The sequence below is a fragment of the Lepisma saccharinum genome, chromosome 25 (genome assembly GCF_977018435.1).
Source record: "Lepisma saccharinum chromosome 25, izLepSacc3.1, whole genome shotgun sequence".
NCBI lineage: Eukaryota > Metazoa > Arthropoda > Insecta > Zygentoma > Lepismatidae > Lepisma > Lepisma saccharinum.
Genome location: NC_139253.1, coordinates 2,808,400 through 2,940,545, shown reverse-complemented (window position 1 = coordinate 2,940,545; position 132,146 = coordinate 2,808,400). Strand labels below are relative to the sequence as shown.

The 132,146-nt window shown below is 37.8% G+C and overlaps 4 protein-coding genes across 10 annotated transcripts; 2 read left to right on the top strand and 2 right to left on the bottom strand.

Moving 5' to 3' along the window:
* Positions 1 to 358: 358 nt before the first annotated feature.
* On the bottom strand, positions 359 to 46,400 carry Pgd (phosphogluconate dehydrogenase). Of its 3 annotated transcripts, none has more exons than XM_083111389.1 (9): positions 46,066 to 46,400; positions 23,315 to 23,535; positions 18,797 to 19,041; positions 17,199 to 17,375; positions 16,215 to 16,299; positions 8,523 to 8,758; positions 6,312 to 6,445; positions 4,709 to 4,931; positions 359 to 1,028 (listed from the first exon to the last, which is right to left on the bottom strand). In XM_083111389.1, exons 1-9 carry the CDS (start codon positions 46,074 to 46,076, stop codon positions 909 to 911), a joined length of 1,452 nt encoding a protein of 483 aa, XP_082967515.1. In that variant the 5' UTR covers positions 46,077 to 46,400; the 3' UTR covers positions 359 to 908. The 3 variants fall into 3 exon arrangements, with proteins under 3 accessions (XP_082967515.1, XP_082967512.1, XP_082967513.1); XM_083111386.1 differs by lacking the exon at positions 46,066 to 46,400 and adding an exon at positions 34,216 to 34,294; XM_083111387.1 differs by lacking the exon at positions 46,066 to 46,400 and adding an exon at positions 30,399 to 30,548.
* Positions 46,401 to 54,041: 7,641 nt separating this feature from the next.
* LOC145978958 (citrate synthase, mitochondrial-like) lies at positions 54,042 to 72,943 on the bottom strand. 4 transcript variants are annotated; one of them, XM_083111978.1, is made up of 10 exons: positions 72,829 to 72,943; positions 72,462 to 72,586; positions 70,824 to 71,030; positions 69,193 to 69,390; positions 68,449 to 68,637; positions 67,436 to 67,635; positions 59,828 to 59,960; positions 58,444 to 58,647; positions 57,106 to 57,210; positions 54,043 to 54,460 (listed from the first exon to the last, which is right to left on the bottom strand). In XM_083111978.1, exons 2-10 carry the CDS (start codon positions 72,501 to 72,503, stop codon positions 54,293 to 54,295), a joined length of 1,446 nt encoding a protein of 481 aa, XP_082968104.1. In that variant the 5' UTR covers positions 72,504 to 72,586; positions 72,829 to 72,943; the 3' UTR covers positions 54,043 to 54,292. The 4 variants fall into 4 exon arrangements, with proteins under 4 accessions (XP_082968106.1, XP_082968104.1, XP_082968103.1 ...); XM_083111977.1 differs by lacking the exon at positions 72,829 to 72,943 and having other exon boundaries at positions 72,462 to 72,794; XM_083111979.1 differs by lacking the exons at positions 72,462 to 72,586; positions 72,829 to 72,943 and adding an exon at positions 72,003 to 72,101.
* A 3,611-nt stretch (positions 72,944 to 76,554) lies between these two features.
* On the top strand, positions 76,555 to 87,637 carry LOC145978875 (uncharacterized). Its single transcript, XM_083111777.1, has 3 exons — positions 76,555 to 76,726; positions 86,192 to 86,314; positions 87,267 to 87,637. The coding sequence occupies exons 1-3, from the start codon at positions 76,675 to 76,677 to the stop codon at positions 87,476 to 87,478; spliced, it is 387 nt and encodes a 128-aa protein (XP_082967903.1). The 5' UTR covers positions 76,555 to 76,674; the 3' UTR covers positions 87,479 to 87,637.
* A 2,402-nt stretch (positions 87,638 to 90,039) lies between these two features.
* LOC145978694 (citrate synthase, mitochondrial-like) lies at positions 90,040 to 130,950 on the top strand. Of its 2 annotated transcripts, XM_083111486.1 has the most exons (9): positions 90,040 to 90,090; positions 108,769 to 108,936; positions 110,086 to 110,283; positions 111,337 to 111,525; positions 113,277 to 113,479; positions 116,238 to 116,370; positions 123,067 to 123,270; positions 125,101 to 125,205; positions 130,599 to 130,947. In XM_083111486.1, the coding sequence occupies exons 1-9, from the start codon at positions 90,043 to 90,045 to the stop codon at positions 130,785 to 130,787; spliced, it is 1,437 nt and encodes a 478-aa protein (XP_082967612.1). In that variant the 5' UTR covers positions 90,040 to 90,042; the 3' UTR covers positions 130,788 to 130,947. The 2 variants fall into 2 exon arrangements, with proteins under 2 accessions (XP_082967612.1, XP_082967613.1); XM_083111487.1 differs by lacking the exon at positions 125,101 to 125,205 and having other exon boundaries at positions 130,599 to 130,950.
* The last annotated feature ends 1,196 nt before the right edge of the window (positions 130,951 to 132,146 follow it).

Here is a 132,146-nt window from a genome sequence, read left to right as displayed (position 1 = left end):
TCTATGCTCAATGGTGATTGGTTTATTTTACATTGCCTTTCTGCCGCTTTTGGCTAATCATGTCTCTCTGCTCAATACGAGGATATGGTTTTATACAAACCAAACATAATATGTTTTAAGTTGAAAATAGGTTTTGAAAAAAGGGTACAGAATGGGGTGTAGAATGAAATTAAGGGGTACAAGCACCCCTTCGCCTACTGTTTCCTTTGGCGTTGGGTGTGTCATGGTTTTGTAAAGTGAATGCCTAAACAAGCATTCCTTTTGTAAGGCAATTAGCTAGTTACATTAAACATTCAACACACAGTATAGTAATGCATGAATTCAGGTAATTACATTATACATAAATAAAATTACATGAAACAAATCAATAATTACCATAGCATTTATTGTCTATTCTGTGCATTTGCACAAAGTGACAAGTTATGTTCCCACATACAAAATGACACCCATCTGACTTATGAAAAATATATTATACTCTATACAATATAATGGAAACAAATTACAATAATTTGTTTTGGAATGTTTTGAGCAGCTAGCATTAAATATCATGGAATGAACGTGTGAATGCATTTTCACAGAATATCACAATGATAAAATATTTTATATTTAGAAATCATTTAAATAATCTCCCAGTATTGCTGTCATGGCATCTTTTCTGGTTAGGAACTACTTCGTCGTTCATCAATTCAATACTGCAAATCCATATTTCTTACAATGAGTTTTAAGTTTTTTGTATTTACAAAAATATCAAGTATTTTATGGCATTTGTAAAGCTTTTATCAATGAGGTTTGCCAATTTCTTTTGCATTATTTACATAAAAATAAGTTTGCTTTTGAACTGGTTCACGAGAACATGAAGCATTACAGCAAACATCCATTTTTCCGAGCCCAGCGAAGGCTGTCTACGCTTAAGCTTGGTACGTGCTGGCGGACACATTTCCTCCATGGCCAGTCCAGTTGGTGTGAATGTATTTTCCTGGGTTGCCAAGTAGTTCATAGGTGTGTGCCCCAAAATAGTCACGTTGGGCCTGGAATATTAAACAGAGTTGGTCAGATTTCTATGAACATAAAACGATTCTTACATCAGTGTTGAAATGAGGACCATGGGAAAACTTCCAAACAATATTATGTATCTATCCAAGAATGTTGTAAGTCTATTAGTATCCTGTCGGATTAAAAATTATAGATACCCTACTTTGGACCCCAATTAAAACTTAACAGGTAAACTTACATAAAAACAAGTTACATAAAAATTTAGCTTATTCAATTCTGCGATGCTAACCAATTTGTTTTTTTTCGAGTATGACTTCTATTTTTTATTGTCACGAGAACAAAGAAAGTACCTTTCTTTTAGTTTTGCAAACTATTGCTCTCTTGGAAATTCTATAAATAAAAAAAACAGGTGGTTCAATCGTGATGAAATTTTAATACGGCGCAGGCAGAAAAAGGTTTTAAACACAATTCTTAATTTTCAGATTTTTAAAATTTGTCAAAAAACAGTTCTTATAAATTTTGTAAAACAAGTTTTTCTTAGTACTGGGTAGTCCTACAAATACAATATTGGTTTTGTATTGAAGCTCTTTGCATCTGTTTTAAAAATCCATTATCATTGTCAATGCATGGGCTGTCACCGAGAGTCAGTGAACTCGAGTATCTATAATTTTTAATCCAAGAGCAGATAGGCTAACCTGCGGACAATATGCATCGACTGGGTCTGTAACTTGGGAACAAGGTGAGAGTTATCCTGCGTTTGTGTTTTGTTTATTATAATATTGCTTTTCTACTGCTTGATGTTGGAGCCTTGGCAATTGGAAAGAGAATTGAACCTGTCTGTTGATTCCCCCTGGAAATTGGCATCGTTCATTTCAAGTTACAAAAAAATCATAAAGTTTATTATTTTTATTATTAGCAGAAATAAAATTCAATTAGTATGGGAACAGATTAATGAATTAAAAATCTATTAAATTTTAAAAAAATAAGTATAATTACAGGAACCAGTTTATGTTTGGTATTGTACAATTTAAACCAAAGAATAAATGGTTTCCAAGTTTTCAAAATTAAAAAAAAATTAAAGTCATACGTGAGAGGTCACACAACAAACACTACAACTAAAATTTCTCCCCAACTTTTAAAGCTTTTTCTTGAATGAGATGTGTAAAGTAAATGTTAATTACTATGTATTTCAGTACAAAGTAAAGTAACGTGTTCCCTTGTGCTCAACACCACACCATGAAGGTGTATAGGGGGCACTATGCCCCTGTAATAAATTTAAAACTTAATAGAAACTGTTGTGCTGCATATTCAGTCATCTGGTGGATTGAACAGAAAAGTCTCCCCAAGGATATAATAATAAATTTGGAAAAAAGTTTGTTCATTTTTATTAGTTTATAATAGCAATTCATAAGCATAATAAGTATTATTAATACATGAATTATTATACCAGCATTATAAAAGGCCTGATACTCCACACAAAAAATTCTGGTGATGTCCATGGTTAGAGCTGTGGTGGAAAGAAGTGGAAACAGAGCAAAAAGGATAGAATGAGAGAGAAATTGAACAGAAAGAGAGAGAAGGATATAAAGACTGAGAAACAGTGGGAGAAGAAAAAAGTGATGGAGAGACAAAAGGAAGATAGACAAAAGGTAGAAGAAAGATAAAACAAGAAAGGTAACCACAAAGGTAGAGAAAACTAATGAAGAAAATTGAAGAAAGAATTTTATCCATCAAAACCAGATCTAAGTCCATCTGCAAATATTTAATTGATTGAAAAATGACAAACGAACCAAGCTCAATTTATTTGGTTTGTTTATTTGGTTTATATTCAAACACTATTTTTAATTTTGACCTTCAGTGCATTTCAAATTATTCGTTTCCTATTATTTCACCTATATGACAGTGGTAAATACAATTTTACCACCTTATATACATATATCAGCAGGGGTGCCCATCCTCCCAAAGCCAATGGCGCATCCCCCCAAATCATATAATTCACACCCTCAAACCATATCAATCCCTACAAAGTATTTAATTACTACAGCATGTCTACTAAAAGTAACTCTCTTAGCTTTTTGTTCCAAATGATGCACCTGCTTTAAATTAAGCAGTATACCAACATTAAGCATAATATTTTAAGAAGTGATGTTATCAATGAAAATCGAGAATATCGTTTATGTCTTGTAATGCAGCTATAGTGTTAAACTTCACAGTAAAGTGCCAAACACACATTCTTGTAACACATGATTGCGAGCGAGGTGAGGAAGAAAATTTTTACATCCATTTCTTTGCAGCCTTTCAAGAATATTAATTTAATGGGGTGTCAATACTTTCTTAGGATCCCGAGATATTTAGTCTTTTTCAGCTTCTCTTTTGGCACGTTCGAGGTCGATAATGTGTGGATACCATATCGCTAAATACATCTCCAAAATTTAATGTTGGAACTCTCTCTTCAGTACAGAAATCCATTGAATCTAAGATTTAACATTTTATCAAGAGCTTCATATCTCTCCCTTTAAATTTAATACTCAATCCTACCACCAAAATTTCCATGCCAATTTTAGACTTACTGTTGATATTGAAGAGTGGATATTGCTTCCTCCAAAAAATTAATCCTCAGTCTCCACACCAGAATTTCCGCAACAGTCTTAAGACAATAGTAATACACAAGAATTGGATACTCCCTCAATTTAATGCTCAATCCCCCTCTAACTAAAATACCTGCTATAATGTAAGACCTAGAGTTGGATACTGTCCCCCCCCAACATTTAATTCAGAATTCTCCCCCAGAACCCACATGTCAATTAAGGCCTAATATGTAAGAGTCTGATATTTCTCCCTCCTCCACCTTCGAAAAAACCCTTAAACACTTTCTTTTCTTCATAAAAAAAAAGGTAAAAAAAGGTAAAGTGTTCCCCTGTGCATAGCACCACGCCATGAAGGCGTATAGGGGGTGTGGGGGTAACGCCCCACACTTTCTTGATCCGGTCGTGAGTGGGGGTGATGTGATCAGCATCACGCCCCTGACCGCCTTTACCCCCCAGGGTTTCCCCCAGGTACCCATGTTATTCGACGCTGGGTAGGCGCCGGGGCCGCTTCCACCGTTAGAAAAGTTCCCGGATTTGAACCGGCCGGGGATCGAACCCGGGACCTTGAGCATGGTAGTCAGACGCGTTACCGACTGAGCCACCGCGGCCACTTCTTTTCTTCATCTAATGGATTAAATATGGTGCATTTAAGGTGTGAAATTTTTACATATATATCTTGGAAAAATATATAAATGTTGAATTTTACGTTATTTGAAGGGAAAAAATCCCTTCCAAAAATCTTGATGGCACAGCCTGTGCCATATCCCCCCCTGTGGGCACTCCTGTATATCAGAATGGATTAAAATCAACAAAAATTATCATTTATTGTTGGTTTATTAATTTCCTTTATTTTACTTTGCTTCTTGTGCCACTTTTGGCTAATTTGCGAAGATGGATGAGTGATGATATAATGAAATTGATGAATGGAAACTCGCAAACATCCATGCCCAGGTCGGGATTCAAACCTGGGACCCCTGGCCTCATAGTACAATTTGCTAGCCACTCTGCCATGGGGTTCAAAAAAAAAAAAATATATATATCAGCGAGTGCATAAATATCACTAAATTTTCATCTCTTATTTATTGCATCAATACTTTTAATGCAAGAGAGTACAGTTTGCAACTCACCTGAATCAGGTTGGCAGGCAGGCGCTCGGACCTGTATCCATCATAGAATGCAAGGGCTGTGCTAAATGCTGGAGTGGGGATTCCAAGCTTGGCTCCAGTGGCGATGACAGTTCTCCAGGACTCCTGGCAGCTGTGAATTGCCTCGCGGAAGAAATCGTCCAACAATAAATTGGAGAGCTTTGGGTTCTTGTCAAAGGCTAGCTTGATATTGCCTAGAAATACACTGGAAGAAAAATACATATGATTTATTATAAACAAGATACTGGAGTGGACATAAAGATGCAAATTAGTGAATTTTCCTGCAGTAGACCAAACTACATCTGGCAATAGGGGAAAATTTTCATCCCTGGATGATTTTATCCCCTACTTATGGATGTCCTGAAGGCAGCAAAAGGGGGGGGGGGGGCATGACACATCCAGGAAAATTGAAATTAAGAATTTCTAACATAATTTCATTTCAGTCACAGAAAGGGCTGTTAATTATTAGGAGGGTGCAGTACTGTAGTCCCAAAATTTTCACACGGTACATGCTAAGTTTCGTGAAATGTTAAAAGAAGACCATGTTTTCATTAAATATGTGGATGGCAGCATTTAACATCTACAAAATATATCGTTCATTGTAGAATACTGATGATTTTATATAGCCATAATTTTCATAAAAGGCATTTTTTCAAATTTTAAAAAAATGAATACGTAGCATGTTATTGTAAATTATTTTGCTCTTAATATTGCTTTTGTGAATTATCAGCTTGTATACTTTTAATAACTTTAATACTGCTAAATACACTACACATGAAAAACTTGGAAAAATACTTACATAAAAAACTGAAAAAATTAACAGAAAAAGCAATAATTATCTTTTTTCATTCTCTCAGCGTTTAAAACTAATACAACAGCCTTCAATTGTCACATTTAACAGTATAGACTTTATAGTCTTCTGGCAGTTGTTGGGGAAAAGATAAACAAGAACATTGTTGCGACTCTCGCATAGGACTTACTCGATACTTTGAGATCTAAAGCCATGTAAAGTCAAACTTCCACATTGGTTTTGATAACAAAAGGCAGATCTCAATCAAGTTGCTGAATTTACATTACCAAATTACATAAATAAGTATAAACGAAGCGAAAGTAGAAGGATGCACATTGTAGCAGAAGGTATACGCTAACGAGTACGGTACACCACAGGGTATACAGCATATACCACGATATACTCTCAACTCCAGCCATAGGAGGGTGTTGCAGGAACATAACTTCAAACTGAAGTAGTGCTTTCAGAGCGGGCAACACCATTATGGGACAAAATATGCCTAGTTTTCCCCCACCTGGAAGAAATATCTTTATTGTCCATCCATATACTTTAATAATAATTTATTGATGTTTAAGATTATGGGTGTGTCAGACATAATGGCTACTTGCACCCATCACACAATATAGGCAGTGCCATGATATGACTGTAAGAAGGGGTTATGTTATGGCTTCTTTTTGTATAGTTAGCCCCACATTTGTCATCTTTTCTTCAATTTGATGTTCTTTAAAATACTTAAACATTCCCCATCTGAGGGTGGAGATTAAAAATCACAAAGACAAACAAATGTGCTCTTACCTACGAATGATGCATCCCCCACGCCACATCAGAGCAATCCCTCCATAGTTGAGGTTCCAACCAAACACTTTGGCGGCTTCTCGAAGCAGCATGAATCCTTGCGCATAGGAAATTATTTTTGATGCGTACAAAGCCTGTAACAAGAAGTAACAATTTCTGTAAAATGAAAGCTGTAGAACAGCATTTAACCCAAAACTTAACAGAGACAAGGAAAATAATAGGTTATGTGTTGAACAAGTTGTGCTGCATTTAGTGTAAAATTTTAATACTCTTTGTGGGTCTAATCTGTCCTATTGACATTTCATTAATTCATTGACAAAGTTAGTTAATATTGCAATAAACTTGGATATTATAGGTCTGTCAGTACACTAAATATGTCTCTATTCTGCAATAAATTTACTGATTTTGTTTCAAGCACATGCAGTGGCGTGCTCAGAATTTTCGAAAGGAGCGCATATTGAGGGGCAGAGGAAGGGGTTTACGTGTAGTTTATTTAGTAGTTTGTCCCCATTTTGCCATATTTTCCTGCTTTTGACGTTCTACTTTTTAGGAATACTAGGCCAAAGGGGAAGGTTATAACCTCCACCCCCCCCCCCTGGGCACACCACTGAGCACATGTACATGCAATTTTAAGTCTTATCTAATCCTTATGTAATATATTTTAATTTTAGAGATCATTCCTTTCCCCACTAGACAACCCAGGTGTATATGACGCCCAGTGTGAGTGCAACTCACACCACATTGGCAGATCCATCAGATCTGTCGAGCGTATACAACAGCACTTAGCGGACGCAAAAAAATCCCAACCCACTACCGGACTAGCAAGGCACCTCAACTTCAACAACACAGGATCCAAAACGTTTCAGTTAGGCATACATCACACACCCTAATCGACACCAAAATCAAAGAGACGCATGCGATTATGCACTTAACGCGCAAACTGAATATCGACAACGGTCAGGCTCATCATGTTTGGCTCCCACTATTACAACAGCTCAAACACATCGTATGCAGCAGACGAAATGGCTACACCAGCACCCCTAGCGGTAGACAAGGAAACAACAACAGGAACCAGAAGTCAACCTAACAGTAAAGCATCGAGTTCCCAAGTGGATGGTGGCACCAAAATTAATAGAACATTTACAAGTAAGTTTCGCGGATATATCTTTAGTAACTCGCTTACGTCTTATATTAGTATTCTTATTATGATTTTCTCAAATCAATGACAAGGGTCAGTTGTAAATGTGGTTCTAGAGGCACACATGGCTGCTAAATAAAGACAATATCTATCAATCTAAATAATTGATACATACCAATTAATTCAAGCATAGTGGCCACAGTGGCTCAGTCAGTAACGCGTCTGACTACCATGCTCAAGGTCCCGGGTTCGATCCCCAGCCGGTTCAAATCCGGGAACTTTTCTAACGTTGGAAGCGGCCCCGGCGCCCACCCAGCGTCGAATAACATGGGCACCTGGGGGGTAAAGGTGGTCAGGGGCATGATGCTGATCACATCACCCCCATTCACGACCTGATCAAGAAAGTGTGGGGCGTTACCCCCACATCCCATATACGCCTTTATAGCGTGGTGCTAAGCACAGGGGAACACTTTACCTTTACCTTTTTTGATTCAAACTCTCAAACACACAAGATGATTTGTAATGCACAAAATTTAGTATTTTGGTCTTTGAATTGATTATATTGGTTTAGTTATTTCTGGTATATCAAAGGTTAAATACATATTGACTGTTACCTTTTGTTGTTTAGATATATGGACAAAATGATAGATTTATTTTGTCTTAAGACAACATATGTAGTATATTTTAGTCCATCCAGATTTAACTCTAGATATTACCCTGTTCCATATGCATCAGAATATGCAATGCAATATGCAATACATAATTTTTAAATCAATGAGATTGAATGTAAATTTTCTTTCCCCACCTGAACTTTCATCTCCCCCCCCCCCTCCCTCCTCTTTCCTTCTAAGTGTGCACACATCTATGTAGAAATCTATAATGCATTGGCTACAAATTAAGACAAAACTAAAATAAAATTTAGAAAGCTCTCAAGCAGACTGTTCAGTACCCGGAACAAATCTTACTTGATCCACGTTTTTCCCTACTTTTCAACATTAATTTCAATTACACTTTCTAACTGAATGTACCTTCAATTACATATGTTAAAGAAAGTGAAAAGAGCATTTTTTTACTTTTCTAATGTGTTCCACAAATTCTTCCTTGTTGCCATCATACTTCGTTTTCTTTGGCCCCTTCAGGACATTGCTGGCTTCCACTCTCTCCTCCTTCAGGGACGACAGACACCTTGCGAAAACAGATTCTCCAATGAGTGTCACAGGCATTCCATACTCCAGAGCAGAAATGGCCGTCCACTTCCCAGTCCCCTTCTGGCCAGCAGAATCTCTGATCTGCTCCACTAAATATGAACCTACGGAAGAAAAATATATTTTAATTACATGGGTGGATCAGAACGGAGAGTAGACATTATCTATTTTTTTAATGTACTGGGGAAGACAATTTTTACATAATATTGGGTTGATGCATAAGTTCATAGTGTTTGCATTTGGTATGCATTTGTGAATATGCATTGAATTATGCAGATTTGAAGACAATGTTATTTGTAGGCTAAAGAACAATAAGTGTCAAGTGGAAAAAACAAACACTTCTGACCAGTGGCGGCTCGTGACTTTTCAAAGATGCGTGCTACAACTGATGCTGTTTTTCATGTACTTATAATGACCCCTACCCCCCCCCCCTACCTGCCCCCACCCACACAGACTGGCACTGTGGCCACAGACGTTAAGTGGTCTACTTTCGATCTCGCCATCGAAGTTCCGGGTTGGAGTCTCGGCCCGGTATGGGTATTCTTTGTGAATGCCCCTTCATTAATTCCATTATTACAAAGTATTACAAAGAATACCCATACCCGGGCCGAGACTCCAACCTGGAACTTGGATGGCGAGATCGAGTGCCTTTAAATACAGTGCTGTTGTCAAGATGTTCTTTAACAGCATTGTCTAAACTGCTGACAAAATCAATGAGCCCTAAAAATACCCCAGGGTTTGCGGAGGCTGTTTCATCGTGGCCAGCCATGCAAGGCCAATGCAAAAGCTCCACAGAACTTGATGCAGTCTATGATTTTTGACAAGACATGGCGATTTTTTTCTTGCTCATTATGCGATTCTAGATAAGCGTGGCTTAACTGCGTTGCTATGTTGACAGTTCCGAGAGAGACAAAATTTAACTCATTATTCATGTGCTTTTTGCTTTCACTATTAGCCCGACCCTGTGGCTGAGTGGTTAGCACATCGTGCTGAAATGCCAAGGGTCCCGGGTTCGAATCCCGGTCGGGCTTGGTTGTTTGTGAATGTCCATTCATCAATTTCATCATTTCATCACTCATCCCCATCTTCGCAAATTAGCCAAGAGGCACAAAACGCAAAGTAAAATAAACTAAATCAATCAATCAATCAATCAATGCTTTCACAATTATGCTTTCTCATATATTCACATAAATGTCCTAGATGTTTTAACCCTCCATTAGACCACGAATCATTACTTGCAAAAAGTATGCAAGGAAAACAGAATAATGCATTTCGAATTTGACACCCACAAAGCCATGGTTCACTATCGTACAGTTTTCTATTAAATCACCTTTTATGCGTAGCGTTCTTACCTCCCTTTGCATTTGAAATTGATCTAAATCTGGCAACGGCCGTCCTAGCGCTTCTATTTCCAACTTTTCTTCAAGCGTTCTTGAAGAGAAAGGTCGCTGCAACAAGGAATCCACCGAATTGATGGTACACTAACACACACACTCACTTTCACTTCTAACAACAACAAAAAGCTAACCCTTCACAACAATGACCACCACTTCACATGCCACGCGATTTTAACACAATGAACCGCGTGGAAAATTTTCAGGTCTGGAAGCCGGGGAAAAATGACTGTACTCTGTAAGCTCTGTAAGTTTGTTTCTTGACTATTGAAGTGCTACATAAACACAAGGAAATATATTTCTAGCATTTAAAAACAGGTAATTTAGATAAAATAGAAAATTAGAATTTCCTAAACATAAATTACATAGCAGAATCCACTTTCGGAAGCAAAAAAGGCACAGACTATAGTTTCAGAGTTGCAATCTTTACAACTTACCACCAAAATAGATAAAAGGCTAAGGGGTAGTGTCAATTCGCATTCCAACTTTTTTGCAGGTGCTGCTAATGTATACGACATGTTACAAACATTACATAAGTCTACACTGATAACATACAGAACATTTGAAAATGACATTAAAAAACGTTCTGACAAGAGGCAATAGGTTGTTGTAGACTTTCTTCTTATCCTGAGATGGCAGGCACACTTACCGTGCTGAGTCCTCCTGTAGCGTGCTAGCAGACGATTTTTCTCGAGCCGAGACCCTATTCCCCGTACAAATCGAGAAGTGGGGGTGTACAGTATTCATGCACGGAGTGATGAAAAAGGGGCGAAAACGTGCTGTTGAGATTTTAGCACAGTACGCTATTCCATATATCCCAACAGTGTGAGGGAAATACGTGGCGCCGCTGGTAAATGTTGAGGCTCTTAACATGAGAAGTTTCATTTCACTTTGGGGCTTCATTAAACTTCTTGCATCTGTGAGATTTGCTTTTTTTCTTCTTTTCATTTTAACAAATTTAGCAACATGCTATAGCATGGTAGCACGTATTAAGCAGCCGCCACTGCTTCTGACATATTCTTCTGTCTGAGTATAACAGAGTAGCAAAGGCAGCGGAGGCAGCTCGAAACATTTGTGCCGTGTATGGGGAGAATGCCAACGGGGAAAGCAGGGCAAGATAATAATTTTGTCATTTTAAAGAGGGCAATTTTGACTTGAGTGATTCTCCACGTTCAGGAAGACCATCAGGCTTTAATGAAGACCATTTAAATCCTTTAATCCATGTCAGTCAACGTGAGAATTAGGAAATGTGATGAACCGTAACCATTCAACCATCCTGCGATATTTGCGTTCCATGGACAAGGTTCAGGATACCACACGCTGAGTAAAAAAACGCTAACATGACAAAAGTTGCTATCCAGGAGCTTGGTTGGGAGGTTATTCAATATCCTCCTTACCCCCCAATGTTGCACCCTGATTGCCACTTTTTCAGCTCTAAAACCACCAATCTTCAAGAAAACTCCTTTGGTAATGAAAATTCTCTTCAAACTTGGCTTGATGATATCTTTAACCCCAAACCAGCTGATTTCCTCAGGCGTGGAATCGAAAAACTGCCCCAGTGTTGGTAGACAGTCATAGACAATGAAGTAAAATATATTACTGATTAATTTCTGTCATTTGTCATTTTATTTTTTGGAGCCTCAGTGGTTCTGTTTGATATGGACTCCATTCCCAGGATGGGTGATCTATAGGCCAAAAGGTTTAACCTGGCTCAGCTCCCACCAAAAACTTCTCTGTCTGATTTTGGTGCAAACAAACAAATGTGGCAACAGGTCATGCTGCAATCAGTCATTTTGGAGTGCAAGGACAAACCTCTCCACCACCAGGAAACTCACTATATGCCAATATGGCAACAAACGACTCACACTTATCACTCACAAGGAAACTGCAACCACTGGCATGTATGTTCTGTCTTCAAGGCTTCTGCCAATGGATGAAAACATCCACATGATGCCTGGGAAAGTCTGCTAGCAGAAGGAATCTACAGTTTGGTGCCAACTCTGCCAAAGGTGTTCCTTAAGGTGAGGAATATTCTTGTCCATGCAGAAAGTGGCATTGGGGTTCACCTAGCTTCTAACAACTGCGTATTTAAGGCTAGCCATGGAGTGGCTGGGTAATTGTACTGATCGCACCACTTCCACAGAGGCTTAGATCGTAAATGTGTGGGCTTGCCTCCACCCCACCCCCAATGGCATATCCAGGGGGATCGGTCCATGGGGTCCGGACATCCCCCCAAATTTCTTACCTTTTTAAAAAATATACTACATGGTAGAGTCACCATACTTCTCGATGAGACATTTTATAGCAGGTGTATAACAATTATCTCCGTGCGCACGGTTTGTGGATTCTAAAATAACATCAACTAAAAGTTTTCAAGTTTCAAACTTGGTAGTGATATGTCAGTTGAGAATCTGTTTTTGACTATTGTCAGTGTGTGAAACATGATTTCAAGAAAAAACATGATTCACTTCATGTTTTTCTTAAATTTCTTCAACCTTGTCAGTTAAGTGGAGCTGTCGGAGTGACCCATCCCAAGCAAGTGATCATCTACCCGCAGTTGAGAGGAGGACTTTTTAAATTACACTATTTATCTGTGAAAAGGTTTTCAGTTTTACTGTTCAGCTGTCAAAGTATTTAGAGCCCTCATCATGATTTAGCCTCTGCTCTTACTAATTCATAGAATCAGAAACTTCGGGAGATTTACGATGAAGAGTTTGTGACTTGCTTGGCTTCCACACCTTAGCTCCTCACTCGAGGCACGGGTGCACTCCGTACTCGGCTCAGTTTTGTCTACATAGTTGCTATGCGAAGAATATAAAAACCTAAATAATAATAATAAAAATGTAAAATGCTTTTTCACTAATTACTGAAACTTCGTTCAATCGTACCGGCACACACATTCACACATACATATCTGTATTCATGTTATTACCTAATTCATTAGAGCATTAAAAAATATAATAATTAAAAAAACTGTTTCCCTGACACAAGGACTGTTCACAAGCTCAGCCAAATATTTCAAACTGCTTCTAAAAAGTGTCAACAGACATTTAATTCTGAAACTGAGATTCCAAGAATAGACAAAACAAAAAAGTGAGATAACCATTCTCGTACTATTATTGGGGGGGGGGAGGAGGAGGCTGATGCTTTATTGGCCTTGAGGGATGGGCACCCCTGGATGGACCCCTCCAAATTTTATTTCTGGATATGCCCCTGTCCACCCCTATACCTTCATGATACAGCCAAGGGCAAAGGTAATAGTAGGCAAATTGTCCACCATTTTCATTATATACAGGGTGTATATAAACATGTGTCATAAACTTTAGGGATTTATTCGTGACATCAAAACATAACAAAAAGTTCATATGAACATGGGTTCTCAAATCCTTCGATAGGGAGGTATGAAAGGAATTCCCTGTAGTGACTCCTGGTTGTGTAATGTACCTCAAATGTGCATTTGTACTCACTTTCTTGTGTACAGTTGGGCATGGCATTTGTTTTTTTTTTTCTTGTCTGATTGTAGTTTGTTCTGTTTTACAGTAACTTCCATCACAACACATCACAATGATATATTCAGTGTCTGAAATGACGGATATGCACTACATGTACGGTCTAGCAGATGGGAATGCGGATGCAGCACGTCAATGTTATGCTGAACGTTACCCTGGGAGGCAGTTACCTTGTGCACGAACGTTTGTACGACTACACCAATGCTTGCGAGAGACAGGCACATTTGAGAAGAGAGTTTCAGATGGTGGGAGACCACGCGATGTACGAATGCCTTAGCTTGAAGAATGGGTTCTTCGGACTGTGGATGAAACTCCATCAACCAGTACAAGGACAATTGCGAGAAGGGAAGGCGTTAATCACATGACGATCTCGAACATTCTGCATGAAAATCTTCTGTACCCGTATCACCTTCAACGGGTGCAAGGATTAAATGAGGCAGACTTTCAGCCACAAATAAATTCCTGTCAACGCATGTTAGGGCAGTGTGCTGTGTTTCTGCAGTTCTTAGCATGTACCTTATTCACTGATAAGGCTGGCTTTTCACTTGATGGGATCTTCAATTATCATAATCACATCTGGGCTTATGAAAACCCTCATGCAGTGCAACAAGACAAACATCAACAGAGGTTCAGCCTCAACGTGTGGGGTGGAATCATTCATGATCATCTCATTGGCCCCTAATTCTTTCCGCAATGTCTGACTGGACAAACGTATCTACAGTTTCTCAGACATGAGTTGCTGCATTTACTTGATGATGTACCTCTAGATGTCATCCAACGAATGTGGTTTATGCACGATGGTGCTCCAATGCATTTTACACGAATAGTTCGCCAGTTTCTTGATAACCAGTTTCCGAACAGATTGATTGGTCGCGGGGGATCCATTGCAGGGCCTGCCCAATTGCCAGATTTAAACCAAATGGATTTTTTCCTTTGGGGACATTTAAAATCCTTGGTGTATTCAATTCCCGTACCCAATGTCGATTTTCTGAGGGAGCGTATCCAACATGGATTTGACCAAATACGGAACACACCAGGAGTTTTCCACAACGTACGGCAAAGTATGGAACGCAGGCTCAGGGAATGCATGGAAGCAGGAGGTGGTCACTTCTAGAATTTTTTGTAAATGGCAATGTGTTTGGTAAATGTATCATTTTTGTGCCATGAATATTAAATCCTTTCATACATGTACAGTAAATGTGTTTGGTCAATGTCTCATTTTTGTGCCATGAATATTATTTCCTTTCATACCTCCCTAACGAAGGATTTTCGGACCCATATTCATAAGAACTTTTTGTTATGTTTTGATGTCAAGAATAAATCCCTAAAGTTTCTGACACATCTTTTTATACACCCTGTATTTATTCCATATCCTGTGTTGTTCAAAGGAATGGAATTATGTTGATTCGAAGCAGGTGCTGGCCTCTACTTGTTTTTATTTCAACTCATTATCACATTGTGGAAAACAAATAGAATGAAAATAGTGATTCACAATTTGCTTACTGTTCCTTCAGCCATTGGGTGTACATTACTACCTGCAGGAGAGTAGCTTTGTCATGCCGTACCTGCATTTGACTCACTAATAAAGGTCAAAGAAGTATTTTGAAGAGCCATTCGCCAGAGGCAATATCAAATGAAGAGCTCTGGAATAATCTGAGAAGTGATCAAGATATGAAAGCATAGCAAGATTGGACACTCTTAAAAGATGGGAAAATAACATCAGAAAGGAGGCTTTGAAAGGACATCCCCAGGTAAAGAGCAAGCAGGGTTGACAAAGGACTACAGGAAATAGGAGTCCTTGAGGCTGAACTGAAGGAGGAAAGAAAATCTGGGGTGTTTGAGAAGATGGCATGGAAAGGTATACATTGTGGCCTTACATTTTCCATCTGATTAAAGGAAATATGCTGCCACAATATCTAACTTTACAATGTTCATTTCAAGCACATTGCAACTCCTTGTTACTTCTGTTTCAGATCTTGTTTTAAGTCCACTTTATGCACAGAGAGGCTAAGTGAAACCAAACCTGCAGTTTACAGTGGGATCTGAACCACTATGTGCCTCTACCGGAGACCTCTCGATTAAAATTACGCCATTAAAAAAAAGTAAAAGTAAAGTGTTCCCCTGTGCATAGCACCACGCCATGAAGGCGTATAGGGGGTGTGGGGGTAACGCCCCACACTTTCTTGATCCGGTCGTGAGTGGGGGTGATGTGATCAGCATCACGCCCCTGACTGCCTTTACCCCCCAGGGTTTCCCCCAGGTACCCATGTTATTCGACGCTGGGTAGGCGCCGGGGCCGCTTCCACCGTTAGAAAAGTTCCCGGATTTGAACCGGCCGGGGATCGAACCCAGGACCTTTAGCATGGTAGTCAGACGCGTTACCGACTGAGCCACCGCGGCCATTAGGGAGGTCAAATTCCTTGTTGCTGCTGGACACTTTTGCACATGTGAATAGTAATGAAATATTCTTACAAATGAGGAAAAATTCAACAATATATTTTATATAGCTAGTCAGAGTTTTAATATCATTAATAATCTTCTATTTCAAAATAAGGACTAATGCATTCCCTGATTACTTGTATTTTACAAAACTTAAGTTATTTTTTAAATTTAAATTACTATTGAATATGATGGCATTGTTTGAGAAGAAAACTTACCATCGGAATCCTTGAATTTCAAAATATCTTTCGTAATTTCAATTAAAAATGAGTCCAGCTCTCCTTTGTTCCACTCTTCAAAAACCTGCAAGACAAGTTACAAAATGTTCAGAAACATTGAAGAGTACAGAACTGAGAATTCAGTATAGTATAGTAATTGAGCATCTCAGTGCCACATGTGAAACTTGTTCAATGCCTGGAATATGTTATGCAGCTTGCTTCAGACGTTGACCTAGCCTCTAAACAATGAGTGCCTTGCCAAGTTATAAGCTGGGTTTCAGGTTTCAACTATGTTTTCTTTGTCACATTTAATTTAATTAATTTACTTATTTATTTGATTTCTATGGGCACATTTAGTATGACTACAGTTATTTTCAATACACACACACACACAGGGTCATTATAAATTATTGAGCACATTTGAAGTATGAATAATAAAAAAAAAGAACAAAGATAGTACCCACGTTTAGTTTTTGTCTTTGATAGACCAAGTTGAACAGTTTTCACCACAACTTCCACATGAGCTCCATGTGTGGCACTTAAAATATCCAGAAAATATTCAATTATGTGTTAATGTGCTATGCAACATTTGGGCAGTTATTCATCCAATGACTTTTACTCATTCATCCTTCTTATTTCATCAGGGAAGCTAACTTTAGTTGCATACACCCTGTCTTTGATAAACATCCAAAGAAAGAAATCCAAATGTGTTATGTTGGGGGATCGTGGTTACCAGGGAATCAGTTATTTAAAGTGTTGGGATGTTGCATTTGTTCTAAATAAAACTGTTCAACATGGTTCATTAGAGACAAAAACTAAATGTGGGTACTTTTTTTTTAATGCCATCGGGGAGGCCACTACAGCTTCCATGTGTTCTGATGCACTGCATAGTGCATAGTGCATAGTGCTTTGTTAGGTAGGGTTTTATTGTCTGTATTGGCTCATTACTGAATGATAAACTGAGTTTACACTTAAACCTCTTACCTTACTCATTGCATCATTTGACAACCCTAGTGCATCCTTCATCAGATGATAAGCTTCGCAGATGAGCTGCATGTCACCGTATTCAATGCCATTGTGAACCATCTTCACGAAGTGACCAGCACCATCTTCGCCCACCCAGTCACAGCAAGGCTCATTGCCTGCCTTAGCAGATATCGACTGAAAAAGGAAGGGAAAAGCTTCAGAAATTATTTTACTGAAACTTATTACAAGTTTTGACATGCACACTTGGTATTGTTGCCTTTATGCCTCCATCCGAAAATCAACAATACAATACAATTTTAAAAAGCAGTTTTGCAATGAATCCCGTCAACAAATGTCTTAAAAGGTATAGCGTGTTCTCCGAAAATATAGAAATAACAGGTGTGTATTAATTTCAGTACCTCCTGCTACTATCCATATGGAAAACTTGAACAATAAAAGCAGCAGGGCCCACTGAAAGTAATAGAACCTTTTTTCCTAGTATGCCTGCATAATGATTGCTTTCATTTTGTTTTAGGATCAGGTCCAATTTACTCCTGTGCCACCTCTCGAGGATTTAGCTGTATTTTTAAAAAGTTTAGCTTCTTTTTGGGCAGACCTCGTACACTTGTTTAAGGAGCCATGGTGGTCTAGTCAATAGGGCATCTGACTGCTACGTGGGAGATCCAGGTTTGATTTCTGGATTCCTGGGGTGGGTGATCAAAGGAGAAATTTTTCAGACCTTATGCAGGGATAAGGCAGCTGTAGGGTTCACCCAGCTAGGTGTGGTTACTGATATTGTCGCAGTGTTGCACAACGACCGGATATTTTACCATGAAATTTCATGCTTTTTGTTAGTATTTTTTTCATAGCTTTCCTATTAAATATATTAAATGTAAACAAATAATTTTACCCTTGAATGCTTCAAAAAAACTAATTCCATTATGATCTGTTAAAAGGAAGGAAGCAACCTGCGACATTTCACAGTATATTAGTAGATGTACAGGTTGACGTTGCAGCGCTGAAGGAATGTATATAATTACATTATAAATATATAAAAATTAAAATTATATATATATGCAACCACCAACATTCCGAACCACGAGCTGCCACTGCACCCAGCATCAAATGAATGGGTACTTGGGGGAAACTTTAAGGGGGGTATAGATGGCCTGTTCAACATGTCGTTGGATCCAATATGGTGGACAGGACAGTGTAAAGTACAAGCGCCAAAAGGATTGGCCAAGAGTCTGTGCAGCATGCTTAGCCGTTGGATGTTGTTAATTTAATTTATGTGTAACAATACCCCTTCATATCTCTGGGATAGGGAATGTGTTTGTCTAATCTATTATTCTCAGGTGAAAATTAAACATGTGCTTCGTAAGATGAGTGTCATTGTGCAATTGTGCAATCACACCTGCAACAACGGACAGTATTGGATTACAAACTGGAATAGGGCTAACGCTTCCCAACAGTGGTGCTGATTACATCACCAAAAACAGACCAAGGTCGAGAATGTGAGATACCCTACTCCCACATCCCCCTACATGTGCCTTCATGGAATAGTGGAAAGTGAAACTGAAACTTTACCTTTGTCCCTCAGCCCCTTTATAATTTACCTGAAAAATATCCTTTATGTGAGGCCATGCTTCTGGGTTTCCTCCTGGCATAAGAGAAGGGCCGTACCTGGCTCCGTCCTCTCCTCCGGAAACTCCAGAACCCACGTACAGGATCCCCTTCTGCCTCAGCTCCTTCGTTCTCCTCTGGGTGTCTTGGTACTCAGAGTTCCCTCCATCAATGATGATGTCGCCCTTCTCCATCAAGGGCACAAGCTTCTGGATGAAGTCATCCACTGCTTGACCAGCTGGAAAGACAATTATTTCAAGGTTAATATATATATATATATATATATATATATATATATATATTTGTGGGTAGTATTGCACCAATATAAAATTCATTTAGTGTTACAGGTTTTCCATGATAATTAAATGCATGGCTTACGTCTTGTTCCAACATGAATTATGTTAAATAATACATTTATTTTTCACTTCTTTTGTTGGGTTTTTGCCACATATATTTATTCATTACTTTTATTGACAGAGTTGTGTAGTGCTTTCACCTTCTGAACCATTAATAGTTTACATTTTCTCTTTGGCACAAAAACAAAAAAACAGAAGAATATACAAAAATTACATAGAGACATAATACTAAAACCACATGCACACCGATACCATCAGAGGCTCAACACAATGACCATAATTTTAAGTTCATGCGAGAACATGATTTATTAATTGATTTGGTTTATTCTACTTTGCTTTTCTGCCATTTTTGGCTAATCATGAAGATGAGAATGAGTAATGATATGATGAAGGGACACTCATAAAGAACATCCATCCCTAGGCTGGGATTCGAACCCAGGACCATTGGTATTGTAGCATGCTGTACCAGGCACGTATCCAGAGGGGGGGCTTAGGGGGCTCGAGCCCCCCCCGAAAGTTTTAGGTTTACACTAGATAAAATGAGTTTTTTTTTGTTTCTTGTGGTGTGAAATACAATAATGTGACAATAATTTAAGGAAAGAAATAATTATGGAGGCAAGACTGAGAATGTTCCGTAACCCTGTTATTAATAATAGCACGTATCCAAGATGGGGCACAGGGGGCTCGACCCTATCCCCAGGAAATTTTTCACTTTACGTTAGATAAAATTAGGTTTTTGGCTTCTTAAATAATGTTAAAATAATGTAAGGAGAGAGATAATTATCGAGGCAAGACGGAGCATGTTTTATACCCCTGTTATTATTAATAGCACGTAGCCAAGGTGGGTATGAGGTGGCTCGAGCCCCCCCTCAGGAAAGTTTTAAATTTACACTAGATAAAATTAGATTTTTGGCGTCTTGAATAATGTGAAGATAATAAATTTATAAATCTGAGAGAAATAATTATCGAGACAAGACGGAGAGTGTTCTATAACCCTATTATTGTCAATAGCACGTATCCAAGGTGGGAATCAGGAGGCTTGAGCCCCCCTTCAGGATTTTTTTTCTGTTTATACTAGATAAAATTAGGATTTTGGCTTCTTGAATAATGTCATGATAATTTGGGAGAAATAATTATCGAGACAAGATGGAGAATGTTCTATAACCCTGTTATTGTTAATAGCACGTATCCAAGGTGGGGTTGATGTGGCTCGAGCCCCCCCCCCATGATTTTTTTTATTTTACACTAGATAAAATTAGGTTTTTGGCTTTTTGAATAATGTAACGATGATTTAAGGAGATAGACAAGTATCGAGGCAAGACTGAGAATGTTCTATAACCCTGTTGTTGGTAATATTGCACGTACACTTTTCTTGCGCTTTCGGTGTTGACTCAGCGCACTTGAGGACTATGTAGAGACTTGTCAGCATTTCGATGCTGCACAACAAAGGTAGAGCCACACGTAGGGCGATTCGTTGTAATTTCTAATCTCTGGAAGGCGGGAGAGGGTACGTTCTTGAATGAGAGAAGGAGTCAATTACTGGCGATATTAACGATCGTTTTATCTGCGGAACGTTCTACAATATAATGAGTATATAAATACGCCGATTCAATTTTTCGATTGATCTGTACAAAGAATCGGTTAATGAGATTTCAGAGGTAAGTGTGACAATTCATACAGTCGATTGGTGATCAGATCAGTCAGCGTCCTCTGGTTGCTTTATAAGATATAGTGATTCGAAAATGAAGACATTGACGACAGCAGAACTTCCGGGGCCTCAGTGTAGTGCTAGCTCGGTTCGAGGGCCGAAGAGATCAAGGACTCTCTCTCTTTCTCTCTCTCTCTCTCTCTCTCTCTCTCTCTCTCTCTCTCTCTCTCTCTCTCTCTCTCTCTAAAGTGAATATTTCATCAGTACCGGATATTAAAACAGAAATAAGCTGCATAGATCAACTGAAAATCAAAGTTTTGAGTGATGATTTAGTTTTGCCAGAACTAAATTTCGTATATGCAGTCTGAGAATTTCATGATATAAATAAATACTTTTGTTTAAGCCTATTGGGTTCGAAACACATCCAAACACTTAACTACCATAAAGAGACAGCCGAAAATTTTATGAATGTCGAGAAGAGAAAGCAAGAAGATGTTGCATATGTAGACATTTTAGGCGGAAATTGCAGGCTCTACCAGGACCCACATCAGGGCTCTACCAACTGAGCCACCTAGTCATCCCTGACTTCAACCGATTTTTCGTTAAAATGTCTACATAGTACATGTCCTGTGTATATCAAATCGTAAGGTGTTGCCTGCATAGTGAACAAGCACAAAAAATATAGGAGAGAGAAGAAAACTGAGGAGCATTATCACCGGTTGCGGATAATTTTTTTCTGTGGTCAACAAGAGCTACTACTTCGAGGTGACAATGACAGTGGCCTAATAAGGGAGATTTCACACCGTGTCGCCTGAAGATTAGGTTTGTGCGGCCTTTTGTGTCGCTACGGTGTGAAACGTTGCTGTTGATTGGCCCATTCCAATCGACATGTATCGCGTGTCCCTTCGGTCTGAAACCTTCCTAAGTCTTGAAAATCCAAGTCACAAGGATGGAAAATTAGGGCCTTGTTAAGGTTAGGTGTGAAGGCAGGTAGACCACAGCACCCTAAAGGATCATATTCAAACCTGCAGGAAGAACGCATCTTACTTGAATCTCCAATACGATGATAAAAACTTCTGGTGAGTTCATTTTAAAAAATGTGTCCGAGATAAAGAGAGGCGTGCCCAGGATTTTCGGAAGGGAGAGGGGTTACGCATACTATTTTTGGTAGTCAGTCCTGATTTTGCCATTTTTTCCCTGTCTTTGACGTTCCTCTTTTTTTTTCTTTTTTTTTTTAAAAAAAAAAAGGAATACTGGGTCAAATGGGGTTATTACCTCACCAACCCTCTCTTGGGCACGTCACTGGAGATAAATGAGTAAGCATTTGATCATACTGGGAGACGAAACATTAGATGTGCTGGGAACGGAAGGGTTTTCATTATGCATTAATTGTTTCGTGATCCACGTGTATTCGAGAAGACTTCCTTTGTTTCGTGCCGATATATAACAAGACAGCGAAAGCTGTGACAGGCATTTTTGAATACTTGTGAGTGCTAAGGCCTGAATCGGAACAATTTGGTGGGTTTCGGCTTTTATAAGAGCTGAAAAAATGGGAGGACAAGACACGTTAGTGGTGTTCAGGCTCGAATTAGAGAGAAATATTCGAGAGCTGTCTGCGTCCAGTTCGCAACCCACAATTTGAATCTCGCGTTGTCGAGTGGATTGTCCATCCCGTGCATGTGTAACAGCTTCGTAAAAACACTCAAAGATACCATAGATGTTTTTATACCTGATGAGAAGAAATGGACAAACACACATACTGAGATGGTTCCGGCACACATTATTAATGCATGGAAACAGAGGAGTCGAGTGGTAAAAAATGTTCCGATTTCACGTTCTGATTAAAATGATAGCCTTACAGTGGCAACGATTTAAGGGATAGTTGCTCCCCATTTTTTATTTTTCTGCTTCAAAATTATGGCCTCTTAATGTTAAGCCTTGGCTACCAAGAGAAAGTAAACTTTCCTTGCAACGCCCTCCGCACCACCCCCCCCCCCCTCGTTTTGGAACCCAATTGCCACCACTGGTCTTAAACATACAATTGTGAGGTTCTTACTATACCCCTTAAAAAATGGTGTTGAGCCCCCCCCGAAAGGAATTCCTGGATACGTGCCTGTGCTGTACTAAACATTTCAGCACAGGACATGAAATCTGGTTACATAAACATTACTTCCTTCTTTGTTGAATCTCTGACATTACTTACAATAGCAAAACAAAGTTTTTTTTGTTTGCTTGTTTTTCGTTGTAGACAACAAACTACGATGAACACACATTAATTTCATTAATTTGTGTTGCAGCTGTTTGGATTGGAACAAACTTCCATTACAGCTAATTTTTCATGCATGAACAAAACTCATGTAGATTCCACATTGAATTTCAGGTGCCAATAATTCAAGCATAATTCCCAGAATTCAATGAGTTTCCAGTTAGAAGACATGCTGGTGTTACACCGTAGAGATAAAGTACATACAGATCAAGCACAAATATAGAACATAAATTAAACATACCCTTAACCAACATCATAACACGTCTTGGCTTCTTCAGCTTAGAAATCATTTCTTCTATGCTATGTGCTCCTACTACCTTGGTGCCCTTTGCTTCATTTTGGAGAAACTGATCCACTTTCTCTGTAGTCCTATTGTAGGCACAAACCACAAAACCATGATCGTTCATGTTGAGAATGAGGTTCTGGCCCATCACGGCCAAACCAATGAGAGCAATATCAGCCCTGAAAAAATTAAGATGCACAAGGTAAAAATTTCAGTCATTAGCAAAAGATCTACAGAAATAGTTCAAACCATTCCCATTTATCACTTTATAGGTGGTGTTATTATTATTTGGGATGGTATAGAGACAAAACAAAACCGGATCCTTCATTTGCTCATGGTAGGATATTTGAAAAATCCACATGAATTTAGTTACTACACAACTTCTCCAGCCATTTATTTGTATTTTTGTTTTGAGGCCACTTTATGGACAAATAGGCTAATTGGGACTGGATCTAGAGTTTAAAGTGGGATCTAAAGTACTGTGCTATGTGCCTCCACCAGGTATCAAACCCGAGGGGGCTGGTTTCATATTGGTTAGTAATTTATTATCAGAATGTTCGTTCTTCGTTCTCTTGATTACAAGGTGACCACCTTGCCACTATATGCCATCAGGGAGTGCTTTCTTCAGTCATACGAAGTTGATATCTCACATGATTGTTTATGGATATGAAATATTTTGTTTATAGTAATTACAAAGTCAATTCCATTAATGGCGTCATTGCCTTGTAATCAAGGGTTCCCAGATTCGACACCTGGTGGAGGCACATATAGGGTGGCTTGCATTCTACTTTAAACTGTATATCCAGTCCCAATTAGCCTATCTGTGTTCAATTCAGTAATGACAACTGTGAATCTGCACTGCTTGCTAGCATATTATTCGGGATAAAATTCTGGTTTTAAAGGATTCATAGCACTGAAACAAGGAGTTAAAAAAAAAAAGTTGTTAGCCTGGAGAACCTCTGTATGCTGGGAAAGTTTTTGCGTCATCACTGCATTACGCAAACTATCCTAGCGTGAGGGATGGCAGTAATCACATTTTCTGTTGCTTTCATCAACACTCAGCTGTACAGACTACACAATTTTAGATGAAAAGTTTAAATTTCCTCTTTGTTACAATATTTTCATTACAATTCCATTTTATCCCTCTACATAGGCTCCCTCTAAAAAAAGGGGGGGCAAGGGGGTGTCACTTGACCCATCTTCCTGAAAAAGGCAAAGATTGGCTATTTATTTCCATTGCTTTTATTTGTCAAGTCGTGTTTGTATCTTCTCTCTAGATTCTGATCTTCTGTTCTTAGTTTTAGCATGTTTATTTGTGCTTACCTTCTCTCTACTAGATCATTTTTCTTTCAATGCTTTGCCGCTCGTTTACTCACTTTCCGCTCTATTTCCTCATTTCCCTCTCTCTTTCCCTTGTTTGATTGATTGATTTAGTTTATTTTACTTCGCGTTTTGTTCCTCTTGGCTAATTTGCTAAGATGGGGACGAGTGATGAAAGAATGAAATTGATGAATGGACATTCACAAGCAACCAAGCCCGAGCGGGATTCGAACCTAGGACCCTTGGCATCGCAGTGCGATGTGCTAACCACTCGGCCCTTCTTTGTTCCTTTCCCTCGCATCTTTATTTCGCCTTCTCTCTCTGTTGCTTCTTTATTTTTCTTTCCCTTCTCTTTCACTTTTGTTTCTCTCTCTGTCTCTACTGTTGCATTTTTTCTATTCTCTCTCTCTATCGCTTCATTTTCTTTCTCTTTGTCTTTCATTTGTATTTTATCGCTTCGGGCTGCAGCTCGGTAAGTGCAAGAAGAATGTAGAAACATATTCTGTTCTTGCAGGACAATGCTCCCTCACACAAGACTTGGAAAACACTGGCTTTGAAGGATTTAGAGATTAGGTGCATAGACCATCTACCCTATTTACCAGACCTTGCTCCAACTGACTATTAGGCCTACCTATTTCCTAACATTAAATGACACTGAAAATACAAATTTGTAAGAATTCAGAAACAGAGACGTTCTTTGAAGACCAAACAAAATCATTCGTTTCCTTCATCATTTCCTCGTACTCAATAATCAGGGGCGGCACCAGGGGGCGCCCTAACCATCGAGATCAATCCGAAGAGGTGGCAGAACGACGTGAAATAAGAAAAAAATAAGTACATAAAATATTTCTAAAAAACTACCTTGCCTTGTTACAAAATACATCACATTGTGTTACATTCGTCAATTGATTGATGGATTTAGTTTATTTTGCTTCGCTTTTCTGCCACTTTAGCTAATCGCAAAGATGATGAGTGATGATATGATTAACTTTATGAAGGGACACTCACAAAGAACACCAGTCTTCAGGTCGGGAATCGAACCCGGGACCCCTGGCGTCGTAGCGCGTTATGGTAACCACTCCGCCACGAAGGCCGTCCTTGCATTCGTCTCAAGTTACGTTTTTTTACGAATTAGCGGAAAAGTTTAAGCACGTTTTTATAGATTAATTTTCTTCTTTTTTTAAAGTCTGCTGCGTTATGAAACAACGCCCTCTGAGGGAAGGCAAGAACAATTGAGGACTCCCGTGATTGCATAACATGTTTTCCAGGATGTGACTGGCAAGTTTCGGACGGAAGCTACGAGAAAAGAAACCGCAGGCTAAAGCTGTCTAGACCTTCCTTTTGGGTTTCATATCACAATTCCACAATGTGTGTAATAAGCTTTTCCCAGGGCCGGCGCTAGTCATTTTGCCGCCCTGGGCGGTGGCGGCAGATGCCGCTTCCTTTCGAACCCCCCCCCCCTCGTCATTACGCAGCAAGGTAAAAACTGAAAAATCAAAATTTCCTGAGTAAAACATCAAACTATAAAATAAATAATGATACTTGTTGCGCTATTTCAATATTATTAAGCACAAAAGGATATCTCGCTCGACCACAGTTAAATTTTATAAAAAATGCGACACTAATTTTATATTATTATTATATTTTATGAAAAGTATCTCTTCTCTCTTAAATGTATTAACAAGCATTAGGAAACAAATGAAGGCTTGACTTCATATGTTTACCGTTGTAGGTCTATGATATATGATTGGATCCTTAAAATGTAATATTCCCGGATCTCCCGCGTGGGTGATCTAAGTTCTGAATTCTTTCCTGCGTTGTCCCCTTATGAAGCGGCTCTGGGGTTCACCCAGCCTCAAATTAATAGGTACCTGTGGGCAACCCTGGGAGGTATAGGCGGCCGGGGAGTGGTGCTGATCACATCATCTCCAAAATAGCTGAGATCAAGAATGTGTGTGGCCCTACCCCCCCCCATCCCCTAATTGTGACTTCATGACATGGTGTTATATGCACAGGGAACTTTACGTTTACCTTTGCATGTAATATTCTCTTTCGTATAATGCTACATTGCATAAAATGGAAACAAGCGTGTTTCAGACGAAGATAGTATTTTTATTCACCTTAATTTCCAAATAAATTTTGTTCGCCACTTGCCACCACGGTTACCGACGCGACAAAATTAATAAATTCCAAGTTCTACACTCACATTAGGTGCAAAAACATGACCCTTTATCAATTTAAGGTCTCCTTTGGTGTATTTTTTTAATTATAGCCGAAAGCACTTTTAGTTCATCTTTTAATTCAGTAGCCTTCATGTGTTACCATTCCGGCAAGTTTTCTACACTTTTCAGACAAAAGATGAGATGGCATATCTTTATGCTTACTAATAACATAAAGAAATTTTAAAAATCACTATGATGTTTAAGCTGCTCAAATCTTTCTCTTAGAGCTAAAATAATCGTCTAGGACCTGGTAATAAAAATAAACTTTGTACCGATTATGTGGATCTTCAGCAGTTACATGATACGGAAACTGCTGCTTCTTTCGATTTCGGCCCTGTACAGTGTTTCCTATCTTTGGATCATCTATATCTAAATTCGATGCCAATTCTTTCTCTTCAACCTGAACTCGCAGGTCACCGCTGCCCGCCGACGCCTCCACGAGTGGAGGGAGGGAGGCCCTGCCAGGCTGCCAAGTGGCGTCTAAAAAACTTTGAAATTTTTCATCAATCATGCTTTTTTCAAAGCGCTGATATGTTTGCAAGAAAACATCTGACAACATCGTAGATTAATGTTTTGAAGACATTTGCTCATTACATTACGTTGAATCTGTTCCCAATTTGTGGCACTCAGTGGTTTTAAAGTGATACTACTGATATGTTCCTTCAAAACGTTGGGTTGGCATATATTAACTTCCAAGTTATATAATATAATATTATAACTTTCAAGTTTTCAATAGGCTTATTTTTTTTCTTCTCTTCGAATTTTGCCGCCCTGAAAATTTACCGCTCTGGGCAGTGGCACGGTCTCCCCCTCCCTTCCGCCGGCCCTGGCTTTTCCTCCTTTTGGGAGCATGGCTGGTTTCTGGTAGTGGTATGAGCTGCACAGTGGGCGCACAAGGTGCAGCACGAAATGCAGTCTGTAGGCAGCTTTCAGACCGAAGCGTCAGGTGTAACTTGGAAACTAACCTTTAGAAAAAAAAATGTAACATTTCTTACCGAACCGACACAACAAGTTGGACATGTCGCTCGGATTGAGCAGTTTTCTCGATACCGTGCATGATGTCGCCTCGATCTGTTGTTTGTGCATGCGCGGTGAATGCTTGCTTAGGGAACTTTCAGACCGAAGCGACACGGCCTCCTTCAGTTTAGAATCAAGCATGCGTAAACAGACCGAGGCGACACGCTGCACGGTATTGAGAAAACGTTATTCTGAGCGACAAGCTACACGTATCGCTTGGTAATGAGCCAATCAACAGCAACATTTCACATCGTAGCGGCATGACAGGCCACACAGGCTGCGTTCGATTGGTGAAATCCTCAAGTGATATGTTGCTTGTCGCTTCGGTTTGAAAGCAATCAAAGGTGACAGTCGAAAAGAAAAGCCCACGACATTCTGACGTCGTGGGTCAACGTCCTCTGTCACTCATACGCTACTACATTTTGCTAAATATATTTAGGATTATTTTCATTGGTGGACAATAATAATAATAAATGGTGATCAGCAGACTCGCACTTCACCAAGATATGAATGCTTACGAGAAATTCGCGAACTAAAGTGCACAGTCATTTGTTTTCTCTTATTGCTTCCCCTTCTCATGTGCCTTTTGACAGGGCTGCACAATTTTTCAACGCAGGAACACGGGAACAATGCAAACAGCTGATTGCATCGCCCACACTCCCTTCGCTCGCTTACGGTTGAAAATTCTACAACAGCGCCAGGGTTATTTCGTTCTTCGTGGAGCAATATGCATATAATATCTGGGAGAGGGGTTCTTGTAGCTAACCATGGCTTACTGGTTAAAATGGCGGAATCGATTTGAATAAACACATGAAAATGTAACATCTTCAAACTAGAACTTGCAACTGTTTCGAGGGGGTTCTTCCTCATTCATCAATAAGTAAATCATGATCGGACGTGGTGGTTCAATCGGTTCAATCTATCAGGAGGGAGACCTAGGTTCGATTTAGGATGGACACAAAATCCGGAAAACGGATATACGGATTTCAAATTATCTCATATCCGTTTCGGATGCAACGAATAATCCGGATAGTAGAGGAAAAGTCTAAATATGAGCCCCCCCCTTTTTATGTCGTCATTTTCGATTTCGAAGGAAAAAAAATAATATATCAAGCACCTGCCTTTAAAATGCATATATATGAAATATATACTTAAATGTAATAGCATGCTAAAGTATAGAAGGTCTCCATCCTTTTCTTTCTTTTTTTTAAAAAAATCAATTTCCAAAAAATGGTAAAATGATGTACTTCAAAATTGTGGTCCAATGGGCTACTAGTGGCAATATCACAAAAGCAATTAAAATTTTAAAAACAGTCATTTATCACTAAAACATTATAAAATTCATATAATGAATAATCTGTTGTTTTGAAAATAACGCGGAATGGGAAAAATCGAAAATAAGAAAAACACAAATATTTGTTGAAAATGTGATCTCAACATTAGACCTCATATCATAGCCCATATTTAGACCATCATGCTATTTTTCTTCAATTTATTTTCTCTCTCTGTGGTACATATTTCACAAACAAATCATGGCATTATAAAAGCTCACATTTGTTTTATGTACCGCTAATATCATAACATAACCTATAGAAAGCAGATGAGAATTCAGAAAACGCCGAGTTAAAACATACCTGCAAAAAGTTTTCGGAGGTCGCAATTCTATAACAGCGTCCAAGGCCGAAACTAACCACCACATTCTCCTGCGAATTGGCGCCGCAACCTTTGTCCTTGACAGATAAACAGTTCCAATAGCCTCTGCCAGGCTACAGCACCCGGGAGCGCTAATAACTCCAAAACCCATATATTTAAACCTTAGCCCATATTTAGACCTTCTCCTCTACACATTTGATGAAGGATTTGTAGAAAATCCATGCAGGGATAAATACGAACATAACGAATATATGGATAGCCCGTAAAATGGATAAACGATAAAGCTGTCCTGATAATGTACACATTCGGATATCCGCACATTTAGGATAACCAGAATATCCGATTATCTGGATAATTCGAATAATCAAAACATAAGGATAATTCGTAATCTGGATATCAGAATATCAGACATCCGTTGAAATCCGGATAGAAAAGTATCTGATATCCGGATAAAATTTTATCTGGATTTGGCCATCCCTAGTTCGATTACTGGAGCTAGATATCTCAGGTGGAAAATTTCCCACTAGTGTCCTTCCAAAGAGTAGCTACCTGGGGGGTCCCGAGTTCGAATCCCGGCCTGGGCGTAGGTGTTCTTTGCGAATGTCCCTTCATAAATATCATCATATCATCACTCATCCTCATCTTCGCAATTAGTCACAGGTGGCAGAAACGCTAGGTAAAATAAACCAAATCAATCAATTTAAACCATTGGGAGGGAGAGGTAAAGGCGGTTGGAGCGTGGTGCTGATCACTAAATTACCTAAAAAAAAGACATTATTTCCCCTACACTTATTTTCGTCAGTTCCGTGGATGCCATTTTTATCACTTACACAGACTCCGGTATACTTTTCACTTTCTTGCAGGGCGAATTCCCCATAATGGTGACACTATCGAACACTGGTCACTCGAACAACACTAGAACAGCCATTTGCACTGCAAAAGAACTACACCGACCACTTCCGCCCTGTGCTCGTTTGGCACTGAGGCAAGAGGCACGCTGCAACGCGCATCTGGGATACTCGGAGTCTCACCTCGATGCCAGCTGACACAAAACGCTATGCTATAATGCGATAAACACGGAGTTATGAGACGGAGCAACCGAGTGTGACCGTGTTAATGGCTGCCTCATCGCAGAAGGGGCTGTTTACAAGGTTAAGACGAGACTTTGGTATTCATATACTTCTCTATCAGACACATATCTAGAAATATATTAAGGGGGAGGGGTTCGAACCAAGCGTGTTAGGAATAATAATGTTTAAATTAAAATAAGTATATTATAATTAAATAAAATAAATACTAATTAAAATATAGGCTATAAATTAATTATTATATTATTATTACACGAATAGGTAAAAAAAGACCGAATAAGAATACAGATATAACAGCACGTATCCATTATCTGGCTTACCTCTAGTTATTTTCGGCATAATTTGTATAAAAAAGTGTCCTGGCAAATAAATTAATGTAAAATAGATAAAAAAATGAATATTTATTGAATAACAAAAAAGGATGTTAGATCCAGTTGGCGAAGAGTAAAGCTCCTGATTAATATTTTATGCATAATATAAACAGTAGTGTCCTTCAATGTCGTACGATCCCAATATAATCCTTACCTTCCAATAAGTTAAGAAAAAAAAACAACCAGAAAATGCTAAACAAATATATTTTCATTGTCTAATTTTAGTAATTGTGCTTGCTCCATCTTTCGGGGGAGTCCGGAGCCCCCTTCCTCCCATATACGTCCTTGTTCTCTGTACCGATTTGAGATTACAATCAAATAAGACGACGAAATGTGTTTTTAAGTTATGTTCAGCAGTTCTTTTTACAAGATTTAGCAAACTTCAAGATGGATAATTACATTAGAATAATCCTTTTTTACTTTTTCTTAATATTTTACCAGAGTTTTAAGCTCCCTTCCCCTCACAAAATAACCACGAAATGCACAAGGAGCTACCTTCAAATTCATATTTCTGCGATAGGATAAACTGCTCTGTGTTATAACTTATGACCAGGAGGCGGATTTATAGTTACTAAAACTTGTAAAAATGATTAAAATAGGCAGTTAAAAAGGCACCGAAATGGTCAGTGAACATTCAGTTGTTAATTTTCTCAGCATATTGCACACTTATCGACTTGAAGTTTTGTATTCTACTGTAATTTTCTTATTTTTTGTAACGCTTTTCTGACACCTCTGGCTAATCGCGACGAATGGTGGTTAGCTGAAATTGAAGACACTTTCCTTCTACTGCAGGGGTGCCTACAGGGGGGAGGGGATTATGACGCAGGCCGCGCCATCGAGACTTTGGGGAGGGGGCTTTTCCCCTTCAAATAATGTAAAATTCAACATTTATATATTTTCCAAAATATATGTAAAAAAAATTACACCTTAAATGCACCATACTTAATCCATTAGATGAAGAAAAGAAAGTGTTTAAGGGCATTATTGAGGGGGGGGGAGTATCCAACTCTATAAGTCTTATATTATGGCGGGTATTTTAGTTAGAGGGGGATTGAACATTAAATTGAGGGAGTATCCAATTCTTGTGTATTACTCGTACTATTGTCTTAGACTGTTGCGGAAATTCTGGTGTGGAGAGAGAATTAATTTTCTTGGAGGAGGCAATATCCACTCTTTAATATCAACAGTAAGTCTAAAATTGGCATGGAAATTTTGGTGGTAGGATTGAGTATTAAATGTAACACTCTTGATAAAGTGTTAAATCTTAGATTGTCAAGGAATTTCTGTAGTGGAGAGAGAGTTCGAACATAAAATTTGGAGACTGTATACTTAGTGATATGGTATCCACACGTTTTCGACCCCGAACGTGCGAGAAGAGAAGCTGGAAAGGACTAAATATCTCGGGATCCTAGGAAAGTATTGACACACCATTAAATTAATATTCTTGATAGCCTGCAAAGAAATGGATTTACAAATTTTCTTTCTTTTCTTGTTGCTTTACTGTGAAGTTTAATACTATAGCTGCATTACAAGACATAAGCGATATTCTCGATATTAATTAATAACATCACTTCTTAAAATATAATGCTTAGTGTTGATATATACTGCTTAATTTAAAGCAGGTGCGTCATTTGTAAGAAAAAGCTAAGAAAAAAGTTACTTTCGGTAGACAGGCTGTCGAGATTAAATACTTTGTAGGGATTACAATATGGTTTGAGGGCAGGAATGATATGATATGATTTGGGGGGACGCATGACATGATTTTGGAGGGGATGCGTCATTCGCCTTGGGGGGGGGGGAGCCGCTCTGGCAGGCTCTACGGCTCCGTGGTCACTTCCTCCACCCTCGATTTCGCTAGGGAATTTTTGATTTTTATGAAGATTGTGTGTTGCAAATTGTGAAGAACAAAATTCTGGAGCGTGGAAAGAAGTATTTACGACTGTATAGCCGTTTTAAAGTTGAGATGTAGCAGTTTGAAGTTACGAGGTGGAAGTCTACTTGCGGCCATGTTAGTTTCGTAGCACCCGTACCGATTGATATATGTAAATGGCGGTTTTTCAGGCCTATACTCCAAGAAATTTCATAAAAATTGCTGGCTCCAAATTTCCCGCCGATTCCGGGCTCCGCACTTGGGGTAATTGACCTCAGCCCCTTCCGCTACCTCGACCCCGCCTTTCTCTATAGACTCCATTTTAAAGGCATGTTATGACGTACGTAAGTAATTTTAATGCTATAAAAATGTAATTTTCGTAGCACGTAGATCTCTAAAAAATTACCTTCCGCGCTAGTTTGAAACTCCCTTTCTTAGAAGAAACTTCATTTGGGACGAAAATATTTGAAATGTGCTCGAAATCGAGGATGGAGGATGTGACAACGGAGCCGTAGGGCCTGCCAGAGCGGCATTTTCACTGGATGACGTATGGTCAGCGCTTTATGGCTGTTTTCTGGCTTTCAAGTAGCGCGCGATTGTCCTCAGGGTAACGCCGAAATCGAACACAGGACCACGGGCACCAAATGCTAGAGCATTAGTCATTTTTTTAAAAGAAGAAAACCCCTAAGCGGCAGTATCATTTTTTTCTATGTTTGTCTTATATAATTTTCTCAATTCTATAATTTCCTGATTCAGGACAAACACAAATATCCACGTCTTACCCGGGATTCGAACCCTGTTCTACGGTGTACTGTGAAGAGAGCAAAAGCAGAGACAGGTAGAAGGAATAGACAAAAAAGCAAGAAAGAAGCATTTTTAGGCAAATTTATACAAAATAGGGAATCAACCTCAATACGAATTTATGGACAGTAACTACAAAAATGAATTATCAGGTTCGAAACAACATGAAACCAATTCAAAACATTGAAGGGTATTTTAACGCAAAGTAATAAAAAAGGCAAACATTCGCACCCTACTTATGACTTTGCCCTTAACAAGACATTGATTGATTGATTCAGTTTATTTTTCTTCGCTTTTCTGATACTTTTGACTAATTCGAAGATTAGGATCATTGATTGATTGATTGAGTTGGTGTTTTAAGTCCACTTTATGCACAGTAATGCTAATCGAGACTGGACCTACAGTTTCAAGTCTGATCCGAACCACCGGGTATCGAACAAGATATACATATACATTTAAGTTACTATTGTTTCTTGCTAAGTATGTATCCAAAATGTTAAAATCCTTCGTTACTTACATTTGCTCCTTTATCTCTTCAATTTTGACTCCCACAAATATGGAATGCATAGTATTTGAATAAACTCAACTCAACAAAGATTTATTGGACTTACAGCTTTACAGGTGGCTGTTTATGCCCAGCATACATTATAACTACATACGATACATTTTAATATAAATTTTACACACAAAGTTCATAAACGATCTTAAATACAATTTTATATAACTACATTAACTCATTCAGTAACAGAAATATATATTTCTGTATTTGAATAAAGCAAAATAAAACAAGACGAATCTAATGAGATTAGCCCATTAGTCACATACTGAAAAAGCACGTTCAATGGCAGCCACAGTGACGTCACTCAGTGCCACACTTACGTCATAACGGCATTGAAGGCAAGAATGATGGAATGATTATTCAAGGTTTATATTTCTCTAATTCAAAGATTCTCTACTAATCTGGTTTCGATGTCGTCACTAATCGTAACTCTTACTTCATTGTAATACGACCTGAGGTTTTAACCAGGTTTATAAGTACACGGGGTCACACTGTGCGGGAGCGACTTTTATTCATTTCAACTCAATTTGGTTCCATGGCAATTTATTGAAACTGCTAAAACAGGTTCGATGTGGACACTAGCGTAGCTACCAGGGTGGATAAAATTCATGATTTTTATTTTAAAAAAATATTTTTTATTGATTTTTTTTTTATTTAAATCGATTTTTTCTTCAAAACAAGCTTTAAATTGCTTCTTTGTTTTTTGGCACCATACATATATGTTTTATTTTTATAGAAAGGCTTTTTCTAGTAAATCGGCAATGTAAAATATTAGAACAGTTTGATTAAAGAAATTTCAAAGATTATATGTAAATAAACATTTTTCCGTTTCTGATACTGTACCTACTATGGAAATATTTGTTGTGGGTGTTAATGGAACTATAATTATCTTCAGTAACTTTTCTTCCAGTGATAATGAACATTCTGGATCTGCTCTATAAGTGTAACTTAAAATATTAACAAATATTTTTATAGTCTTGGTACCTGAATTTTGAAGAATTTTTTAATGGTAGTTTCAAAAGTATCAGGTGCCATGTTTATTTACAGTTTAATGATAATGACACTATTTATGGTTTAACATGATTAGTATTTTGTATACTTTTCTACACAAAATGTTTGCCATTTTTGCCTATAAAAATTATTGAATTTTAAATCAATAGAAATGAATGTTTACATCAGTACATGTATTTTATTTTCCTTTATTTTCCTCTCTTAGAGCATAATAAACACCATTAAATGATTACGAGATTAATGTACTTTCACAGAAAGTGATTGTGATATCTACAAAATACTTATGCACATTATTCTAAAAATTATTTAAAGTGATTTCTTTTTAAAAAAAAAAATCACCCGATCGAAATCAATCCACTTTGGTAGCTACGCAGGGTTTTTTTCAGATAGAGCTGGAATTGTAAAAGTTGATATCACAGATATGTTCTGGGTAGGGGCGGAGTACAGTACAAAATATCACGCAATTATAATTTTTAAGTGCCTCCCTGATGGAGTAGTGGTAACGTCGTCGCCTTGTAATCAAGGGGTCACGGGTTCGATACCCGGTGGAGGCACATAGTGGTTCCGATCCAACTTTAACCTGTGTGTCCAGTCCCGATTAGCTTATCTGTGCATAAAGTAGACTTAAAAACTCAATTATTATTAACCTTAGTTTTAAAAGTCGTACAACGACAAAGGTGGTAATGGGGGGTGAGTTTAAGGAGAGATAACATTTACCACTTTGGTTTTCGCGAGTTCTATGCTTTCATTTGAAAATTTTGATTTTCTCAAAAATTTCGGGAGGGCTGTAGCGCAACCAGCTTCCCCTGCGTACCTCAGTGAATGCGGATAAATTAATTGAGTGCATTCGTGAGAGACAGCAATATGGGAGAAAACTAAAGAGTAATTGGATGGAAAATGTAGAGTAGATTGAAGACAGGATTTGATGAAACCATGTACAGTGGGATCCATGGGTATTACCGTGCAAATTGTCCATCACCATGTTTGTGCACTTTATTTGACCCAATAAGAGCTACAAGAATTAAAAGAAAACTCAAAACAAACTGTTGACAACTTCTGCACCAGCATACATAAAAATCCATTGCTTAAAACACATAGGATGTAAGAAAAGTAATGAAAATAGTCATGGACAATTTGTCGAGCAATACTAGTGGATCCCACTGTACGAAAACTAGCTGAAAGTTATGATTCGAACGCCACTTTACTTCAGAGAGCAGTTCCCTCTGTTACAGGAGGAAACAACCATCCTTCACGTCCGCGTGGAGCCCAGTATATCCTCCCCTCAAAACTTTCCCGCCAATCGCGTCCGTTTAAGAAACTGACAACTCTTTTCAAGTCCATGTGGAGTAAATGAGACGTTGCCAATTCAGTTTCCTTTGAGATTTCTTAACGTTCGGTTGCGTTATCTTTGCTAGGCTGTGGTATTGTTTTATACAATGGGGAGATCTTGGGAGTGTAACGTCGCAGTGAATGAATTGATGTCTAAACGCTGCAAGTAAAAGTGACAACAGTGCTTTTAAGAAAAAAGAAAAAACAGGCCCTGGCTCGAAACCAGATACTCGCCCGGTCGGCTCTCCCTCGAGCTGTGTCAAAGATACCGAACTGACGTTCGAATCAGGACTTCAACTATACCAGAGAGATACGAGGCCTTGCTCGTGTTCAACTCTTCTAATTTGCTATTAACTTATTGTTAACAATGCAATAATATAATCAAAATAATGCAATGTAGTAGATTAGAAAACCGTCAAGCTCTTGTACCGCTACCAGTTTTACGGGAACAGTGTAACTCGTTCTGGATCAGGTCAATACCCCATCAAATGTTTTGCAAAGGGCCAATTATGGGTAATGTGGCCCCAACTTTACCGATATATACCCAGACTAACTAAATTCACTCTCTCGCCTTCTTAAACCCGAAGATTTATGACTGCAGAAACACAAGCCATCGATCCCCATCCTGGGCAAGATCAATCCACTCTTTTCCATCCTTACCGATTTCCTTTAGGTCCATCTCAACGTTATCTCTCCATCTTCGTCTTGGCCTTCCAACTGGTCTCTTACCATCAGGTTTCCCAACAAGATCCTGTAAACTCTTCTTTCCTCTCCCATTCGTGCCACATGGCCTGCCCACCTAAGTCTTCTTTATTTAATTATTCTAATAATATTTGGATATGAATACAAATTATGCAGTTCTAAATTATGTGACCTTCTCAACTCACCTGTCTTCTCATCACTTTTATGTCCAAATATTTTTGTAAGGAAATATATCCCCAGATAGAAAATTAATTCATCTATTTAAGCAATTCATCATTTATCTTCATGGTTACGACTAACCTAGCCTTCCCCCGAGACATATATAGCTGACCATAAGTCTTCAATTAACACAGAGTAAATAATGGTCGAACCCTTTGATGTAAGCACCCTCGAAGGCGATATCTCAAATCTAACAGTAGACTTCAACGAACTTTTCGAGCGCAATTACACCAAATACCATTCGCCCCCAGAGAGAATAATAGGAACGCCACTGATTTCACGTCGCATGTTCCTTTTCCAGGATATTACCTAATTGAAACTGGGCAGAGTATTTTTTTACTCACATCCTTTAAAACATCAATGAATTGTACTGTTCACGTGAGTAAGACATTCTTGAAACACGTTACAAGGTCTTAGGTTTCACGTGACATTATAAACATGTTTTATCTTACATGCACACAATCACTCCGCAAAGATAACTATTCTTAGGTGTATGTTGAAGATTTCTTGTTCATGTAGGCCAGCATTATCAGAACCAGTGTAAGAAAATGTGATAAACGAAAGCAGCAACGCAATCACGTTCTGAAGAGTTCATGCATCTTCACAACTGCCTATGTGGAGGGGTAGGTTAAGTGGGTCACGGTCCCAGACTACTGCCTCAAGGTTGATTCTAATAGCTTTGCATGTAAAGCACTGGGAACCTGACCTGCCTTTTCGAGAAGGTGAAGATTATACACTGTGGAAAGCCGACGAAGCTCGAAGTTGTGAAACACATATGACGTGAACTGAAAAGCAATTTAAAGCACTCCTTTTGAGACTCATAAAATGGCTTCAAAAGTAACACACTTAAGTTTTGTGTTATTTTTATTGGAAAGAAAGTTAACTTTTTGCTACGGCGTTTTTTTTTTAAAAAAATACTCTGGTCAAAGGGTGTCCGCCGGAATTTTTCCGGACGGGGTGGGGCAGAATTTAATTTCAGGGGGGGCTCATCTTCTATCAGCACGGGCGTCGCCAGAAATGTTATATTTGTAGAGAGGGTTGGGCCGCCATAGAAAAAAATTGATTAGTACAAATAATAACGACAATAATAGTTATTGTAACTTTACAATAATAACTATTATAAGTTATTAAAACATACCAATTCCAATCCAAATTTATTGTTATTACATAAATGGACACACTTTGCTACTCAATCTACCGTATCAGTAAATATCTAACACAATTGTAGTCCATTATCATAGTTCCATCATAGTTATTGTATTTTATTCTTAACTTTTACACAAAATTTCAAAAAAAGGCTTGAACACTTAGTCGTAAATTTTACTCAAAAAGTTTATATTCTGTGACCTCTCACAAAGAAAACTAAGTTTTGGAAGCTGTGGATCCATTTATTCTTTGGATTAAATGGTAGTATATAAAATATAACCAGGTTCCTCTATTATAAACTAAACTGTTTTCGATGTAATGCAGTTTTTACTTTGGTTATAACTTTACTTCTGTTATTAACATTAAAAATAACATTTAAACTACATATTTGTAGAATTTCGGGGGGGCATCAGCCCCCTTAGCCCTCCCCCTTGCTACGTGCCTGGGGTGGGGGCAAAGAAGGCATTTTACCCCAACACAGCTTCAGTTTAAATTTATCGTGTTTGGCAAATTAGATGTGAAAAACCTAAATTATCTCTGATAATTCATTTTCAGGGAGGCCAAGGGCTCCCTTGCCCCCCAAGGATGCCTATGCTCTGGCTCCGGGAGTACTGTGAGGGGAAGAGGGGATGTGTCGTCGAAAGTTGTCACCGATGCTCACACAGAAGGAAGTCCGGCGTCATTAGGGGATGACACGCCCATTACAATAATCTAGAAAAATGTATTATGTATATGTAACCTCAGGAAATTATTTATGGTTGACAAAGAAAAACGATAAAAATATTATTCAGGGGAATTTCATTCCGATAACTTTCACTCTTAAGTATGCCAATACAGTCCAAATTTACTGCAATCTAACAGTAATGACAAGAGATATACAGCAAGCGAAATATAGATGAGAAAACCTCTCTCGCGTTGTCAAATTTTCAACCGTAAGCGAGCGGAGAGAGCGTAGGTGATGCAATCAGCTGCTTGCCATGTAATCCCACCCCTGCGTTGCCAAAACGTGCGTATTTGAACACATCGTCGTCGCCTTTACTCAGTGCCAAATGCTTGTGTAATCATGATGGGGGGGAAACCGTGCACAGCAAAAGTAGAGACACAGTATTAAACGATGTTGAAGTTTTTGACAACGAAGCAAGGAAGGGAAGTTATAATTTGGCAACAAGGAGAGGGGAAGCAAGGGGAGAAAAATTACTGTCCGCCTTAGTTTAGCGGGTTTTTTCTCATTTTGATCAAACTGTAACTGCACATGAACAAGTATGTAACAATCATTGGCGTATGCTGTTTTAAGATGTAGGCTACCCAACATCCTCTGCTGTTGAAATTGAAAAAAAAATGTGCTGAAATGGGGTTCCTTCAATAATAATAATAATAATTATTATTATTAATGAATGCTCACAAAGATGAAAACGTCAATCAAACGAGGGATTAAAATGCATGTTTAATGGAAGGAGTATCTAAATCAAGAGACAATATGAGGAAAAAATAGGATTATTGAAATTAATTTTCATGGAAATATTTAACTGTGTTGAAACAATAATTTTAATAGTTACTTTTTCAAAAGTCAAATTATGGCTTGTGGTTTTGGTTGAAAGAATAGTTCTCATATTTAAAAAGCATTGAACCTAAAATGTGATTTCATAAAAAAATTGTTTTACCTTCACAAGAAATAATCTCTGGGCTGGTAACAATATATGCTCCATAACGAAGTGATAGAATAACAGCTGTTAGTGGACTAAATTAGCAAATAAATTACTTCGGAAGGCATTCAGGGGGAAGAATCTTTCCGATACCTGTTATTTGCATAAATGTTATGGCACGAACGTTGTTTAACTGGCTGTTGCAGCAATCATGTCTCAAGGCCGCTCTTGGTTTAGAGATGCCATTTCAGAGCTATTTCGGGATCTCTCTGCGAGTAGATCGCTACAAGAACGATTGAGAATGATTTTCAATTTTGAAGAGTTTCGTATGGGAGAGTACAGGATGCTCCTTTTGCAAGGTAAGTGCTAAGTCACTAGTTGATGCCTGATTACAATTTAACTTCTTCGAAAAATTGAGGAATGGGGAAGGGGGTTCAAATCCATATAATATAATAGTCTTTCTTAGTCTTGGGATTCGAACACAGGACCCTTTACGAAGGCATGATCCTGTATTGGAATTCAGTACAAGGGACGGATACTTTTAAGTCTCTCGTCCATATTTCAATAAGCATCATCCATCCACTCATCTCCACCGTTACAACTAACTCACAGATAGAAAATTATTTTTTAAAAAATCCCTTGTTTTGTATGTATATAAATAGAAATGGTAAATAAATTGTATATAAAAATATATTTTTAAAGTAGATCATTATTAATGAAATTATCAAGGTTCAATTCCACCCTTCAAAAGTCTTAGGGCAAAGCTAGCATACCTCCTCCCTCTGGGCATACCTGTCGCGGTCGAGGGTGCCGAGCTTTGGCTAATTGATATACCTTATTTTACTTCGCTTTTCTGCCACTTTTGGTTAATGGCGAAGACCAGGTTGGATGGTGATATGGAGAAATTGATGAATGGACAATCACAAACACATATGAGGACAGGAAAGGATTGGCTGAGTGTCCAGATGCCAGAGCTTTGTTAGTCAGCAAAATGCAGCCCAGGTATACTGCAGGGAAGTGACGTTGACACTTGAGTTTTTTCTGAAAGGACCATTCCTTGCGCCCTGAGGGTGTTGAGGGGTGGACTCATTGAGGTCCGCTGGGGCCTCCCTGGTGGCGTTGTGGTAACGTCGTAAATAAAGGGGTCCCGGGTTCGATACCTGGTGGAGGCAGAGTGGTTCGAATTCCACTTTGAACTGTAGGTCCAGTTCCGATTAGCCTTTCTGTGCATAAAGTGGACTTAAAATCTCAAACTCATTGAGGTCCGGATTATGTATTCTTTTTCGTTGCCCCCGATCACAGTTAGAATAACTTTTTACGATTACTTGAAAGTGAAAGAAAAAGCAACGCGAAAATCGAAACAGATAAATGCAAAATGTAAACAGTTCAAGAACTGTGAAGTTTAGTTCTTATTTGGGTATCATCGAGAAATCTTCCACGGAATATCTAAATGATTTCCTTTAAAATGGTTGTATTTTATCCCAGTAGAATACTGAAATCAATATAATCAATTCTTTGATTTCTGTCCTTGCACTTCATTCATATCTGTGCAGGTGAATTCGCGTTTTTTTATCACTGCTAACCAATCGCCGTCCTAAATGTTGGAGAATATAGACCCTTAAATATTCTTACGATGCTGGATCAACATCGATATTTTGGGATCCGCACAAAGATACAACCAGGGTCCGCACGCACGAAACGGCTAATCGTTCAGTTACGTATGGAAAACACATTGTTGACCTTCACTGGATCTATTGAAACTTGTTAACATCTACTGAACTAAGATAGCTCTGCGTAGGTGAACCAGTTTTCCATATGCGGTACTAACAATTAGCACATGGTCATTCAGATATACTGGGACAACTTTTATATTTACTAATTAGTAACGTTTATTCGGATTTTGTCACCGACAGGGCACAGCTAAATGGTTTCGAAATATTCGGTAGTTATATACGACGCACGCTTTTAGAAGCGATATCGGGCGGGGCCACGCAGAGGGTGTGCGTGGCGATCAGCCAATGGCAGGAGTGCAACGTTGTACAGTTAGGAGACTGCGGCGCGAAGTTAAAGGCCGTGTTCTGTATTTTTCTTATGCGCAAGAAGTTTTCATAAAACTCGCCACTTTAAGGTTCATCATAAGATGGGGAAATGCATTTTGAACCTCACTGTCCAAGTCCCATGAATTTCCGTCGCATACAGCCGGAATTATCGTTCCTTGAAGAAACAAGGAAAACATCACCTTTCATTTCATTTTTTTCGTTGCCACCGTGTTGACGCAGCTGAGTTGTTGTGTCTAGGGAAAACTGTGGGTGTTAAATTCGCCTCGATATAAACAAGATCCTTCATTGTTCTGGGCGTTCTCGAACATTAAAAGTCTTGGTCAGTTTGAGTTCAGCGTTTTTCGTAGCAACGCCGGTGTAAAATTATTCGCTTATCGTTCACTCGTGCGCCACAAAGAAGTTTGTGAAAAGATTAAATACAGCCCTCTCGTGAATAGCCTGTGTTCCGTGTGTTCTTTTTATTTCAAATAATGTCACTCTCAAAACCTAGCACCAGTAGTACAGGCACCAAGGGTGCAAAATCTATTCATTAACCTCCAGGAGAGTGACTCGGAAATGAGTGAAATCAGTGACACGGAGACCGAGGAAGACGACGAGAGCGGTGATGAAGCTTCTTTCAGGTATGGGTTTCTCGTATATGCTACAGTGATATGATATTATAATCCTGTGTAGAAATATTCACTATATTATTTCACTGTACTCATATATACTGTGCATGCATTATCAAAATAATGGACACCGCGAAATTTCTGTCCTTCCCTTGCGCTAGCAGTTAGTGTGGCAACAGCGCAGTAGCACTGGCTGGGTATTGGCCGAACTCATGTTCCTTCTAAAAGCGTGCGCCGTTATAGTAATCATAAAATCGATGACTTGCCCCTCTCATTTGAGAAAATTTTAGAGCTACTAATCGTCAACAATGAAAAGAAGAAAGTTAAAGAAAAAAATAACAAAAAAGATTAACAACAATAAGTCAAAGATAGCACTATTTGATATTATTTTGTATTTGTTCTGGTGGAAGACAAAGGCATACTCTAAGAATATACGTACACCCAACGGCGAAAGAAACAGTAGGCGAATTGTCCACACCCATTTTAATTCGGTCTGTATTACACATTGTGATGGCAATGAATTGAAATAATGACTTTAATTAGCAGAACCAACATACTAGTTTCATTCCTTAAAACAACACAGGATGCAGAATAAAAAGTTTTAGAGCTACTAATCGTCAACAATGAAAAGAAGAAAGTTAAAGAAAAAAATAACAAAAAAGATTAACAACAATAAGTCAAAGATAGCACTATTTGATATTATTTTGTATTTGTTCTGGTGGAAGACAAAGGCATACTCTAAAAATATACGTACACCCAACGGCGAAAGAAACAGTAGGCGAATTGTCCACACCCATTTTAATTCGGTCTGTATTACACATTGTGATGGCAATGAATTGAAATAATGACTTCAATTAGCAGAACCAACATACTAGTTTCATTCCTTAAAACAACACAGGATGCAGAATAAAAAGTTTTAGAGCTACTAATCGTCAACAATGAAAAGAAGAAAGTTAAAGAAAAAAATAACAAAAAAGATTAACAACAATAAGTCAAAGATAGCACTATTTGATATTATTTTGTATTTGTTCTGGTGGAAGACAAAGGCATACTCTAAGAATATACGTACACCCAACGGCGAAAGAAACAGTAGGCGAATTGTCCACACCCATTTTAATTCGGTCTGTATTACACATTGTGATGGCAATGAATTGAAATAATGACTTCAATTAGCAGAACCAACATACTAGTTTCATTCCTTAAAACAACACAGGATGCAGAATAAAAAGTAATTAAAATATCAGTGGACAATTCGCCTACCATTATCTTTGACGTTGACTGTACACTTGATGGGAGATTATATTGGGTGAGAAGCCTGTAGAAAGATCATTTTTTTAATTTCAAATCTAGGTTTTTCTGCGTAAAATAGGTTTGCGTTACGTGTTGTGCGCATAGGCACTCGAAAGTGGAATTCCTGAAGTTGTGTGTTGCAGCGGATTTTGGCATTGGCAATTTTGTATAGATAATTGAAGTTACTCAGCAAACCGCGTGGAATCCAAGTCTAGAAATGGCAAGACATGCGATGTTGAAAAATTGAATAATGAGGGCAAATCTGTAACGAACTATAGCCAAGAAAAAGTGAACGACGGAATCGATTCTAACTAGGGGTGTCCACCCCCGATCATGTCATAATCACCTATAAAATATTTAATTACGACAGCGTGTCTACTACTATCCTATTACTGAAAGTTACTTTCTTAAGCTTTCATAAACACTTTACTTCAACTGAAAAGCTTGTTTCACCAGTTCTTGCAGCAGAGGGCAGAAGTTACAGGTTACGAAGAACATTTTAAAATACAGAAGATCAAGGTCGTAGACATTTAACACTGTATAATCTTGTATCTTATGTTCATATGTAGATTATCTCACGCTCAAATTTCTAGACAATAATTTTAGGGTGTTCGGGCACGTAAGTCACAAACTGCAATTTTCTGTTTTCTTTTAAGTCTCAATGAATCAATTAAAGGATATATTATGAGCAGTGGCGGCGATTGGGTTCCAAAACCAGGGGAACAAGGTACCAAAACTGGAGGGGGGAAGGAGGCAAAGACAGTATATTTTCCTTTGTAGATAAGGCTTAGCATAGTGCGGGGGAAAACTTGGCGAAAAGTGATGGGCGGCAACTGCCCCCTCACCCCCCTAATCGCCGCTACTGATTATGAGTATAATTTTACATTGGGCATGTGTAAAGATTCTAATCAGTGACAATCCAACATGTATATAATAAATAATAATAATAATAATAATCCCTTTTTTTAGCGGGCGAGGTTCAGCCGTAGGCTGCTCTACCACCTAACCCTTGTCATGAGCTACATAAGAAAATATAAGTATATATAATATAATATGATAATATATGAGTACAGATGGAAAGCTTGATTACACTAAAGATTTTTTTTAAAAAAATGTTTGCTTTTAAAATAATAAATATGAAAACAGTCTGCTGTAAATTGCATTTCATTCCCTTAGGTTCTTTTTTCCGAACAGCCTAGTAGTAGTTTTGCACTGGTCCGTGGGGGCGTTTTTTGGGGGGGAGGGGCGTCAAATTTTACGTACCACTAAATAAATACCACTAAAGAATACATCTTTGGGCTGAAATAGCATTGATTTACCTAGTTTTTCTTTGCCGGGGGTGTCCGCCCCTCCTGCCACAAGTCACTGTATCTGAACAATATCATTACGCTTATTATACAAGTGTGAACAATGACGTCCCTACCATGCTGTCGGATAAGGGAATAATATAACCTGATTCACGGTAAGCAAGAATGATGACATGCAAATAATTTCGCCAAGGAAATAACCTCATTTGTCAATTTTTCTTTTCGATGCACTCTCAAGTTCCACGGTTATTAATTTTTACGGAATAGCATAATAATGCAAGGAGAATGATCCAATTCTGTAACGAAAGAGCTTCCTCGCAGTATGACATGCAACTATTGAAATAGTATCTCATTCTGTCGCGTGGCGGCTCCACTGACACAGTTTTCTCAGCTGAAGAACAGTTATAAAAAAATACTCATGTGTTACGGTTGGTAGTGTATCTTAATGTGAAACAGCACGAACATAATCTGAATCAAGAGCAATTAAACTTACTGTTCAGACATGTTGACTTCCGCTGCGACGTCGATTTCCTTCCTTCAGATCGGCGCAACCACCTGCGAATAATGATTTTCGTAGCAGGAAATTCTCCCAGCAGATGTCACTCTCGTACCGGCAAGGCAGGCCCTCACGTTGCAACTGACGTACGACCACTTCTCGCACGACGCACAGTTTTCACACGGAAAGAATAGTCGAGCAGCAAAAAAGCGCTTATTCATCCACACCGTAAATTCCGCTGGTTTCTGTAGAGTTGGGGCAAACTCCTTTCATTCTTACTTCAAGGTTACGCGAGTGATATCACCGTGGTTTTTCAGCTGCGAATCGCGTGTGTGGCACGCCCCCTTGCGCCGGATACTTGCAAAAAGAAATGCAGCCAGCGAGTGTCAAGACATGCTTGGCTATCGAAACAGCGTAGAGATAAGAACAGTTGATAAAAAGAAAATTAACTTTAAAAATATATTCGATTTATAGCGGGTTTGAATGTATGTCGAATAACAGGACATTACAAACACAAGAGAAAGGCTTTGAGATGTTTAGTGTGAAGGCCACATAGAGTGGGATGCATAAATATTACCAGGGAAAGTGCACCGCCACGTTGATTTATCTACACATATCTAAACAGATAACACCACTTCAAAATGTTCTTAACATCCCGCTAAACAATGGGAAACATATAATCTCTGCACCAGCGACAGTATGAACGATGAAAAATAAATGATGTGAGCAATTTTCCAGGTAATATTTATTTATTCAACTATCCACCGTATTATGAATATTATACGTACAATTGCACTTTCCCCAAGAACTTCAGAAATATTAAATATGGACAAAAATACTTCACAATATATAATAATAATAATACAACTACTGCTAGTGGAATCGAGCATATAAAACAAAGGTTTTGAGTTATCTTTTAAATTGCGTTCTGTTTTTGTACAATTTCATGTATTTTAAATTATATTTACATATGTGTGTGTGTCCTTTTTTTACTATTTACAGCGAGAGTGGGTGCAGTGGGGTGGGGAAATTCAGAAATATATTTTTCCATATTTAAATACTTTTTATTTTGATATATTTAAGTTTATTTCTCCTTTTTTCTTTCCAATCTGTCTGTCTCTCTCTCTCTCTCACCCTGCCTTCTTTTTAAATTTCTCTTGCTTTCTCTTTCTCTCTCTCTCTCGTTTTTCTCTATTTTCTCCCATTCTTTCGTGTAGCGTTTCTTTCTCTTTCTCTGTCCCTACCTGCCGCAAGTTTATTTATCTTATTTTCAATCTCTCTCTCTCTATTGTCTTGTTTCTTTATCTCTCTTTCCCTCTTCGATTTATTCATCTTATTTTCTGTCTCGATTCTTTATTTCTTTCTATATTTTCCATTCCCTTCTCGCGCGCTTTTTCTTTCTTCTCCTTCTTACTTTTCTCTCCCCCTAACTGTATATGTGGCTTTATTGTTCTTATCCAAACAAAGATAAATAAAGGAAATAAAGAATCGAAAGAGTGAGAATAATAAAGAAAAGATGGAGAAAATGTGGAATCGGAGAGAGAGAGATAAAGAAACCAGAGACACAAAGAGAGAGAGAGAGAGGAAATAAAAAGAAAAGTAAGAAAAATAAACTTACGACAGGTAGAGACACAGAGAAGGGAAAAAAGAAGTGTCAAGACTAGTGTTGCCCACGAGACGAGACTTTGGCCTGTCTCGTCTCGTGGAAATGCTGTCTCGTCTCGAAAATATTCGTTTGTCTTATGACACATGGTCAATCTCGTCTCGTGTCGAATTTTTAAAAGCCTGTCCCGTCTCGTCCCGTGGGCAACACTAGTCAAGACGAGAGAGAGAGAAGGTGGAAGATAGAGGTGAGATGAGAGAGTGTAACAAAGAAAATAATAGATACAGAAACAGACGGGAAATGTAGAAAAAGAAGTGCTCAGAGTGGAAGTAAACATGAAGAGATACTAAAACTGAGAAGAAAAGATCGAAAGTTTAAAAAGGTAAAAGGGAGGATTTTTTTCTTATTCCAAAGACCTTCTTTTGATCCCTCCCTACGGAAGCCTTTGTACGTAGTCAATGTTGTAAATATATTAACGAAAATATGTCTACTTTGAATTTATTAACTCTTATACTCTTCCCCAAAACAGTGCCAAATAGGTTCATGGAAACATCGGAAGAAGGCAACAAGTTCTTCGTGCTGCAAGCCTGAGGCCCCACGACGTCAAAATAAGATCATCGACTTCGCTAATAGAACGGGGAAGCATAAAACACTTTTATTACCCTATTGAGAACAAATGAATGGTTTCATGAATCGATATAGTTTCTCCGTTATGGCGGTGCAGCCAACAACACGCTTTGCAAACGTGCAAAATGAGTTCAAGGGAATGTGTGACATGAATACCCCAGTCCGCTGTAATTATCGACTCGGCTGCTTTGCTTCGAGTGGAATGTTCCGCCGAAAGCTGTCCTTAGGAGATTATGACTCACCTCTGTACTGGCCAGGAGCTGTTCTCAGACGTTCAACAATGTTGCCAGGTTCATTGGTAAAAAAAATCGGTAGCGAAGGAGATTCTATCATCCAAGATTTGGGCACTGACCATGGGTTGATTTGATTTTAGCGTCGCTTTTCTACCACTTTTAGCTAATCGCGACGATGATGGTGAGTGATACTATGATGAAATTCACAAACAATATCCATGCCCACTCCGGGATCGAACCCGGGATCCCTGGCGTCGTAGCGCGCTAACCAGTCCGCCACGGAGGTGGGCATGGGCGTCACCAGAAATATTTGTAGTGGAGTCAGGCAATTTAGAAAATTTGAATAGTAGAAATAACAAACAACGGTAATAACAATAATGTTATTATTATGTACAGTAATAAGTATTATAAACTATTAAAAACGAACTTTTTTCAAAATTATTATTATTATTATTATTATTACTACTGTATCAATAGGAAGACTTTAGTGCTTGATCCACTAGAAGAGTGAATATCCAGGAAAACTGTTTTTCCATTTTATTTTCATATTTCGTACAGTTAGCGTAGTGATTCATTTGGTTTGTTTTACTTCACTTTTCTTCCGATTTTGGTTAATCGCGAAGATGAGGATGAGTGATGATATGATGAAATTGATGAAGAAAGAAGACTCATGCACAGGCCGGAATTCGAACTTGCGACTTCTCTGCTAACCACTTCGTCAAGAAGGTCGGCACGCAGTCAGTGTACGGTTATTATACTCTGTCCCAGCTAACTGTGGAGCAGGCAAACGAAAAGAAGTCTTTGAGCAAGTAGTGAAGCGAGGCGGATCCACCAATGAACACGTGAGAGGAACGGAATTGCGTGGAGGGGGGAAAGCGACTGAAGTTACCAGCCTTCCCAGCGGCGTGTACTGCTCTGCTCTGGCCAATAGATTTCCCTTGCTTCTCTGACGCTATACGCGACCTTGCTCCAGGCCCGTACCCAGGATTTTTTTGAGGGGGCTGGGGGAAAACCCTAAACCTTGAAAGAATTATATATATATATATATATATGTCAGTCATGAAATATATGTCAATTATTAAATAATTAATTGATATCATTAACTAATTAATTTCTTTATATATATATTTAACGACTTGTTCAAAATGTCAAGAAATTAGAAGATAAGTGAAATGTTTTAATAAATGTTAGATATTATTTAATTATTGCTTTTTATTAAAAATGATAATTGAATTTTCAAACTTTTATTGTGTTATGTTTTTGTAATGGTGTAAATCTATTAATGGTCTCTCGAAAGGAAATATTTCCATATCAGAGTTGTAGCTAGAGATTTCAGTGCCCAGGACGAGAATGATTTTCCCACCCCCTACCTAGATGTAGCTGGCATACTTAGAGATGGTTGAAATTTTATGTACTTACTCTTTTCCGCTGAATCCAATGAAAAGAAAACTTAGCATTCAAGAAATGTGGCTAATAAGAGGACAGTCGGTTGTGCATCCCACACCATCTTCATTGAAGCAGTGTGTGTTATTGTTCACATCTGCAAAATCGATTGCAAATTAAAGATAACTAGGTGGAGGGACAAAAATGAGAAAGTTTAGTTTCCTATTATTTAACATGTAAATGCTATGTTTTATTCCCGACGAAAAGGAGGTGAGAAATGGAGGAGAAATGACAGGTCGGTCTAATGTCTATGTTCCAGGGGCCTAGGATGACAATGACAACCACATTGGAGCCACCTACGGCTCCATTTCTTACTAGTTCAATTAGATATAATTTTAAAATCTTATCTATGACTGTAGAAGTATACGATTTTACCCCCATGCTGTTACCAGCCCTAAAGAGAGAGAGAGAGAGAGAGAGAGAGAGAACAAAAGATGTTTGCAACATTCACTCACAGGCAGACATCATTCTTTGTTATTCCTTCCTTGTATGTGTTTATGATGTTATTCTTAGTAAAGTATAGTATGTTTGAAGTCCAAACTAATTGCTTATCTTTGTTGTTATAACACAAACCCTTACCCTCGGAAAATTTTAATGGGGGAAAAATGTTTAATAGAACAAGATCGTTGGTGAGAAGGTGGGAGAGATCCCCCTTCCGCCATGAGAATTCGTACCCTGAATGTGACCACCATCGACGCTATGGAATTGTCCTCATAATGAAGAACATGTCTGAATGTGAATTAACCTTAAAAAACAGGACATTTTCTCATCAAGACTGCAGTTCGAAAAAAGTCAAAACAGGGAGTAAATATGGTGAACTGTCCCGACCAAATTGGAACATTTAGTAGCTACGCATAAATGGTTATAAAACTAAAATTATTAAATATTGTAGACAGCAGACTTCTGGAATCTGCCTCTCTCCAGAGACAACCCATTCATTTATACAAGAAGAAAATCTAAATTCTTGCAAAATCTTAAAAAATATCCATGTTATTTTCGTAGGTTTGCATCAAAATCACCCTTCCCTAGGAACCTATTAATTAGAGGCTCAATAGAGATGCAGCACGCGACGGGATGGTATCGAAATCAGACTGGCACTCCCTCGTCTCGTCTTGTGTGTGAGGTACGGTTTTTCAAAAGGTGAGTAAAATTCGGAAACAGCTACCCTGACGTAGAGATCCAGCCGAGCCCCAAGTTCGATTATGGCTCCCAAAATTAGGCTACAAGTTACGCCCATGGCTGGAGGGATGTTTCATGAAAATTTTCTTAACTGAGTTCCCCCGCTCTTCGACATCAGCTTTGTACACATGAACAAGTTCCACAATTAAGCATGGGCGTCGCCAGAAATTTTTGTAGGGGAGGTCAAAACTTGATTAGTAATAATAATAATAATAATAATAATAATTACGACGGTTTTGATTGTTATTTTACAATAATAACTATTACAAAATAATAAAATTCACCGATTATGTTCCAAATTTATATTTTATTATTGTTATTATTATTATATAAATGGGAAAAGACTACTACTCAGCCTCATGAATTTCAGCACAACTGTATTACATTATTTTTTACGTTTCATGTTATGAAATTCATAGTTATTGTATATTGTTATTAACTTTACACACCTTGTTAAAAAGATACTTTGAAAGTTAGGGGAAATTTTATTCATAAAGTGTATGTTGTGTGATTTCTAACACAAAACTATACGTTTTGGAACTGTAGGAACTGAGGAACCATTTATTCTCTGGATTAAATGGAAGAAGATGAAAATCTACACTGGTTCCTGCGTTTTACATTAATTTTTTTTCGATCTAATGCATTTTTACCTTTTGTTATTCTGCTCGAGTACTAATTAAAGGAACTTTATTTATGTTATGAACAATAAAAATCTCTAATTTTTTTGTAACTTGAAAACAAAGATCCAAATTTCCAAGGGGGGTCGATGGACCCGTTCGACCCCCGCCCCCTCCCGACGCCCATGCAATTAAGTAATTTTGATTTTGAAATATCATACGTCGAATCTGCAAACTCCCAATAAATCAATGCACCTGGCAACCCTGACATTTAGGTGGCAGAAACCAATGGGGCGGAGAGAATGCCCCACTTTCACTTTCGCAGGATACGTCATCTCAGAGTTTGTCACGAAACAATCACGGCATCGAAGAGATAATTTATGGTTGTTTATTTTTGGACAGTTTAGAATGACCCCCATGAGTTACGTCACTCTCTAGAACTTGGAAAAAATAATCGTAACGACCGTAATTTTGTAATTATCACCCTATAATTTCTTTCACCTTAGTGTCAGTGATCAAATGCAAACAAGTTGGGCAAAGCTGGTTTTGTACTTAACTTATATTTAACGTCGCTTTTTGTCTCATAGGTTAATCACGACGATGGAAACCAATGATGATAAGACAAAATCAGTGTTGTATCTGAATGTATTCGTAGTAAGGTAAATTCTAGCAAGTTCTGAATTTCCGGCTTAGTGGTAACGTGCTCGCCTTGTAATCAAGGGATCCCGGATTCGATACCCGGTGGAAGTTCATAGTGGTTCAGATCCCACTTTAAACTGTAGGTCCAGTCTCGATTAATACCTACAATCGGCAAAGGCACAGTTTGTTTCGAGTCCACTTCATGCTCAGGTAGGGTAATTAGGACTGGACCTACAGTTCAATTTGGGATTCGACTCACTCTGTAATGCGCCTCCACGGAGATAGAACTCGATATACCTTGATTACAAGGCGAAGCCGTTAGCCCATGTGCTATCAGGAAGTCTATTCGAAGCACGAACAACTCTGAAAGTTAAAGGAGAAGGTATATCCTTTGCAGACTAACGGGGCTCTGGCGCCTGAATCTGAAGCCAATGCAATCCTCTGTAGGAATTGATTTGTGTCGTCCATATATATTTGTAACTATTCTAGCATCAATTTCATTGCATCATCATTCATGAACATCGTCGCAAGTAGCCAAAAGTGGCAGAATTGCGACGCAAAATAACCCAATCCAATCAATCATTCAATCAGGAAAAGCTACTCCTCATTGCTTGAGGATTGTTTTAAGTCTATTTATATGCACAGATCCGAACCACTATGTGCCTCCACCACAGTGATTTATCTGCACACACCCAACACCCCAAAATTTCCTCAACAACCCCCTAAAATATTTCAAGAAGATCCATTTACACCCTCCTGAATACAAACGTACACCCTCAGATGGAAAATTCTGCATAAACCCCTGTTCCACTGGCTATCGAACCTGGGATACTTTGATAGCAAGGCAACGACGTTACAACTACACCATCGGGGAGATTCCCTGCTCATTGCAAGATACAGTAAAGTCATGTGGGGGGATGCGAAGGTAGAACCCCACACATCCACAGATTTAATAGGCTTAAAGTAAGATTGATGCAGATTTTTTTACAAGAATGACAGAATTTGAAATTCTGGCAGTGTTGGAGACGAAGAGTTAAAAATGTTTTGATTGCCTTTCAAGCAATTCTGCAGATAGCAAGTTGTCAGTTGGTTAGCTGTATATTTTTTTTTACCACATTTGAAGTCATTTTTTTTAGTGAAGGCCCCTTCGAATATGAAGGCGTGGGGCTGTAACTCCCCCCCCTCCTCAATCCTGGCGAGCTGGAAGCCACTGTGCTTATAATCTCACACCAAACAAACAAGAATATGATAACTTTACGATTTGGCACACGCAGTAGATGCATTATGTAGAAAGTTTAGCAAAAAATACAGGCTCGACCAGGACTCGAACCCGGGCCTCTGGCACCGACAGTGAAAAATCAGGCGAAGCCAGGGCTGGCTAGGTAGCTCAGTTTTGAAGGTTCGTGGACCTACGTGTCGCAGTGGTTAGCACAGGAGTCTCGATTTCGAATCTATTGTAAGAAATGGATGTTAGTGTTTGTCCTGAATGAGAAATACTGGGTAAATTACTGCTTAGCGGTTTTCTTTAAATGAAACAAACTTGGTATAGCAATGGCGCGGTATGCCAGAGACGCAAGTTCGAATTCTGGTCGAGCTTGTATGTTTCGCTATGATAAAAATTGGACCTAAAAGACTAGAAGTTTATTTTTTTGCCTATATTTTCATTACAGCAGAGCCGGCACAAAATTACTATACTAAAAAAGAGAGAAAACACATCTCTCCTGAACTGCTTTCTATTGGTCAGGCATAGACATGTTCCCACTGATAAACAATAATTCTGCTCCTCTACATTCTCATCTCTACCAAAAATAAAGATAACAACCGGTGTAGAAGAGATTGAGCGTAATATTTCCACCACATGAAGTATTGTCCATTCCCTTTATTTACTTCTTGGCATTGACCAACTCTTGCAGCCCTTTAGTGGTCACCGCCTTCGGTCTTTCCACAGGAAGCATCAGCGCCCTGTTCCAAAGAAGGGAAGCTAAGGTACCAATCGCTCGCGACATACCACGAAGAACAGTATAGAATTCCTTTTCGACCAATCCATAGTGCTGAAAAATGAAATGCATAACTGTTGAGCAAAACTTGATAGCGCTGAGAGAATAGTAGCCCTAGAAACAAATACTTTGTCATTTTGAGGCATTCCCCTTACTAGGGCTGTAGCTAGAATTGACTTCTAGTCTTTCCAACAGGCCGATTCAGCGTTACTTAGTAACAAGTTACTTGTGATGTACTATCAAGTAATGGTTACTGTTTGAATAACAGTAAATTTCCGAAATGAGTAATACTAACTATCGCTCAGTTACTTTTTCAGATAAGGAGTAAGGAAATAATGTACACACTAGGCTGTAGGGAATCTTGCAAAGAGTTATTCAGGGAGAAACAAATAATGACAATATACTCCCTATACGCGTTACCCCCACACCCCCTATACGCCTTCATGGCGTGGTGCTATGCACAGGGGAACACTTTACCTTTTACCTTTTTATACATGTATAAGGCTATATCATTTGTTCTAAATACTGGAAGCATGACTAAAGATAACCAATTACACAACCACAATACAAGGGGGAAAGATAATTATTACCAGAACCAACACAGACTCGATATCTCAAAACAATCACCAATGAATGCCGGGAAAATATTCTACAACCAGCTGCCTCATGACATAAAACTGATATCTCCAAAAAAATAAACAAATACAAACAATAAAAATATATTTGACAGAGAGAGCTCTCTACAGTATCAGAGAATTCATGGAACAAGACAATACAAGGCCAATGTACTAAAATATATGTATTTTAATTGTATTCTTATTTTCAATCATGCAACAATGATAATGCATTTTTATTTTTATTGTAGTGTAATGAAGTGTATTTTTCAATTTTTACTTTGGTGTAGTGATGTAATGTACTACACAGTTCATTATGTATCTTGACGTTTTCCATGCCCTTTTAATCAAGGGTCAACAGAAGAAAATAAAATTCAAATAAAATTCAAATTCAAATCAGTTACTAGTTATAGCTTGTCAATATACGTAACTGTATCCAGTGGCGGCAATTAAAGGGGCGAGGTGGCAGTTGCTCCCCTACTTTTGCCAGGGAAAGTTAAATGTCCTTGCACCTCCCCCCCCCATTTTTTGGCACCCAATCGCCACCACTAATTGTAATTCAGTTACTTTTTGGGTAAAGTACTTTTTAAAGTAACTGTCCAAAGACTGCACTTATTTTCAGGTAACAAATGATGATTGGATGTTTATTTCTTCTTTGTTTGAGTTAAGTTGAGTTGAGTTAAGACCACTTCATGCACAGTAAGGCTAATCGGGGCTGGACCTACAGTTTAAAGTGGGATCCGAACCACTATGTACCTTCACCGGGTATCGAATCCGGGACCCCTTGATTACAAGTCATTTGGGTATGTATTGTGGTAGTACTATGTGCATCTACATACAACACTACCAACAAACCTACATATATTTTATTTCCACCAAAAGTTCTGGGTTTGAGAGTTAGCTGGGCATGGGCATTCCCTTGAGTGAGTGATCCTTTATCAGTGCCATACATTCATCATTCTTCTGTATTCTCCTGATTAGTCCAAACAGGTAGAAAATTGACATAAAATGAGAAAATGAAGAAATGCTATGATAGGAGATTTGATACATTCAAATAGATGCAATGTAATGAATTGTCAGGGAGGACAATGGGGTTGAAGACCCCTCCCAAGTGATCAGACCAGTCGCCACAGTGACTCAGCATGTAGAGTGCTGGACTCACAATCTTACCACCGATGGTCCTGGGTTTGAGTCGTAGTGTGGATATGGGTCAAGGTTGTCAGCCATCCTGGATTTTAAGGTAAGAAATACATCCTGCTTCCCATGTCAGTTGACAACCTTGAAACCCTGTATCTTTGTGAGTATTCCTTCATCAGTTTAATTTAATCATCATTCATCTTCATCATCACAATTAGCTTAAAGGGGTAGAAAAGAAATGTAAAATAAGGAAAATACAAATACAACAGCTCAGATTAGGATTTTGTTACATATAAAATGTCTACTGTTAGTGGAGAATACTATTGATATCAGTAATTAATTTTTCTCTACTAGTGATCAGAAAATTTAGTTCTTCATAACAGTTACAAATGATGATAAGGTCTAGATCTTATCTGGGAAGCTTCGTTCATTGCAGAAGAACACTGGAATAAATTAAATAATGAAAATGGTAACATAGATCCAGTATGGAGTTTTCTTTTTCACAAATGGAGTAAGCCACTATCTTTAAAATTTAATGTAAGAGAAAACATCAAGAGACTTTGTGAAAACAATGATGAATTTGAATTACCTGATGATATTTGGGATTCATAATTTTTAATAAAAAAATAATGTGAACAAATTTTTTTTATCTGAAATAAAAATAACACAGACTGCTTCTTTTTACAGTTAAGTTGCTATATTTCAACAATGTAACATTGACAACATCCATTATATAAGGGATTCTTATTGTTTAAAAAATTGCTCACCATTGTTATAACTGTATCTTTAGTCAAAATGAAAATAAATATCTGATGAAGGGAGTGTGTGTTCTCCTGAAACATCACAATGAAAAACTGTTTTCTTATGCTTGTAATAACCGTAAACTACAGGAAAATAATAAGATATAGATCTAACATAACAAATGAATCTACTTATCAATTCACATGCCTGAAAGACTACACCAGATAATGCATCCACGTTAGGCCATGGATTCTTCACTTTACGTCCCTGCATTAGAAGCGGGGGGACAATGCCATTAAGTTGTTCAGTCAACTGGAAAAAAGTTAAGGGTTTTTACACTTGAAAGCATTTCAACTGAGAATGTATTAATTATCACATTGGTTAATTCAGTAGGGAAAACAAAAATGTTTCCTTGACTCAATGGTTAGACCAAATTACCAGAATGAAAATTTATTATAATGGGCTGTATTAATAAGAGCAAGCAAGTTCTCATGAGCGTATGTATACTCATGGTACTTAAGTAGGTGTTAGAAAACTTTGCATTTCAACTTTAAATTTTGGTGAAATCTACCAAATAGTAGTTTAAGGCAACATAAATTAACTTATCAACCATTCTGGCTACAAAATACAACAAACAATCTAAAGATATTTTTTGACAAGGGTTTATCCAAAATTATCCATCTGGGTGGAGAGGGAGCGTAATTTCAGAGCATGTAAGGGTGAATTTAGAGCCAAAGTGATCATAAATTGGGCTTTGTCAAAATTTTAGGGGGAGGGGGTTTGAGGAAATTTTGGGGGGTGTTGGCAGCGTGTGGATACCTCAGAAAGTAGTAGATATAAAAATCTAAAATTTTCAAAAGTTCTTCTAAAAAGAAGCTAACATTCCATACTATTGTTTTGCCCCATCGGTCTATCTATTAAAAAGAAATATTTCATTACATCTTAAAGATTTTAATAACATGGAAGTTATTTTAAAAAAAACCCAAGACCTCCATGGTAGCGCACTGTGTACTTAAGTCGCTTTGTCAGTCTCTGTTTTCTTCTTAAATAGAAACTGACTTAACTGGAGGTGACATTGACAACTATAATCAATCCACTTCTAGTCAAGGAAACATGGTTAATGCTGGTCTCGATGGAAGAGTGGTCAACATAATATGTTGCAAAGCCAGATGTCTACCTATGGTGTCACCGTATCATTGTGCTTGTCTCGTCATCAATTTCATTAGTTCATCATCCATTCTCTTTATTGTGAGCCGACTTCTGTAGTGGAGTTGTTAGCACACTGCCCTGGGTTTGAATCCCAACCTCGACTGGGTGTTCTTTGTCCCTTCATCAATTTCATCATATTATCACACTCATCCTCATCGTCGTGATTAGCCAAAGATGGAAGAAAGCTTCACTAAATAACAAAATACAAATTAAATTAAATCGTGATTAATCCATGAGTCAGAAAGTGAATCAAAATAATAACTGAAATAGAGAGAAAGGAACATGGCTGGATACTGACAATGTCAGACAAGATACATGACGCACCAGTAGACATACCTGAAACATTGAATCGTGAGGCAGGTGAGCTGATGCAAAATCCCTTAAGCAGATGTACCTAGGATCTGTCTTTCGTAATACAATGTGACCATAACCTGGTATAATGGCATCTCGACTCAGTTTGTCCTTTACAAATTCATGAAGGTTTTCATTTGATACATTATATCCAAACTTATCTTGTATTTCTTTCAGGAATGCAACAACCTACAAAGGAATATTTTATTTTGAGAACATAAGAAGAAAAGTAAAGTCAAATTTTTATTAGTTTGCATATTCTTGTTAATAAAATATGTCATTAATATTAATATCAACATATTTATTCATCACATTCATTATTTATTACAATAATGCAATATATGTTATTATCATTGGTTACCATGCTACCTCTTTTTGCAACTGCCTGTTGGTATGCACATGAATGAACATTTTGTATGGCAAAAGATACTACAAAAACATTAGAGGTTTTATAGGCATTGTGGAAAAAGAATAAAGAGTGGATTATGAAATATTCAAACTGTATGTTTGTACCCATTGTGTTTTCTACTTATGCAACTGCATGTAGAAGTTATATATTTCACAATATATTAATTATAATAGTAAAAGAAAAAATATTAATGGACAGTATCATCTGTATGTAAGATATAGTAAATTCTGCTTTTGCTGCATGACAGGAACCCCGTACGACTGGGTGTGCAAGAGAGACTCTGCATGACTGGGTGTGCTAGTAGGAACCTGCACAACAGGATCCCTGTATGGTTGGTTGTCGAGAGGGACCCTGCATGACTGGTATGTGCGAGAGAGACCCTGAAGGATTGGGTGTGCGAGTGGGACTCTGCATGATTGGTTATGAGAGAATAACCCTCCATGACTGGGTATGGGAGTGGGAACCTTTGAAAACTGTTGGTGGGGGTGGAACCCTCCATAACTGGTTGTGCGAGAAGGACCCTGCACAACTGGTTTAAGTCATCCAACATCTGATTGTGTCAACTTATTTGATTCGAGTACTTTCACAAGTAGCATGACTTTTGTCATTTATGAAAAATTCAAGTTTACAAAAGTAATTTTATTGGTCGTTTTTAAAATGCATGGGTTATTTTTGAGAATTATTAGGAATTATCTGACTCCAACTTACGGATGTGAAATTTGATATCAAGAGAGGGACAATTGCCTCTCCTTGCAGATGTACTTGACCCTGGTGATTGTACAGGTCAATGCACAAGCCACAATCAACAGCTGTATGCAATGTCGGCACACAACAGCATAACAAACCATTCATCAAAAGTTACCAGGGATGAACTATTCTGACTCACATTCTACCAGGCATTAGGTTGGTGTCCTGAGTAAAGTGCACATTCTGTGTATAATGTATTTGAAAGGGACTTACCTCTTGAATCACAAGTCCACCTAATGGTGCGGTCATTCCACTAATTCCGGCAGCTAAAGCAACGTATGGGTCACACAGGGCTGACCCAGCTAGGTGAACTGTGTGCGCACTAACTGGTCCACCTCCATGGTCACTGGAAAATAAAGCTACATTTAGCATTGCAAGAGCAAATACAGGGTGTTTGCAAAGTCCCCGAAATCGAAGTTTTAGAAACTGGTACAAGGGTTAAGGCTGAATGAGCTTATACCCCTTTCAGTAGGCAGTGGTATAACCTTGTAGAACTTGTTTAGTGTTATTTTTAGAACAGTTTGGCTGTTACCATCCTCTGTAACAATGGCAGTCAAGAGCCAATGGCTTTTAAGCATATGTGTATATTGATTGATTGATTCGTTGCCATGAACTTAATCATTATAAGTACAAGTTGAACCAAGATATGGGATAGGTCACAATTAGTATATTATTACAATTATAAAATAATGCAAAATAGTATACTATTAGAATTAAAACATAGTAGAATATAATATGATTTTTGTTATTTGTTGCTGCTTTTCTGCCTCTTGTGGCCGAACACGACGATGAGGATGATTTTGGGCAAGTTCGCGTATATATCAGTTAAATTGGTGAATGTGTTAACATTCTTCTACACTTTGCAACAAATTTTTCATTACCAATGCGCTTACTGTATTTCTAAATTTAGTTTCATTGTGGTTTCTGAGATCCTCTGCAACTTATTATAGGGTCAATCCATATGAAATCATACCAGCTGGTTGCTTGACCATTTTTAAAAAAGTTTATTTTTTGAGTGGTGTGAGCCTCATATATTGACAGTTCAGAACCACTCTTATTTTATTTTTACTATCACCGATTTGAAGATGGCGGGCATTTTTTTTATCATGGCGCGCGTCATTTTCTCCATTCGTAAGCATCAGCGGCAACTTTTTTTTCTCAGCTCTGGTAAGTCCTACGACAATGAGACAAAATCTGTGATGTTAAGCACATTATAGGCTACAATTATATTTCTGTGTAATTTTCTAAATATTATTCCTTCATAATAAATTTTAAGGTTAAAATTGTGTATTTTAATCGCTCAAAATGACATTTTCGGACATTTTTTTGGGGGGGAAGGCAGTTTGTTTGATACTTGGATTTTTTTGTGCAAGTACCTGTGTACCAATAGAGTACGTCAAAATTATTTGAAGCTTGAGACTTTAATATTTGTTTTTCTACAGGGTCATAAACATGTACTTTTTGTTAAAAAAATCCAAGTTCAGGGTTAAATATCTCTGGTGGGCAGTTGTTTAAAAATCTGAAATTTGTGCACAATACAGTACTTTAGGATAAGTAACTTCAGTAAAAATTTTGAGTTTGAGATTTAATTGTGAAACGTTCTTTAGTCAAAATAACATGATTTAACTAAAAGAACCAATAATAAGTTCACATGAAAGACTCGAAAGCATACACGTGATGCCTCTCAGGGTATGGGGTCATATCTCTCTTCGTTCGTTGGTCAAAACAAATCAAAGTCAAGTTTTCGCTAAGAGAAAATAATTATATTTTACGTCTTAGCAAAATAAATACTTATGTGCATAAAATCCACTTCAGTCAAAGAAATAACAGCTTCTTACAATTCAACATAAACACTCTTTTAAAACTCGAAGCCCGAACTCCTAAGTCAAGACAAAAGACACTCGTAATTGCCATGGCAACAGCTCTTAACAAGATAATTATATACAGGTTAGTCACTATCCTGACATTATCAGTGATAGGTAAATTACAGACATTAATATTAAAAAACAATAAACATTTGCACCAGAGAAAAGATAATTAATAACAATAAATATTTGTGCAATGGGAAAGGACGTGTCAATTGCCCCCTCCGAAGAAAAATCAAAATCGACGACGAACTGGAAAACTTTCAACAGTCTAGGAGATTTTGGTTTCAATGTCTGGAAAACAGTTTATAATTCCTCATGTATTTAGTTCACAAGTTCTGAGATAAAACTGGATGCTTGAATTTCAATTTTTTTTTTTACAAGTTGGGACTTCTGATACATCATAAATAAACGATGACACTTCATACAAATAAGAAAACCAGATCAAATAAACATTCAGCAGCCTAATAAAATATGCTCTCGTTCTACAACATGTCGTAACCACAAACTCATAGAAAACGTTTCAAGTGCCAGGCCTTTCCAAAGACACCTTCCTATGGATCGTGAAGATTTCAACTTAAATAGGTTCTTCGTTCCATTTTCAAGTATTTTACTAGAATCAATCTTTTTCTTCATATCTTCTGGTGAAGGAATCCATTTCTAATGGCTAGCTTTAAATTTCCGGACCCTTATTTACTTGTCTACGGAATTATTCTCTTCTAGCTCCTTTTAAATCGACACTCCGTCCACCATTAAATATAATATTCTATGTATAAGACTGAACTCAGTTTTATACTTTCGCAGAAACGATTAACCAACAGCAGATTTTATGGTAAATCTTTAAGAATTAAGATTTCCATTAGAATGGTGCTTTCAGTAGTTTCGAGCACTGAGTTACGCTTGCCTACAAATTCTGAATTCTAGTTCTAGCTCACTGAATTTTTACACTGAACGGCTTGCCTTAATTTACATCTAAATTCCTTTTCCTCGTGATTTATTACAAGTATGAGTTTCTTATCTTCATCTCCAGAATGGGAAAAGTCTTTTGCTGCTCCCAGTTTCACCCGAGACTGCCTAACAAAAGGGGACGTTTCTATGCTAGGCGAGGGGTAAAATCCCGCACCTGGTCAAGATTAGATCCGGTATCCCAACAGAAGTTCCTCGTTACTGCCACACTGCGCTGTTGCTCAACGCTGGGGTATGGTTCAACAATGTCTGTCTGAACGCCACTGCTCGTCATTTGAGTCCCTGGAGCATTATTGCTATCTCTCGGTGGAGATAAACGTTGTTGACTTGGCGAAGAAAACCCGCTGTTAGGATACGGTCTATCGTAAGGATTACCTCTGGAAGCTGGATATTCTCGTCGTGATCTAAACTGACGCTGTTGACGGTAATTATTTCCATTTCTAGAGTATGGACTCTCAGCTGGGTTACTCCTATTTTGTTGCTGAACTAAGCGAATTCTAGACGTTCTTTGAACATCTCTGCTGTTTTGTTGAGAGCCAGTTTCTCCTCTCCATGTAGACCGCCAAGCATCTTGTTCCTCTGCTTGCTCATATCTCTTAACAAAATCCGCTAAGAGATCCACGGTGTTCGGAGCATGAGCCAAGCACAATTGCTTTACTCTAAAAGGTAGCTGTCCGATGATTAGGTTAACTACTTCCTGCTCGGTGTAATGATTACTCAGATTCCTATAGGCAGAGTACACAGACCAAATATATTCCTCCACATTGTTATCATTCTGCTTATTGTACCGCCTAGTCCTCACAGATGCCAATTCTCTCTCTTTCGCTTCTGTTGAAGCAAAACGCTTCTTGAACTCTCTGCAGAAATCGGAGTAAGTGCGGAAATCATTCTTATGCGAATAAAACCAGTGATAGGCCTTTCCAGTTAACAAACGTGGAATGATTTCAAGCCTATAATGTTGAGGAATCTGTAGAATTTCCAGGTTTGTATTCAATTCCTTTAAATATATTTCAGCTGAAGTAGCGATAATATTGCCGTCGAACTTTCTCATAGAATTTATGTCTGCCATTCTAGGAGTTACCCCAGTGCGTAACATGCGTGAAGCAGGCTCTCTTCTGTTTCTTCTGCTGCGAGCAGTTGATTCACTGTCTGAGGAGCTGGATTCGTTCATCTTCTTGTACCTCTTTTTCCGTGACGTCTTTCCTTGTAGGTTTGAAGCTTCATCTGAACAGATGGGATAAAATGTCGATCTTCCAGAACCTTCATCAACACGGTGGATTTTAGGATGATCAGAGTTCGTCTGGATCTGTAACCTATTCAGCTGATCAGAAATATGAACAATTTCACTACAGATATGACCAACATCTGAGGAAAATTTGTCTTGTTTAGTTTCAACTGTTTTCCTCCATTCTTCGTCAGCTTTCCGGTATCCCTCGGTTTCATTTATATTCTCAGCAAGTTTCTCTGCCACATTGTGATTAATGGTATCTTCTAACTTGTCTGTGATAACAGTTACCTGGTGATTCACATTTTCAAACACTTCCTTTCTGAAACTGCTCTGTTCTTCAGCGATTTCCTTACGAAAGTTACCCTGAGATTGTTCAACCTCTTCTCTCAACAGGGCAATTTCTTTTTGCACATTTGATTCCACTTGTAGAGAGTTTGCTTCACATGTCTGACGTAAATTAACGATCTCTATTTGAATGCTTTCTTTTATCTTCTGATGATTTTCTTCCATTTTTACAGTCAAATTGTCCAGTCTCTGTCCCATTTCCAAAGCTGATTCTGTGAGTTTTGAATAACCCTGTGAAAACTTCTCTTCTAAGCGCCTTTCTGATTCCACCCGATTTCTACCACTTTCCTCTAACTTTAAGTTCAAACTGCATTCCAACATGGCTACATTCTCCTGAAACTTAGCTTCCAAATTGCTGGAACTTTCTCTAATCTTTTCCTTAATTTTTGATTCCAGAGAATCCAAAGCAATGGCGTTTTCTTGGATCTTTGCTTCCAGATTGCTGGAACTTTCTCTAATGTTTTCCTTAATTTTTGATTCCAGAGAATCCAAAGCAATGGCGTTTTCTTGGATCTTTGCTTCCAGATTGCTGGAACTTTCTCTAATGTTTCCCTGAATTTTAGTTTCCATAGCCCTTGTACTTTCCTCCAACATAATCCGTATTGAAGAAAGCAGGTCTGCTGTAACTGGAACTGACTGCACTGGAGATTCATTTTCCTCAGCCGACGATTTACTTGCACTTCTCAACATCTTCTTATCCATATTCTTCTAGCACAGAATTTCCATCACAATCACAAATCAATTACTCTTCACGAACACACAAAAATGAACACCACTAACGAAACAACAGATTTCGAGCCCCGCGTTGTTGCGCCAAAATATTGAAACGTTCTTTAGTCAAAATAACATGATTTAACTAAAAGAACCAATAATAAGTTCACATGAAAGACTCGAAAGCATACACGTGATGCCTCTCAGGGTATGGGGTCATATCTCTCTTCGTTCGTTGGTCAAAACAAATCAAAGTCAAGTTTTCGCTAAGAGAAAATAATTATATTTTACGTCTTAGCAAAATAAATACTTATGTGCATAAAATCCACTTCAGTCAAAGAAATAACAGCTTCTTACAATTCAACATAAACACTCTTTTAAAACTCGAAGCCCGAACTCCTAAGTCAAGACAAAAGACACTCGTAATTGCCATGGCAACAGCTCTTAACAAGATAATTATATACAGGTTAGTCACTATCCTGACATTATCAGTGATAGGTAAATTACAGACATTAATATTAAAAAACAATAAACATTTGCACCAGAGAAAAGATAATTAATAACAATAAATATTTGTGCAATGGGAAAGGACGTGTCAATTGGTTTAGGAGATACAAAACTCGTGAAAAATTCAACATTCTGCATTAAATATGGCATGCCTAATTTCATTTCTTATTAACATTTTGTGTTGAAATTCGGCAAACTGTAATTTGGAATGTCAATGAACAACATTACAATCCTGAAATGGCTCTGCAATAAAGTATATATACGAGGGCGTGCTGAAAAGTAACGCTTCCTATGTTTTTATTTTCTTTGTTACCTTGTAAACGCATTTTGGATTTTGAGCAACCATACATTGCACTTATAAGACTTTCCAGCTTCTCCATTGCATGTTTCAAACTTCTATCGGCAGGGGGTGCCGAACTATTGCGAGGAAAATGGCAGCATGTAACCATGCAATGTTGGTGAAGCGCCTGAAGTAGCGTGCAGTGATCGAGTTTCTAAACGCAGAAAATGTGCTACAAATTGACATTCATCTGAGACTGAGGGAATATTATGGGAATGAATGTGTTAGACATCAGTACTGCGCGATCTTGGGTTTATCATGCTCTTAAAGAAAACCTCAGCTGAACACGAATCCGATGACCTCCATCAGTTCTAGTTCCTGGCCTTTCACTCCATTCTCTCACATAGCTGAGATTTTTTCAGCTGTGGGTTTTTTTAAGAGCATGATAAACTCAAGATCGCGCAGTACTGATGTCTAACACATTCATCCCCATAATATTCCCTCAGTCTCAGATGAATGTCAATTTGTAGCACATTTTCTGCGTCTAGAAACTCGATCACTGCACGCTACTTCAGGCGCTTCACCAACATTGCATGGTTACATGCTGCCATTTTCCTCGCAATAGTTCGGCACCCCCTGGCGATAGAAGTTTGAAACATGCAATGGAGAAGCTGGAAAGTCTTATAAGTGCAATGTATGGTTGCTCAAAATCCAAAATGCGTTTACAAGGTAACAAAGAAAATAAAAACATAGGAAGCGTTACTTTTCAGCACGCCCTCGTATATATACTTTATTGCAGAGCCATTTCAGGATTGTAATGTTGTTCATTGACATTCCAAATTACAGTTTGCCGAATTTCAACACAAAATGTTAATAAGAAATGAAATTAGGCATGCCATATTTAATGCAGAATGTTGAATTTTTCACGAGTTTTGTATCTCCTAAACCAATTAAATCTCAAACTCAAAATTTTTACTGAAGTTACTTATCCTAAAGTACTGTATTGTGTACAAATTTCAGATTTTTAAACAACTGCCCACCAGAGATATTTAACCCTGAACTTGGATTTTTTTAACAAAAAGTACATGTTTATGACCCTGTAGAAAAACAAATATTAAAGTCTCAAGCTTCAAATAATTTTGACGTACTCTATTGGTACACAGGTACTTGCACAAAAAAATCCAAGTATCAAACAAACTGCCTTCCCCCCCAAAAAAATGTCCGAAAATGTCATTTTGAGCGATTAAAATACACAATTTTAACCTTAAAATTTATTATGAAGGAATAATATTTAGAAAATTACACAGAAATATAATTGTAGCCTATAATGTGCTTAACATCACAGATTTTGTCTCATTGTCGTAGGACTTACCAGAGCTGAGAAAAAAAAGTTGCCGCTGATGCTTACGAATGGAGAAAATGACGCGCGCCATGATAAAAAAATGCCCGCCATCTTCAAATCGGTGATAGTAAAAATAAAATAAGAGTGGTTCTGAACTGTCAATATATGAGGCTCACACCACTCAAAAAATAAACTTTTTCAAAAATGGTCAAGCAACCAGCTGGTATGATTTCATATGGATTGACCCTATACGATTTTACTTCATGATTCCCTAGCCTGCTTTGTGTTTTTGAAGTACAAACTGTTTGGACAATTGGATTTTCTATGGAAGAGACTTCCTTGCAAGTACAACAGCATATGTAGTTCATATTAGTACACACATTTTTATAAACCTAGATGCAATTCTTTCCCAAAGAATCATCCTATGGGTGTTTATGTATTGCCAAATTTTCCATCTGACTTCAGTTTAATTTTTTTTGGGGAAAAGCTAATTGAAACAAAAGCATCCACAATTAATAATGCTCAATGAGGGCTGCAACATTCAAAATACAGAAAACTGTCAAGGATTTGTACCTACCTGTTAATTGTGAGGTACAATCTCACACATTCAATGAAATCTGGATTACTGAAGCCAAGAAGAGAAGCAAAATTTGAACTCCATCCCTTATTGGGGTCAATGGCTCCAAGAATTTTACCTTCTTTATATAGATTACAGTATATTGTTGCTGCTAGAACTGGTAGTTTTCCTAGAAGGTTCATTACATCTTCATAAACATACTGAAAAATAAATGGCAATGAATCTAGAATAACTTGTAAAGTAATTTAATATTTTTTTGAATGTATCTATTACTTGCATTGTAGTATTATTTATCTTCTAGATTACAGTTGTTACAAGCACTGGCATATACAGAGGGGGGGCTGATGGTGCTACAACTCCTCCTGAAAAATTGAGAAAAATCAACATTTTCAAATTAAAACAGCAAAGAAATCGGAGATAAACCAAAGTGGTAACTGAAATCTTGCTTACAATTACCCCATTACAATTTTTTGTCTTTGAACAACCTTTAAGACGAAGGTTAAGAATGGTAATTATGGAAAATTTTATAGTGCTTGATGGCCCTATATGCGATATTCACCTTTACAATTCCAGTCCCCTCCGAAAAAAAAAAAATCCTGCGTACGCCACTGGTTACAAGTATATAAACACAATTTTTGATATAACGTTTTGGAAGAACACACGCTCCCTTCATCAGTCATTAATTTTTAGTTTAATTAACGTTACAGTTATAACAATGGAATAACTTTAACAAAAACAACAAGAAGTAGTTATATACAATGAATCTTGTTAATAATGTAAATATGTCATATCAATTAACTGTGTAGAAAGGAGGGCGATTTTTACTTACCTCATGATATTTGGGATCCTAATTAAAATTTTATAACATCTTTATTTAAAATAAAAATAATAGTAATAATAGAACATATTGCTTACTTCACAGTCAGGTTGTGAAAGCCAGTTCTAGATTTGGCAACACTGAGTTCCTTTCTCAGTCCCAAGTCAGAGCTAAAGATATGCATACATGTACTAACCTCCCAATCTTTTGTCCTGTGAATGCCTTCATTAAATACTTTGGCAAACTCACTTTCGGAATGCAGGACTGTTAAGGCTGCACTGAGTTGAGCCATTGGATGTAAATTAGCAGGAAGGTTGTAGAGTAGAGTCACAACATGAGAGGGCAAACTTGCTCTCTTCGCCCATTCCTTAGATATGCTTGAAGCCTGTGAAAAAAGCCAACAGGAATTATAACCCAAGTAACCACAGCCGTTCAATGTCAGTTTTTACATGGGAAAGTTGGGTTTATGTTGGTTGGCAAATTCAAGTTGGTCTTACATTGGGCCAACGGTTGTTGCCAACGCTTGCCCAACCATGAAAAAGTGAGTCAAAATCAGTTTTAAAAACTACTTTTTCCTGCTAAGATAGCTTTCAAGAGTGTGCCGTAAAGACAAGGAAATATCATTTGTGCTTGCTAACTCTGCTGGATATTTTTGAATTGAGTTTGTGTGCTATGCATATGTGTATTTTCTACAGGGTGTTCCACATAAAACTGGTACGCATAATATGTATTGTTCCTCACAAATGTACTAGTTTTATGTGGGACACCCTGTTCTAAATATTGGATGGCAGCCCCTCTTTTTGAGATTCAGGTAATAAGAAACAAAACTAAGATACATTTACTGTATTTTTTCTCCAAAGAAGTACAAAAGTGAATCAAATGCAAGTACATAATATTTCAGCAAATTCGTTTTTAAGCCAAATTTTACAAAACTCATCACCTGCTCTTCAGTGGGGATTTCTCCAGTGACCAGGAGCCAAAACATAGCTTCTGGCAGAGGTTCCTCACTTTCAGGTGCCTTGGGGAGCCTCTCCCTGCACTCTGGAATAGAGTAACCACGGAAACTCACTCCCTTGTTTGGATCAGCCGTAGAAGTCTCAGTCACCAGTTCTATCATCCCGCGTTGGCCTCTATACAGCTGAAAAGGAGGATATTGAAGGGTCAGGTCTACTTTGATGAATTACACATGAAATATATGCAGAGGGAGAGAATTAAGAATTTTCTACACCCTTCTGAATACCAGAATGTTTTGTAGAGGTAGTCAAGCCATTAAAAAAAATAAAAGTAATAATAATAATATATTAATGAAATGAATAATAATAATGATAATTTTATTGACGTATTATTATTATTATGACACCCTTAAGGAGACCCTTCTACTCAATCTGTCATACGAAGGAATATCCGGAGCAACTTTTCTTTCATTATTTTTCATACCACTACTATTCTGAAATACATAGTTACATTCTGTTTTATCTTACTGTTTGGCACCCACAGGAGATGTACTATGCAGACATTTCAGAGAAAAAATTCAGGAAATTTAATGCAGGCAAAACAGCAAGAGCAAGAAATCAGATGGACCAGAGCTGGTCCAGTAATTCAGTTGGTACAGCAATGATACAGTATGCCAGAGACCTATGTTAAAAGTTCTGTTCGAGCTTGATATTTTACCTATAATTTGTCATGAACTTTTAAACACTTAAGACAAATCTTTGATAATGGAACAAAATTGTGGATGAGATGATTACAACAAAACAAAATATGTTTTTTAAAAATTCATCCATTCTTCTTATTAAGAACTAAACTCAAAATATGCACCTGAATATGAAATCTTTGAACTTAGATTTTAGGCTGTGTAGGGGCACTCAGCAGATAGAGAACAATGTGCGACTTGATAGAAGATTATTCTGACTGTGAGTTCAGTCACCAGAACCTCATTAACCTGCTAGAATACAGTTTTCAGGGCATACTATGAGGAAGAGAGGTTGACAATTGGTATCTACCCAAAACACATCAAAACTGACCTTGACATTTCTGTAAAGAACATGACCCTTGCAAGTTGGTAAGCCAAACACCTAGTAAGCTGGAATTGCATAAATGAACTTTACTTCCCCAGTTGAATTTATAAATTTATAATTTGATGGATCTCACCGATGGATAGTGGTTATCTCGTTGCCTTGTAATCAGTGTGTCCTGGGTTCAGTCACTCATTGAACAGTAGTTCAGATCCAACTTCAAAAGGTAGGCCCTGTTCCAATTAGGCTCTCTGATCATAAAGTTAAAATAAAGTTTGAATTAATTTTTATGGGCATTTGTAACATCCAAGAGTAATGGTAGTGGCATTGCTTTTCCTTTTACAATAATAGTACAGTAGAAAATATATTCACATTTGTTTATGTATTCTTATTATTTAGCAGCACTGTGCTGCCACTTTTGGGTAATTGAGACAGTCAGGATGGATGATGATTAGATTAAATTAAGGAACACAAACATAGAACACCTGTCCAGGGTGAAACCCAAGAACTTGGGTGGAGAGATATAAAGAAAAAATATTCATTTCAGCTTACTTACCATATCTATTGTTATGTCACCAACAGGTAGGTTTCCATGCTTTTGGCATAAATTTTTTATTCTCTCCCTCTCTGCTGGAATTTTACTAGCTAAAACTTCTTTGAGGCTGGCGTAAACTAAAGATTCAGATTTCGGTTCACTTGGCATAGTTGTTTCGGTATTGTTGGTGCTCTGCTTTCGAATAAAGACAGCCAATTTTGGACTCACCTAGAAAAAATAGGAACATATGTGGTTAGGTAATGAATGGAGCTCCAGTTAGTTTTTTTTTAAAAAAAAATTATATTTATTTACCACCCTCTCCAATTTATAAATGCATCCTTCCTGATAGTACAGGCCTGTAGTGTATATAATGTATGTTTCACATTTTGTTAAATAGAGAAATTACTATTTTCAATATTTATGTATTTATTTAAGTTTGGGGGACCAACAGGCATTTGAATGGCTAATTATAGATCTCCGCTAATTACATTTCAAAAGTTGCAGCTACAAATATACATGTCACACACATTCCAAGTAACCAAAAGTGAATGGTCCAACGTTGGGCCAACCGTACTGAAAATGGTTGGCCAATGGTTGGCCCAATGCAAAAACATACCATTGGCCAATGGTAACTTTGGCCGTGGTTCCAACGTTGGGTCAATGTGTGGTTTTTATGTTGGGACAACGTATGGTTTTACTACGTTGGGCCAACATATGGTTTTACGTTATCCCAAGGTACTGAAAACTAAAGAATGGATAGGTTTGTTTTCTGATATATGCATAATTTTTTGTGAGGCCAAATGTAAACAATAGTTCAAGTTGTTTATGAAAATAAAAAAAATACACAGCACTTTCTCAGTCACATGGTATAATTGTTTTCAAGGCACCATACCTTCAAGTGGTAGCACAAAAACCTTCTAGAGTTTACTTAGTTTTCCATCTTTCATGGAATTTAGTGTGAACATAACATTGCTTAACCACCTTCACAATAATACCTGTTAGAATGTTCTTGTTCTACTACAGCAAAAGAGACAAACAATAAGCAATTCCCAACACATCTTTCATCCATGGCGGCTGACAAAGGACTGGTGAGTGACTGCAAGTTAAAAATAGCTTCTACTTTCATTAAAAATATATTATATTTCCAATATGTGCTGTGACTTAAATATTCGAAAAGAAACACTGTTACATGTCACTTACTTTACACTCTAGAATTTTCAGCATTCTCCTGAAAGTTGTCTTAGCATTAAAAAGTTGTTTATAAAACTGATTTTGACAACGTCAATTTGCCAACCAATGTAAAGCCAACCTTTCCCACGTAAAACTGACCTTGGCCCAAGGGTGGTGGTTACTTGGGATACAAGTAAATTTGTGGTTGATAACATTATCAGTATTTGACATGCAAATCTAGAATATGCTAATCGAAAAGTTCACATTATATAAAAGTAAAGCAAAATAATTATTGGCATGTACAAAAAAAGAAAGAAATAGGAATTTTCCACACAAGTATAACAATAAATGATCATTATTTTTCTGACAGAAGAATTCAACTAATGATGGTTATAATGTAATATATTCACTATGTATATTCAATTATATGTAACACAAATACGAATGGAAGTGGGTTTGTGTACTTAATATTAAAAATATTGAACTTGCCTGCTGAGTGATTGCAAGTCGACACAGCATAGACCAAAACATCGTCTTATTACACTTTGTGTGATCTTGATATAATCCAGAGATCGGCCTTGCAGAATGACAAATTCTCTCTCTAGAAGGTACGGCTTTCCTAGAAAAAATTGGTTATTGTATACACTACGCAGCATTCATAAAGGCAAGTATAGCATCTTGATTCGCAACAATTAAAAAATAGAGTATGGACAATATAAACTTTGGTATAAAAGGACAAACTTCTTATATTCTTTTCAGCATTAATTCGAAAGACTATTAAAAGCGCAGATCATAGACTACAGACCATAAGAGTGTGTTCACAAATTTGTCCACAGCACAAAAACATTTATATTACCCTTGATTTCCAGTGATCTTGGGTCCTAATACATCTTTTATATTTCACTCTTTCCGCCAGACGGCACCACAGTCGATCAAAGCATCACGAACGTATTTGGAAAATCTCATTGTGTTTCAACATTTCTCTCCTGTCGACCTCCGTGGTGGAGTGGTTATCACAGCGCTACGACGTCAGGTGTCCCAGGTTCGAATCCTGGGCTGAGCATGGGTGTTTTCTGTGAATATCACTTCATCAATTTCATCATATTATCACTCATCTTCATCTTCGCTAGTAGCCATAAGAGGCATAAAAGCGAAGGAAATTGAACCAAATGAATGAATCGATCAAAGTTCTTTCGCTGGGAAAATGTAATATACTTTGTACAGAAAACGAAATAAAGCATTAATGCTAATTTAGATCGCCACCAGTGGCGGAGCGTGACCTTTCCAACAGTGTAAGCCTAGTATGATGAAGGCTTGTGTTTATTTTTGGGATGGGTCAGTGATTTATCCACAATCATCAACCCCTTCCCCCATTTTTTCAGAACACTTCCCTGAATTTTTTCACAAAACCCTAATTTTGGCACTAAATTTAACCTTACACCCTTTAAAAACGAAGTTACACTAAATCAGATTAAATATTCTGGATAAATCCCTGAGCCTGGTGTTTTCTTTGCTAGGGTGTATATCTCCTACATTTCAACTGATAATTACGTCAGTTTTATTCCTATCACAATGAGTAACGTAACCATAAAAAAATGCAATGTTAGATAAAATGAAGAATAATGATAATAAAGAAACGAAAACAGAAAGAAACAGAAAACTGATGAATACTTTTTACAATCGCTGCATAACCAAGTATCAGCTCGTACCATGAATCACAAAATCGGGGCACTTTATTTTTCGTTTCTGTTACCGTGCCTGCTAGAGAAGTGGTGGGTGGGCCTACCTACATCCACAAGTCTCTTCTTGGCAGCAAAATCCTAGCTGGACAACGGCGTCTTCAACAAGTTCTCCACCCCACCGCACAATCATACTCGTTTTCTTTCATAATGCAGTTGTTGTTGTTCACTATAACACTACAGCAGAGGAATGACAGCCCCTTTTCAATGGATGGAAGTCGCAAAGAAATACCGCGAAACTTAACCATGCACACAACACATGAAAGGGGAAACAGAAACAAATCACATCCAAAAGCGGTCACTGCTCAACGCACTGATGTTTCGGACTCAGTGGGGAATATCCCTTTCGGACATAAATAAATGCCCTCTCTTGCCTTAAAATTCCCTTATATTTCGTAAAAAAAGAAAGACAAAATAAAATATGAAAGAAATGCTCGCTAATTCTGAGGATTTATCCAGAAATTTCTGTGAAAGGAGATGTAAGTGCTATCTAAGGGTAGTGTAAAAGAAAATCCTGCACCTGAAAGACCATAAACAGCCATTTCGTACGTTGTTCGAAGAGTGTTTAAACCACGGACTATGTAATTAATAATATTTTGTTCACATTTCACATGAGATTTGTAAAACTGGTTCAATATTCAGTTTTAATTAAACATTTTAATTTTTGAAAAAGTTATTGCACTTGTTAGCTCAATTACTACCAGCTGAGTTCAAATATAAACGAAAAACAGAAATCTTAATATTTCCAATGTTTGTGCTCTCCTACAAGCGAAAAACAGAAACAAGCGTTTGTATATCTAATTTTCCCGTTTCTCGCTCATTTTTAGATGTTTCTTCTTTTTCTCCTTCCTGTTAGTTTTTTGCTTCAGAATTCCCTGTTTCTGAAAAAAACCTCCTTGAAACACCACTGGCTCAAATTTCCTTTGCAGCCAACCATTCATTCATACCCGACAACGCTGGAGAACCCTCCTCTTGCAGGACCTGGGTCTCGCTCGCGCGTGTTCACGGTTAGCCAGTGAAGCCAACCCAAGCATAATGGTGCTAAATCTCGCACAAGTTTCAAAAGTCGTTTGGAAGTTGGGGATATAAATTAAACAAGAAGGCCGCTGTTCGTGGTAGTTGAATTTTCTCAAACTTTTCACGTATGACGTCGAACTCATCCCGTTGGTTGAACCATTCGAATTTATATTTATTTCTTGTTACAAATAAATATTAATAATATGTAGATCGCAGAACAATTTAGTAGTATGTAGCATAATTATGGAGTTTAAACGAGACCATGGATGTCCAGAAGGGGCAAGGGGAGGAAGCTCTTCCTGGAAAATGAATGTCAACCATAAAAGAATATATTTCACACATATCATTTCATTTCAGTCACATCAAATTATGTTAATTATTGTAAGGGCGTTGCAGAAAAATGTTAACTTCAAATTGAATTTGTATCTTTTGAGGAGGCAACTTTATTATGGGGGAAATATACCTAGTTTACCCCCACCCCTGAAACAATTACTATGCTAAATCCTCCCTGGTGGAAAGACATACTGCGGACATCCATGAACAACACTTTTTGTAAACATAAGGTTTGCAACGCTGTTGTAAGCCTCTGGCCGGAAGGTTTACACACGTGGGTTTTGGCCCGCTCTTTTCCACCCAGAGAACGGGCCTTGCACCCAGATAGGGTAGGCACTGCTCGTTCGCGGTCAGAAATTTGTAAGGCAAAATTCAGAAGGCTTACAGCTTTCCTCAAGCAGAAGGCGGGAGATCCCATGTGCCGCCTGGCGCTGAAGTGTTGCAATCTAACAAACATGATCTCGAGCACTGGTGTCGACCCGATTTGAACTTGGAAGTTGTTTACGAATTTTTGCCAGATAATTACATACATTTTACTAGAACTAATGAAGTGTAAGCCCGGCTTACACGGCTTACATGGACGCTCCGCGCCTGATCGCCACTATATCCACAGTCAGAAGAACAGCATTTTCGCTCTTCATACATGTAAACAAACAATGCGACTGAATCGTACGTTCCGTACTGTTAACGAGTTTTGCAACGCACTCCATGAACCAACCTGATTACACAGGGTGATTCAAATGTTACCTCCTAAATATCTTTAAAACTTGCTCGGTGAAAAATTATCAAAGGGTTTCGTTATGCATTAGACTAATGGTTGCACCTTTGACTTATGTCTTCATACCCCTTCCCCATCTTGGAAGTCGCCACCTTGATTTCAAATTTCGAATTATGAATGGAAATTTAGTGACGTATATAATTACAATTTGTGTCAAATTTTCCGAGAAATGTATTTTAATTTCCCATAATTCGTTCAATAGTTACTAGGCTAAGCATTATTGCAAATATTAGGAAAGCATCGTAAGAGATTTGATTAATTAATTGATTTGGTTTATTTTATTTCGCTTTTCTGCCACTTTTGGCTAATCGCGAAGATGAGGATTAGTGATGATGAAATTGAAGAAGGGACACTCACAAAGAACACCCATGCACAGGCCGGGATTCGAAGCCGGGACCCCTGGCATTGTAGCGCTCTGCACTAACCACTCCACCACGGATGTCGTCTTAAGAGATTCAAAATGTGATAGTAATAATAAACTAAACTTTGAAGTTTTTGAATGAAATGAATTTTCCACATTTTCGCCAACTTTATTTGCGTTATCCTTGGGCCTCCATAACAGCCGTTTCCCTGAAACTTGTGATAACCTCCTACTTACGCCACACGAAGATTGTTCGAAGGACACACCTATATGCATTTCGCTTTAAAATATTGTCATTGCTTCTAAAATTTCTAATAACCTTGATTGATTCGACTGTTTATTGCCATCTTAGTGCCAGACGAATCTTGCGATTTTGATCGAGTGACAAGAGGCTCAATTTGAAGAAAACATATACACAAAGCCTGTTCTCACCCTCTCGTTCTATACTATTATTTCTTGTTTAGTTATGCTGCGATGAAATTCATCATTTTGGGATTTCTCCTTCTACTTGTCAAAGAATCTCGTGGTAAGTAATTTTTTTGAAATATAACTTATAAAATATTTTAAAAATAAAATATTAAGGCCGAAACGTTATCATTTTCAACGATACCGATGCTTGAAAAGGGTTTCTTTGCGGGGGTGATTTCAAGTCTCAATCTTCCTATACGCAGTAACGGCTATTTGGTGCCAAAACTGAAGGGCAAGGAAAATTTACTTTCTCTTGTAGACAAAGTTTAGCATGTTAGCGTTAAGAGGTCATTGTGCAGGGGCAAATGTCCCCCAGCTTTCCTGATCGCCGCCACTGTCTATACGTGTATGTCAATGATTCGACACAAAATATTGGTTCAGGGTAATTTCGCAATTTCATTACATTACTACAATTCCTACAAATTGTATATAACGCCTTCCAGCTTTTTCTTGCAATTTTATTTTTGCTAGTGTGTTTGTAGGCAGCCCCTTCAATTTGTACGAATTGCAACATGGCTGAGCAGCGTACGACGAGCCTGCCTTCCTTTCTGCTCCAAGTTCATATGTGTGTAAGCCCCGCGACAGGTTAAGTTTGCAGCAACTTTTAACATGTATAGACAGAAACTTGCGCGCAGAAAATAGTTCCGCTGCAATACTGTCGATTTTCTCACTGTCTACGATATGAACATCTCAGCGGTTGAGGCAAGACTGGTACGGAAGATTCTTATCACCGTTCTCTTGTGGATTAATACATTAAACCTGCTGCATACTTAACCTGCCGCGGGGCTTAGTTTCGTGCATGCAATCGCATCTGTGGTATACAATGAAACATGTATATAAACGATCACTTAGACTTGAATCACTCGATGCCAGGTGCGGGGAGGGCGATAGGGGCGATTCCAACTGCCATGTTTTTGTAGATATTATCATGCCTAATATTTTGAAGACCAAGTTTAACAGATCGTCGAGCCTATTTTTTTAACGTTTGATTTTATTTTACTTTACACTCAGTATAGGATAATTGGAACGGAACCTACAAGTTAAATTTGGATCCGAACCAATGTGCAATATGCCTCAAAATGGAATCGAACCCGAGACCATTGATAGAATAGGTTTTTGTTGTCTTCGTTTATTCACTCTACCCCTCATACATGATCGTTCAGTATATCGTGGCAATGGGAGGAATTATGATAACGAATTACAATAATAAGAATAACCATCTATTCCAGTTCTAAGCCTTTTTTTATTGCAAAACAATAGACCCTACTCCAATCTCTAGAACAAGTCAGCTTGGTCCCTGTTTCCTACTATACAGGGTGACTGGTAATTAGATGTATTCCCTGAAAGGGGTTAAAGTAGAGACAATTTGCAATAAATTTGACCACATGATACCCCGTCCGAAAATTAGTAGTTTTCGAGATAATCGAATTTCAATTGTTGTTTTTAAAAAATGACAATTTTCCACATAAAAAGATAAATTGAGAAAAAACTGCTCATTGTATGCCACTTATTTCAGCGTTTTCTTTTCTGATAGCTAACAAATAAGTGGTTCGTTAAAAAAAAAGTTTTCCCCAAATAACAATGACATGTAAGTAACGGGTGGGTCTAAACTTACAAGTGATGATAAAAAATGCACTCTTAGTTTACTTGGCAACGTATTAATAACAAAAATGGTATGACACGAAGCGTACAAATTACTTAAATTACTTCCTTGTGACATCTGCTATCCAACAAGCTACAAAAAGGTAAAAGGTAAAGTGCTCCCCTGTGCATAGCACCACGCCATGAAGGCGTATAGGGGGTGTGGGGGTAACGCCCCACACTTTCTTGATCCGGTCGTGAGTGGGGGTGATGTGATCAGCATCACGCCCCTGACCGCCTTTACCCCCCAGGGTTTCCCCCAGGTACCCATATTATTCGACGCTGGGTGGGCGCCGGGGCCGCTTTCACCGTTAGAAAAGTTCCCGGATTTGAACCGGCCGGGGATCGAACCCGGGACCTTGAGCATGGTAGTCAGACGCGTTACCGACTGAGCCACCGCGGCCACTAGGTGCAAATGTTGCTAACATTCACATTTGTGTACAAGAAATAATACTTCATTTATCTTCATGTGAATGGAATCAATGAACAATACAATTAAAGAACATTACACGTCTTGATCAAAGTGGGCACATCCATTACGAATGCAGGAACACAGGTTTTTACGCACATTTGGTCTCTTAACTCGTGATGTGATGGTGTCCTTGATGTGTTGATCAGCTGTTAAGATCCTCCCCCTGAGCTCTTCTTGCGAGTTTACCAGTGTCTTGTCATGTGTCTCCAAATGTAAAAGTCGCAAGGCGTCAAATCGATTGGGGGATCGAGCTGGGCAGTCATCATGCTGATAAATCATGTCACGTCTTGTAGCTAGAGGCACATCCTCCAACAACATTGCCATCTCGTTCCTCAAAAAATGTTCATAAGTGATGCCATTTAAGATTTGGGTCAGGAAAAATGGCTCGATCAAATGATTGTTGATTACGCCCATCCATACTTCTGCCTGGACGTGCGACAGTGGCTGGATGGAAATTACCCAAAGAAATGGATTGGCCGAGGCGGACCGATTCCCTGGCCGGCTCGATCGCCCGATTTAACGCCTTGCGACTTTTACATTTGGAGCCACATGACAAGACACTGGTAAACTCGCAAGAAGAGCTCAGGGAGAGGATCTTAACAGCTGATCAACACATCAAGGACACCATCACATCACGAGTTAAGAGACCGAATATCCGTAAAAACCTGTGTGCCTGCATTCGTAATGGAGGTGCCCACTTTGATCAAGACGTGTAATGTTCTTTAATTGTATTGTTCATTGATTCCATTCACATGAAGATGAATGAAGTATTATTTCTTGTACACAAATGTGAATGTTAGCAACATATGTACCTTGTTGGATAGCAGATGTCACAAGGAAGTAATTTAAGTAATTTGTACGCTTCGTGTCATACCATTTTTGTTATTAATACGTTGCCAAGTAAACTAAGAGTGCATTTTTTATCATCACTTGTAAGTTTAGACCCACCCGTTACTTACATGTGATTGTTATTTGGGAAAAACTTTTTTTTTTAAAGAACCACTTATTTGTTAGCTATCAGAAAAGAAAACGCTGAAATAAGTGGCATACAATGAGCAGTTTTTTCTCAATTTATCTTTTTATGTGGAAAATTGTCTTTTTTTAAAAACAACAATTGAAATTCGATTATCTCGAAAACTACTAATTTTCGGACGGGGTATCATATGGTCAAATTTATTGCAAATTGTCTCTACTTTAACCTCTTTCAGGGAATACATCTAATTACCAGTCACCCTGTATATTCTGCAAGCGTAGATTAGAATTGATTGTCAGTGAGGTGAAGCACCAGACTGAAATTCTCCCCTCCCAACTGTAACTGCTCGATGCATGCATAAATCAAAATACATACTAAAATCACAAGTTAAATGCAGTGCATGTTCATTTTCCAACCGACTCTCGCTGTGCGCACGCGCAAGGATACGACACAGGGATATTATCGAGTCGAGACGTGACATGAATTAATAGTGTCTCGCCTCGTCTCAAGTTGTAAATAACTTGGCTCATTCTCGGTATCGATTTACGAACACCCGTCTCTTTCAAGCAAGGTAAATCTCGGTCTTGCCTGGAGTCTCGAATATATTTATGAATTAAATTATACGCATTAGCAATTATTATTACAATAAATAATTCTAAATGTGAGTTAACCCATAGCGGGATATGGTTAAACAAAAAACAGGAGAGAGACATTTTCACCTGGTAGCCAGTAGCAGCGCGGTGATTTGGTGCCAAAACGGGGGGAGGGGGGGGGGCAAGAACATTTTTTTTAAATCTTAGTAGACAAGTTTGAGTTTTTGTTTTATGTCCACTTTTATGCACAGATAGACTAATTGGAACTGGACCTACAGTTTAAAATGGGATCCAAACCACTGTGTCTCCACCGGGTCTTGGTAGACAAACCTTAGCATTAAGAGGACATAGTGCAGGAACAAAAGTGCTTATAAGACTAAAAGTACCCAATATCGCAGACTGCAGACTTCTGGAGACTGCCTCTCCATACAACAAACACATTCATTTATACAAGTACAAAATTGAAATGTTTACAAGTTTGAAAAATCGTCGGTTATTTTCATAACTTTTATAGGTTCACATTTAAAAATTTCATGGCTCGAGGATGAACCATGGGCCCTCCCCTGGGTACGGGCCTGTGTCACCGCATCATAAACCTTTGAAGCTCATGGAGATTATCAATAACGATTTTATCTGTTTGACCCTTTGTTTCGATGCTGAAGATAATTTTTATCTTGCATGTATGTAACCACGATGCACAGGCATAGCCTTAACTTTTTCGAATTTATCAAACTTTACAAAGGGTACCTTTGTTAAGCCCTGGGTCCTGAGGAGCAAAGTAATAAGGAGTAATATTTGTGATTTCGTAAATGTATCAGTTATTTAGTAAATAATCCTGGACGCTACTTTTAAGATATGGAACATTTTTCGATTCTTCTCCTCCAAAGTCATGCCCCAAGTTCCTTTCTGCCCAAACCTCTCAAAGTTAGGCCTCCAAGTTACACCTACGATGCCTCGTTTCGACGCATCAAACACCCGAAAAACGTGACTTTATCCTGAATGCATATACAAGCACGCAACAGACTCGCGAATGCCACTATAATCTATGAGGCCTTAAAAAGATCGCTTCGCGGGCTTGCAGCAGACGACAATATGGGGGTGTGTCTGCGAGAACCAATCAGGTCCGCGAATGAGCGAGCCCGGTTGCCACAGCTAGCCCGATGCACCCTTCTGGAAGGGTGAGTGACCTCTGCCTCTTGCTACCTCGGCCTGTTTGTTGGCTGAGGAACAGATGACACGAGAGTATCGGCAACAGTATGCTAGACACGTCTGCTGTTAGCCCGCGAAGCTCTCTTTCTAAAGCCTCCTGCAGTATAATGGATCGTAATTATTATGAATTACATAATCAGGTAACAGTTGGGCTGAAAAGTTCGTAGGCTAACATAGTAAAAAATATTTTTTTGACAAAATTCGATTTTATTATTCGAGGGCGATTCAACGATTATAGCGGTTATACAATTTTTCGATGCCATTTTTATAGTACGATTTCTCTTTAGCCTCAAAATAGGCCTCAGTTTCGGCGATTACCTCTTCGTCAGTGCTAAATTTCTTTCCAGCGAGAATTCTTTTAAGGTCTGCAAACAGGAAAAAGTCACTGGGGGCCAGATCTGGAGAATATGGTGGATGGGGAAGCAATTTTATTACGGTTGAATATCGCTAAACATTGCTCCGAATCATCAAAACGATGTTGCTTTTGATCGATTGTGAGCACGCGCGGCACCCATTTTGCACACAGCTTTCGCATGTTCAAATATTCATGCACAATATGTCCAACACGTTCCTTTGATATTTTTAAAGTCTCAGCTATCTCGATCAACTTCACTTTACGATCATTTGAAATTATTTTGTGGACTTTTTTGATGTTTTCGTCGGTAACAGCCTCTTTGGGGCGTCCACTGCGTACATCGTCTTCGATGCTCATTTCGCCTCGTTTAAATTTAGCAAATCACTTCTCAACGGTTGATTTTCCTGGTGCAGAGTCCGAATAATGTTTATCAAGCCAAGCCTTGGCTTCAACAGTATTTTTTTCGCCAAAAAGCAATGCTTTATTAACACACGAAATTCTTTTTTATCCATTTTTTCACAATAACAAAAGCTGCTTCACTCACAATGCTATATCTCACGAACTAATTATCCGGCAGCTGTGAAATTTATACACGTATCTTTTGAAGGTTAGTACTAAGTAAAAATCACATGGATTTAATTCTAGTAACGCCATCTATGAGTCAGCCTACGAACTTTTCAGTCCAACTGTTATATATCCACTTGGAATGTCTGAAGAACTCTCATAGTGAAGTACATTTGATTTTCTTAAATTTTTCAGGTATTACACCAAAGTTTCAAGTCTCGTTTCGTCTCGATTACGCAGGAGTCCGCAGGGACGTCGGGACCGGGGGGGGGGCGACTTGCCCCCCACTCATTATCGAGGGGAGCAAAATAGTATTTTTGCCCCTCCGGTCGCGTGCTAAAAATGAGACTATATTTTCTCCAACTTGTGTTTCGTTTTGAAAAAAAAATGGAAGAATATGTTTGCACTAGTTAAATGACCGTGGACTCACGTTTCGCTACCAACAAGAAGTACGTGGCAGAAAGATCCATGTGTAGATAAGAATCGCAGCCACGTCTCTGCAAATCAAGTATAAGGTGGAATTATCCCCTTAGAAATTCGCCGCTTCGATTTTACGTACAGATGCAGTCGATGTGAAACAATAAACCCCGCGTACCCCGATGGGAAGGGGGCAGAGAGCAGCCTAATTTTAAATCTCTTCTTTCCATCTGCAACTACAATCCACGGATGCAAGGACTCCGAACCAGGGGGGCAGGTAGAGCTTGAGCCTTTCTAGGTAAAAAGTTGAAGGTGGGAAAAAATTCGAGACGAATGCGAAACGACGTTATGGTCTAGTGGGTATGGCCTCTGACTGCCACGCGGAGACTCGGGTTCGATTCCCATGGTGTCCCCGCAAAAGTGGCTCTCGGGCTTACCCTCTCCAACCATGCACTATATTTGAAAGTCTTCGTTGCATAACTTTAGCCTAGAAATGCTCTAAAATTACTGATAGTTTCATTTCTTAATCTTAATCTCTGAATAGCAGTCTGGGATTCGAAAATATCAGTAAAAGGTGAAAGAATAGATTCTGTACACCATTTTTGAAGCAGAAATGTTATATATGTTGAAATATGAAAAATAAAGCGCTTACAAAATAAAATATACCATATTACCCCAATATCATCAACTGCCTTCGCGATCAGCCAAAAATGGTAGAAAAGTGAAGTAAAATAAACTAAATCTGTCATTAAATTATTTCTATTTAACTCTTTCATTCATGTAATTCTTCTTTAGTAGGGCGACGTTTTTGTCAAAATTATGAAAATGATGAAATGGTAAATGAAAACACGGCTACGGGGCAACTTTCTTTGCAACACATCGATCAGAAAGCTTCAGAAACATGGATTACCTCAATACGTTTCCAGGTGTCCTTCTCGCCCTTTTATAAGCAGCACGTTTTCAGTTATGTTACTAATGATTAAAGGAATGCCTCAATAATTGTGAAAAAAACTACTACACCCTGGCCACTTAATCGACACGTTGCTAACAGCTGACGAATGAGTGACTACTGAGAAAAAAAATCATGCCCAAAATTCCCATACCCACAGAAAGGAACAGTCATTGGAGCACACGCCATGAAGAAATTTGGAAATTATCGTTTAAATCGAAAAGGATCAGCGGCGTATACTCTGGGTCACCTAGGTAATCGGAGATGACCCGACTATAATTTTTTAAAAAGTTTTTTTTTTATTTCTTCACAATATTCTTCCGAACCAATCTTTGTCACATATTTCTTTCCTTCCAGCGCGCAAATGTTTTCAACCGTTTGCCGCGGAATGTCCGTGAGGCTTTTCTCCAGCTGGTGGAATCTGGTGACGTCAGGGTGAGATTCCACCGGCTCCCTTTAAATCCCTTGACGGGAGGGGAAGGAAACACTGCTTCTCAGGCGCGGTTATTTCGTGGCAAGGGTAAGCTCCTTCTGGAGAGAGTCCATCGGTCGCACTCTCCACCCCAGAGCCTTTGCCGTTCCCTCGGCTGGCAGTGGCGCCCTCTTCTGCCATTCTTCCCCGATGGCCTTTGTATCGTAGGAGCTGTGTTGTTTACGACAGGGAAATTTCTCGGGGAAAAACAGAATTCTGGGTTCACAAATTGCGTACTGAAAAAGAAAGTAGAGAAAATACATCTGAAAATGCGCGAGAAACAGGGAAATCTGAACAACATTTGCGAACCAATTCTATGTTAATTCTCATTTTACATTTGCTTCTGTCTTACTGATCTCTGCTATTTCAACAGATATTGTAAAAGGAAAAAAAACTTTAATGTTGAAAATGAAGGTAATTAAATAAATTAAAATTTGAACTAGAAATTCAAGAAATTACACCGACCTCCGTTGCGGAGTGTTAGCACAGCTCCCTACGACGCCAGAGCTACAGGGTTCGAATACAGGCCTGGGTGTTCTTGGTAAATGTCCCTTCATCAATGTCATATCATCACTCGTAGTGATTAGCCAAAAGTGGCAGAAAAGCGTCGTCAAATAACAATTTCATCAATCGATTAATGAAATAATTAAACTATATGCTTACTTTTTTAATTTTTGTATTTTAAGATATTTAAAATATTACTTTCTTTGTAGCCTTCAAAACCAGTACTTCTTTCACAGAAATGAATAATTTTTAAAAGGGAAAGCTATCAGAAATAAATTATATATATATACGTACACATAAATTAGTTAATTTAAGTTGTTTTTCCCCGGCTTTAGATTAATAATGATCATAAAGATAAAAGATGTATGAATAAAATATATAAACAAAAAAAGCAATGATTCCAACTTATAGAACCTTGCGCATCGCAGGGAATTTAAAGCTGGGAAAGGGAATTTTTCAGCATCCATAGGGAATTTAATTCTGAGTCAAGAAGTAAGGAACCACAATAGAAGATTGGCGCAGGGAATTGAATGCGTGTTGTAGGTGGCTTTGTGCTGTTCTTCCTATTAGCGATTCGAAAATGTAATATTTGTTTAGCTGTTAGCGGTTTAGTATTCGTGCTAGTGCTGTGTTTACTGAAGTTAAAGGCAATGGATATAATACAATATTTGCGTGTGAAAATATTTGGAACGGGATCTTTTCCGGAGAAATTGGAAATAGTTAATGTAGGTAGGCCAGTAACAACTCTTGTACACAGGTCTTGAACTTAAACTTCCATGTATAGAAACAAAAATCGGGAATACACGAGTAACTGGACACTGGGGTAACTTGAATTTTAGACTTCAATTAATATTGAGGGTTTTTATTTCACTACCGCATTCCTTTCATATTCTTTGTTACAGGTTTTTTCTTATAGATTTATTATATTTTCTTGTTTTATTATTTGAAATTCTAAACGTAGATTAACTGCAAGTGCAATCACAACAATTATTCGACAGTGGTCGCAACAATAAGGTAACATTTTTATCACATATATTCATAAATCCTGTATGGATGTTGAGGTAAATTTGCAGGGAGACTTCAGGAGTGGGTGGATGAATCAAGTGTCGGAGATTACCCACTAGTTAAAACCAGGATACGCCACTGAAAAGGATTACTCAAAATGGTAAAACACTTAGCTTAAAAATTACGGAAAAAACTTCCTCGTTTCATAAGCTCTCCAAAAAGATACAAATGTTGCCAACTGGCACACGAGCTGGGGGGAAAATCTGAATAAAAAGCGGAGAAGGCGCGTTGTAGACTTCTTTGTAAAGTGAAAAGAAGTTCCTCATTCCAACTATATCAAAACTTTGACTCTTTCTCCTATTTGCACAGGCATAGATTGTTACGAGTGCTTGGCTAGTGATACAGAAACGTGCTTCGAACCGAATCCTATGGACAGGAAGAGCCATTGCAGTCTTTGCTTCGAATCCCAAAAGATGTACAGGAGGTATCCACGTAAGTAACATTGCAATAGACGGACGCCTCAAAAAGTGAGGCATCTCATCCTTATGGCACGTACCGCGTTTGTTACAACCTGTCTCGTTTCCCGCGCTTGCTGATCGCTGGCTCTTCTAGCGCTGGAAACGGGACAGGTTCTAACAAACGCGATGTAGGAATAGATTCCGCTATCAATGTCTGAATGAAACTTTTTGCTTTGAGGGTGCCATCCATAGCCGAACAGTGTTGAAAGTGAAAACTCCTAGCTTGGTTGAGTTTCGGGATGTGTGTGGAGGATGCTTGTAAGGATCAACCTGGAGAGAAGGCAGTAGGTGGGGGGATGCTTTATCCTAGCTGCGGCGGGAGGGGGAATGTTTTATGAAAATTTCCTAGCGGACTTTCGTGGCGGAGTGGTTAGCACAGCGCGCTACGACGTCAGGCGTCTCGGGTTCGAAGCCTAGCCTGGGAATGAGTGTTCTTTGTGACTGTCCTTTCATCAATTTCATCAGATCATTATTCATCCTCATCGTCGCGATTAGCCAAAAGTAGCAGAGAAGCTACGCTAAATAAATTTTTAAAAAAATAACAGATGATCGAATATCCAGCACAACTGTTTTTAATTTATTATTATTATTATTTTACATTTCTGTGCCGAATTGCACAGTTACTCAATTTCGTTATTAAATTTCGTACATCTCTTTCAAGTCAAGGGGGATTTTATTTGTAGAGATTAAGTTATGTGGCCTCCCACCAGGCACGTAACTAGGGAGTGGGCTCTGGGGCTGAACAAGGGGGGTTTCACACCAAAGCGACAAGAAACAAGGGCCCCACCCACTCTGCAGAAAAATATTCACTGCGCATGCGCAACCAACAAATAAATGTTGATTATTTTAGTACTTGGTCTTTTGGGCAGGTCCGGACCACTACGTACGATCCCTGCAAGTGATCACATTTTTGTTATATTTTTCAGAGATACTTGAGATTCAGCGTCTGTGCATGCCCAACAATAGCCTGTTCGACGAAGTCCTGAACGGAACTCTCAGGAGCAAGTTGATCCTCTACAACGTCCGGACGTGCAGGGAGGAAATGTGCAACTGCGAGTTCAGCTGTGCAGGAAGAATTCTTGCAGAAACTGTCATTCTGCCTTCTCTAGTCGCTGCCTTGATAGCCCCCCGTGGGTAGTTGTGATCCTTCATGCCGAATTCACTGTCATTAAAAAGTGTTCCCTCTTCAGACAGCAGGATATGGCAGACAAGAAGAAATGCCATTCTTCATTCTTGAGGATTCTTCATATCTCCAGTCTCGCAAGAGTCGAACTGTAAAGTTCCTTTCGTGTAAAATAACGGCTTTATGTCCAATAAAAAAAGATTTAAGGTAAATAATTGCCTTGTACACTGCAACTGACTCGGTGGTGTGTCGTCTGCTGGAAAACCTTGGCAGCCATCACGTGAGTGCATCCATCCAATGAGAGCACAGCTGGAGACAGCACGTGCTTTGTTTCCTACCAGCCAGAGCTTGCCGTTCCCTTTGCGAGGCGAATTTGAATACTTGGTTGCCACTTTCACAATATGGAAATAACAGTGTAACAGCTTGTCTGTCTCCATTAGCAGTGCATAGTTAGAGATCGGTTAGTTCATTTAAGTCTCCAGCCTAACTATTGCCTATTTTGGGGAGAGCAGGAAAAGTCCTTGCCTTCACTCATTCTCACGCAACAGATCGGTAGGTGCTCGGGCTTACCCTGAGTTGATACCTTCCTGGAGACGAGGTCTGCTCGAAAAAGGTTTATAAAAGTTGGCTGCCACATTCATAGTGTAGGGGTGAAGAAGGCGACCAACACACACGGGTGGTGAGAGTAAAAGAATTTCCCTTCTATTTGATACTATTTGCTTGTCCTTTTGAAGGACTCTTGCAACAGCATAGCCAGTCACCATGTTTGGTGGCAACAACAACCTGCAGACGACAGAGCATATCCTGGTGAGAGCTGTACCTGAACAAACCTTCTGGCTTTTAGCTGGGGAGATGCTGGGTCTTGTCTGGGGAAAGGAAGGAGGATGCTTGTATTGATCAACATGAAGACAATTCAGCAGGTGGGGGGATGCTCATGCCATTCATCCTAGCTGGGGATACTTTATGACACTTTCCTTACTGTGGGGATTGCAGCCTCCATGTCACCCACATCACTTTCAACACTGGACATAGAGGCTCCACATGTTCATGATTTCAGCCGCTGTGGAGGCAATGTGATCAGCACCATGCTCTTTTACCCCAACTTTAACAACAACATGCGACTTTACCCCAACAGGTAACCATTTTCAAGAAGCTGAGTGAAGCCCATAGCTGCCTTATTGTTCGTTTATTTGCAGTCGCGTGCTCCGGATTTTCATTTTGGTTATAGAGGGGAGTATTTCTTTTGTAATGATTTTTTAAAATGCTAGATCAAGGGAAGGATTTATCCCCCCCCAACTCTCTTTCCTGTGGACATGACACTGTTCGGTGGTGTAAGAATGTTTCTGATCAGGGTGACATTAGGCACGCGTGACGCATGCCACCATACAGGGTCTCGCCTTCTGGTAGAGTAGCCAGTGGCTGAACCTTGCCTTCTGAATAAAGATATATTATTATTATTGTTATTACACAATATTATTGAACCTTATATTCACATTCATTTCTTATGAAAATGCAATCACATTAGAACAAAAGTAAGAAAAAAACACTCATTGTGATTCTTTCAATATTCCTTGCTCCCAAACTAAAATTACAATCTGTTTTAATCTCAACATAAACGCTGCATGTTGCAAAGTCTATGGAGGGAGATCTTTATTGTATTGCTCAGCATTTGTACAGAATTTTGGAAGGGGTCCAGCACCAGTGAGACTTTGCCTGACTACACCAACAATTGTTGTCTGTAAATACCACAAGCCTCTGTCATAGATGAGAGAGATATCAATTTACAGATGCTAGAAAATAATTAGTGAGGAGAAGAGGGGGAGATAATATTTATTTGTGGACAGTCATATTTACAATACATCTAAACTATGTTAAAAAAAAGTAATAATTAGACTAAAATAGTACTTATTTACCCAGTTTTATTCATTTGGATGGAGTGGGGAGAGCAGACTAATTGATCAGGACAACCCCCCCCCCCCGCTGCTCCCTTCTGAATATCATCACTGACTGTCTCGTTTTTGTCTGTGGTAAATATATGTATTATCTATGTAATTGATGCTCCTGCCACCTGGTGGGAAGAGTGAACAGGATCTATGTCCAGTCCTTGAACTTTCATTTATTTGCCTCATGCAGTCTTAGATTGGAGGTTGATAGCTACTATTTTTTAATCAATATTAGATATATTTCTTTACCTTGAATCTGAGTTTCTCTTGTTACATCAAAACTAAATAGGTTTACATACACAATTTACAGTATTAAATTGTATTTCTTACATATGTTAAAAGTTTTCCTCTGTCATATCTTTAGATCACATTCTCTGGCATAGCCAGTCAGTATTCATGTACTATTTGTAGGGTAGAAAAGTAAGGAAGGTATAGATATTGGTAATTAGACTTTGTTTCTTATTAAACATCAGTACATATTTCTCAAGTTCACTGGGCTTGAGTGAAATGTCAAGTTATTAATAACATAAGTGTATTGCAGTGTGTGACACATTTTGTGTCAACCAATAAACGGGCTTACAGTGGCTGTGACTAAGCCCTATTACATTAATCTTGACTGATAGAGTCGAGGAGAAAATGGCTAAGTTCAGAGTATTGCTGAATGCATTTAGTGCTACTAAACAGGTACATAAATTAAATTTATGAAAACCCTTGTTTGAACCTCTATTTGAAACAGTACATGCACTAAAATATTCAATTTTAAAAATCAACTGTTTTGATTATCACATATTTGATCACAGTTTCATAGATATTTTTTATTGTTTTTATGGTACCAGTTTCATAGATCCGAGACACATTAAAATCGGATATTTTCTGTTTCGCATGTTCGTACTTACCAATTGTGTATTGCGGAACATAGTTCAAGGTGCCAGTAGGTATGCTTTTTACATGAAAACAAACACCTTTTCTACTAAAATAACGCATTTTTCTAAGTGCTACCGAATGCACGTAATGGTGCGATATCGCTTACTTTGCAAATGATATCGCTTCTTTAGTTCTTGAATATCACCGAAAAATACCCACTATCGTGTTCGTCACGTCTGCAAATTGTACATTATGGACGGGTAGCTGACGGATAGCCCCACGAACCATTCCGATAAGGTTAGGTTAGTTTGGTTAGGTTAGGCAAGCATAGTTAAAAAAAAGGGGGGGGGTCGAAACACCGACATGATTTCCCAGTCAAATAGATACCACGATGAAAGAAAATACCTCGACTAACGTTGGAAACCTTAGAGAAAGTCATTTCCGTAAGTCTCCGATGTATGAAACTGTTACCGTTTTTATCTCTCTCCAGATGTATCTCCTTTGAAAGTATATGCTAGACTATGAAGTTAATTTCATTCTCATTGGAGATGTTCGTATTTGGGGATTACCAGTCTTTGGAAGTAATGAGTAATGTCTACTACAAAGGGTAAACTTACTTATAAGCTGGTTACAAGTAACATTACTTTTTAAAAACGAATAACTGTAATTGACTTTGTGAAGTAATGAAATTAACAGTTCCTTTTCCAGGTAGCCTTCTTGTCTTTATAGCTGCAGTGGTCTAGTCGGTAGGGTATCTGAATGCCATGCGGGAGACCGGGTTCGATTCCCAGGGTGGGTGATCTACAGTATGGTAGGAATTTTTCCGACCTTGTCCCCGCATAAAGTGGCTCTGGAGCTCACCCAGCCTCAAATAAATGAGTACCTGGGGGCAAACCTGTGCGTTTGTGTGTGTGGGGGGGGGCTAAAGGCGACTGGAGTGTGGTGCTGATCGCATCAGCTACAAAATGGCCAAGATCGAGAATGTGTGGCGCCCTCCCCCCACATCCCCCAAATGTGCCATCAGGGCACAATGCTATATGCACGGGGAACTTTACCTTTATCTACTTGTCTTCACTAAACTAGGTAATAAATACATGCTACTGTATTTCAATTCTTATATCATCTTTTTACCTGTATTATTAATAATAATTAATCTATTTTAATAATATTATTAATACACACATAAATCGTATTAACCTAACTTTATTATTATTATCATTACATGTGAGACACTTGGTTTGGACCCCTTCCAAAATATAGTTATAGGGGCTCGATCCCCCCCGAAAGTTTTAGGTTTACACTAGATAAAATTAGGTTTTTGGTTTCTTGCGATGTGAAATAATATATAGTGACAATAATTTAAGGAGAGAAATAATTATCGAGGCAAGACGGAGAATGTTCCGTAACCCTGTATTGATAATAGCACGTATCCAAGATGGGACACAGGGGCTCGACCCTCTCCCCAAGAAAATTTTTAGTTTACGTTAGATAAAATTAGGTTTTTGGCTTCTTGAATAATGTGAAAAAAAATTAAGGAGAGAAATAATTATCGAGGCAAGACTGAGAATGTTTTCTACCCCTATTATTGTTAATAGCACGTATCCAAGGCGGGGATGAGGTGGCTCGACCCCCCCCCCTCAGGAAATTTTTCAATTTACAGTTGATAAAATTAGATTTTAGGCGTCTTGAATAATGTGAAGATAATAAATTTATAAATCTGAGAGAAATAATTATCGAGACAAGACGGAGAATGTTCTATAACCCTATTATTGTCAATAGCACGTATCCAAGGTGGGAATCAGGAGGCTCGAGCCCCCTTCAGGAAATGTTTCTTTTTACACTAGATAAAATTATTCTTGAATAATGTGATGATAATTTGGGAGAAATAATTATCGAGACAAGACGGAGAATGTTCTATAACCCTGTTATTGTTAATAGAACGTATCCAAGGTGGGGTTGAGGTGTCTCGAGGCCCCCCCCCAGGATTTTTTTTTATTTTTCACTAGATAAAATTAGGTTTTTGGCTTTTTGAATAATGCGACGATGATTTAAGAAGATAGACAACTATCGAGGCAAGACGAAGAATGTTCTATAACCCTAGTAGTTGTATTTACGGTGGGATAAACTCGAGAAAGGAAGAGCACCTCTCCAGCAGATTTGCTATACTTAAAACAAGCTCAACATGGCCATATGAGCTTTTTGCTCTAGTGTGGCACTCTGCATAATTCAAGATTTTTGTAAAAAATGCCCTCGGGAATTTTTCAGAAAGGAAGAGCTCTTCTCATGCAGATTTGCTATACTTAAAACTTGCTCAACATGTTCATATGAGTTTTTTGTTCAAGTGTAGCACCTGCCTAACCCAAGAGTTTTGTAATCGGAAAGTATCAACCCCCCCCCCCATCAAGCAGATTTGCTAATATTTACAAAAATTGCATCAGCCAGATTTTTGTCCATAAACTTGTATCCATACCCACCTATACATATTTACTTCAGGTTTAAGTTCAATTGGATACCAGGTTCAATTGTTTATCTAATATTAAAACAATGCAATATGTAGAGACCCCCTCTAGAATTGCTCCGTGTTTGCATGTTTCCCCTCTGTGTCAGTGTGTGGAATTCCCGAGACGGTAGTATTGATTTTTGCTTTGCATGTTTCTCCTCAGCGCCAGTATTTACAGAAATTCCCGAATATTGCATCAGCCAGTATTGTGAGACTGACTGAGGAGAACAGATGTGTTGATACAGTGCTTCTCATACTTACAGGCCTGTTTGGTTTAATTGAACAATATAAAATCTGATATTTGTTGTAATCCACTCATATTTAGAGTCAAGCTGTCCCATGTCCTGCATGTTTGTGCAGGTATTTGCGCTGGGTTAGTGTGAATGAATATTTATTCTCTTTTTCCACTTGTGGGCTATTGGCTTTACAACCTGTCATAAGATTAATATTAATAATATTAATCCATAAAGATTAGATTTAAAACCCAGGAAATTTTATATAAATACCAAAGCCAAAAATATTAAGTGTATACACACATACACACATACACACACACACAAATCACACAGCTGAACTTAACTGATATTTTTTATTCAGTATAAAGTTTTGAATTGAAACCCAGGAAATTGTATATAATAAACAACAGCAAAAATGCCGAATCAAAAATATTGCAATCAATGCAATAAAAATATATCTAGCTCTAATTGGGCCAGACACCAAAAAATTTGTAACCCAGATAAATACAGAACTCCCACAATAATTTGCCCCAAATGCAATAGAAAATATAACATGGAATACTTCACATATACACATAAAGATACTTGCTCTGTACAGTCATCTACATCTGGTCTGAAAAGAAGGCACGAAGCACCTCTTAATGCCAGAGCAGCAAAACAGCCACGCCATGAACCTATCCGTAGCAGTTTTAATGGCCAATTAAGGGATCACCGGTTTGTATCAGAGCCAAGATGTGGCATTGAGAATTTCTTGAATAGTATAAATTCTGATCTCCAGGCAATTCTAAATGCACAAAATGGCTCTTATAAGCTCTCCCTTAAATTGTTTGTACAATATAAGAAGCCAAATGGCACAAAATTTACACAGCCCCACATAACAGAAACTGTACCGGTATATTCAAATGCAAATTTGGACAGAATAATAAGCAATTTGATGGAACAATTGAACACTAAACACTCTGAATTTGCGGCAAAAGAGTCCGGATGGAGCCTATGCGGTTCATCACACAAGTTATATGTTAATATTTCTGAATTCAGCCCATTACAAGGTTCCACTTATGTGCCATTACCTGATAATATTAAAAACAGAAGAGCCGTGGTCAATATAAAAAATAATGACGCGAAATGCTTTTTGTGGTGTATATTAGCTGCTTTGTATCCAGTTTCAAGAAATCCTGAGAGAATAACTTATTACAAGCAACATGAGCACGATTTTGATGATGCAATGGAGGGTTTAGAATATCCAATGTCTGTTCAGAATATTGACAAATTTGAAAAAAAGGCCAGGCACATCAATGGCAAACAATTATCTATTAATGTATTTATTTGTTCCACTGGCAATTGCCCGATAGCACCTCTCAGAATCAGTACACTTGATGATGAATCTGCTATTCCGATTGATCTGCTCTTAATTGAAGGGGATAGCACATATCATTATACTCTGATACATAATCTTGAAGCTTTAGTGAGAACACAACTAGACAAATATAAAAAAATATTTAAGTTGTGCAGAAGATGCTTAACTGAATTTGATGGTCAAAAAATGGTGAAGGGGGTTCGGGAAGAGAGTGCAGAAATTGCCAAAAACAAGTTAATTGAGCATCTGAAATACTGTGGGAATCATAAACCTGTTCATATGGTGATGCCCAATCCAAGTGAAAATTGCAAATTCAAAAAGTATGAAGCCTCGTTGGAACACCCAGCATATATTGTCTGTGATTTCGAATCGAACGTCAAACCTATTGCATTCTGCAATCCAGATCCTGAAGAATCTTCAAGTACATCATACCAGCTACATGAACCTTCCAGCTTTTGTTATACAGTTATACGGGATGGTGTAGCTAGTGAGCCGTGCTTATACATGGGACCAGATGCCATCAAAATATTTGCACATAGAATAGAAAATGAGTGCCGTGACATAGCATCTAACATCTTATTAAAATCAAAGCCCATGTTGCCTTTAACAGAGGAAGAGATTGAAGATTTCAACAATGCAGAAAAATGCCCGGTATGTGATTCTGAATTTTCAGATACAAATATCAAGGTGAAACACCATTCTCATACAGATGGTAAATTCTTAATGGCCCTGTGTAATAGCTGCAATATTAAGATCAAGAGACCAAGATTTATCCCCATATTTTGCCATGGAGCATCCAATTATGATTTTCATCATTTGATCAGGTACGAGGGTTTGAGAAGCAGAATTTAAATATTTTAGCTGAAAATGATGAGAAATATATATCTATTAGCAAGATAATTAAAGTTGATGGTGTTCCTATTCACATAAGATTTCTTGATTCTTACAGATTTTTATCTGCTAGCCTGGCTACACTGGCCACTCAATTACCTGATGATCACTTGAAAATCACACGTGCATTGTTTCCAAATCAGGACCTGAAATTAATTAGGCGGAAGGGTGTATATCCATATGACTATGTCACAGATTTTTCTAAATTTGATGAGTGTTCCCTGCCACCACAAGAAGAGTTTTACAGCAAAATCAGAGGATCTGGAATCACTGATGATGATTATCACCATGCTCAGTTGATGTGGAACAATTTAAAATGCAAGACATTTGGTGATTATCACATGGCATATTTAAAACTTGATGTCACCCTCTTAGCTGATATATTGCAGGCATTCAGAAAATCTTCCATGCAAAATTATAAACTGGACCCAGTGTATTTTTACAGTGCTCCGGGCCTAGCATGGTCCGCAACGTTTTTGAACACCAAAAAGCAATTGGATCTGATCCACGATCAAGATATGTATCTGTTTATGGAGAAATGTATAAGAGGAGGGATGGTGCAATGTTCCCAGAGATATGCCAGAGCAAATAACAAGCATATTATGCTGCCTGATTATGATCCAGCACGGCCATCAAATTATATACTGTATGTGGATGCAAACAGCCTCTATGGTGACGCCATGATGAAAAAACTGCCATATGCAGGGCTTGAGTGGGTTGAAAATTACAATATTGAAGATCTTCAGAATTTTGATGACCGTGACTATGGCCTCATCTTAGAGGTTGATCTGATAATTCCAGATCATTTGCACAACAAATTTTCTGATCTGCCCCCAATTCCCGAGGTTCAGTGCTCACCTGGCTCTAAACAGAAGAAGCTCATGATGACACTGGAGCCAAAACAAGGCTATGTCATATATTACAAAAACCTCCAGTTCCTGATGAATCATGGTATCCAAGTGACCAAAGTTGGCAAAGTCTTAAGGTTCAGGCACTCAGAATGGTTGAAACCATACATTGATACAAACACGGAGCTTCGAACATCTGCAAAGAGCCAATTTGATAAGGGCTTGTTTAAATTGATGGTCAATTCTGTGTATGGCAAAACTATTGAAAATGTCAGGAAACATACCGATGTTAAAATAATTACTGACCCCAGCCTGAGCAAAAAATTGGTTGCAAAGCCCAACTTCAATTATAGAAGAATTTATGATGAGCACATGGCACTTTTCAACATGAAGAAAACAAAGATCAAATTTGATAAACCTATTTATGTAGGGGCTGTGATATTGGAATTGGCCAAATTACATATGTTAATATTGTATTATGATGTGCTGAAACCTTTTTATGGTGATCGTGTAAAATTATTGTACATGGACACGGATAGTTTTATTCTTGATATTCAAACAGAAGATGTTTATCAAGATATGTCACAGCCTGAATTGTTTCAATACTTTGATACCAGTGAACATACAAAGATTCAACACCACCACAACAAAAAGGTGCCTGGCAAATTAAAAGATGAGACACTTGGTGATGTTATTGTGAAATTTGCTGGGTTAAGTGCCAAGGTGTACAGTTTTAAAACATGTAGTGCTGTTGTCAAAAAGGCCAAGGGTATTGGCAAAGTAACTGTTGAAAAAGATCTTCAATTTGAAGATTATGAAAATTGCCTCAAATCCCAGAATTCAATCAAAACATCAGAATCCAGAATTCAGAGTGAGGATCACTTATTGACTTCAAATATTGTAACAAAAGTGGCCCTGGACCCACATGATGATAAGAGATGTATTTTATCATGTGGCATACATACTCTACCATGGGGGCATTGTGATTTGAGAAGTGGCAAACAATGCCCAATGACAGAGCATGATTTGAAATAAATAAACATGCCCATGAACTTATTTGGGTTCAAAAAACAGGTTATTATGGACCTGCCAACACCACAACCCTCTCCTGATATGCTGTCTAAACTGAGTGGCTTGTTAATTATTCATCTGAACAGCATATTTACAGATAATGATGATGAAACAGGCAAAACATTGTACATATTTAACAATAATTTAAATCATTACCAATTACCTGTAGGTGGGCAATTACAATTTATTACAACCCCTGAGGGTGATGTCAAGATTTCAGTAGGGAGAAATATTTATAGAATTAAGCACTCAAACATGGTTTCTGGCACTGTATATACTGTTTCTGCTGGTGACTGCTTATATATTGAGGTCCCTGGATCTTATGACAAGCTTATACCCTTTTTTATAGAATTAAGAATCAGATACTCTATAATAAATAACCACTAAAACAAAAATGCCTAATGATATATTTGGCCATACAAGACATGAAGATCACAGTGATGAGATTCTTATGCTTGATGTCAGAGTCAAGAAATTAAGAAGTGATTTACAAGCTTTACAAACCACACTCAATGCCAGTCTTCAACTAGAAATTACAAATTTACAATCACAATGCATGGACCCTCTTCTTAAAATTGATTCTGAACTCAAATTGTTGCTTCAAAAATATACTGATCTGGCAACATTAGATAATTTTCAAAGTTTAGAAGAAGCTGTAGCAGCTCTTCAAGCCAAATTTAAGACCCAGGCCACCAACTCCGAGCAATTGAAACAACAATTGGAAGAACAAATAAATAATGTCCAGGCACAGCTTCAAACAATTGTCAAAAGCATAAAATCACAAGAAGATTTTGATCTAGTGATTTCCACTCTAAAAGAACAGATTCAGTCACTCCAGATACCTAATCTGGATCCTCTGCACAATGCCATAGCCGAGGTTAAAGAAAAAATTGAGACACTTGAAAATTTTATGAACAATTTGCCATCTTCTGATGCTTTGAGTGCAATAACTCGGAGTGTAGCAAATATTAAGCTGCAACTTGAAACATATGAAGATTTTGGAAAAATTCAAAGTACCATAACCCATCTTGAGGGTACAATAGCAGCAGTGCAAAGTGATTTGGCAAATGTACAAGAATCCCGCCTGCCTGGGATTGTAGACACACTTGTCAGTGTCCAGCAACAGATCACAAAGCTTGAAAACCTCAACACTGAATCTGAGCTATCTCATTTTCATCACTTGATTGATGATATCCAAACAAAGCTTGAAATTTTACAACAATCCACACCCACTCAGGCAGATATAGCCCTGCTCCAAAATGCTATGCAAAATGTGGCTGATGCTTCTGAATTAAACAATGTAAAATTGGCACTTGAATCTTTGCAAAATACAGTATCAAATCTTCCTACATCACAGGAACTTAAAAATATTAAGAGAGCAGTGAATAGGATATTGAAATCAGAAGATATCAAGAATATCCAAGCAGAGATCAAACATCTCACTCAGACAGTGGCCACTCTACCAACCAATCAACATATTAATGAACTGCATGCCCTGTTTGAGGATATCAGAAGACAGGTCCATGATCTTACTGCTCAAAATTCAAAAATGGCAGTTGTTGAAAATTTGCAACAAATTGTAGCTAATATCAAGCAACAGCTAGGGACCATGGAATCCAATCAAGCAAATGCTCTCTCTGTTTTTGCCACCCAGCTTCAAGAGATTGTGCAACAATACAAGAAACTCGTTGTGGACATAAAAATTAAGCCAGGCCATGATGATGTTGTTAGGACCATCAATGAGCACCTTGAATCTGTAACAAGCAGATTGCTTACAGCAGAAAAGGAAATAACTGGCATAATCGAGAATCCAAAACATACAGTAATTCTTGAATTGTACAGCATCCCCAACAAAGAATATGATTCACCATTTACACCAGGTGGCAAAATATATATGCTGTCCCCTGTACAATTTTATTACCAGTTTTTTGTTGGGGGCACATTGAGACCAATCAAGATCAAATATTGGCATCAGCCACAGGCACACCACTACCCTACCTTATCAATAACAAATGCTGATAACAAAGTGAAAATCACCAGTGTAGAGTTAGAGGATTTTACAGATCCCGATACATTAGAAACAGCCTATACTGAAGATGATGGCACTTTGGAATTTAAAATACAAATAGGGGACAAATTATATTTAGAAAATCCTGTAGTATCAGCTGCTGAACACCCCATAGTTGCAATATTCTTGTTTTCATATTATGTCTAGACAAATTATTGTTGATGAATTACACAGACAAGCCAGACATAATTTTAAGAGACTGCCAGTAGTCACAAAGGGCATAGATGATTTATGGCAGAGCGACTTGATTGAGTTGTCAAGTGGACAGTTGAAAAACTTAGACAAAATCAACAAGGGCTACAAGTATCTACTCACTGTCATAGATACATTTTCAAAATTTGCCTGGGCTGTGCCACTCAAATCCAAGACTGGAACATGTGTTACAGAAGCCTTCAGGACAATCATCAATCAGAGTGGAAGATCACCGCGCTATTTGCAAACAGATAATGGCAAAGAATTTTATAATTCTGTGTTTCAACAATTTATTAAAAGCCAGGCAATAAAACATTATTCGAGTTACAGTGATCTCAAGGCCTCAATTGTAGAGAGATTCAACAGAACCTTAAAAAATCTTATGTATAAACAATTTACACTTCAAGGTAATTATAAATGGATTAATATTCTTCCAGAACTTCTACATAAATATAACAACTCGGTCCATTCCACAATCAACATGAAACCCTCTGAAGTAACTTCATCTGATGAGCAAAAATTGATCAGGACTGTTTATTATCCTAGATACCAGCCAACAACAAGAAAGGCCAAATACAGGGTGGGTGATCAAGTAAGAATCAGCAAATATAAGCACTTATTCAAGAGAGGCTTTACAAGAAACTGGAGCACAGAATTATTTACAGTGGTTCAAGTTAAACCTGGGACCCTTAACACATATATAATAAAAGATCATCGAGGAGAAATTCTCAAAGGCAGATTCTATGAACAAGAGCTCAGCAAAACTAAACAGCCTGACACTTATCTCATAGAAAAAATCATCCGCAGAAAAGGCAACAAGTTATTTGTCAAATGGCTAGGACTTCCAGAACACAGCTGGATCGATGCAGACAAAGTGATAATATGAGCACCTGGGATGTTATAAAAAGGCTGCCAGAACCTGAACAACAGAATAAGAGAAATGGCAACTTGCTGCCTGATAATATTAGGTGTCTTATTGTTGGGCCATCTGCTTGTGGTAAAACTACACTAATGGTTGATTGGCACCCAACTGGTTAGACTGGAAAAACAGGCACTTGTATGTCTTTTCTAAGAGCTTGGAACAATTAAAATATCAGCAGCTGATGAAGCTATATGATGGATTGGATATTGCCACTTTTGAACCAGATGTTAAGCCACTTCATGACTGTCTCGATAATTCTGTTGTTGTGTTTGATGACATTATACTGGATAATCAAAACAAGGTTAGAAATTTCTTTACACAGGGCCGACACAAAAACATTGATTGCTTCTACCTGGCACAGACTTTTTCTAAAATTCCAAAGCAGCTGATCCGAGACAACAGCAATTTTATATGTGTGTTTCATCAAGATCATACCAACCTCAAACACATACATGATGAATATGTAGGTGGGGACTTGAGCTACAATGATTTTTCCAAGTTTTGCAGTAGGTGCTGGAACCAGGACAGTTATGGGTTTGTCACAATTGATATGACAAGAACATCCAATAGTGGCAAATACAGAAATAAAATCAACGATTTTCTAGACGTTGAAATATAAATAAATAAACATGAAAAGGCCAATCATTGATGATCTTAAGTTAAGAGATTATCTTGTAAAAAGATTCAAGGGATGGAAATCACAGAACCGTGGAATTTATGAACAACACAAACAAACAGAACAGCCTGTAATTGATGCTATTAATAATTTAGGTAAGAATATCAAAACTGTTACAGAGCAAAATCAAGATTTGATCACGGAGCTTGTACCTGTAGCTGCAAGGAACATATTAGATTATCCATTCACCCCACTTTCCAGTATTCATACACCTAGTCCTATTGCTCCTCGAAGAATTGAAGCTACACAGGATCCAATTGAATTGGGTCTTCTTGCTCAAAAATATTTAAGCACACCTAAAGACAACAAAGATGAGGTTTTTGGCTTATATGCTGACACAGAGCTTGATGGGAGCATCATTCATAGAATTGGCAATTTCAGAGTAACATTTATGGGGGATGATATAATTGTTTATTCAGAATCTCGTCTCGGAGAAAAAGGTGCTTTTGTTAAGTACACCGGCACACCTGGATTGTGGGAATTGATGACTAGGAAAAGGCCTGGCAGCTATACAGATCAAGATTATGAGGATTACAAAGAAATATTAATAAAATCAGATGCTCTATACCAGAACAATGATCCCACACAAAAAAGAGTCAAGTCGAGCAGTGGGGCAAAATACAATAATTTAATCAAGCCCATATGGTCACAGATCAAGACTGGCAGTGGAATCAAACAATACAACACCCTGCCTAAAGAATTTGTGTGGGTTGATGATGTCAGGAAACTTGTAGATAGGTTATTGGTGATAGCTGGGGAGGAAAATGCTGGCAACCACAATTTTTACAATGAAAAGGTTGGAATTATGGACATGATAAGCACAAAATTGTCTAATTTTATAGTGAATGACCCTAAGGGGATTGGATATCTCATAAAAATTATTAATACTCTACCCCCCAAATTTTGGAATATTTCTGAGTGTCGGGGGCTGGATAATGACATTATAAACAAGCTGCCATTTGAACTACACATTCCAGGCTATCAGTATTGTGGTCCAGGCACAAAATTGGATCATAGATTAAACAGAGGTGATCCTGGTGTTAATCCCCTAGATGCTGCTTGCAGAGACCATGACATAGCATACAACACACATACTGATCTTGACAAGAGACATGTTGCAGACAAGAAATTAGAAGAGGCTGCATTTGGTAGATTTGTAAGCAAAGATGCTTCTTTAAGTGAGAGAATATCAGCATTGGGGACCACCATAGCTATGAGCACCAAACAAAAACTGGGGTGGGGGCTGTGAATATGTATATAATAAACCTACAATGAAGGCCAAGGGTGTTATGTATCAAATACCTTATGCAGGTCTCAAATCTCTTAAAACTATTGATAGTCTTTTAACCAAAAAGCAGCGCAAGAAAAAAAGCTCTTGTCTTGCAAAGGGACATGGTATGAAATTGTTGCTTAGCACCCCCCAATTAAAAAAATTACAACAATCAAGAAAAAAATCACATGTGGGGGGATTCATATTTACCATCCCTGCCATCTTAGCTGCTCTCGGGGCTGTTGGGAGCTTGGCTGGGGGATCAGCTGCCATAGCAAAAACAGTAATAGATGCCAAGAAAAATAGGGCAGAATTAGATGAGCAGAGGCGCCATAACCTGGCCATGGAGAAAAAAGGCAAAGGTGTTAAGAGAGCCATGAGTAAGTTTAAAAAAAACAAGAGCCGCTTACAAACCAAGATATTGAAGCTTTAATCAAGCCACTGGGCATCAAACATTTTAGGGGTGAGTACATGTCTGATTCTTTACCGGAACAACCACTCAACAAAGAGTGTGGCATTGTTAATTTGGATGAGTACAAAAATCAGGGCACTCACTGGATCTGTTATCTTAAATATTTAAACAATGAGGCATTTGTGTTTGATTCATTTGGAGGTGTTCCACCTGAAAATTTAGTAAAATCAGCTAATCTCTATTACAATAATGCCCGTGTTCAGAACTTCAAAGATGTTAATTGCGGACATTTGTGTTTATCTGTTCTTAGATATATGTCTCAAATAAATAAACCATCAATTAAAAATTTTCAAAAGGCCTTGTGGTATCTGAAACATCATGGGGGTATTCCATCTCACCAGCCAAAATTCAATATTGAAACTCAAATTGCATGATGACATAGTGTATCCCAAAACAATAGCTCTCAGAGCATTTTACGGCATGTACTTGATACCTAATATTACACACCACAACAACAAAATTGCAGTAGGGGATCAAAAAATTGTCATCACTCCAGGGCAATATAATCTGTCCACTCTAAATGCTCAATTACCCAGAGGTGTAGTGTTAAGTCAAAATTCTGTCACTCACAGAGTAGAGATTTTGTCTGCTACAGAAACAGTGGATCTGGGTACTATAGGAGAGCTGTTGGGCTTTGAGAACAACACAAAACTTGAACCGGCCATCAAACACACTGCTATGAATATACCTAAATTCTTAGCCATAGAGACTCTGAATATTCACTGTAATGTGGCGGAGGGTATGATCACCAAATCAAATGGCATAGGCACTCACAAACAAACTGGCATCATTGCAACATTCAAACCTAATTCCGAATTCATGGAGCCCATCATCTACAATCCATCCCCAACATTATATTTTCCTGTGTGTCATAATAGAATAGATTACATTGAATTGATGGTCACTAATGAAAAAGAAGAATTAGTTGATTTTGCTGGAGCCACAACAACTGCTATCATAGAGATTAACATTTAAATAAAAATACATACAATGGAAAATATTGAGAGTTATGAGCTACAATCATTCCCCCCAAACAGGAGGACATTTGCAAATTTAAATCAACCCAACACAGAGATTGAGGTTGATCTTGATGTAGGGGATGGATTTATACACCCTCACAGAGCAGATCTATACATCAAATTTGATGTTGTAAAGCTCGATGGAACAGATTATCCGGCAAATTCAAACATAAGATTGGTGGATAATTTTGTGCCGCATCTGTTCTCTGAAATTGAGATCAGAAAACATGGCGTTGTTATAAACAGAGTGGATTATCCCGGCATTACCTCCACAGCTTTGGCCACTCTAAAATTATCCAAAACCGAAGCTTCATACTACAAAATCGGTGGATTTGAGGCTGGTGATAAGATATTATCTAAGAACCACACAGTGCTGTTCCCGATGCGCCTATTGCCAGGATTCTTCTCAGATTACAAAGATATTATGTGAAAGGGCGGGTTAAGAATCACATTTAGAAGAGCTGCCAATGATAATAATGCTTTGATGAGGTACAGCACATTAAACTCTACAGGGGAAGCTCTGCCCAATACCCTACCTGATGAAGGCAAATGCATTATTCAGACTATGGAGCTAAGAATCCCGGTTGTTGAATATGAGGCCAGTTACGCTCTTAAATACAAAGCTGATATAGTAAAAAATCCACAGATTCCTCTGCAATTTTATACATATCAATGCGTACAGAAGCCTGCATCTGGCACATATTATGAGTTTGATGCTACAAATTCATTCTCCAGCATACAATACGACATGCCGGATTTTGTGGTGGTATTGTTTCAGACTGGAAGACACAACAATCAGGAAAAAAATTCAAGTAAATTTGATAGCTGCAACATCAAGAACATATATCTTAAAAATGGCAGAAATGAGGTATTTCCTAGAGAAAATTATAATTTAGACATGTCCAAGGATGATTTTCTTAAATTATATGAGGCATTTTCTTCCTTCAAGAGGGTCACTACTGGCAGTACTGATATGTATTACTCACCAGATGAATTCAAAACACAGAGACCCATGTTTGTAATCAACACTTCAAAAAGGAAACAAGTTGTGGTTAATGACAGGACAAACATTAAAATTATCTGTGAATTCCACGAGGCTTTACCAGATGACACCATATGTAGCGTCATTCTCATAGGTGAAAAATCATATGTTTATGATGTAAGAAATGAGAGGGTCACGGAGCAATTCTAGAGATCCGATTCAAACACAGAGGCCCTTTGATTATTGCCGTCAGGAAATATATTACTTACCCAAATCTTATAGCACCTCTGCTCGTGGCAAAAAAGCTTTTATACCTACCCAAAACACAACACATCTGCCAAAAGCTGAAATACAGAAATATTGCAATAATTATTCTGTTGCGACAAGGCCAAACCAGTTTGCATGACAATATCCGAGAAGGCAATACTAGGAATTTCCTCAATATAATGGATAGTCCCTAAAAGGGGGCACAGTACAGATAAGAATTTCTCTTTGAGTTCCATGACAAATAACATGTAATTTCCCTCAGAAAAGGCACAGTGCAGGTAATATCAATAGATATAATCACTCAGGCATATAGAAAGAAGGCAATTACTCTTTGATGATGAATAACTCTCTGAAAAAACACAATAAAGATTATATCTGTTGGCATACAACTCCCAGGCAAACATGATTTATTGTTGGCCGAAACATGGGACTGATCAAAAGATTATAAAAACATGGAAGCATGTTTGTTCGCTCGGGCAATTGTTTACGCACAACTCGGGAAGCAAAAATCAATACATAACAAGGTTATGGCTAGACTAGAGGGGAACCTGGTTTCCAATTGAACTTAAACCTGAAGTAAATATGTATAGGTGGGTATGGATACAAGTTTATGGACAAAAATCTGGCTGATGCAATTTTTGTAAATATTAGCAAATCTGCTTGATGGGGGGGGTTGATACTTTCCGATTACAAAACTCTTGGGTTAGGCAGGTGCTACACTTGAACAAAAAACTCATATGAACATGTTGAGCAAGTTTTAAGTATAGCAAATCTGCATGAGAAGAGCTCTTCCTTTCTGAAAAATTCCCAAGGGCATTTTTTACAAAAATCTTGAATTATGCAGAGTGCCACACTAGAGCAAAAAGCTCATATGGCCATGTTGAGCTTGTTTTAAGTATAGCAAATCTGCTGGAGAGGTGCTCTTCCTTTCTGGCACTGTCCCTATATACTTTCCCACTACTAACCCTGTTGTTGATAATATTGCACGTAAACTTTTCTTGCGCTTTCGGTGTTGTCGCAGCGCACTTGAGCACTATGTATAGTGGAACCACGAGCAAAACAACTTGCGCAGACCCGCGAGTCCTGTGCACCGTACCCCCGCGAGTAGGGGAGGGGGAGAGTTGACCATGCTTCCTTATGGCCCGAGGTGGAGGGAAGAAGGGAAAGCTGCGCGGGGACTTGTCCTCCCAAGGTTTTTTTCCTTGTGGTCGATCTTTTTTTTTTTATAGAAACTTGTCAGCATTTGGAAGCTGCACAACAAAGGTAGCGCCACACGTAGGGCGATTCGTTGCAATTTCTAATCTCTGGAAGGCGGGAGAGGTTACGTTTATGAATGAAAGAAGGAGTCAACTACTGGCAATATTAACAAATCGTTTTATCTGCGGAACGTTCTAGAATAAAATGAGGATATACTAAATACGCGGATTCAATTTTTCGGTTCATCTCTACAAAGAATCGGTTAATGAGATTTCAGAGGTAAGTGTGACAATTCATACAGTCGATTTGTGATCAGTCAGCGTCCTCTGGTTGCTTTATAAGAGTGATTCCAAAATGAAGACATTGACGACAGTAGAACTTCCGGGGCCTCAATGTAGTGCTAGTTCGGGTCGAGGGCCGAAGAGATCAAACCCCCCCCCCTCTCTCTAAAGTGAATATTTCAGCAGTACCGGATATTGGAGTGGTTTATTAAAACAGAAATAAGCTGCATAGATCAACTGAAAATCAAAGTTTTGAGTGATGATTTAGTTTTGCCAGAACAAAATTTCGTATTTGCAGTCCGAGAATTTCATGGTATAAAAAATACTTTTGTTTAAGCCTACTGGGTTCAAAATACAATCAAACACTTAACTACCATAAAGAGACAGCCGAAAATATTATGAATGTCGAGAAGAGAAAGCAAGAAGATGTTCCATATGTAGACATTTTAGGCGGAAATTGCAGGCTCTACCAGGACCCGAATCAGAGCTCTACCAACTGAGCCACCTAGCCATCCTTGACTTCAACCGATCTTTCGTTAAAATGTCTTCATAGTACATGTCCTGCGTATATCAAATCGTAAGGTGTTGCCTGTATAGTGAACAAGCACAGAAAATATAGGAGAGAGAAGAAAACTGAGGAGCATTCCCACCGGTTGAGGAGAATTTTTTTCTTCTGTGGTCAACAAGAGCTACTACTTCGAGGTGATAATGACAATAGCCTAATAAGAGAGATTTCACACCGTGTCGCCTGAGGATTTCACAAGTCGAAATTAGGTTTGTGCGTCCTTTTGTGTCGCTGCGGTGTGAAACGTTGCTGTTGATTGGCCCATTCCAATCGACATGTATCACGTGTCCCTTCGGTCTGAAACCTTCCTAAGTCTTGGAAATCCAAGTCACAAGGATGGAAAATTAGGGCCTTGTTAAGGTTAGGTGTGAAGGCAGGCAGACGACAGCACCCTAAATGATCATATCCAAACCTGCAGAAAGAACGCATCTTACTTCAATCTCCAATACAGAATGATAAAAACTTCTGGAAGGTTGATTTTAAAAAAATGTGTCCGAGATAAAGAGTGGCGTGCCCAGGATTTTCGGAAGGGAGAGGGGTTACGCATACTATTTTTGGTGGTCAGTCCTGATTTTGCCATTTTTATCCTGTCTTTGACGTTCTTCTTCTTCTTCTTCTTCTTTTTTTTAAAAAAAAACGAAATATTGGATGAAATGGGGTTATGATCTCACCAACCCACCTTTGGGCACGTCACTGGAGATAAATGAATAAGTATTTGATCATACTGGGAGACGAAACATTAGATGTGTTGGGAACGGAAGGGTTTTCATTGTGCATTAATTGTTTCGTGATCCAGCTATATTCGAGAAGACTTCCTTTGTTTCGTGCCGATATATATCAGGCTAAGGCCTGAATCTGAACAATTTGGTGGGTTTCGGCTTTTATAAGAGCTGCAAACATGGGAGGACAAGACACGTTAGTGGTGTTCAGGCTCGAATCAGAGATACATATTCGAGAGCTGTCTGCGTCCAGTTGGCAGCCCACAATTCAAATTTCGCGTTGTCGAGTAGATTGTCCATCCCGTGCATGTGTAACAGCTTCGTAAAAACATTCAAAGACACCATAGATGTGTTTTTGCCTGATGAGAAGAAATGGACAAACACACATACTGAGATGGTTCCGGCACACAATGTTAATGCATGAAAACAGAGGAGTTGAGTGGTAAAAAATGTTCAGATTTCACGTTCTGATCAAAATGACAGCTTTACAGTGGCGACGATTTAAGGGATAGTTGTTCCCCATTTTTTTGCCTCAACATTATGGCCTCTTAATGTACCAAGAGAAAGTAAACTTCCCTTGCACCGCCCTCCGCCCCCCCCACCTGTTTTGGAACCCAATTACCACCACTGGTCTTAAACATACAATTGTGAGGTTCTTACTATACCCCTTAAAAAATGGTGTTGAGCCCCCCCCCCCCCCGAAAGAAATTCCTGGATACTTGCCTGTGCCTGTGTACATGTTAATTGTTTAGCATTCTGCACTGCTGATTCCATACGCCATAAAACTTTTTGAGTTGCTGTTTCATATTCAATCAGCAGCAGCCTACGCTGTTGCTTCCATTGTGAAAATTATAGGCATCAAAAACTCTGACAATAGTTTTGAATCACCTTGAATTTTGGATAAGTTACATAAGGGAAAAATCTGTGCATGCATATTCTGTTTAATAAATATTATATATTTCTAGGCTACACCCAAAAGACAAGAAAGCCTTCAAATCAAGGAAAAGGAAGCTAAGTCTAACCATAGTCTGAAGGAAATTATGATTAACAAGATTTCTGAAGAGTTTTACAGGATATCAAAGTTACGGAAACAGCATAAAGATTTTGTTGTGGATCACATAACAATAAACAACGTGAGTTTACTTGCTGGAATATATGTATGATAGTGAATTTCTTTAGCTTAATCAGGGTTGCTGTTAGAAAATGTGAGCCTCTTATATTTTGAAAAGTAAAAATATAGACAGCTGCCATTCATTGTAAACATTATATGGTAAAAGCAGATTGGTTATTACATATTGTGGTATTTGAAGGGGGATGGGGACCCTCACCCCCCTTCAAATAAGGGCCCTCTTACATTTTATCTATGAGAGGTCACAGCATTATGCTATTGCCCTGGTAACTATTGCAGAGTGACTTGAAATGAATAATTAAAACAAAAAGTGCAAATTTATATTATTTACATATTTTTATTTTATTTTGTGTCATTTTTTCTACCACTTTCTGACTAATTGAAATGATGAGGATGAGTGATGAGTAAATGAAATTGATGAATGGACACTCACAAAAAACACCCATGTACCCAGGATAGAACTCAAACATGGGAACTTCGGTGGTGAGATCGAATCAACTGGTGATTTATCCACTCCCCTCAATACCCTCCTAACAGACCCCTTAAAATTTTTCACAAAGGCGAAATTTATGGTAATTTTGGCTCTAAAATTACTCTTACATCCCCATAAAGATGAACCTACTTGCCCCAAAAGGAAAATTCAGGATAAATGTCTGAAGTTGACAACTTAACATGTTCGGCCATTGAGCTTGTAAAAATCTATCAAACAACCTCTTATTTGTATCATGTTACAGTTTTTTCAATCTTCTATAATGAATGAAGTTCTGCACTGCGGCTGTGCGGTCTATGGACCCGGTCTACAGGACATGTGCTGCTTTGAGTCTCCTGGGTGAAGCGTAACAACTTTTCTCCTGAGATTTTTGGCAATGGCCACCCACCATCGTGAGGAAATTGGGGAGCTACAAATGATTAGCGAAACCCGGTCATGGAAAATCTACAACAACGACTGGGGGTTCGTTGTGCTAACCACACATCACCCTGTAACTGGTTAGATGGTCTCCATCTTTGCTGAGGCATGTGGGAGTGATGCGAGCAGTTGGTACGTAGGCCTTGGCCCGCAAGGGCTGTTGCACGATGGATTATTATTGTAATGAATGAAGATGTAGTGGAACAAATTTTCGAAGACATTAATTTTAATCTATTGTTTTAACAGCTCTATGGCGGAAGACTAGGTGCAAAAACATTTGTGACACAAACTTCCTTACTAGATCCTGAGAATGGTATTCTATTTCGTGGCCATAGTTTACTTGAATGTGTGGAAAAACTTCCTAGGGCTAAAAATGGCACTGCACCTTTACCTGAAGGCATGTTCTGGCTTCTTATGACAGGAGACATCCCAACTGAAGAACAGGTAAATAGAGTGAAATAGCTTGGGTGTTGCCAGGTATATTTGTAGGGGTGGTCAGATTATGACTAAAATTAAATAGTACAATTATCATGATGATAATAATAATATCAATGGTTATGTATTAATATTACTATAAACATGAAAGAGATTTGCAGTGAAAATCTGACAATTGTTTTCTTATTATTTTAATAGTTTTTACATTTAATGTAGTGAAATTCAAAGTTATTTTATTTTGTTACAATTTTTACACCTAGTTCAAGAAAAATCTAGAAAAGAAAGTACGGATGAAATTTTAGTCATAAAGTATACATTTTGTAACATCTTGCATCAAAATATTAGTTTTGGAATTTTGAAATCTCTGGAATTCATTTACAACTTGAATTAAGTGGTAGGATATGGAAACATGAAGTTCATACATTTTAAAATACATTTCTCCAAAGCATTTTTTACTTTCATTATTCTGGTAGTATACTAATTAACTGAACTTTAATTTAGTTATCGACTATAATAATAATAATAATAATAATACTAATAATAATAATAATAATAATACATTTTTGAAATGAAGAATATCAATATCAACAACAATTTAATTGACATTCATATAAGACCTGATTTTAACCTTCCTCATGCTCACATCCTCCAGTTAAAATGCATTATTAACTTTCAATTTTTCATTCTCCCATTTGAATTATCTTTAGCCGACTTGTGTCTGCTGTTTTCCTCCATCCTCTTCAAATTTCATTATTTTCCTCTTCCCTCTCTTTCTGTATTTTTTGCCTATTTGATAAATGTATCTTGATTATTTGCGCAAAGCATTTTCAAATAAATATTATTTTTAACTTTCTATTTTATATTGTAATCTATATTATTACAATTATTAGATGAACATATTTGGAATCTCTTTAAATTCACTCATTATTTTTATTTTTAATGTGGAGCTTCAAGTCCATGACAATAACACTATGTAGATTTGTAAATATTAAAATTATGGCTTTCACTACGAGTAATAAATTAATAAGAATATAAAATACTAATCACACATTCCATTGACAGGTTTCAAATATTTCATATGAATGGGCAAGGAGATCCAAATTGCCTCCCCACGTGGAGACCATGATCCACAACTTTCCAAGTAATTTGGATCCAATGGCACAATTGAGTGCTGCGACTTCTGCCCTACATACGGAGAGTGTGTTTAGTAAGGTATTTGCTGCGCCTGTCCACAAAACCAGGTATTGGGAGGTGAGTGTTACTAATGTGATGTGAAATTATATTAGAGCAAGAATGCATTTCTATTTCTTCATGAAAGGATTTTTTTTAAAAAATATTTATGATACACTATCTGCCAAGAATGGTCTGGACACTAATGACATGCTCAACAACATAGATGTGATAGAAGGCAGAACCAGTTTAATGCGAACAAAATATCATAACAAGTTCCAAGCATTATAGTAGTTAAATCAATGTCAAAGAAGCAGAGATTTACCCACACACCTCCAACATACCCAAAATCTCCTCAACACTCCACTCATGGGCATCGCCAGAAATGCTGCAGGGGGGGAGGGGGGGTCAGGCAAATGATAAAAGTTGAATTGTAGGAAAATAATAAGTATTATTACCATGGTTATAAATGTTATTATATAATAATGAAAATAAATATTATAAACTAACAAAAATAAATTTTATTCAAAACAGTAACTATTATTATTATTATTATTATTATGTAAATGGGAAGACTCGATCCACCAAATGAGTGAATACCAGCACAACTATTTTCCATTATTTCTTTTGCATTTTATACAGTTAGTATCTGAAATGCATTTTTGATAATAACTTTTGCAGGTCTCGTTCAAGAAAAGGTTTTAAATGTTAGGGGGATTTTTTTCATAAAGTTTGTTGTGTTACCTTTCACCTACAACTGTAATTATTAGAATTTTGAAAACTGTGGAACCATTTGTTCTTTGGATGAAATGGTAGAATATGACCTTGTTCCTGTATTTTTCACTCAATGTTTTCAATCCAACGCATTTTTACTTTGATTATTCTGTTCCAATACTAACTAAATGAACTTTATTTCTGTTCTTAACAATAAGAGTAACAAACTTTCAGCTTTCTTGTATGTTTAAATGAACGATGTCAATTTCCAGGGGGGTCCACCGACCCATTCGACCCCCCCCCCTACCCCTCCCGATGCCCATGACTCCACTAACATTTTGTACAAAGGCCCTATTTATGGTCATTTTGGCTCTACATTTACACTTATAGTCCCTAAGTATGAGCTTACATCCCAAATTGAAAATTCGGGATAAATCCATAATAAAGAAAGAATACATATATGTATTAACTAAAAGAAGGTTATGTTAAAAAGAAAGCTTACATATTAAAATAAGAAAATCTAGAAATTTTCTAAAGTATAAAGAGAGGGGTCAACTCCTGAAAAAAGATTTTGAATGTAATTATGAATAGTAAAATGATTGCCATTGCTCTATTTGCAACAGAAAAAGAGAGTCCAAAGGAAGGGGGTGGCGATCTGACAACATAAACAACCACTTCAATCCACTCTTGCATGTGATTTCAGAAATGCATCACCGTTTTCCCACATCAAAAATGACACGTTTAATTTTGTTACACAAGTATACAATAATTCCATATAACTCATAAGAAAACATTATTTGTATGGTGCAGAATTGTATGTCATGTGGATTGTACTTGCACATGCAGGGGAGGGTCAGATTGGAGTAGGCTTCACAGCGGGCCAAGCAGAATGGATGGACGAGAAGATGCGCGAAGTCTTCTGCCCGAAGGTTCTTTCGATTTTCATCACTCTATATCTGTCACCATTCACAAAAGACCGTTGACTGACATTGTATCAATTCTATAGCAGAATAAGTGCAAAATGCTAAGGATGTGGTCACCCATAGTTCTTGCTCATAATTTAAGGCTGGCTAGGTTTGAACACTAGTGACATATCCATAACGCTTTTTATTTTCCAGTATGCATATGATGATGTAATGAGTCTTCTTGGGAAACTCCCAGTCATGGCAGCAATGATATATCACAACTTGTACAGGGAAGTAGACAAACCTCTTCCACCTGTTGATCCAAAAAAAGACTGGAGTGAAAATTTTCTTTCCATGTTAGGCTATGAAAATCCTGAATTTACTGAATTCATGCGATTGTATTTGACAATTTGCAGGTATGTATTGTTGAGAAATGTGGAAATCAACTCCATAATTTTGTAATTACTGGACAATGTAAAGAGGAAAATGTATTAGTTCATATAAATTGGAAACATTGTTTTGATTATTTTTTCACTTATTTATAACACGTGACTATTATGCAAAATTGAAATGATATTTCAAGGATTGAAGATGGGAAGTTTACTTGTAGGTTTATGGGATTAGAGATAAGACATAGTGTTGTATCAAGTTATACTTTCTTACTGTGCTTTTTCTTATTTTGAAATCCGTGCATAGCCCTCTCACCTATAATGCTAGCGATCCTGCTTCGATCCCCAGTAGGAGCTTCAAAATTTCAGTGTTGACCTAGCAGCATGAAGCCAATTGGGGAGCAAGTTGTAACAAACTATGTGTCACTGTGTTATTTATCTTGGACTTCATTATATCAGAAACAACTTATTTTAATGCTTTTCTTGTGCCAGTTACCTACTTCATACCAATGTCTGATTTTCAAATAAAAAAAAGTAAAAATGGGAAATAAAATCTGAAAAATTAAAGTCCTATACAAATTAGTTGTTCTGAATCAACTAAGGCAGCATGGGCTTGGATTACGGTGACCAGACGTCCTCTTTTATCCGGACATGTCCTCCTTTCCAGGTATCTGTCCGGCGTCCGGGCGAATTTTTTTGAGATCGGTAAATGTCCTCCTTTTTTAGAAAGAGTATAGCATCGACCATAGCAAATGTTCTGCATAGAGAATACTTCCACACATAATGATATTCATATCACTTGGGGTGCGTTAAATATTAGAGCAAAGCTCACCTAGCATCTGGGAGCTGAACATGATCACTTTCCCGACTGAGTCATTAGTAGGGGTGTGTGCGATCCAGAAAAGTCGATATCGAGATCAGTAAAAAAAAAAAAGTATCCCCATCACGATCCTGACTTAGGGAAATGATTTCCAGACATTTCGGAACTTTCAAATGGTCATTTTAAAAAGTGGTAAATTCTTGATGTTTTCTGCATTGTAAGTGTGTTGACACTTCTCGGAAATTGTTAGCTTTTATTTCAGAAAAAAAAAGAGCAATGGCGTAAAATTTGCGATTTCCAGAGTGTCGGGAATTTTTTATATCATTTCCCGGCTTGGTCGGGAAATTGCGGATTTCACCCATCCCGAACTTCAGAATTTAAAAAATTTCCCTGTCCCAACCAAAAAAAAGTTCTGTCCCGCACACCCCTAGTCATTAGTACGTATTATTATTATAACTCGTTGCTTCGCAATCTGAGACTTGTGAAACACATGTAATTTGAGCAGTTCCCTTTTGATTGACTGATATGGTTTATTTGAATTCGGTTATCTGCCACTTTTGGTTAATCGCGAAGATGAGGATGAGCGATGATATGATGATTTTGATGAAGGGGGACTCACAAAGAACATCCATGCCCAGTCTGGGATTCGAACCTGAGACATCTGGCGTTGTGGCACGGTGTGCTAACCACTCTGCTACAGAGGTTGGCCAGTTCATTTTCGAGTCATACATACGTGATACAGAAACGGGTACTGAGAATTTTGATTATTAAGTCATATTTAGTTTTATGAAATAACGAAGCAAATGTGCATCAATAATCTTGCAAGAATATATCCAGCTTTTAAAGGATGGAAGAAACGAATATGAGGTGAAGTGTAAGGTGGCTGCCACTTTCCCCTCCTGTTGAAAGAGTGCTAGAATGTCCATGGCATTAAAATCATATTTTTTGACCCAATCTAAACTACCTAAAATTTAAATTCGGTTTTTGGAAATAAGTTAAAGCAAAGTTTACTTGTTGCATTTGCATTCACTTGTGGTGATATTGCATTCTAATATCCAAGAGTGTAGAAAGAATAAAATTCTGTGCTTCGAACTATAGATATTCTTAGTTATGATTGTCATGTGTTAAATAAAAGATTAGGAGATTGCTTTCATTGCTTAAAGGTAAGAGGAAATTGTTTAAAAAAATCATCAGAATTATATGTGAGCAAAGTCTTGGCATGGTTTTCTTTTATATTGATTAAATTATGAGTAATGGCAAATGAGTTGCCATTTTTGCGGTGTCCTGTTTTTTTATGACTTTGTCCTCCTTTTTCACCATGCTCTGTCCTCTTTTCTACATGTATGTGTCTGGTCACCCTAGCTTGGATTATGGGACACGTGCAGGTTCGAGTCTCCTTGGGGAAGCGTAACAAACTTTTCTCCTGAGATTTCAGCATGTATGTGACCAGTGGCCACCCACCATCACGAGGAAATCAGGGAGCTACGAACTTGAAGCATAAACTGGTCATGGAAAACCTACGACGGAATGGTTAGCACATCATGCTACGATGCCAGGAGTCCTAGGTTCAAATCCCAGCCTGGGCATGGATGCTTGTGTGTCCATTCATCAATTTCATCATATCATCACTCATCCCCATCTTCGCAAATTAGCCAAAAGTGGCACAAAAAGCAAAGTAAAATAAAGCAACCAACCAATCAATCAATCAATCAAAAACCTACGATGACGACTGGGGGTTCCTCGTGCTGACTACACGTCATGCCGTAACTGGTTGGATGGTCTCCCACCTGCCAAGGTGGCCAGCAGTCAGTAGGTAGTATCTGGCCCTCGCAGGCTGTTGCACCAGAGGTTTATTATTATTATTATACAGAGTAGTTAACTTGTTATTATATTGAACAGTTTTACAAAACACATGATATATGATTTTTTTTTGAGTGAAATACTTGTATAAATATATTTTTTCAGCCATGTTGAAGGTGGAGATGTAGGTTCCCAAGCAGTCCATGTGATTGGCTCTACCCTTGCTAATCCACATGTTGCCTTAGGAGCAGGATTGAATGTAATGTCTGGTCCTTTGTGTGGTCCAGGTGCAGAAAAGGTAGTTATTCACTGCTTTCGAAATCAATATTATTTAATAAATTCTCCTTTAAATGTACTTGGGATTTCTTTCAAACCTTCCACATTTTAATGAAACAGTATCCACAATTAGTGAGAAACAACTGATTGCAATTTGCACCAGAAGAAAAAAAACTCAAAAGAATGTCATTACAAGACTTCCAACTTACATTCCCATTCACTAGGTAGAGCCACACGAAAAATCAGAAGGATGGATTGATAAGAAATTGTCATCAATGCTGATAGATACTGACATAAACAGTCAGTTGACCTCCCTGAAAATTGATATAGTTAACTTTAAATTAGAAAAAGCAAGCAGTTTATTATTTTCATAATAATATTCTAACAGAATAACTAAAGCTAAAAATATGTTAGACCAAAAAATTGAGTGTAAAATACAGCAACTGGATGAGAACTTAATTTTTGCATATTCTATCACTTATTATAAAGTAATGAATTGAATTTCTATGTAAGATGCCACACAACATAAATTTTACAACTAAAATTTCCCCCTTCACTTTCAAACATTTTTTTTTTTGAATGGGGTGTTTTTAATTATATTAACTGTATGAACTGTACAAAAGTGAGGAAAAACTGATGTGTTGGATAATCACTCATCTGATGGATTGATGATAATAATAAGTAGGGTAGTGACAATTTCATTTGATTTTTGTTATTTACTATTACTATTCTGCCGATTTTGGCTAATTGTGATGAGGATGAGTGATGATATGATGAAATTGACGAAGGGATACTCAAAGAGAGAACCCTTATCCAGGCCAGGATTCAAACCTGGGACCCCTGGCACTGTGCTAACCACTCCACCATGGCGGTAAGCAAGTAGGGTAGTGACAATGCACTTGCCACTATATTAATAATTTTTAACAATAAAGACTGATTCTGAGCTGAATGCTTCCATTTTTTTCTCCAGCTGTATGAAATTATTAATTTATTCGAAGAAAGCAGCTAATGGTACCAAGTGAATCTCCAAGCTGTTCTCTGCCAAGAGATAATCACAAATTTTCAGAATGTCAAGAATATGATTGCCTGTAAATAATACAAATAGTGTCAGGATTTTTTTTTTTTTGTCGTCTGGTGCCTAGAAAAGTTGTGTTGTTTCTCCGGTGAGATCTTATCTTACCAGTTAACCTTGCAACAGTAGACCCGTATAAAATCCAATATTCATTCTGCCCGATTATCCCCCAACTTTTACTGGCGCCAGTGTGACTGCTGTCAAGTTTCTTCGAGTTTCGCTTGCAATAAGCGAGAGATTGTTTTCCTTTTCACAGGTCTCAGTGCAAACGGGTTTCTCATGAACTAGAATTGTAAGAATTTCCTGGAAGAGCAACGACTGCACAATTAAAAAAAAGTAACATTATTTTAAATCCTTTTTTGTGAAAACGTTTCCATGTCTTTTCACAACACGCATCAAGTGCATAACAGGTTGTATAACTACCAGGATAAAAGGTGTTACCATCTCCTAGGCATCTTTGTATCCGTTTGAGCTCAGTTTAAGCTGAAAATTGGTGCAAATTCCAATAATGACCCCTTCGAAATAACGACACTTTTCCTGGGAACTGTGAAAGGTCGTTGTATCAAGAATTGACTGTAAGTCCAATATTCATTCATTCATTCATTGTTTTCTGCCTAATTGGCAGGTTTTTCACTACAATCTCCAGCTTTCCCTGTTCTCTGCCTTACGCTTCGTAATAGCATACGACCCAGTTAATTTAATATCATCCATAAGCTGATATCTCTTTCTTCCACGGACTTTTCTTCCTTCAACCATTCCCTCCAAGGCATCTCTTAGCAGGCAGTTTCTTCTTAGACAGTGTCCTAACCAGTTTCTTTTCCTCTTCTTGATGGTCTCCAGTATAGATCTTTTTTCACCAACTCTTTTCAGTACGGCTTTGTTTCTTACCTACAACACAAGACACATACATACACACCACCGATATTGATGTTTGTGTAGTAGTTGTGCTGTCTAGTATGTTTGTTTTGCGTAGTAGTTGTGCTGTCTAATTTGGTTGTGTTTGTCTTGTGTAGTAGTCGTGGTGTGTTTGTGTTTATATTGTGTTATAGTTGTGATGTATTTGGGTGTGTCTTGTGTAGTAGTTCTGCTGTCTAATGTGTTTGTGTTTGTCTTCTGTAGTAGTTCCTCCATTCATATTGGGGGTTAGGCGTAGAGCTGACAACTCTGCACTGTAAAAAGCCATGTCAAGAATCAGCAATATAAGGCCACGGATGTTCCCAAGGTAAAATATTCCGGAGGTAAAATAGTCCCCCGTTCAGATCTCCGGGTGGGGACTACTTTGGGAGGTCCCTGGACTAAGGATAAGATCTACATTAGGAATAAGGATATTAAATTAGGCACCTGGAATGTTCTGAGCCTTTACCGGCCTGGGGCATTTCAGTGTACAGTTAATGAGATAGTGAAGTATAAATTAGATGTAGTAGCTGTCCAGGAAGTTAGGTGGCCAGGAGAAGGGAATTGTAAAACTAAAAATTATACTTTTTTCTATGGTGGTACTGAAAATCATAATTTTGGAACAGGCATTTTCATAAATAATAGAATTATCTCGGCTCTTAAAACAGTAGAATTTATTAATGATAGGATATCATATGCAGTTTTACAGGGTAGGTGGTGTAAAATTATTTTAATAAACATACATGCACCAACGGAAGATAAAGATGATAATACTAAAGATGATTTTTATACAGAGTTAGAACAGGTCTTTGATAAATTTTCTCAGTATGATATGAAAATTCTGTTAGGTGACTGTAATGCACAGATTGGCAAAGAAGAGACATTTAAACCCACGATTGGTAAAGAAAGTCTTCATGAATTAAGTAATGATAATGGTATAAGATTGATTACTTTTGCAACCTCAAAGAATTTAATTGTGAAAAGTACCACATTTAAACATAAAGATATCCATAAATATACCTGGTCTTCTCCAGATGGTAAAACTCATAATCAGATAGATCATATTCTCATTGATAAGAGAAGGCATACTAGTATAATTGACGTTCGTACACATAGAGGTGCTGACTGTGCCAGTGACCATTATTTAGTAATTGCTAAATTAAGAGAAAGACTCTCAGTGATAAATCATAAGCAACAAAATCTAAAAGTTCTAAAATTTGATACAGGAAAGTTTACTGATGAAAGAATTAAGAAAGATTACCAAATTAAACTGTCAAATAGATTTGATGTTTTGCAGGATTTAAATGATGATGAAAATATAAATGAAACAGACTTAAATAAGAATTGGGAGCACATACGTAATGCAATAGAATCAGCAGCTAAAGAAAGTATAGGATACCATAAACCGAGAAAAAGTAAGCCATGGTTTGATAATGAATGTCATAATCTAATAGAAATAAGAAATCAGGCTAGACTTAGGTGGTTAAATAACTCTGATGATACAAATCTAAACAATTATAATAGAATAAAGCGAGAAGTTAACCGCACGTTTAGAAGTAAAAAAAGAGATTACTTGAAAAGCAAAATTAACGAAATTGAAACAAACAGCAAAAATAAAAATATCAGAGATTTATATAAAGGTGTAAATGAGTTTAGAAAGGGGTGGCAACCTAAAGTAAACTTGATAAAAGATAAGGATGGTGATTTTCTAGCTGACCCAAGTGATATTCTAAATAGATGGAAGAACTACTTTAATGACCTTTTAAATGTCCATGTAGGAGATAAATCAGAAGTAAATGAAGTCCACACAGCAGAACCTTTAGTTCCCAGAACCTAACTTGACTGAAGTTAAAGATGCTATTAAAAGGCTAAAGAATAACAAAGCACCTGGCATTGATTTAATACCAGCCGAGTTAATTAAATATGGTGGAAATTCATTAATATGTCAAATTCATAAATTAATTTGCTTAATATGGAATAAAGAAGAAATCCCTCAACAGTGGAAAGAATCCATAATTGTTCCTGTGTTTAAAAAAGGTGATAAAATGAACTGCAATAATTACCGTGGAATTTCTCTACTGTCAACAACATATAAAATATTATCTAACATTCTTTTAACAAGACTAACCCCATATGCTAATGAAATTATAGGTGATTATCAATGTGGATTTAAACGGAACAGATCAACTACAGATCAAATTTTTCACATCAGACAGACACTTCAAAAAAAAGTGGGAATATAATCAAAATGTCCATCAGCTATTCATTGATTTCAAAAAAGCATATGATTCGGTCAAAAGAGATAAATTATCAGTGGCGATGCTACATAAAGGGCAACTAGGGCACTGCCCCACAACAATTTTAACATAAAAAGTTCATCTGAAGAGACGATCGGTATATACGCGTAAATATTTTTTTTTTTGTTTTTCCCTCAACCCCTACGTTGCTGCAACCAGACTTACAGGGTATGCACCCTGTGCGAGGTTAATATATTTCTCCGTCCTGTTGAGAGAGTCTAATCTCGGCTCTGCCCCGGAGACGTGACGTCACTGACTGATCCAAACATTTACAGCATAGGCAAGGGACTGTCCCCTCACAATGGAAAAGCGCAAAATTCGTAGCCGTCTCTGGGCAGTTAACGAGGTGCCCTGTCCATTCATGTTTCCCTCGTTCACCGTACAGTGTTTCCAACGCTTGGCAGGCAGTTCATTTGTTCTTCCAGCCTGCAGCAATAAGATAGAAAAAAATCCCTCGAATGCTTTTCTTCGCGCTTGTTCCGGCGACCTGAAAAGTTGACAACACTTTTTATTGCACAAACTATAACTAGTCCCTCGTATTTTCAAAAAGATCCTCCTTTCTTCCCATTGTAATACGGATTTGGATTTGAGTTAGTGTGTGAGTTTGCGTTGCGTTCCGTCTGTGCGTATTGGTCGCTTATGAAATAATTAGTTTTTCGCGATTTTATAGTTACTGTACGTGTTTAATTATTTGTGTAATTGTGTCTGTGTTCCAGCAACTTGACATGCAGAATATCTTCGTAAGTATAAACGAACTTTTTGGGGGTACATGGCCAATGTAAAGTGTTGTAACTGAACTTAACGCTGCATCATCTTCCTAGTTAGTCATTGATATTAGTGGATACTTGGTGAATATGACATTGAATTACGCCTTTCAATTCATTGACAATGGAAGAGAAACTGCAGTGTAACATTTTCCTAATCATTCCAGTATCTACCCAAAGTTTAGTTACTGCAAGCGTATAGGGTTCCGACGTCAGTATTCGAGTTTTTTTTTTATTCATGTAATTTGTTCCAAATGTTGCTGATTTTTCGTATTCCTACGTAGTGAGTATTTTATTTAATGCTCTTTGGAGAGATATCTTGATCAGAATGTTAATTTTATTCCAAATTGTTCGAACAATTTACTTACTCCATATCAAGGAACTCCCCTCAAAAACCTTAAAGAGGAATATAGAGGTAAACTGCCCCCCCTCCAAAAGAAAAATATGCCCTGCCTGACAGAAAAGGCACGCGCCGCCCCTGTAAATTATATAATATATTAGTAGAGTTTGGAATACCTAAGAAGCTTGTTAGTATGATAAAAATATGCACCAGTGAAACAGAAAGTAAAATTCGTGTGGGTATTAATATGTCTGACAAATTTACAATTCATGATGGGTTAAAACAAGGAGATGCATTATCTCCATTGCTCTTTAATTTTGCCTTAGAATATGCTGTTAGGAAGGTAAAAGAAACTAAAGAAGGACTAAAATTAAATGGTGTGACTCAGTTGTTAGCATATGCAGATGATGTAGACTTACTGGGGGGTGATGTGAATACAATTAAGAATAATGCTAAAATATTTTTCAAAACTGCTAAAGAGATAGGTTTGGAAGTTAACAAAGAGAAAACTAAATATATGCTTACAGGCCGAAACCAAGTGTTAGGTAATAATCAAAATCTAATTATTGATAACAACTCGTTTGAACCAGTTTCCAAATTCAAATACTTAGGAGTAATATTAACAAATGAAAATTATATTAAAGAGGAAATAAAAAGTAGGCTTAATTCAGGAAATGCATGTTACTTCTCACTTCATACACTTTTGTCTTCTCGTTTAATATCTAAGAAACTAAAAGTTAAAATATACAAAACAGTAATATTGCCTGTAGTATTATATGGGTGTGAAACTTGGTCCCTTACATTGAAAGAGGAACATAAATTGAGAGTATTTGAAAATAGGATCCTTAGGAAAATATTTGGACCAAAAAGGGATGAGGAGACAGGTGAGTGGAGAAGGTTACATAATTTAGAACTACATAATTTGTATTCATGTCCAGATATTATTAGAATAATTAAATCAAGAAGACTTAGGTGGGCAGGCCATGTGGCACGAATGGGAGAGGAAAGAGGAGTTTACAGGATTCTTGTTGGGAAACCTGATGGTAAGAGACCAGTAGGAAGGCCAAGACGAAGATGGAGGGACAACGTCGAGATGGACCTAAGGCAAATCGGTAGGGATGGAAAAGAGTATATAGATCTTGCTCAAGATAGGGACAGATGGAAGGCCTGTGTTGCTGCAGCCATGAACCTTCGGGTTTAAGAAGGCTAGAGAGTTAGTTAGTTAGTAGTTAGTTCAGGAATAAAAAAAATATCTTGTACATACACAGATGCAATAGCCATAATAAAAAGATTTAGTTAATTTTTTAAAATGCATTTCTATGGTGCAAAATGTACTTTTGTATTTTCACAGACTTTAGCATTCCTTGAAAGGATAAAACAGAAACACGGGGAGAATGCAACAGATGAGAAACTGGCGGAATTTGTACGGGAGGAATTGAATCGGGACTTCATTATTCCAGGCTACGGACATCCTGTGTTACACAACCTAGATCCTAGATATACCTGTCTTAGACAATTCATTCTGCAACGGTGTCCTGAAGACTCAGCATTCAAGGTAACTTAAATTGTACCTATAAGGAAAATGTTTTTAATAGGATTGAGCCAATTCGGATGTATCAGTGTACCACCACTATTGTAAACTATTGGTTAGAATTTATTTACTCTTACCGACCAATACTTTTCTGATATTTTGGTTTTAGTAGAATTTGCAAAAATGCCACAAGACACTTTTGCAGAGCCTAATTATCCTGGAAATTGAGCAAAATTCAAAGTTCCAATTTATTTTGCGCAAATATTATGGGCAAAAATTTTATTTTGTGATTACGTAACAGGTATTTGTATTTTAATGTGATTCTTGAATATTTTAAAGCAAAACTCTGGTAAATTGATGCTTATAATCGAAGTGGAATTTGTACATACTAATATTAATCAATATTTTGAACAACTTTTAATTGTTACAATTTTTAACCATTGGCAGTGGTGGAAATGGTAAGAGTATTGGCTCAAAGTGGGAGCCACAGTTTATAACCATTTCACTTATAAATAAATATATTCTTTTTTTTTTTCAATCCCAGACATGCTACATGCCTGGTACACTTATTTTTTTTTAAACTTCATCTTATTTAGAAAGGTGATGCAGTTTTACAAATTACGGTTATTCAAAAGTTATTGAATACTTATTAACGTAAAACATACAAAAGCACCAGACGACTGCTACATTTCTTTCTTTCTACTTTAGATATTTTATGTCCCTCTTCTAAATCTTCAGTTAATTGTCACAGTGAGGATGAATGACAAACTGATGAAATGAACATGATACATCCATGCCTTGACCAGGGTTCTAACCTAGCACCTCTGGCTTTGTAGCCACAGTGGCTGGCCAGCTACAACTATCACCATCATTACTACTAACACAAGTACCTTCATTGCAGGCACTTACACAATGATGAGGACCTCACCACAACAAAAATTGAGTTCAACTCCATTTTATGCACAGATAGGCTAATTGGAATTGGACCTACAGTTTAAAGTGGGATCCGAACCACTATGTACCTCCACCAGGTTATCAAACCAGTACCCTTGACCCTCTGGAGAAAGTGAAATATTTTGTTGATCATGAACGTTTACAGTTGATTTTAGCTCGCAGAAATGTGTTATTGTGAAGAAAAGTATGTCTGTTACCTTACCAAGAACAGCCTAAAATCTTCACACAAGTGAATATAGCACTCAACACAACATTCCACAACAGCAGCTATAATTTTATGTAGTTAGGTTATGATTGGGACTGATAATTATTTTTGATGCGTTTTTTCATTATTTGAGTGTGCATACAAACAGTTTTTACTAATAAAAAGCAGCGAAAGTACTCCAAAATGGCAGATTTTTACTTACACGGGCCATACTTTGGGATCAAATATATCTGTTACTTATGTTTTCCACATGCTGGAACCAATTTTACATAAAACATTGAAATCTTTCAATTAAAAAAAACAAACATAATTCTTGAAGGGGTACAGTGGGTCAATGGCCCCATCAAACACTGATTACAAAGCAACATTAACACTATGCCATGGGGGAGGCCCCGTATAATCCAAATTGGGTTCTGGTTTTTCTATCTATTTTGTCCCCTGCCAATAACCACATATTAAGAAGATTGTGTTGTATAAACAACGCAATGGCAAAATTGTACCATATAGTAGACTTGGGCATAAATATGTTAAATCTTGTAACATGAAACCAGGGTACCACCATGATAATGTTTTCAGTTATTTTTGAAATTGCAATTAGTAAATTTGTTTTTTATGTCAAATTAACATGTGAAAAAGAAGTAATACTTTTAAGCATGCACTATGACAAATTGCTTACATTTCTATTTTTATTTCAGTTATCAGAACGTCTTTCAATAGTGATTCCCCCAATTTTCATGCAGTTTGGTAAAGTGAACAATCCATGGCCAAATGTTGGATCACTTGTTGGTGTAATCTGTCAGGTACATAATAACTTTTCAACAGTGGCGTGGCGTGGGATTTTTAAAAGTGTTACCGGTTATCAGTAGGACATTTAAGGGAGGAGCCGTAAAACTTGGGCACCTACCCACCTCATGCCCCCCCCCCCCAATGTCTTCCAAGTAGTTCATATAATATTAATCTTGTACGTCTGCAATTCAATACTAGATTTAGGTAAAGTTATTAATCAGGAAAAAAAATGTTATCATAAGGACTGAAGTGAAATCGCAAACATTGGTTGTTGACACAATAAACATTAGCCTAATAAAGAAATACGTAATTTGATACTTACAGAAACATCAAAGGCTACTTATAGAGATCAATCCGACGACTCTTCTTTGAAAATAGTTATGTGATGCTGGGGTCCCGGGTTCGAAACCTGGCTTGGGCATGGACGTTTGTGATGTATATTCATCATATCATCACTCATCCCCATCTTCGCAAATTAGCCAAAAGTGGCACAAGCGAAGCAAAATCAATCAAATCAAATCAAAAAAGTTCTATGATGCTGTCAAAGTGAAGTTTTTCATTTGAATTTGAATTTTTGGGTGCGTCATGGTCCATGTTATCCACATGTTTTTTTCACCCGAAAATAGAGTACATGGCCAACAAAACAGTTTCGACAACTGCGCACATCCACATAACCACGGATAATTGTTATACCACAAAACATTGAAATGTCGGTCATATCCAGCAGACGACCTTGTTTTTAAATCGTTGAAAATAGGCTTTGGACTCCCTTTCGCCACAATTTCGCTTTTTTCTGCAAAAGAACAAAATGAAAGATTGCTTCAAAATATCTTCTATCGCACAATTACACACACTGCTCAGATAGGATGAACCCGCCACCTCGGAACTCGGAGCAAGCTCCAGTCTGCTTGTTAATTAATTGACAATGCCCGAAAACAACATAAAGACGAAAGACACCACTCACAAAACTCGCACTGCACAGTCCCTCCCGCAAACCGTTGTTTCCTTTTGTAACACGTGAAGCACCCTCCTTGCCCCCTCCCCTCTCAGCCGCTTCCCCAATATTTCCTTCGAAATACTGTTGCCATCTTAATTCTTTTGAAACCAGATTTGCCTAAATCGCGAAACTTTTCGTTTCAAATAAGATGTATGTAGAGTAGATGTAGTCTTCATCTGTTTCCTAACTACTCCCACTCCCATGTTTTTGGCTAAATCCACAGAAATCTCATTTCTGACCCCACTACTATTTCGTATATTTTACGTCCCTTGCTACCTTTAAGGCTTTAGATTTATAGGATAATCGTGAGGATGAGGATGCATGGTGAATTATTGGAATAAAATTATTATTACTTTGTGTATGTTATTATTAATTTTTATAATTATGTACGTAGAAGAATAACAACAAACATTGAAATAACCATTTCTTGCTGAGGATTCGAACCTACAACACCTGACACTTCAGAGCATGCTAAGATAACAATCGGGAAATTATGCTTCTAAGTAATGTTTTCACCCAAAAACAGTGCTGCTACCTCAAAAACATTGCTTCAATCTGAAATTATCGCATTCCTGCGACAATGTATGTCAATCTCAATCGGCCCTTTCAACAATTATCACAAATTCCTGTAACCGAAATAATATTATATGTGTGAAATATAGAATTTTAGGTTGACATTTTTAGGACAGCAGACCCCTTGACCATACCCATCCCTCTTTTCTCCTTCTCGCCCATGATGTCGAAGAAAGACAAAGAGGACTTTCGTAATTGCTGATATTTAGAGTATATACAAAATATCACTTGGTAGTTTGCTTTTCCCCAGTGTGAGTGGACACCTTCAAAGCAAGATAGACCCGATTAGGCAACTTAGCTCTTTTCTGTCAATTGAATATGGCAATACTGATCTGTATCCGGTAAGGATCACCGGCAACTGCGGCGGCTAAACAGAGATGGTAATAACCTGCCTCCTCCTCCTGCCGTAACAGTCTTTGCCGCAACGCGAAGTCTTTCTTGCGGTGACTCAGGGTCCTTTCCTCATGTTGCCTGAGGAGGGTACCGGATCAGTCCTCCTCTTCGCTTTTGCCGGTGTCAGAAAAAATGTCAGTCTGCAATGTTTACTTTATGACAATATTACCAGTTTATGTATGTAATAATATATTAAGACAGGTTCTTCAATTCTTTATATTTTGGTGTTACCTGCGGTAACGGCGGCTACATGCACGCCACGTCTCTGCTTTTCAATCAGTAGGAACATTATCATTAGTTACCTTCTGAAACTCATCTGTTTTGGTAACCCTGCCATTATTTCCAACCTGCCACTAAAAGTTTAGTGCATTCTTCTTTGAATATCAGGCTTTCTCATGAAGCTTGGCCAAAGATATGCCTACATAAGCCAAGTGTAATTTTTTTCCTATGTATTATTGCAATATTCAATGTAATACATTCAGTGGCGCAGGAACGTTTTTCATTTGGGGGTGTGCAAAATTCAGCCTCCCATATTATGTGTTTCCTTTCTCCTTCTTTGCTTTTTATTTAGCCCTTTTGGCCCTCCTTTCTTTATCCATTATATACATGTATGTATGTGTATATATATATATATATATATATATATATATATATGACACACACACACACTTTAATGTAAGCAAAAGTATGTGTGTCATAATGAAAGATTTTTGCATCAACAAAGAAAATCCAAAACACATTCCCACCTTTCCTTGCCTGTGTGGCATAGTGGTTAGCAGAGAGCGCTACGATGCCAGAGGTCCCGGGTTCGAATCCCCGCATGGGTGTTATTTGCGAGTCTCTCTTCATCAATTTAATCATATCATCACTCATCCTCATGTTTCACATGACCCACCTATAATTTTAAATAAAAAAAGTTGAATTTAAGATGGCGGCAGTCCACGTGACATACTCCAAAAGGTGTCCCCCTTTATTATGTATCGCCCATATCAAATTCCATGAAAATATATCACTGCGGATTTTACAAGGGGTGGTAAGGGACTTCTGATACACCCTGTATAGGTTAAACATAGATTTCCGAACACACTCTTGCAAAGTAATGAAAATTATAAATTTCTATGGGTGAGGTACAGGAGTAGAATGTAACCCCCCCCCCCCACAAGTTGGTCGTTTGTGTAAGTATTTAGTTTTGGAAAATTCAATTTCAAAAATTCAAAAGAAAAGGAGGTGTCATGTACTCTTATGATGAAGTTTTGTATCTTATCTTCAAATCCACTCTACCACTTCTTTACAAACTGTACCCCCCCCCCCCCTTGCCCCTACGCAAAAGAGCATTCATCTGGAGCCTGATTTTCTGAGAGAAAACTTTACCTGATTCCATTGTTCCATACACACTTTAAACAATTTTCATCTCCTTAAAAATGTTTCCAAGAACACAGCTCAATGAACCAACTGGTAGCAAGCACAATGTAGTAGAATAAGTTTACAATGGTTTGAATTTCTGTGTTAAGGAATAGAATATTTTTTTTCTTGAGCGATTTGAAAATATGTTATTTTAACAGTAGCACCTTGAGTCTGTCAAATTATCTAAGGGGGGTACAATGTACCCCTCCGTTCCTGCACCACTGAATACATTTAACAAATATACTTCTAATGTACTAGAAATCCTGTTTGCCAGCTATCAGTAAATATGCACTAGTAATTAAAAAACTGGCCACTTGATGGCAATACTGTTCGTTTGGCCCAACAAGTTTTTCCATACTTTGGCCAAGGTCTTGATTTCACTTGAAACTTAAGTTAACCACAATCAAGAACTTACCAGAGACGGAGATAAGAATAAAAATGTAATAAGTTATATTTGGGGCCATATTAAAATGTACCAGTGTTCAATGTTAGAAAAACATTTTACTGTAGTAAGGTCTCCATTTACAAGTAGTGAGTGAAAGTAATTTCTTTAAAAGTTATTTAATAGCAGCTGCCATGCACAACCGATTGAATACTCAAAAGTTTGTCAACTGAAAAAAGTGATAATTGCATCAACTGGTGATCAATCATGGGTCCTTGGCAAGCTCTACCGTCACAGAGTACCTTTGAACATGTGAACACTAATGCCATCTGTCTGCAGTTATGAGAACAGAATCTTAACTAGCTATATGAAATACAGTGCGTTCATTTTGGCTCTGGGCCGAGATAGTGCATGCCTGCAGACCAGTTACATCCCACTTATTTTTATGCACATATCTTTAGTGTGCACACAATTATATTTATATTGCATAACTAGTACTAACCCGTGTTATAAGTTGTTCAAAGTGCATTAACACATTCCCGGTATTTATTGATGAAATTTTGATTGACATTTGTTGTTTGCAAGTTGTTTTCTTGCCATTGTTAACCGTGCAGGATGCATGTTGGGTAAAAAAATATCCAGAAGAAAATTGCTTCTTAAGTCCGAATTTTAATTGCTTGCAATCATGTAAATAATAATGTCTTCAATGATTAACGATTAAGCTAATTTTATTAAGTTTGAACATTCTTATTTCATTAGGCAAGGATAAAATTAAGAAAAGATGAGAGAGAAAAGACTGTAAGAAGAGCATTTTCTGCCATAAAGTAAGGATGTACACTGGGTAAAAAATACCCAGAAGAAAAATGACAAGTATAAATGTTGTTTTAAAACACATAATTTGTAATGTTTTCCATTGATTAATATAATTTTAATTTTGAACATTTGAATTGAATCAAAAATTGATAAAAAAAAATAACATGTTGGAATACCAAACTGAAATGTATGACCACATGTTGGGTAAAATTTACTCAGGCAGTGTTTCTATGGCCCTGCTAACTGACAATCGATTCAAGGTTCCGACACTGCCTGAAACTCACATTGCATGTGTAAATGTTCTTGCCTATCGGTACAGTTCTGTCTGTTTTAGCATGCAGTGTAATTCTCTAGAATTTCAGTGCGTGCTTGCACCTGTGCGTTATTTTTTTCTCTGAAATGCCAGTGTGTTGGTGGGTGTTTAATAATCCTAAAAAATTAGTCTATAGAAACAACCCTCACACTATAGGTGAAATGAAACAACATACAAACAGAAGTATGGAAGAGGAACTTTCGACTGTCAATCAAAATTTCATCAAAAAATGCCGGTTGGTCACCACTTTGAACAACTATATAACACAGGTTAGTACTTGTTATGCAATATAATTGTCTGCATGCTAAAGATATGTGCGTAAAAATAAGCGGGACGTCACAGGCCTAAATGACATCATCCACGCCATGCTGTGCTGTCTGCAGGTACGTGCTATCTCGTCCCAGAGGCAAAATGAATGCACTGTAAAAGATTAGCACAGAATGACAAAGATGCAGGTTTAACTCTTAGTAGAGCCAGTTTTCCATATAACTTGCAAAAGTAGTTTAATAGAAGTGTTTCACATCTTTTGCAGCATTACGGCATGAAGGAAAGTGATTTCTTCATGGTGTTGCATGGATTGTCGCGTGCGATTGGCTGCATGTCTGCTCTTATTTGGGATAGAGCGCTCTGCCTTCCTATGGTGAGACCGCAGTCGGTGACGACGAAAGCTGTGGAGCAGATGGTTAAAAGTAAACTGGCAAACGCTGCTAAAAAAATGTGACTGAAAGCTATTGTGATTCCATAATCCTGTCACTCATGAAACTTTGGGTAATGGCTTATTCTGCAAATGTAAGGGTAGAGTTATAATCGGACAATAAAATGTTGATTAGAAAAACATAGCTTGGCATTTTTCAGCAGGAATTACATGTATAGTTTTATAGCATGTTTACCTTCTTTAGGCAGTTTCCCACACTTATCATACATCACAGGGCAGTTTTACTATGCAAACTGTTTGGTCCACGCAGCTAAACTCACAGGTCCATACTAAATGTGCATTTTGGACCTTGGGCAACTTATGAGGAGTTTTGCTCCCGACTTTCATTTGGAATGTTCCAGAAGTACGTTCGAGTTAATAGCCAATGACAGGCTCCCATCTGAAAGCCAGAGCAAGGGTTGCGAAGATAGGTGGTGGAAGTTGGAATTCTTGTGTGAAGAAACAGACTGAGGAATGTTAAGGAAAAATGCTGTATGCAAAGTAGACCCTGTGGTGCAACAGCCCATGAGGGCCAGGATCTACCTACAAACTACCACCCGCATCAACAGAGGTGGGAGATCACCCAACCAGTGTTATGGGGTGACGTGTAGTCAGCATGACCCCCCACCCACAAGTGGTGGTAGATTTTCTATGACTCTTACACTACTCATTCCTAGCTCCCCAATTTCCTCATGATGGTGGGTGGCCACCAGTCCTATACACAGGCCAAAATCCCAGGAGAAATGTTGTCGAACTAGCACACGTCCTGCAGTCTGAGCCCAAAGCTTGCATGGTCACAGTGCGGGATGATGTATACAAAGTATGGGCCAGCAATTGAATAATGTAAAACCGATTTACATTATGGCTCAGCCTATAGCAATGCAATTCTCAGAGATGCTTGAAAATTAATTAAAAGTTGGTCAAAAGATTGATTAATTCATACATATTCCACTTCAATTATGAACATAATTTACTAGTTTATTTTTTAAAATATTCAGTACTTATCCACCAAACTGATTTATCACAGCTCTATTAATGTTAGCGGCAACCAAAATTATTGTATTTCACTGCTTAATCGTTTCAGATTTTGTGCATTTTTTTTTTTTGCAAAAACCTGAGGTGTAACCATTATGTGAAGCTTTTTTTTAAAAAAATATCATGCTGGTTTATTACCGAAATGAGTTTGGTGTAAAATTAGGATGCACGTTAAAACTGAGTAGTCAAAATCAACACACATCATTTCTTTGCGACAAATTAATGAACATTTTTTCCATTCAGAAAAAAGTTAAAACATTAGTTGTTAATGACTTGCGCATTATAGTTGAAATATTACACTTGAGAAAATTTACTACAGTAATGTGAAGCACGATCTTACAAAATTTAATC

Excerpts from the sequence above, each read along its gene's own strand:
- LOC145978694 (XM_083111486.1), top strand. The coding sequence starts at position 90,043 with ATGGCTAAGTTCAGAGTATTGCTGAATGCATTTAGTGCTACTAAACAG. Across the intron at positions 110,284-111,336 it reads ACATCCCAACTGAAGAACAG|GTTTCAAATATTTCATATGA; the intron begins GTAAATAGAGTG and ends TTCCATTGACAG. Across the intron at positions 111,526-113,276 it reads ACAAAACCAGGTATTGGGAG|TATGCATATGATGATGTAAT; the intron begins GTGAGTGTTACT and ends TTTATTTTCCAG.
- Pgd (XM_083111386.1), bottom strand. The coding sequence starts at position 34,265 with ATGCATTCCATATTTGTGGGAGTCAAAATTGAAGAGATAAAGGAGCAA. Across the intron at positions 19,042-23,314 it reads TGTTATGATGTTGGTTAAGG|CTGGTCAAGCAGTGGATGAC; the intron begins GTATGTTTAATT and ends TTGTCTTTCCAG. Across the intron at positions 8,759-16,214 it reads GAAATTCAAGGATTCCGATG|GTTCATATTTAGTGGAGCAG; the intron begins GTAAGTTTTCTT and ends TTTCTTCCGTAG.
- LOC145978875 (XM_083111777.1), top strand. The coding sequence starts at position 76,675 with ATGAAATTCATCATTTTGGGATTTCTCCTTCTACTTGTCAAAGAATCT. Across the intron at positions 76,727-86,191 it reads ACTTGTCAAAGAATCTCGTG|GCATAGATTGTTACGAGTGC; the intron begins GTAAGTAATTTT and ends CTATTTGCACAG. Across the intron at positions 86,315-87,266 it reads GATGTACAGGAGGTATCCAC|AGATACTTGAGATTCAGCGT; the intron begins GTAAGTAACATT and ends TATATTTTTCAG.
- LOC145978958 (XM_083111978.1), bottom strand. The coding sequence starts at position 72,503 with ATGTTTTGGTCTATGCTGTGTCGACTTGCAATCACTCAGCAG. Across the intron at positions 59,961-67,435 it reads TTGTACCTCACAATTAACAG|TGACCATGGAGGTGGACCAG; the intron begins GTAGGTACAAAT and ends TTTATTTTCCAG. Across the intron at positions 54,461-57,105 it reads TATCTGGTGTAGTCTTTCAG|CACTATGGATTGGTCGAAAA; the intron begins GCATGTGAATTG and ends TTCATTTTTCAG.